We start from the raw sequence: 144,179 nt of genomic DNA, 5'->3' as shown, positions 1-144,179 counted from the left end.
GGGGGTTAACCCCTAGTGAAGTAAATTTACTAATAATGCACAAAGAAAAGAGGGAGAGCAGGTGAAACAGGATTAAGATAAAGTATCCTAGGGAGTGGGGTTCCCTCCTGGTAATGGGAAACGAAATAGGATACATACAAGAATATAAAGTGCAACCTCTGAACCTAGGTATTAAAACTTAACTTGTAATAGGATAATAAATAAATGAGGTGAAAAATACCACCAAGAACATGTGTTTTTAAAATAAGTGTACTAATAAAAGTAACACCTGTCGGAGACTGACAGCAAGATAACCAACATAGTATGGGGATTATTGTCTGAACTGTGCGTCGCTACAGTAATAGATAATATCTGCTAAAAAGAATACCCACTTCTACCTGGTGTGAAAAAAAGTCTCAGCGAGGTTGGGTCAGCACATATCTGAGACTAACAACGAGTAGAAGCACAATCTGGTATGTGGATTACTGTCTAAACTGTGCGAAGAGACCACGGTTCAATACAATGTAAAGTGAGGGATATGCCCTTTTGTAAGTTTGAAGAGAAAGATTATAAATTGCTGTCTGCTCTAAGGAGTCACAACAAGGCAGAATGAGCACTAATTGGAGGCTTACAGCAAGTAAGGGTACTTACTATCTGATGTGGGAATTGTCAGCCAAACGTGGAAGTCCCAATACAGATATAACGTAGAGAGGCCCTCTACAAAAAAAAAAGGGAAGTCTCGGCAAGGTGAAAATACGTGTATCATGGATCTCTAACAGGAGCCAGTAATGCTCGTCTGATAGCATCTAGGGAGTGCAGTATGTGCACGGTGGATAGTGCTAGTCAAATAGCGTCTGAGGGGTGCAGGATATGCATGGTAGATTCATCTCATGATTATGCCGTAAAAGTATAACGCAATGAATATACAGGATTACAGGACGCTATATGGAGATAGGGGAGGAATTTATAAGGCTACCAATAAGGTGAATCAAAGAGAGGTAATAGCTGAAATTGCTATGGTGTGATGCTAAGATAAGGTTCCCTATCAACTGTGCCTTCGAGGACACCCCTTAAGAAAATGCCTAATTAGCCCACTGTCAAGGGGTAAAAACCTCCCTCCAAACCCTGCAGGAGTGCACTGGAATAGAGATCCAACCTAGTTGTCCGCGCAAACCTTAGCACTGTGGCTAATAGCATTCCTAGGTATAAGTCTTATAATAAAAGAATCGCTGCTCCTAGCCCAGCCGCTATAATAGTAGCGGTGTCTGGTAACGAGACTAGGTGCAAGAAGTCTTGGAGTTCTGGCATGGAAACCTTCGGTGATTAGTACGTGCCTTACTGTGCTCACTGACACCTCAGTGCCTGTTGACCTCAAGTTACAACCTACCTTCTGAGAAATTTGGTTGCAGCCATTCTTTTTCTGCCATGTCCAGGTAGTGTAACCACTGTTCCTTCAACTTTGAACTTGCAAACTAGGCTTCCAACGGTCTCTCGGGGGAAAAAATGCAAAAGGAAGATGTGTCTAAAAAATGTTTTTATCAAACACAACCATTGGATAGAATAGAAAACCATAGTGAATGGTCCGAATTTCTTCATACGGAATTAAAAGCAGGTTTGAAAATGTTTTCCAAAGTCATACATTTCTAAAGAAATTACCACATTTGAAAAAATGGTCATGCATGAGTTGGGAAAAATAAAAGAGCCCAAGAAATACAAATATAATATCACTAAAAGAATTTAGGGATGACCAATCCCTAGTAATTAAACCAGCCGACAAAGGAGGGAAATAGTCCTCATGGACAGAGAGGCTTATGTAAATATCTAGTATTAATCAAAGATCTAAATTATGAAATGAAAGCTAACTACAACAAATTGATAGAGAAAGGAAGGACTCTAGGAATACCTAATAAGAAGGAGTTCAAATATTTAAATGTCTTACACCCTAAAATTCCTATTTTTTTTATCATTTGCCTAAAGTGCACAAAATAGTGACAACCACCTGGGAGATCAATAGTCTTGGGGTTTGGTTAAATTGAGAAGACTCTCACAATATATTGATAGGTATTTACAACCCATTGTGCAAAAATGCCCCAGTTATTTGAAGAATACTATTAAAGGACCACTATAGGCACCCAGACCACTTCAGCTCAATTAGGTGGTCTGGGTGCCAGGTCCATCTAGGGTTAACCCTGCAGCTGTAAACATAGCAGTTTCAGAGAAACTGCTATGTTTACATTAGGTTTAATCCAGCCTCTAGTGGCTGTCTCATTGACAGCTGCTAGAGGCGCTTCCGCGTTTCTCACTGTGATTGTCACAGTGAGAAGACGCTTGCGTCCATAGGAAAGCATTGAGAAATGCTTTCCTATGGACTGACTGAATGCGCGCGCGGCTCTTGCCACGCATGCGCATTCAACGGAAGAGGGAGGAGAGTCCCCAGCGCCGAGGGAGCCTGGTGCTGGAGAAAGGTAAGCCTTTAACCTCTTTCTCCTCCTAGAGCCCGGCGGGAGGGGGGCCATGAGGGTGGGGGGGACCTATTAATACTATAGTGCCAGGAAAACAAGTTTGTTTTCCTGGCACTATAGTGGTCCTTTAATATCCTTCAAATCCTGAAGGACATACTGTGGGAACAAGAATATTGTTTAGTCACAGTAGAAGTGCACATGATAGAGGCTGCTCAGCAGCAAAGCACTTTTTGCTCCTTTCAGAAGTTTCCCAGACTCAGGTTGATATTATCATGGACAGAATCCAATGGATCTAATTTATTCATGTCTCTATAGCAGTGGTTCCCAATCCAGTCCTCAAGTACCACTTACCAGTCCAGGATTTAAGGATTATCCAGTTGTGCCTAAGGTGTTTTTAGAAGGAAAGAAAAAAAACACCTTAGACACAACATGGTAATCCCAAAATCCTGGACTGGTAGGGGGTACTTGAGGACTGGGTTGAGAACCCCTGCTCTGAGAACAAAAGTTAATCTTTAAAGATCATAGTTGGGTTGCAAGCCTGGTCACCTATAGCTGTTATACAGATTTCATATTTTTGGAAAAGGAGTCTTCACTCACTCACTTCTTTTTTTTTTTTTATCGTGGTAGTTCACTTACTAGCTATTTTAGCAAGACCATGGTGAATTTTCTTGAGCTTAATATTTATGTATAAAATGGTTTCTTAAAGAAAAGCACTTTTAAAAAATAAGAGTGCAGCTGTCACTAGTCACCATGGCTTTTCAAAGCTCTGAAGGCTCAGTTAAAAATAAAAAGTAAGTGCACAGATGATAATCATATCCAAGAGCAAGCACAAACAACAATTATAAATGATTTTAAAGAGAAAGGATACAAAGACAATTTATTAAAAAAAAAAGTGTAAATAGAGATAGATACACTTTTGGAATATAAACGTAGAACCAATAAAGAAAGCAATATCCAATTAGCTTTTATTTGTGATATTAAAGGGATTCTCTAGTGCCAGGAAAACATATTTGTTTTCCTGGCACTGCAGGACCCTACAGTGCCCCTCTCCCTCCCACCCCCCATCCCAAGTTGCTGAAGTGGTTAAAACTCCTTCAGTGACTTACTGAAGTCCAGTGCCGATGTCCCTGGGTGCTGGGTCAGGCTGCGCCTACTCTCCACCCCCGCCAACATCAGCCGGCGGGGGAGACCTAATGCGCATTAGACCTCCCCATAGGAAAGCATTATTCAGCCACTAGAGGAGGACTTATTGCAGTTTATGAAAACTGCAATAATTACACTTGAAGGGTTAAGGGTAGTGGGAGTTGTCACCCAGACCACTCCAATGGGCAGAAGTGTTCTGGGAGCCTGGAGTATCCCTTTAATTGACGTAGTTATCATTTTTAAAAAATCCTTTGTAAATTTTGATCTACTTTAAGAAATAATGAAGTACCAACTATTATACACAGGGCGGTACATAGTCTGAGATTTTCCTTTTTAGACAGGTAACCAGCTTTTACTCTAAATTTAAAAGATATTTAATAACATGCCCATGTGGACTTGTATAAACATAAGAATACAGGAGCACATAAGAAACATATGGAATGGGTACGACAAACTATTGTTACATTATAAAATCAAACATAACATCCAAGCAATCTCATATTTCCAGGAATACAAAAAGTAGAAATAAATTGTAGAGGTGAGGATATGATTTAAAAAAAATGGGGCAAACTAAAATGAATTATTCCGTGCAGGCATTTTCATGTAAACACTGCCTTTTTATAGAAAAGGCAGTGTTTACATTGCCCCTTAGGGACACCTCCAGTGGCCACTTCTCAGTGTGCAGCACTACCGTTCAGCGTCTCCACGCTCTACTTGGAGACACTGAACTTTCCTCATAGAGATGAATTATTTCAATCTCTTATGTAATGCATATATAATTAGTTATGAAAATTAGCATTGTCAGTATTTTTTTCTAAAAAAGGTGGCAACCCTAAGTGAGTATGCGGTGCAATTTTGGGCACCATTTTTCAAGAAAGATATTGCAGAAGTCAGTACAAAATGATGGGATCAAACCCCTTGTTAGCAGGGGTATACAAGAGGCAAGTGGTCAATCATAGAGACTGAAAAAAAAAAGTTTTTTTGTAAAGAGTTCTTTACATAAGAACAATAAATATGGTGAACTCTGCCAAAATATGCTGTTTTATTTTTTTTGTAGTCTTTTTTGGATCACCAGAATAAAAAGATGTATTTTAAAAGTTGAACTCAATGGACTTGGGTCTTTTTCAAAAAACTAGATTATTATATAATTATGAGATGATGGAAGAATAAAAATAAGAAATCAGTGAGTACTGTTCAAATGAATAATGACCAGAAGCAAGAAGGTGTAGATTTTGGGCCAAGGTTCGTATAGGTTGTGATAGCGTTTGATACACTGGGGCTAAAAGTCTGCCCATCATCTCAGACATGACTTGAGCCAGTGTGGGTGTATTGGGCACTCCCCACACTTCTGTAATGGTTCTCCTGGCAGTAAGGGCTAGTTTGGCTACTAATTGTTTAGAATCAGGGGCGTACTGTAGGGTTGGTGAAACAGACGCCCGAGGGGGGCGCAAAAATCACTTGTCAAACTGACAAGTGATGTTTGCCGCCCCCTCGGCCGGCGCCCCCAGGCAGCGTGTGTGGCTCCATAAGGGAACCGCACGCACTGTACACTGGGAGGGGGAGCGCCTCCCCCTCCCGCTCTGCATAGAAGTGCCGGGGGTCACGTGATTACCCGGCAATCAATGTGACACTGAGCCTGCCGCCTTCGGACGTCCAGAGGTCTCCCTCCCCTGCTATGTTAGGTAAAACAGCAGGGAGGGGGCCAACAGTGTGTAGGGGGGAGAGTAGAGCCAGAGTCATTATCACCTCAGGCGCCGAAAAAAAGCAGCTGCCTGCCAGAGCAGGTAATTGGTATGAATGGAATGGTTAGAGGGGGAAGAAGTGGGGGGTAGTAATATGAATGGAAGAGGTGGGGGGTAGTAATATGAATGGAACGGGTAGAGGGGGAAGAAGGAGGGGTAGTAATATGAATGGAACGGGTAGAGGGGTTAGTAATATGAATGGAAGGGTTAGGAGGGGGAGTAATATGAATAATATGAATAATATGAATGTAAGGGGCGGGGGGGAGTAATATGAATGTAAGGGGGAGGGGAGGTAATATGAATGGTAGGGGAAGAGTAATATGAATGGAAGGGATGGGGAGAGTAATATGAATGGAACGGGTAGAGGGGCTAGTAATATGAATGGAAGGGGTAGGAGGGGGAGTAATATGAATAATATGAATAATATGAATGTAAGGGGCGGGGGGGAGTAATATGAATGTAAGGGGGAGGGGAGGTAATATGAATGGTAGGGGAAGAGTAATATGAATGGAAGGGATGGGGAGAGTAATATGAATGGAACGGGTAGAGGGGCTAGTAATATGAATGGAAGGGGTAGGAGGGGGAGTAATATGAATAATATGAATAATATGAATGTAAGGGGCGGGGGGAGTAATATGAATGTAAGGGGGAGGGGAGGTAATATGAATGGTAGGGGAAGAGTAATATGAATGGAAGGGATGGGGAGAGTAATATGAATGGAACGGGTAGAGGGGGTAGTAATATGAATGGAAGGGGTAGGAGGGGGAGTAATATGAATAATATAAATTAAGGGGTGGGATGGAGTAATATGAATGTACGTGGGTAGAAGGGTAATATGAATGGTAGGGGAAGAGTAATATGAATGGAAGGGATGGGGAGAGTAATATGAATGGATGGGGTGGGGAGTTAGTAATATGAATGGAAGGGGTGGGGGGTTGTAATATGAATGGAAAGGGTGGGGGGAGTAATATGAATGAAAGGGATAGGGGTAGTAATATGATTGGAAGGGGAAGAGTAATATGAATGGAAAGGGTGGTGGGAGAACTATGAATGGAAGGGGTAGGGGGAGAGCTATAATGAAAGGGGTAGGGGAGTGGAGTAATATGAATGGAAGGGGTGGGGGGAGTAATATGAATGAAAGGAGTAGAGGGGGAGTAATATGAATGGAAGGGGTGGGGGGCGGTAATATAAATGGAAGGGGTAGAGGAAGAGTACTATGAATGGAAGGGGTGGCGGGTACTATGAATGGAAGGGGTGGAGGGGGGGAAGAGCTATGAATGGAAGGGGTGGGGGGATGCTATGAATGGAAGGGGTACGTAAATAAATGATATACCCCACTGGAGCAGCAAAAATTAAGAAATCCCTAGACAACCAAAGATTTAGAATTTCTACTGGATCACCAGGGATCCTAGCTTCCTCCCAGCAAAAAAAAAAAGGTAAGCACAAACAACGCATTCAGCCACCACACACCCACATACATGTTACACTCAGGAATCACACACAGCTATTACAAACAGCACACTCAGCCACCACACACCCACATACATATTACACTCAGGAATCACACACAATGCATTCAGCCACCACACACATATTACATTCAGGAATCACACACAGCACACTGAGCACACTCAGCCACCACACACCCACATACATATTACACTCAGGAATCACACACAGCTATCACAAACAGCACACACATAGCCTTACAGTCATAATTGGAAAAAATCAATCCATAAAAACTTACAATGGCCATTTATTTAATGTAAAGTATTGACATTGTGTGGTGTTTTGTTCGGTATTCAACCTGCTGTAAATACTCATTTTCCTTTAAATACATTCATAGGCGTGCGTAGCCTATTGCATTAGGGTGTGCACCCTAAAGCACAAGCCGTGTGTATATGTATGTATGTGTGTATGTATATATATATACATACACACACACACACACATACATACACTGCTGTGTGTGTTCTGTGTGAGGGTGCTGTTAGTGTGATGTGTGTGTGAGGGTGCTAGTAGTGTGCTATGTGGGTGAGGGTGTTTGTGTGTGTGTGTGTTTGTGAGGGCGCTGTTAGTGTACTGTGTGTGAGGGTGCTGTTTGTGTGCTGTGTGTGTGTGTTTGTTAGGGTCCTGTTAGTGTGCTGTGTGTGGGTGTCGTGTGCTGTGTGAGTGTGGGTGCTGTGTGTGGGTGTTGTGTGTTTGTGAGGATACTGTTAGTGTGCTGTGTGTGAGGGTGCTGTTTGTGTGTGAGTGTGCTGTTTGTGTTCTGTGTGTGTGTTTTTGAGGGTGCTGTTAGTGTGCTGTGTGTGGGTGCTGTGTGTTTGTGAGGGTGCTGTTAGTGTACTGTGTGTGTGAGGGTGCTGTGTGTGTGAGGGTGCTGTGTGTGTGTGTGTGTGCTGTGTGTGTGTGCTGTGTGTGTGCTGTATGTGTGTGTGTGTGTCTGCTGTTTGTGTGCGGGTGCTGTATGTGGGTGTGCTGTATGTGTGTGGGTGCTGTGTGTGTGTGGGTGCTGTATGTTTGGGTGATTTGTGGAGGTGGGGGCAGATTAGTTAATAAATATCCCCCCTCCCTTCTCACCTTTTGTAGGGAGGGGGGACCGTGCTGCTGCCTTCCCTGGTGGTCCAGTGGAGGTGGGGGCAGATTGCTTAATATCCCCCCTCCCTTCTTACCTTATGTAGGGAAGGGGGATCCTTGTTGCTGCTGCCTTCCATGGTGGTCCAGTGGAGAGTGAACTCTAGCCTGCGGGGCAAGAGTTCAATCTCGCGAGATCTGAGCGTTGCTGACTGAGCTGCTGACTAGAGCTCCCCGGGTCCTCTCCTGCCTCCCTCCATGCATGTGGGTCGGTGAGGGAGATCTTTGATCTCCCCACCGGCCCATGGAGGCTTACAGCAGAGCCGGCGATAAGATTGCACCGGCTCTGCATGAGCCGACAGGGGAGATCCTGAGATCTCCCCTGCCGGTCTCACTCCAGAGGCGTGCCGCGGGGATTAGAGTGTACCCAGGCCCAGTGCACACCCCGTGCGCACGCCTATGAATACATTATTTTTTGGATCTGTGAATTTTGATAGAATCATTGTGCACATTACTATAAGTTGTATTGTTGCAGTAACTGAGCTATGTGTAACATGGTGTGAGTTTTAATGCAATGAGGCCAGTAATATACTCACACCCACCAGACATTACTGTGAATTTTATTACTGTGGAGCACTGATAAATTCATCTACTATACACATTACTGTAAGTCTTATTGCTGTGGAGCTCTGTTAATAATCTCATACACACTGCACATTAATGTGAGTTTTAGTGCGGTGGAGCTCTGTGATACTCAAACAAACTGTACATTACTGTGAGGTTTAGTGTGGTGAAGCTCTGTAATACATTTATGCACACTGCACATTACTGTGAGTTTTAGTGCTGAGGCGCAGGGACGTACCTAGGGAATGGCGAAACTGGCCGCTGCCAAAGAGGGAGCAAAATTCAGTTGTCAGCATAGGTACTGTCTCATGGGGCCAGAGCCTTTCTTTAACACTGGTCAAAAGGGGCAGCTACCTCGAGTCCAGTTATATCTGGGGGGCCCAAAGCAGCTGCCTGTTGAACCTGCAATGTTCGTTTCTTCATGCGGTCCGCAGGACATCGTGGTGGGAGGGCGGGGACCAGAGCAAATGCTTGCCCAGGGTCCAATCAACATTAAAGAGGCCCTGGCCCCAGGCAGCACTTTCCCAGGGAAGATGAGACTCATAAGCAGGCCGGCATGGGGGAGTTCGGGGGACTTGCTACTCTGTACCTGCTTTATGGACTGAACAAAACATAGCTTTGTCAGCCAAACAATAGGTAATCCAGCTATTGCCACACATTTAACCTTTCTGTCGGCAGCAGCAGGGGATAACTTGCCAGTCAGAAGGCATATTGAGTACTTCTTCATGGGTAGTGATTATTATTATTCATCCTACTGTTTATATATTTTTAAAATAATAACTGTATTGATAACAAAAAAATAAAATGTTGTAAAATGCCTTTTGAAAATGCACTTTACAAAAAGTTATGTATTCTTCCATGCAGTAAATGACCCTTTTAATGCATTAAAATAAACAATGCCTTTAAAGGGACACTATAAGCACCAGAACAACTACAACTTTAATGTAGTTGCTCTGGTGACTACAGTATGTCCCTGCAGATATTTTCATGTAAACACTGCTTTTCAGAGAAAGGGCAGTGTTTGTATTACTGCCTAGGGACACCATAGTCACTCAGAGGTCACTAGAGGTGCTTCCTGGGTCAGCGTCTCCACGCTATGCATTGAGGCCTCTGAATTGAGGTTGATAACACAGATTTCCCTTGGCATTATTGGGAAAGCATTGTATATGGAGCTTTGCTGTTCCATGTGCACTAACAGATGAAAGGGTTGTAGGAGTTCTCCTTGCACTGATTTCAATATAGGGGATGGCGCTGGATGACTGGTAGAACTCTTTTCCTAGGAAACCTCAGGAACTTTTAATTGCTTTTTATTTGTTTATGGGACAGGGAGGATTATGAAACCAAACTGTTTCTTTAGCTTTCCTTTACTCGGTGGAGCACTTATATAAGATTAATGCTATGTGGAAGAGCACCTATAAAATGAGGCGCGGGGTGGGGGGGGTGAGGGTTACTGATATTAACCCCATATTGCTGATGCGGACTGCTTTTGAGGTTTATTGAATAACCCTTAGGGACCCGATGGATCCTGTGTTTCCTTAGCTATAAACATCTATTAGAGCTGCCAGAACTCTCCAGTGAGCACTTCGTCTGCTAAATTAGTAAATACAGTCAGTGGATCCGCAGGCAGTATTAGGATATATAATAATACACACTGTGTTCAATACATGGATAGAGTGCATTGAAGCATGCTGTGTGTGTATATATCTTCCTGAAGGGGGCGCTGTGGGCTCCGTGCTCCCCGCCTCCCTCGCCCCCTCTCTCTCTCTCTCCGCCCCTCGGTTCTCCCCCTTTCGGGCTTTCCCGCTCTCCTTCATCTCTGTCTGGCTGCCAGCCTATCTCTCCTTCTCAGGCCTCTTGTCAGCCCGCGGTGTTTCCAGGGACGGCTACCCAGCCACGCTGAGGGCTTCCCGGTGAGGGGACCAGGAAAGACACGCGGGAAGCCCGGCCTGCACCGGGCGCGGGAGGACGATCAACGGCAGCAGGATGGCGGTCAGCCTGGATAAAGAGGCCTATTACCGGCGGATCAAACGCTTCTACAGCAACTGGAAGGTGATGGCTTCTCTTTCAATATTAGTTTAATGGTAACACGCGGGATCTGATCGTCAGCTTTCCAGGAGGTTTGGGATGAAACTGTTGATCACTGTTTGTGTGTGTGTCGCTCTACGTATTGTCACATTGCTGGAAACAGGCCTGGCCATGCTATACCATGCCTGATACACAGCATTCTAGATTGTTCAATAAACACAGAGAATGAAATCCTCTACACTTACTGTACCTAATGTGATATCATGCCTACACATTCCCATTGATGGAGGTGTTTGTCTGCTACACAATGGATGAGGCTGTTTGTGTGTTTTTCATGATTGTGACCACAGTATGCTTTGTATGGAAGAACATGTACATGACCTACATTAAATGATTACTGATAAACGTGTGTGTGTGTGTATGTATGTATATATATATATATATATATAATTTTTTAATTTTTTTTAAGTATGTCTGCTTATATATAATGTGTGTATGTGGTTTTTAATATATGTATAGTGAGAATTGCCATTTCCGTATTAATGCACTTTACTGCCCTGATTTTGCCAGTGATGAGTTGCCATGCTAATACCGACGCTGCAGCAAAGAGCTTTGTGCTCTATATGTTGGCAGCGGGTGAGTGTAGCAAACCTACTGAGGCTGCTATCTTAAGCAGTCTGTTAAACTGATTTGTAACTTTTTTTTTTTTTTCTGCCAAGCATTATGTCTGATTAATAGATCACATGAGTAATTCTAGCATGTATGTTCTTCCACAGAAAGGTGAAGATGAGTTTTCAAATGTGGATGCCATTGTGGTATCAGTGGGAGTGGACGAGGAGATTGTATATGCCAAGTCTACTGCCTTACAGGTGAGATGGATAAAACGGTGGTTATGTGCTTAAAAACATGTGGCTACTCAAAGGTAACAGCGCATCATTGCTACTTATTCTGTTTTTGAAGTTTTGGGCTTGTTGGTATTTGAGACTTAGTGGTACTTGGTGCAAATGGGGGAAACAAAAAAGATTATAATACAAAAACAATGTTGTAGGATTGAAGGGACACTATAGACACCCAGACCACTTCAGCTCTTTGTAGTGGTCTGGGTGAAGTGTTCCAGGTCCCTTTTAATAAACTGCAATAATTACCTTTTTGAGTGTTAACTCCACCTCTAGTGGCTGTCTATCTTGCAACCACTAGAGTGGCTTCTGGGTCATTGGGTGACTTTTGGTCACCTGACAATGGACTTCCTCACACTATACACGAGTACATTTTAGCGTCATGTAAAACCCATTATAGATGGCTTCCTATGGGGGAAATGCAATTGCATCAGGCTGAGGAGGAGCAGAGGCAGAGCCCGAACTGGTAAGTGACAGAAGGGGTTTTTATATAGTGAGAAATGCTATTCATGTATTAATGCACTTTACTGCCCTGATTCTGCCAATGATGAGTTGCCATGCTAATACCGACGCAGCAGCAAAGAGCTTAGTACTCTATGTTGGCAGCGGGTGAGTGTTGCAAACCTACTGAGGCTGCCATCTTGGGCAGTCTGTTAAACGCAAGGGAGGGGGGCACTATAGGGAGTTATAGTGCCTGCAAAACCACTTTGTTTTCCTGGCACTATAGTTTCCTATTTAAAAGAAAAAAAAAAAAAAAATATATAAATATATATATATATATATATATATATATTAGATGGGCATAACTTTTGTTGTATATATTGTGATAACAATTTTTTTTTTTACCAGTTCTGCCATTTTGGTTAAAAAAATATTTTTTTTTATAAATATGCCAGGTATATCCATTGTTAAGTAATTCTTCTTAAAAATATTTTTCCCTCTAGATGGACAGTACTTATACTGGAAAAACTCAAATTGAATTCCGATGTTTACTAGAACATAAAAATTGTTAGTGTAGAAACAATATATGTGACTGTTAAAGGGACACTGTAGGCACCCAGACCACTTCTGCCCATTGGAGTAGCCTGGGTGTCTTGCCCCTCTCACCTTAGCCCTGTTAGTAAAAACACTGCAGTGTTTTGATTACAGGGCTAATCTCACCTCTAGTCGCTGTCTCTGACAGCCGCTAGATGATGCTTCCGGATTCTAACAGCACCAAAAGTGTGTTAAATGACGTTCAACGTCCCCACACTCTGCATGAGGACGTCGAGCGTCGCCGGAATCCCCATAGGAAAGCATTGAATAGTGCTTTCCTATGGGGAGGTCTAATGCGTGCGCAGCCATTGCCGTGCATGTGCATTAGGTCTCCCCCAGCAGCCGGTGGCGGTTGAGGAGCGTGGGCGGAGAAAAAACAAGCGTCGAGGGACATAGGCGCTGGACCCAGGTAAGTGAAAGAAGGGGAAACTACAGTGCCAGGAAAACAAGTTTGTTTCACTTTAAGTTTATACATCCTAAGGAAAAAGGGATAAGGAGTAAAATCAAGTTTTAAAGGAATACTGTAGTGTTATATATCTCAATGACGTGGTCTAAGTACAGTGTCCTTGTCCCATTAACCCAGCAATGTTAAACATTGCGGTTTTTGAGAAGCTGCATTTTTTTTTTTACATCGTAGGGTTAACATCTCTTCTAGAGGCGCTTCTGTGGTACAGTCCAAGTAAACCTTGGTTATGTGATGGGGATGCCCCATTGGAAAGCATTGATACAATGCTTTTATGTGGTAAGTTTAAATGTACACGCACCATTTGGATTGGACTCCTATTTATCAAACTGACAAATCGGGTCTATAAGTCAGAGCTCATATCGCCATCTATGAGCCCTGCGCGTGTGGGGGGGCTGCAATTGTGTGTGTGTGTGTGTGTGGGGGGGGGGGGCGCTGCGATTGCGCGTGTGGAGGGGGGGGGCGCTGCGATTGCGCGTGTGGAGGGGGAGGCCCTGCGATTGCGCGTGTGGAGGGGGGAGGCCCTGCGATTGCGCGTGTGGAGGGGGGGAGGCCCTGCGATTGCGCGTGTGGAGGGGGGGGAGGCCCTGCGATTGCGCGTGTGGAGGGGGGGGAGGCCCTGCGATTGCGCGTGTGGAGGGGGGGGAGGCCCTGCGATTGCGCGTGTGGAGGGGGGGGGGAGGCCCTGCGATTGCGCGTGTGGAGGGGGGAGGCCCTGCGATTGCGCGTGTGGAGGGGGGGGGGAGGCCCTGCGATTGCGCGTGTGGAGGGGGGGGGGAGGCCCTGCGATTGCGCGTGTGGAGGGGCCCTGCGATTGCGCGTGTGGAGGGGGAGGGGGGCCACGAAGTTGAGTCGTAGATTTCTAAAATAAAGGTATTTAAAACTATCGCAATCTTTAACAATCTCTGCACTGCTAATGTAATGCTTACAATAAATCGTACAGTCCATTCACTCCTCTGCCTGACAAATAGAATATCTATCACCCATTGAAACTTGCAGTACTATAGTATAGATGAGGATAAGCAAGAATTTATGGATTAGATTTTATTCTGCAAAATACAAAAAAAATTGTCTACTCCATTTTAAGGAGTGAATAAAGTTAACATTATGGGCTCTGTTTACACAAGGTGATGTGTGACTTGAGTAATGACTTGCAAAATTGTATTTAATTTAAATTCTTTAATTGAACCCAAATAAAGGAACACTCCAAGAAGTATAACCAGTACAGCTCACTATAGTGATTATGGTGCCCATTTGTAAGTAGTCAAACCACTTTGACTTCTTATTAGGGGGTCTGTCTGGCACTGCTCCCCACCTCCCATACTAATCCTGGCGAAAAGTTCCAAAGCAATCCAGGGCTTGGCTCATCTGAAAAGAGCAATATGTTTCTTTTTATGGTTCCTCCTTATGATTCCTTTCATGTATTTGCTCAATTGAATTTCTGTAAGTTGGGCTCTATTAAAGTGAGCTGGAAACAATGACAGTAAACATATACATCCATAGATCTTGAATGCTTTTTTTCTTCTTCTTATCAGATCAGAATAGGTAATGGCCAACTTTTGCTCTCCAAATGATTTCTGTGCGCTTCAATGTGCATCCTCTCTTGTAATAATCAATTTTACTTCCCTTTGTGCTGGTGCACCTGCTACTCCACTGGTGAGGTAGTCATTATAGGTAATCTCTGCATTGGAGGACTATTGCGCATGTACATTCGCATCTCCTTACATGACAGCCACTCCTCCGTGACCGTTACACGTGTCCCTAGGTAGTATTGTAAACACTGCCTTTTCTCAGAAAAGGGAATGTTTGCATTGTTGAGGCTGCATAGACAGTCTATTTGCTTTAGAACCATTACATTACAAAGATACTCTGGGAACCCAGACCACTGAGATGACGTGGTCTGTGTGTCATGTCCCTGAAGTCTTAAAGGGACACTATAGTCACCAGAACAACTACAGCTTATTGAATTTGTTCTGGTGAATAGAATCATTACCTTCAGGCTTTTTGCTGTAAACACTGTCTCTTCAGAGAAAATGCAGTGTTTACATTAAAGACTAGTAATAACTTCACTGGCCACTCCTTAGATAGCTGTTAGCGATCCTTCCTGGGTCATGGCTGCCTAAAAGGCATCCAAACATTCAGTATCTCCTCCCTCTGCATGCAGACACTGAACTTTCCTCAGAGATTCATTGATTCAATTCATCTCTATGAGGAGATGCGGATTGGCCAGGGCTGTGTTTGAATCATGCTGGCTCTGCCCCTGATCTGCCTCCTTGTCAGTCTCAGCCAATCCTACGGGGAAGCATTGTGATTGGATCAGGCTACCACTTCTGATGATATCAGCAGACTGCTTGTTTTTCTGAGTCTAACAGTTACAGCTTCTGGCTTGAATACAGTAAGATTTTTACTATATTTATGGAGGAATGAGGGGCCCAGGGGGGCTAGTTGGTGGTTTTAACACTATTGGGTAAGGAATACATGTTTGTGTTCCTGACTCTCTAGTGATCCTTTAAACCTCCAGCTGCAAACATTGTTTGTCATGAACCACAATGTTTACAGTGTAGAAATTAAGTGCCTCTAGTGCCTGTCACTCAGACAGCCATTAGAGGCATTGTCACAGAAATATAGAGATCATCTGATTAGTGCAGCGTTTTTTACGTGCATGTGTTATGGGACAGCATTGGATTGACTGAAATCCTCAATCTCATTTGTATTCCTAAGGCTATAGTGTTCCTTTAAGCTGTAGTGGTTATGATGCTTAGTGTGTACCTTTAAAACATGATACTCTACTATCCAGGTTTCCTGGAAGATTACTTTGAAAAACATTTGGGATGTTAAGATCAACCTCACAAGAATATACGTATTTTTTAATGTACTTGAAATTCAGTGATTTTATATATGCTTTGGTAATGTAACATTGCAATGATTGATTTATAGAAAGCCTTATGTGCCCAGAAGGCACATGACTAGATGTATGGGATTGCATGTAGAAAGTTAAAACATTACTTGAGAATCAGCAAGTGTACATTAAGTTACTTTGTGCTCTCTTTCTTCAACAGACATGGCTTTTTGGGTACGAGCTTACTGACACTATCATGGTGTTCTGTGAAGAGAAAATCATATTCATGGCTAGCAAGAAGAAAGTAGAATTCCTTAAGCAGATTGCAAACACCAAGGGAAATGAAAATGCGAATGGCACTCCTGCAATTACACTGCTTGTCCGTGAGAAGGTGAGGAAAACGTCCTGGTATTACTTGTAAAGGGAGACTCTATAGTAATATATCTTACTGTAGAGTCTCCCTTTACAAATAGTATATATTTTTTTACTTTTATTTAAACTGCACCATGCTACAGATGTCTACATCGTATTCACTTTTTATTTTAAATCCCCAAGCAAAATGATGCTAATAAAGGCAGCCTTGAGAAAATGATTGAGGCTATTCGAGGTAGCAAGAAAGGGAAACGTATGGGAGTTTTCAGCAAGGACAAATTTCCAGGGGACTTCATGAAAAGCTGGTACGACTGCATTAATAAAGAGGGATTTGAGAAGGTGAGCTGATGTTCAATACTCCATTATAGTATCACCGGAGATAGATGTATCATTAATGTGCATGATAAATTATTATGGCATATTTTGTGACCTCTTTTGGGTTTTTACTAAGTCCAGGAATGTTTGTACTGTAAAAAGTGTCAAAGGCTATTCCACAAACATCAGTCCATAAAAACATGCTTATGTCTTATTTTTATTCTCTATCTAGCTTTTAAATGCTATTACAATCTACCACCCACATCATGTTGGGAACTAAAACAATTTTAAACCTATTTAGTTTAGAAAAACGTCGCCTGAGAGGGGATATGATTACATTATACAAATATATTCGGGGCCAATACAAACCATTGTGTGGAAATCTATTCACAAACCAGACTTTACATAGGACACGAAGTCATGCGTTTAGATTAGAAGAGAAGATTTTGTCTAAGGCAAAGGAAAGGTTTTTTACTGTAAGAACAATCAGCATGTGGAATTCTCTGCCTGCAGAAGTATTTTTATCAGAGTCCATACAGATGTTCAAACAGCTACTAGATGCATACTTGCAAAAACAGAATATTCAAGGATATAATCTTTCAATGTAGGGTAATAACTGCTTGATCCAAGGATAAATCTGACTGCCATTCTGGGGTCAAGAAGGATTTTTTTTTCCTAGCTTGTTGCAAAATTGTGCTTCAAACTGGGTTTTTTTGTCTTCTTTTGGATCAACAGCAAAAAAACAAATGTGAGGAAGGCTGAACTTGATGGACGCAACTCTCTTTTTCAGCTATGTAACTATGTAACTATATGTAATTGAAAATCAAGGCTTCAAAAGACCAAATTCCATGTATATTACTTAATGTAAAACAATTCATCCACTCTCAACTGACTTGAACTTGTTCTTCCTATTCATTTATGATCAATCTAGTAGCATAAATCAGGTGTCTACAGAAAGTTTGAGTTTTCAAACCTATACTCATGCATGCACAGAGAATTGCATCCTTTGTGCATCATAAGAGATGTATTTTTCCAGTTGCATTTATAATGCAATTTTGTTATGTTTGGAATCTCAATTAAAATTATATATATATATATATATATATATATATATATTTATTTTATCCAAATGAGTGGCAAGATGACAAAAACAAGTAAATCATAATATTAAAACATTACAATACTGTGAAAGGCATAGAGTCCTCTACACTTTGTAGAGAGATAATTGTAATCTAGGGCGGATACTCTGACAGTGGGTCATTCAAAGTGATATATAGATAAAAGGGAGAGAAAAAAAAATCTCTCCCACAATCACCACAGAGACGAGCGGTAACGTTGTTAGGTTTCAAAAGAAACATTAAGCCCAAATTAAAGCTTGATAACCCTTACACTGATGGATAGGTAGATATGTCATGATATCCCTGGCTTCCTGTGGTTAAATCTTCTCTTCTCTATCAATGGAAAGTGTGCTGCTGATGCATTCTGGGATCTCAATGAAAGCAGAAACAAGCACATGCTGCAAGCCAGATATTGAATGTGGTTCGGCCACACTAAATTATTAATAGAGGGGTGCTTAGCAAATGTCTGTTCCCAGGCACCCACTTCCGACCGCTACATGGAGTTCGTCTCCCCTCATGTTGCCTGTTGAAACACTATACTACTGATCTTTTTTTATTTTTTTATTTAATTATTTAACAATTTATGGCTAGAGAAGCATTTGCATAATGTAAACACTAAAAAGAAAAACGCCAACCCTCTAGGTACAAAAAGTGTATTGAATTGGTTTATGAGAAAAAAAGTGTATTGCATTGGTTTATTTTTTTTTATACAGAACTAGAGTATACTTACGGAAAACATACTTTCTTCTGTTTAATTTTTTTATTAATAGATCTGTCACTGTATCGATATGCGGTTGAAGCAGTATTCTGAATACTTTGTTTTTCTCTGGAACTGTGTCATTATATTCAGGCAGCTTTTCATATAAAATTCACCAAATAAGAACTCAACTGCAGCAGAGCAATGTGGCAACATACACTATGCAAACTGCTATAATTTCTAGTGCTTAATTTAGTTTTTGTTTGGAATTGGTAACTTTTTTTTTCTTTCTTTATACTCTCAATCTATAAACTGGGTATTGATGCAAGTGGCAGTTTGGGCTGTGGTTTTACTCATCTTCCCAGAAATGACCAAAATGTAAATTATCTCCTCCCAGGTTGATATCAGTGCAGCTGTAGCATATACTATTGCTGTTAAGGAGGATGGAGAGCTGAACCTGATGAAGAAAGCAGCAACCATCACCTCTGATGTTTTTAACAAGTTCTTCAAGGAGCGTGTAATGGAGATTGTGGATGCAGATGAGGTAACACCTTTTGTTTACATCTGTGAGTATATCGACATGCTCACTAGTATGTCAATATACCTACCTTTTATTTTCCCTGTCTAGAAAATGCTATTTTCACAATGGAGCTTGTGACATGTTCTATGGAGTAGATGGAAGGACCCCTGACTATATACACTGCACAGAGTTCATACAAAAACAACTGTGTAATAACACACACAAATAGCTTAATCTGATTGGCTGACTGTTGAAATTGGGTCATTTGCGCAAATATACACTCTGTTTCCAAACCAAAACTGACTGCATTGCACTTTTAAAGTTAAATGTGTGAGTATATAGTATATGTGTAATATTCCAGTTGTGGTAGTAGTCATAGTCGTCCCAGTTGCACTCCTATGTTGGGAGAGTGGTTTCAGTACATTCCATGGGACATCTGAAATCTCTATGTAGGAGACTGCAGTTGTAAGAACAGCTAAAATACTGCACAGAACTCTGAGAGGACCCAAGAATCAGGAATACACAAAATATTTTCTATAATGGCTATTCATTCTGTTTCTTGTTTTTTTTTTTCCTCCCTATTTCTACTATAGAAAGTACGACACAGTAAGCTGGCAGAGTCTGTCGAGAAAGCCATAGAAGATAAGAAATACTTGGGTGGGACAGACCCATCTACTATTGAAATGTGCTACCCACCTATAATCCAGAGCGGTGGCGCATATAACCTCAAGTTTAGTGTCGTTAGGTAAGTATCTGCATAGCGGCATCTATATAGAATAAGCATTCAAGTGTTTCCTTATTCGATGCTAGTTAAATTATTTAAGCATTTTTTTTTTTTTTAAATATGCAGCCACAAACCTAACTTCACATTTTCCTAATGTTTCTGTCTCTAGTGACAAAAATCATATGCACTTTGGGGCAATCACATGTGCCATGGGGATACGCTACAAGTCATACTGCTCCAATCTGGTTCGCACTCTCATTGTAGATCCCACACAAGAAATGCAAGATAATTACAACTTCCTCCTTCAGTTGGAGGAAGACTTGTTCAAAGAGCTCAAGCATGGTATGTACAGTTGGAAAATGTTACACTTTAAACCATAATGATCTGATTTTAATGCAAATTCCTTTACAGTGGTATTACTAGTATGTCTTTTAGTCTCATTGGGGCACTGTTAAAGGGACAATCCGGACATCCTAAAACTTAATGTAAATGAAACTTATTTTGCCAGGAGGCCTCCAAGTGCACTCTCACCTTAATGGGTTAAACCATTCTCAAATCGTTTAACCCCAAAGGTTGCCTCCAGTGCCGATCTCAAGGTCCCCCAGGCAGCATTCCGCTTTTGAATCAGTTACAGGAGTGCCGCTGATTGGCTAAAGTAATATTACTGAGTTTTTGGTATGACTTGAGGCTATATGTTGTGAATTTTTAATAGCTGTCTGAGACAAAAGAGAAAATGAGTTCCTTGTCAAGTAGGCTATTGTGTGACATAGCCACTGTTTATATACCATTTTTACACCTGCTTTTCCATCCAGCAATGTGCTGGTTATCAGTGTAAAAATGAGGGAGCAAAGTACCATTGATATAACTATTTAAAGTGAGCTTATAGTTTGTTACTTCACCCTTTAATTAATTTGTATTTGTTTAACAATCTGTTCGGTGTATTCAGTTGGAAATAAACTACGGTGTATAAAGAGTAATTTTGGGCTCAATGGGTCTTTTGAGGGTTGTTACTCAAAAAGTATCGGATGGCAAGTAGGAGACTTCTAACAAACATATTTAAGAAATGTACAAATAGCAGTCAAACTATTTCCTAGATACATTGTACAGCAGTTGTAATTACTGAATATTAATTTCTCAGAATAGACTTTCCATGTGGGATGCTGCATGCATCCTTTCGGCTTCTCGAAGTATATGAAGTATTGTAGAGCTTCTCTGTGATACATCTTCGTTTTAAAACCAAGTGGAAATTTTATTTGGTGCTTTTATAAAGCACTAAGTACATTATCATACCCAAAAAAGTCAGATTGCATATTTTTGACCTTATATTGCATAGTTTTTTTTTTTTTTTTAAATCTAGTATTTACATAAAATTATTAGCAACCTTTTTTCATGCAATAAGAATATAATGGATTGAAGTGCATCTTTTTCCTCCATTGCATCCCAGTTCATTCACAAACAATATTTGTTCTTTTAAGATTTTATTTTGTTTTATTTTTAAGTACTAGCAGACTTACAAACTCCCCAAAAGTTGTTATTCAACAGTTAATCTGTCATAAATTACCAACCTACATTTATAAACCTTATGCTGTCTAAAATGTTACAGGTATATACTAATATAATATCTATCTTTCTTCACTAATACCAGGCGCTAAGATTTCTGACATCTACCATTTGATCATGGATCAGGTCAAGACGCAAAAGCCAGATCTGATGAACAAGATCACCAAGAACTTGGGGTAAGTGTGATTCCACACATAATTGCTGGATTGATCCTGTGTGTAATTCTTAAACATCTATGATATTGGCCATTAGAATGCACGGAAATTGGACACAGTATAACTTGAATAGATCACATCACATATGCCTGTTAAAAAATATTCCTTCTCTTCATACCTTCTCTTATTTTTGTTTTAGCTTTGTAATGGGCATTGAATTCCGGGAAGGATCACTCGTCATCAACAGCAAAAACCAATATAAACTCAAGAAAGGTAAACTGATGCTTTCAGCACATTTACAAAAAATAATTCACAAATGCAATATAAAAGTTGCATGCAAATTATTAAATGTTATGTTATGTTTCCGTTAATCAAGGTATTCATAGTGTTTTTTTTTTTTTTTCTCTCTCTTTTCAGGAATGGTATTTAGTGTTCATTTGGGTCTCTCTGACCTCCCAAATAAGGAAGGGAAGAAGTCAGAGGAGAAGACATACGCCCTGTTTGTGGGAGACACCGTTCTGGTGAATGAGGTAGAAGTTCAACCCCATGCATTGCCATGGATCTTGATAGTGATGCTTTACCTCTTGAGTTAGGAACCATGACAACTGCTTCCAATAACACAGTTAACGTAGCACTTACTAGTAGCTTAAAAAAAACTGCTGCCCTTGTGTAATTTACTTTTGTTTTTAAACGTGTTACCTTAACTCTTAGACTAACCATAGTTTCAGTTTGAACTGCCTGCACACACTACATGATAATTTATTCACGGACATATTTTGCCTGAAGATATTACCCTTACAAAAAACTGTGCATTTTTCTCATATGCCATTACTTTCTTTATTTTGAAATGCTTGCATTGGCTTGTTCTTGCTGTTGTGGCACAACAAGCATATTTGTACCTCTCTGAAGCACAACAAAAATAAAGAATTTTAAAAACCTGCTACTGTACCACAAAAACAGGCTTAATTAAACTCTTCTTCATGGGGATATTGCTTTCTTTGAGTGTACGGATTATTTCTCCACTCCCAGGAGGGACCAGCAACTGTGCTGACCAATGTGAAGAAGAAGGTGAAAAATGTCGGAATTTTTCTCAAGGTAAGCTTGACTGGTATATTATGTATATATATTTCTTGGGAAAATTACAAAATTATGCAATTTAAACCTTCTCCCTAATCTACTACCTTAATTTATACTCTGGGATACTACAATCTGAGCACAGAGCAGAAACAAAAACATTGTTTTTCTTGCTAGCGAAAACCTATTCTGATTCACTTTAAAACTTGATAAAACGGGTTGCCCGAATTACTCAGATGGTTAATTATGTTGTAAACTAGGGTGTCCAAACAAAATAATAAATATATTGCGTAATAAAATTAAGTGATATCTTTCTTCTTCATGAACTGTTTGTCAACAGAATGAAGATGAGGAGGAGGAAGAAGAAGAGGAGAAGGATGCGGCAGAGAACCTCTTGGGTCGAGGTGCTCGTGCTGCTGCTGTTCTGACTACTGATAGGACAAGGGTATGTTTTTATTTAGTTTTAATTGTGCTATGAAACTGGTGCCTTACTTTTTTTTACTCATAAGTACATGGGACAGAGACTCCCTTTTTGTTGACAATTTCCCCATGTCTGACATTTTGCCCCTTCTGCTATTTCTACTGTCTTTTTCTGTATTCTGCAGAATGAGATGACCGCAGAAGAGAAGCGTCGCACTCACCAGAAGGAGCTTGCCAATCAGCTAAATGAGGAAGCAAAGCGGAGACTAACTGAACAGAAGGGAGAGAAGGAAACATTAAAGTAAGACACTGCTTTATATAGATATGTATATTTTAAAGTAACTTGTGTGGCTGTATTATTCAGGAGATGCTACCTCTTTATTTCACAAGTTGCATTTGTTATGTTTTAATTGCACAGGGCAAGGAAATCCAATATCTCATACAAAAATTCCTCTCAAATGCCAAAAGAGCCAGACATTCGTGAGATGAAGATTTATATTGACAAGAAATATGAGACAGTTATCATGCCTGTGTTTGGTATTGCAACACCATTTCATATTGCCACAATCAAAGTAAGTGTGTGCCCTCCTTTCCACATCCTTGCTTATAATTCTGTAAAGTACATCATATGCAATATATATATATATATATATATATATATATATATATATATATATATATATATACACACAATCTCTATCCCTCTCTATATAATTATATTTCACTCATTTTTCTTTACTTTTGTTTTCTAGAATATTAGTATGTCAGTAGAAGGTGACTATACCTACCTCAGAATCAACTTCTACTGCCCTGGTAGTGCCCTTGGACGGAATGAAGGCAATATCTTCCCCAACCCTGATGCCACGTTTGTTAAAGAAATGTAAGTTTACTCTTAAAAATTAAATGTACATTTTTTTTTTTCTGGAAAATGTATCCTTTTCTATCTTCATCTCCTTGTTTTGCTTATTTAGAACATACAGAGCCTCGAATATGAAATCTGCAGGAGATCCCAGTGTGCCGTCTCTCAACTTGCAAAATGCTTTTCGTATCATCAAAGAAGTACAGAAGAGATACAAGACTCGGGAAGCTGAGGAGAAAGAAAAAGAGGTGCAAAATCTCAGACGTAACTGCTTCAATTTGATGTGATTTCTGTCTGTTTGAAACATTTATAACTGCAAATTCTTCTCTTTCTGTTCTACAGGGTATAGTCAAGCAAGACTCTCTCACAATTAACCTCAACCGTAGCAACCCGAAGTTGAAGGACCTATACATCAGACCCAACATTGCTCAAAAGAGAATGCAAGGCTCACTAGAGGCTCATGTCAATGGTGAGGAGGACAAATCTGCTATTTCTTTAAGCTCTGTATGTTCCTGGAATTTCAATAGCATTAATTTCAAGTATTTTCGTCAAAGGTTTTCGCTTCACATCAGTGAGGGGAGACAAAGTGGATATTTTATACAACAACATCAAGCATGCCGTATTCCAGCCCTGTGATGGGGAGATGATAATTGTACTTCATTTTCACCTCAAGGTAATGGGGAAAATTAATATGGGTGGCAAATGGAATAGTATTCTGTGGGTCACATGTGCTAATTTCTCTCTTGATGATCACACTAGCTTTTGTTTCCATGATTCATAGAATGCCATCATGTTTGGAAAAAAGAGGCACACAGATGTTCAGTTCTATACAGAAGTTGGAGAGATTACCACTGACCTGGGAAAACACCAGCATATGCATGACCGCGATGATCTATATGCTGAGCAGGTGAGGGCGCATATAAACCATGTAGTCACATGATTTAAAGGAACACTCCAGACACCTAAAGCACTTGAGCTTGCCGAAAGTCATCATTGCGTGCACTCCTAGCACAGAGGTTTCTAAATGAGAAGCCTCTGGTGATTTCCGGTAAACTAACTGAAAGAGGGGAGGGCTTGCAAAGATTATAGACAGTAGGGTTTTGTTTTTTCTCTCCATATACTGCCAATAAAAACATGCAGGAAAAGTGTTTTCTTTGGGGATATATATAATAAACAGTGAGAAACTCAACGGAGTGTTCCTTTAAGAATATTAAAGGATATCCCAAATATTTTTTCCCGTTCTTCTAAAAGATGAGCACCATGAAATGATTTCATTTTAAAAATGTATATTATGGCTCAGAATTGGTCCTGCTTCTCAACTTTCTTGTGAACATTTTTTTGAGAATGATACCTCGGAATTTTACTGGTCGTTCAAAGGCCTTTGTAAGCCATTTAATAATTTGACAAAATTGGTAAATTCATAATCGTGATTCCCTCGCAACTTATAATTTGTGACCCATAATGTCTTTACGTTTGTATTTTTCCTAACTTTTTTTTTTCGTATCAGCTTGAGAGAGAGATGCGACACAAGTTGAAAACTGCCTTTAAAAACTTTATTGAGAAGGTTGAATCACTTACAAAAGAAGACCTGGAGTTTGAAGTCCCCTTCAGAGACTTGGGGTAAGGAGTTCTTAGTGCACCTTGGATTCAGGTTCTATAATGGAAATTTGTAACTAAGACACTGCATCCATCTCTTTCTTAGTTGTTTGTAGTGAAAGGTTAACAAACTACTCATGTTGCATAACTTCAAGATGGCATACTGCAAGGAAAAAAACAGGTTGAAGGTTACCATGGTGAAACTAAAAATATCAACTGGTGCAAGGATTTTTGTCTCCATTGCAGAGCCGTTTTGACATGATCACCGGAGCAGATGCTAGAACCATGTACTATTAAATTAGCTCAATTAGCCATGAGCTATATAATACTGGTTAGATAAAACTCTTAGCCGTCCATTTTCACTGTAGCCGCCACTTGTAAGCCTGCTTTTTGCTCTATTTTACAAACTTTCATCATGTAGTGGATGGGGTAGCAAGGTCTGAAAGATGAGTTAGGTGCTTGATTCATTTCAGACTCCTCTGGCCAAACATCATGGGGTTAAACCTGCGCTTCCTACAAGTTCAGCATTTGACGGGTTATCTACCAGTTACTTTGTGTGCAGCATTCGTAGGATTAAACACAACCACCTGCAATATATTTAGGTATATTGGTGAGCCTGTTCAAAAAAATAAATAAACAAATTGCACTTCCACTGTCTCTCTTCATAAATCGCACTTGTGCCACTAAAACCACACACTTTTTTATTCTAACTTTTATTTAATTAGTATTTTGTATGAAATGCCATAAAATGTCCAAAAGAAGTGTAGGAAAAAAATCAATTTGAAAAATTCGATTTGAAATTGGTCAAGCCCTGACTTGGTGAGTGCGGTATCCATTATGTCTCTGCCAAGCCCTGACGTAATGACTTAATCTGGCTAGAGCATCTAGTAACGCTTTTTAGTCTTCTGCATACCACTTGTAACATCTGAAATCTTGTACCTATATTTTAGTTTCAACGGAGCTCCGTACAGAAGCACATGTCTTTTGCAGCCTACCAGTAGTGCTCTGGTGAACACCACAGAGTGGGTAAGTGCTTCCACCAATTAGTTCTCAACACAGCATGTTTGAACACTACAAAACGTCAATAACTTGTTTTGTTTTTACTTGCACCATTTCTTTTTTTTTTTTTCTTTAAGTGCACTACTCATTACTTTCATTATTCTCAAAGGGACCCCCTTAAAGTTGCATGGCGCAACTAGTTTTAAACTCTCGCCACTATTAAACGACTGTTGCTAATCTTCAAAACTTATCAACCTCTTTTCCGTTTCAAAGAAGTTAACTGCTAACTCCATATACATCCTATAGAAAAAATACATGTTGACTAAGTGTGTCACATGTTAATCCTTAACAAACTGCAATGAAACAAAGGAATTTTGACAAGTCACATAGCAAAAATGAACATCAAAAGTGTTATATAATATAAATATGTCCATATATGTAACACCATACAATTCAAAGTGGGTCCCCCCCGCCCTTCCCCCATGACATGCATATATGTGTGTGTGTGTGCGCGCACAAAGACACCCTATTTGATTTGTATGGTTTTACATATCAGTACATAATAATCATCTGTTCCTTAGCAGGTCTTAAAATTAGGTAAATAGATGAGCAACACATGACATATTACACCATATCATGATTTATTTAAAGGAATACTATAGGGTCAGGAACACAAACGTATTCCTGACCCTATAATACTGATTAGATAAAACACTTAGCCGTCCCTTTTCACTGTAGCTGCCACTATGCCTGCTATAGTGTAAAAACCACCATATATCCCCCCCCTTGCTAAATATAGCAATTTTACTTGTATTCAAGTCTGCTGCTGCATCTGCCCCTGATCTGCCTGCTTGGCTGACATTAGAAGTGATTTCGCATAGGATTGGCTGAGCTTGTCAAGGAGGCAGATATGGGGCAGAGCCAGCACAAGTCAAACACAGCCCTGGCCAATCAGCATCTCCTCATAGAAATGCATTGAATCAATGCATCTCTAGGAGGAAAGTTTAGTGTCTCCATGCACAAGGTGGAGACACTGAATGGCAATGCTGCCCCAGGAAGCACCTCTAGCAGCCATCTGAGGAGTGGCCAGGGGAGGTATCACTAGGCTGTAATGTAAACACTGCATTTGTCTCTGAAAACAATGTTTACTGCAAAAAAGCCCGAAGAAAATGATTATACTCACCAGATCAAATGCAATAAGCTGTAGTTGTTCTGGTGACTATAGTGTCCCTTTAACAAAAAAGGCAAACTGTAGAAGTCATGTGTGGGAAAAACTAAGCACACTTAGTGCTTCCATAAGAATTAAGAGGTTAAGTAGCAGACAGGTGCTACTATGTAAATGCCTTTGAAGGATTGATCATCAGCAAGTGTGGCCACCTCTATAAAAAGCTGAAGTTTATCAGTCTGTTCATCTGTAGCATCTGTTCATCTTGTTGAAATTGGGTCATGCAGTAGAACAGTGATTCCAAGCAAACAAGCAGAACGGACGTAAAATAAATGAATCAATGTGTTGCAAGGGCCCAGTCAAAGCACAGACCTAAACCTGATCAAAATGCTGTCGCAGAACTTCTAAAAAGCTGTGAATAAATGCAAACCTTAAGCAACACTGTAAAGAAGAGTCGGCCAAAATTCCTCCACCACAATGCAAGAGATTGATAAAGTCGTACTTCTAGTTATTGCTGCTAAAGGTTGTTTTACAAGCTATTGAATCATATGGTGTACTTGGTGTTTCACACATGGCTTCTCTATGTTTGCTTTAGTTTTGGTAAATCAGTGTAATATGTCATGTGTTGTTGCTCATCTGGGGTTGTATATACCAAAGACCTGGTAATGAACAGATTATGTCCCGATATGTAAAATCATAGAATTAAAAGCAGGTATAATTTCTTTTTCCCATGAATGTATCCAGCGTAGTACAAAACCATAGTGTAATGCATTTTAAACTGCTGCTCCATCTTGGAGAAAGTGGATAATCTAAGCACCAGAAGTAGTACAGCTTGAAGGGATTCTATAGAGCAGTGATGGCTATCCTTGACACCATAAATTGTTTATGGACTACATTTACCATGATGCTCAGCTAGCTTTTAGAGTCTAAAAGCTAGCTGAGCATCATGGGAAATGTAGTCCATAAAAATTTATGGTGTCAGGGATAGCGATCACTGCTATAGTGTAATAAATACAAATCTGTATTCCTTACACAATAGTTCCCTCTGAAGTACACATGCTAAGGGTGACTTTTTTATTTTATTTTTAATGTATATATGTGTATGTATGTGTTTGCTAAGGATGGGGGAGGGGGGTTTCAGTGTTTGATATTTCCTATTGAGATAAGTTAATTTGCTTTATAACCGGTTGAATGTGTTATTTTCCTTTTTAAACTGTAACTGCACTACTTTTCTAGCCCCCATTTGTGGTAACCCTGGATGAAGTAGAACTTATACACTTCGAAAGAGTTCAGTTTCACTTGAAGAATTTTGACATGGTTATCGTCTACAAGGAGTACAGCAAGAAGGTCACAATGATCAATGCCATTCCTGTGGCTTCACTGGATCCCATCAAGGAGTGGCTTAAGTGAGTCTCCATGTTTATAATTGTGCCTGGTGCTGATATGTATATAGTAATAATAATGCGGCAAGTTAAGTCATAGTATGTTAAAGGAGCATTTCAAGCACAATAAGCCTACAGCTCTCTGTAGTGGTTATGATGCCCACAGTGCCTTTGCATACCACACGATTTGTAAGGAGCTTCTCTTCTTACCGGGGTCTGTGATTTGCGACTCCTCTCCTCCATTATCCTCTTTCAAGAGCTGGAAGATACTAATCGGGAGCTTCGGTTAGATACGCAGGCTTAACTTGTTGACTGAGAGCGATCCCCGAGAACTTCCAGTTCTAATGGCAGTGGATGTGAGTGTGGTGCCTGGCAAACTCCAGGGTTGACTCCTTACAATGGGAAAAGGCACTCCCTATAACTAGTTGTAGAGGTTATGGTGCTAGGAATGTTCCTTTTAAAAGCACTAATTACTCAGGACACTTAAAATAATTTTATTGCTATTTTACGGTCTTATTTCTTATGACTTAAAGACACAAAGCAAATATGGTGTGGTAATGAGTTAAAACTTTTCTTTTATTTATTTTTGACTGACAGGATATTATATAAATCAGTGTACAAAAAAGTTCAATATAGCAAAAACCAGTAACATGAACAGTAGGACATATTTTAAGAATCGACCAAGAATACAACTATAGTTGTATTCTTTGTCTATTTGTATAATTAGGGTTAAGCCCTTATTATCTCTGTAACCTACCCCTGGCAACAGAGTAAGTTTCATTACATCTGTGGCCAAAAGGTGTGTGTGATTTTTTTTTTTTTTTGATTTTTTTTTGGTCATATTTTAAGAATCAACATTGGAGCACACAGTGTGTCTGTAATTAACGCAGTCTCCGAAAAATTTGGTGCAGGGAGTTTGTGCCTCGCAGTAATGCTATGGGATGGACTTTTCCCTCCTGTGTGTGTAGTTAAAAAAAAAAAAAGTCTTATCTGAGGTAGGGGCTCACCCAACAGTCTCCGAAAGTCCTTTGGTTCCAGACTGGGTAAAAAGTTTGGATTATGGCTCACAGGGTAAAGGCGGATCTGAAGAACGTAAGTCGTCCCAGCCTTAGGTGCTTTTGTGTGCCATCCCGGAAGTGTGACTTTGATATATGTATGTGAGGCTGCCAGCTTTGTAAAGGGTTGTCCCACCTGTACAGACTCAACCTTCTTCCATAATCTGAATTCTCTAACCTTTGCTAAACTCTACCTATTGCTGTCTCATCCCTTAGTATTTACCAGTCAGGCAGCTTTTTATAGTGCAAAGTAAAAAATTAACGTGAAAAGTAGCTCAATCAGTAATTTGTCAAGATTTGTCAAGCATGGTGTAACTGCACTCGAAGCATATTTCATCCATGACTTCTGGGTCATCAGGAGTGCAAACCTCTTCTGAAAATGTCTGTTTTAAATACCCCATCCCTGTGTACTGATAGATGGAAGCTCTGATCATGTGATCAGTCTCAGACTTTTAATATGTTTACTTTCTATATAAATTCTTGAAGTTTGACAATTGGTTAAGGGAAAAACTGCCGCACGAGATCAGAAAGATAATGCAACTCTCATAAACCATTAACCTCTTTCAAGATTGCATTTTCATTCGTATTAATGCAAGTAAAAATGTGTATGTGGTCCTCCAATCGTGTTCCAATCACTAGACAGTGGTTTTTAAATCAATAAATATTTTAGATGATTAAAAGTTTCATTTTTAACTCCTTACCCTACCATAATGAGGCCATAATTACCCTTTTAATGAGGCCTAGAACCCATTGGGTCTAGTGGAAGAATGAATTATCTAAGAATTTGTGAGGTCATTATCCTTTCTAGTAAATTACATCTTCTTTTTAGTAAATAGATGATCTAGCATGTTTTTCACTTTTTCTTTTTTTTTTTTTTTTCCCTTAAAGACACCACTCACACATACATTATGTATGTGGAGATGGTCTTGTTGAAAAGCTGAATAATTCCGAAAAAGTGAAGCTGTGTCTGTAAATGTTGCTCGATAGCAATGTCATAATTTAACCCCAACAAACTCTTTTTAACAGTTCCTGTGATCTTAAGTACACAGAGGGAGTGCAGTCATTGAACTGGACCAAAATTATGAAAACCATTGTTGATGATCCTGAGGGCTTCTTTGAGCAGGGTGGCTGGTCTTTCCTTGAGCCAGAGGGAGAGGTAAGATACTAGACATCAAGTCTCAATCTAAAATAGCATTGGCAACCTATTAATTTTCTGCATATATTAAAGCACAATAGCAATACGTACTATATATTATGCAGTTTGTGTATTATAAAACGAATGTAATTTGTATTTACAGTGTAGTTTGCTTTGTTTTCCAGCTGTACAAAATTGAATTTCCCAAAACAAATTAACAGGGGATTAGCCCCTCAAGGAATGTAAAATCAAGGGATTTGCCTTAGTCTGGTCGTGAAGGACTTTATGTGGATATAAAACCCCAAAATAGTGATTATTTGGGTTATTTACAAAGAGACAATGTGACTAAATTAGAAATCATGTGCTACTGGAGTTGGGTCTTTAGGACAACCATGTAGCCTATACCAAGAAGTCAATCCAGTTTAGCTGAGATGTCATCCAGTACACTCGTTACACCCAGACAAAACACATGTTATGGGGGAGGACAGAGGGCAAGACGCTAAATCCAAATTGAAGAAAAAGCCTGTTGAGCAAAGTTGGAATGTTTTTCCAGACCTGCCACTTTTAAATTGTATGTCAGGACAAGTATATTGTTGTGACGGAGAAGATTGGGCTACTACTTTAGTCTCTTTGACAAGTAGATTTTTTTTTTTTTTTTTTTTTTTTTTTATTCCACACCCCTATAATAGTTTGTGTTTTTTAAAGGTGCTTTTAAAACAATTGGGTTGAATGGTCCTAACAATGTATGAATGCTATCGTGGCTATATTTTTTTTTTTTTTCTTGCATAATTGGTTTTCATGTTTTGTGTGTTGCTCAGGGCAGTGATGCGGAGCATGATGGGTCGGAGTCAGAAGTGGAAGATGAGACCTTTAACCCCTCAGAAGATGAGTATGAGGAAGAGGAAGAAGACAGTGATGAGGATTACTCTGATGAAACAGAAGATACTGGTATGTATTGAGTAGGATTAAGTGTAGCAGGGTTATTCACGAAGGTGAGATTTCAAAGTGAATTTCAAACTTAAGGTCAGAATAACCAAACCGGAAAAATACTAAGTCATGCCTTCAGTTTAGCTACTCTGGCCTTAAATTTTAAATTATTTTTGAATTTACTTTGAATTCTCAATTTAGTAAAAAAACGTGTAAGATGGAATCAGAGATGCTTAATGCCTCTGAATGAGATAAGGAAACGGGCATGTGGGAGTATTTTTTTGCTAAATTTTTTTTTTTTTTTAGCTTTTAGTGAAGACTCCCTTGGCAGTGATGAGGAAAGCGGGAAGGATTGGGATGAACTTGAAGAATTGGCCAGAAAAGGTAAACTTAATAATTTAATGAAAAGCAAATCCAAATGAAACACCTGAAAGATAATTTGTTCTGAAAAATTACCTAGCAATTCCTGCTCTTAAAGGAGTGTCCACCATTTACAGAAAAATCCTATTAAGCACCATAAGTATTGTCTACAGTTTTTATTTTTTTTCTCATGCAAATTCTTGCTTATCCACTTTGCTCAGTGTTTCCAGGCCTCATGATGTGCCATATGGAAGCTGTGCTAAGATCAGAATCCACTAGGAAATGGCAGCATTAACCATGCTGCGTGTGTGGAAGGTCATTCTGTCATTTACATACGTAATTCTTTGATTTTTTTATTTTTGTCTCGATTTGCAACACCAACACTGGTGTTGCACTTAGAACATTAAGCAACTTTTTTTTATTTTTTCCCTTTCAAAGTCCTATTCATGCTTTATTAAAGGGACACTATAGGCACCCAGACCACTTAATCTCATTGATGTGGCCTGGGTGTAATGTCCCTGTCGACTTTACCATGCAATGTTATTTATTGCAACTGGTGACGTCAGAGGAGGCGGAATGCCAACCTAGTACCGAGGGAGATCCGTGCTGGAATTGGGTAAGTACAGTCAATTGTGGTCAGGGGGTCAGAGTGAGCCCCCTAGAACTATAGTATGCCTTTTAATAAAATAGTGTCACAAATACCATCTTATTATAGGTAATAAAATTTAGATCTGTATTGTAGGTTTCAATAGTAATACATTGCTGTTTTGAACAGGCTTTAAATAGTATTTGTGGTTTTAATAAATATATATAATTATAATTTTAATTTTATTCAAACATTGTGCATATAACACTTTAAGTGAAATATCCAGTAAAAGTCACAAAATAAGATGATTTAGACTTAAAAGTGGATTACCAAACAAATTTTTATATTTTCAAAGCATATAGTTACACAACTTTAAAGCTAAAATTTAAAGGCAGCCAAAGATGAGAACTTCCCACATCCACCCAAGTAATGAATTCAGAATGTAAGCTAAACAAAAGCATAAAACATTGAACAAATAGACCAAAATACAACTTCGGAAGGTAGGAACAAATCTATAGACCAGGACACAAGAGATCTTCACAAAACCAAAGACATGGGAACCCAAACGAGAGAGGGAAAATTTATTAAGAAGTTAATTGCAGACTGATTAACGCTAACAGACACATACAACAATGTCTACAGAGCAACAGACATTCATATCTGTTCTAATGATTCTTTACCATTTCATACCATGCTGAACAAGTAAAATGGGACACTGCTTCCCAACTGCTTGATAAAGACCCTGAGGGTTTGAAACGTTGCTGTGTAGCTTCTAGTTCTAATACAATTGCCTATATTTTGGAATTTGTTGGAGTGCCTGGATTATTTTCTACAATTAACTGCTTCCCAACTGTGTCACAATGGATTTTGGACCTAGCTATACCACCCGTAACGGTTATGTCAGTTTTTTGATTGTTAAACCATTTAATAACCAGAGCAGTATTTGACCGATAAAACGGCAAAGATTCTATTGATTGGCTGGGGGATGCATTTTGGCAAACATTAAGTGCCAATATGCATAGACTTAAAATCAGAAGTTTTGATAAATGTAGAACAGTACTGTTCTAAACAAGATAACTTTTAAATTACAAAACTGAACACAAGTAGTGGATTTATGTCTTTTATACAGGAGTTATTTTATAACTGGCCAAGAGGAAAATAACACTAAACACTACAAATTATTATTTATTTTTTTTTTATTTTTTTTAATGCTGGTCTCATGGGAAATGTAGTCTGCAAAATTTGTGGTGCCAATTTTAACCATTGAATACTTAATGCAGATTTCTAGATTTGTATTAAAGGAAGTTGTCATACTTTTTGAAGCTAACTAATATTGCTCTTCCACTCCCTCTTACCTGTTCCCTAACAGCTGATAAAGAAAGTTGTTACAATGAAGAGGAAGAGCAAAGAAACACCAAGAAGAGGAAGAGCCATAGCCGCACACCCGTACCTACAAAAAGGAGAAAGAAGTGATGAATGCAAAACAATGTCATCTGCCAGCACCATTATTGCAACCTTACTACAGATTTTTTTTTATTATTATTTTGGAAGATGGAGTCCCGAGTCTTTGTTCCAATTTTCTCTATTCCTGTCCCAATTCAAGCCTCTATCATCTCTTCCCATATCCGCATTTCTTGCCTTCCTTCATTTGGCCTATGAGTTTGCACCATGCTATTAGGCAATGAAGGTTGAATGGACCAATTTTTTTCTTTTCTCCTTCTGTGTCTCCAGGGCTGATCACAAAGCTGGCACATGAAATGTCATGCCTGTTCAACGTTTAAAAATATTCCACGGTTTTATTTTTATCTGGAGAGTGACATTTCTGCTTCAGGGACACTGCAATGGAGTGACAGTGTAGTATTTAAGAACATCTCTCATTAATCACCTGCGCTGGTTGATTTGCTTGCCTCCTGTGCATTTGACCAATCTTTTTCTCATTTTATAGTGCAACCCTCTGTTTCTTGCGTTACTTATTTAGAATTCCAATTAATAGATATTTTGCTTTTTTTCTTCCCCTTTGCAAAATATATTTTGTTTTAAGTATACAGTCTGACATAGTTTACCTCTCTGCTGCTCTGAACTATTGTTTCTGGCTTTTTGGGGGATTTTCTTTACAGGAAGGATTTAAATGTTTTGAGTATATATATATTATAATTTTTGCCTCTCTTCTTGTGTTTTTCTCTCTTAGCAGTGAGATGTAAACAGTGTTTTTCAGACTTTGAAGAAATGTAAACAAACAATAAAACCCTTTTTTTGTACTTTTTTTTTTTCTTTTTTTTCCCCTTTAAACTTGTTCGCCATAGTTTTGGAATTGTACCGTGAATTCAGATACATTTTAAAAAAAACACTTGGGTTGAAAAGCAGGCACGTGTTAACGCCACCTCAGTTTTTCAGTCCTGAGCTAAGACTATAAATAAAACTAAATTCCTCAGGGATAAAACACACACTGTTTACTTTCTTGTTTTACTGCTTTAGAATTGTATTTAATGTTTAACTATGAAATGCAATCTCCATCTTATTCAACATTATGAGAATATGAACAAAGAATCAAATATGAGGAGGCCTATTGTACAGCTCTATGGATAAATAAAACATCTTTACAGTATAACTTCTTTAGAAAGCTACTGTTGCATAGTACTATGACTTATGAATAAATATAACACAAAGATTAGACGAGAATTGTTAAAGGGACACTATTGGCACCAAACAATTTTAGCCCAAATAAATAGTTTTGGTGTATAGATCGTGCTCCTGCATTCTCACTGCTCAATTTTCTGCCATATAGAAGTCATATTACTTTGTTTATGCAGCCCTAGGAAGGTACACCTTCCTAAATGTGACTTGCACATCCTTCCTAAACACTTTCTGTAGTCATCTAATGTTTAGACTTCTTTTATTGCACATTCTGTTCAGTTTAGAATTCCTTATCTTGTGTTCTGTTACAGGAAGCTCATGTAGAGACTGGAAAGCTAGTATGTAATGTTCAATTTACAGAGCAGAAGATAAAAAAAAAACAAACACTTTTAAAGTAAGTTACATCTAATTGAAAGTGAAGCCATTTTTTTCCATGCAGGTTGTTTGTCACAGCCAGGGGAGGTGTGGCTGTGCCAGAAACAAGTGATTTAACTCCTAAATGGGAGAGAATTGAGCAGTGAGACTGTAGGGGCATGATCTATACATCAAAGCTACTTCATTAAGCTAAAGTTGTCTTTTATTTAATAAAAATAAAAAAATTTATGCTTCGTGTTAACAAAATTATGCCTAAATAGCGTAGCTGAATAAATACTCTCCTTCCATCTTTACTTTGATCTTAACTTTTCAAGCCTGTTAACTCGCTGACTAGTGAATAAACCTGGAGATTCTTGTTTTTACTAAAATATGTTTCTTCTCAATAGTTGTATTATTAATGTGATAGTGGAAAAACCTGTACCTGGAGATGGCATTGCATAGGTCAGGGGTAGGCAACCTTTAAGCAGTACTGTGCCGATATAGGATTGAGATGTCCGATCCTAATTTTTTTTAAATTGAGGTATGTATGCTGCCGTATTCTGCTTGTTATTTTTACTGTAATTGCTTTGTATCGTTGTATTTGTGCGTATGAGCTATTATATTGTATATGTTCATTAGTAGTTTATGGTATCGTGTATGATACATATGAACGTGGGCTGCTTGTGGAATTGTGTGTGGATGGATAGGTCACATTTGCCTCGTTTCCACTGAGTGGTTTGGGTCGGTACAGTTTGGAAGGTTTAGAATGGACCAGCCCATTCTGGTGAGCGTTTCCACTGCAAGTCAGACCTTTCAGTGCCATGCAGGGTTTAGAAAAAAATGCTCTTCCTGTCCACCAATCAATGGATTGTATAGTAGCTCCGCCCTAGCTGAACCGTTCCATTTTCTATGGCCCTACATCTGAAGCAGGACCCTGAATGGATCGGTACGGTTCGCTTGTATGGACTACTTTCATAATGGAAACACCCAAAATAGCGAACCGATCCGCTCAGTGGAAACGAGGCAATTGTGTGTGGGGGCTGTTTGGGTTATTGCATGTGAGAGGCTGCATGTGGTGTTGTGTGCATGTATGTGGATTGTTAGTGGTGTTGCGTTTGTGGGGATTGTGTGTATGTTTGTGTGTGGGCTGTTCGTATTATTTGTATGAGGGGAGAGTTATTCTGCATTTCTCTGTATATCTAGCAGTGTGCTGGGTTCCCGTGGGGACCAGGCTGGCCAGGTACAGGTCAAGGACAGGAGCTGCAACAGCAGCTGCAGGCTGCTCTACTACAGTGTGGATTCCCATTCACAAGTGCTGGGAGGAAGTGATCTGAGATCACTTCCTCTACGTACTTCAATGCATAAATTGAGGATTGTCCTTCACCACCTCTTCGTATTAGCAGATATCACAAGTTTCACTGGGACTCCTGATAGGCCAGAGCCTGTTTGGCTCTAGCAGCATTGAGTGCCGTACAAAGACTCCTTGAGTGCTGTAGGTTACCTACCCCTGGCACAGGTCCTATCAAAGGGTTACATGTTTTATACACAGTCTAGGACGGTGACTGATGTTAGGTCATATACCCAAAGTATAATTAAAAAAAAAATGTGTTTATCAAGGGTTAGTAATAGGAAGGCAATGTATATGTTTTGACCTTAATATGGTTTATTTAAAAAAAAAAAAAAAATGTGCATGCTTACATCTTAATACTGTTTGCTGGAAAACCATAAATGTTTTGTAGAATGATGCACTATAAGCCTGCCTCCTTACCACACCCCTCAAGCCAGAAAGAGACTCATACATATGCTCACAGCACAGACCCTAAAAGCCCTGACTGCTTAGTTTTTAATGATTGCTTTTGTTTAAATGTTGTGTAGGGTTCAAACCAGTGGCGTACATACCAAGGTCGCAGGGGTCGCGGCTGCGACCGGGCCCGGCCGCCCCTGCGACTCGGTATGTACGCTCTGGGCCAGCCTCTTCTCCTGGGGGGGCCAGGAGCCGGCCACCTCCGGGCCCCCCGAGGCTGGCCCTGCTTACACCAGCAACCGGATGGTGCGCGAGGGAGCACTCTCCCCTGAGTGCTTCCTCTTCAGCTCCCTCGCGCACAGCACTGATACCGGAGCCGGAAGATGACGTCATCTTCCGGCGCCGGTAACAGTACGCGGCGCGCGAGGGAGCTGAAGAGGAAGCACTCAGGGGAGAGTGCTCCCTCGCGCGCCCGCAGGACCAGCCAGCCCGCCGGGTGACCGGCCCCCCCAGCAGCACCACTGGACCCCAGGGAATCCCCTCAGCACTCCAAAAGGTAAGGAGGCTGGGGGGATTAAATAAAAAAAAAAAAAACATGTGTAAGTGTTAGTGTGTGTTAGTGTGAGTGCTAGTGAGTGTCAGTGAGTGTGTTACTGTGTGTCTGTTACTGAGTGTGTTTGTGTGTGTTTGTCAGTGAGAGTGTATGTTTTGTAAGTGAGTGTGTATGTATGTCTGCCGCTGAGTGTGTCTTTGTCAGTAAGTGTGTGTCTGTTAGCTAGTGTGTATACATTTGTTCGTGAGAGTGTGTGTGTGTCTTCAGCACTTACCTTTCTCCAGCGCCGGACTCCCATGGCGCTGGGGATCCCTCTGCCTCTCAGCTCCGAATGCGCATGCACGGCATGAGCCGCGCACGCATTCAAACCGCCCATAGGAAAGCATTACTCAATGCTTTCCTATGGACGTTCAGTGTCTTAAAATGGCGGAAGCGCCTCTAGCGGCTGTCAGTGAGACAGCCACTAGAGGCTGGATTAACCCTCAGTGAAACATAACAGTTTCTCTGAAACTGCTATGCTTTCAGCTGCAGGGTTAAAACTAGAGGGACCTGACACCCAGACCACTTCATTGAGCTGATGTGATCTGGGTGTCTAGTGGTCCTTTAAGTGTGTGTGCATCTGCATGCAGTGGCGTACATACCGCGGTCGCAACCCCTGCGACCAGGTGCCCGCCGCCATGTGTTGCTGCCCCGGCCCGCGCAGAGTAAGCGCGAGTGGGGGGGTGGCCCACAGATCAATTTTCGCACCGGGGCCCCATGGGTCATGTGTACGCCACTGGTTCAAACTATTAATTTTCAACACTCAATTTTTGGCCTCAGACTTAATTTTGTCCTATTTCCCCTTCTTTTCTTCATTCTGATCTATTTCTTGTTAACACACAACACAAGGTACCCTTGACAAAGGGTGAAGCTGAAGGCAAGCTCCACATTCTTGATGAAGGAAGTGGAATTTGTCATTAGATCCATTCTTTGTTAAGCATAGGAAAAATGCATTAGACTATTTGAAATCAGAAAAGGGGAGACACCTTCATAAAGGAAACAATAGGAGAAAGTTAAGTTTGAGGTGACAGTCACTTTGTCTTTTTTTTTTTCTGTATTGCATTTCAACACAGATCAAGGCGTTTTGACAGGTTAGCATGCAGTGTAATATAGATGAAAATCAGGCATATGGTGAAGAATATTTTATAGCTTTGTTGGCAGCAGCAAAGTGATTATGCATCATTTTAAAGTGGCTATGTTAATTTCGGGGGTCACTCATGCTCACTAAGGCTTGAGAGTACAATGGAGGGCAATTATACTTGCCTGAAGCGGTCCCAAGTGGAATGATGTCATTGCTGTATTCTCCTGCATGTACAACATGTAGCGACAACTGGAGGAACTAACAACTTAATGTGGCACTGTCACACAATACCTAACTTTTCTCAACACCTTCTTCCCTACTGGGTTTTTTTTTTTCTTTTTCATTTTCCAGTTATTTCTAACGAAAAACACAAGACAAAGTAAGGGGCTACTTTGTCTTATGTATTATTCCTAACAATGACTTTATTAGACACAAGGAGGAGTTGAAGTAAGCTCCACTTCCTGTATCTAGGAATGTTTTCCCATAATACTTCTGGTTCCTCCGTATTCTCATGTTTCTGCATGTCCTGTAATGTAGACCTGGGTGCCAGCTCAATAGTTTAGTCCGAACTCAATTTCAACAGTGTCCATTAGTTTTCAGACAAAATTAGGTAAATTTATTTCAGAATTTCATTCGGAAGAATTAATTCCGGGCCTCAGCTACCTCTTGTAGCCATTTAGTATATAATTCACTTGTGGGATTGCCATAATTAAGGGTGCCAAAAAAGCAATTTCATAAGTATTGGGGAGCTATCTGCTAAAAAGCTGTAACTTCTTAATTTTTGTCTTTCAGCCAACTTTACTAATACAAAGTAAAAAAAATAAAAATACTTTGTATTAATAAAAACTAAGGGAGGTTAAAATGTAGGGCCCCACCTGCCGCTAATGGGTTGGGGGCAACTTAAGGCATCCCTCATTTAGGGCCCCACCAAGGGACTGGGGGAGGGCACACTAGATTCCATGTTTAGTTTAATAGCACTTATTCGTTATATAGGGGTGGGGACACACCCACCTCCCCTGCTGCTTCTGTTTTTAAATATAAGGTGGAAACGGTTAACTCCCTTCTAATAATAAACTAAATGAAGAATGAATTGCAATTTGGTGTTCTTTTAACGTGTTATAATTTTATTCATTCGGTAAATATCATCCAAGAACCTTAAGCTGGCAGAAATTGGGACAAAGATACGGATATGAAAAAAATGAGGCAGCAAAAAGGTAAAATGAGGGACCTAAAGGCATTTAGGTGTGACTTGGGGGGTACTATAAAATGTAGAGAAATCGGGGGAGGGAGTAAAAACCAAAAAAGAAGACGGATGCAGCCATAACAGTACCCCAGAGCAGTGTTAATTTTGACAGCAAATTTCAATTTAGTTTTAGTCCTAGTCTTTTGACTAAAATCTGTTTGTCGTATTTTAGTCATCTTAATTGTTTTAATCAACTAAAATGTTACTGAAAGAGTCCTTTTTTGTCAAGCTTCAACCTTGGGCTTAACCATAGGAAAATGTTGCATCTAACTTGTCTTATGATATCTTTTGACTGCAGTGGAATTCAGTTAAATGCCAACACAAAGTGTCAGTCGCTTAAAGTACAGTTAAACCAGTAACTATATATTGATTTAACTGGGGGCATATCTACTGAATATTTAAAACTACCCACTGGACAGCCTGTGAAATAATTGTATTGTGTGGAGAACATTAAAATAAAAAGGGTTGGTCAGGTCACTGTCCGACCCCTCCCTTGGCCCCCACTTGTGGTCAGCAGGTGGGGGTTATTATAATATAAGCGGGTACCTAGTAGACTTTGGCACGGGAGAATTTATTTTCTTCCCCTTTCATTAGAAATAAATTCCATTCGTTGCCTCGTTTCTTTTCGGACTAAATTTGTGTTATTTTTGTTTCGGACAACTTTCGGTCTTTCTTTTGGTTCTGAATTTAACCCCTTAAGGACTGAGCCAAATGTACATGTTTTGATCAAAATAAAACCTAAACAAAACTTGGAATTTGAATGTCTGTTCAACCGTAATTCACCTTTCATATTAAGTGCACCCACACTTATTATAAATACTTTTATTCAGGGGTAACTGCTTTCATTTAACATCAAATATTTAGCTATGAAACAATTTAATATGAATAAAATATAAAAATGTGAGATTAAGGATTTTTACAAAAACTTTTTAGTTCTGCATGACATTTTAACTGAATGTCATAATTAAGTGGTCTTGCTATGCAAGAACACTTCATTATGACATTCAGTTAAAATGCATAGCAAGACCACTTAATGTTATCTCACATATATATTATTATTATTATTCTTATTATTCTTATTATAGCCAAATTTGCCACCCTAACTCCTCCCACAGTTTTTACACTACATAGACAGAAATATACCGAAACGTGCGGATTGTTCCGATTGGATTGCTATTACTTTGTGGAACCTTTCGCCGAATGGTTCACGGAATATCGTCGTTCTTGTGGTGAAATTGGTCCCATAGGAATGAATGGCAAAATGTTCAAAACTAGAGTGGGAGCTGGCAAAAGCTGAAAAATCAGGACATGATTTCTAAACTGCCACCACTCCCTCATTTTTAAGCCCACCTACACAAATCTTATATCAAAATGTTCAGCTATCCCTGCTGCCACTAGAAATGTCCACGGCTCAGCCATAGTCCTGATAGTTTTCACAATATGACAATTTGTTTGCAACTCACACCGTCCTTTGACATTCATTGAAACTTCACTCTAGCCTAGCCAGCTCAAACTTGAAGGGCAATTTCTAAACTGCGACTGTGCCTTCATTGTTAATATTTCAGAGACATACTATGCATCAAAATGTAGGTCTGGGTCTTGTGATTCTCACAATATAAAGCTCTTCGCTGTAGGATGTATAGTTTCTAAAATACGACCGCCAAAATACTCTGACCTGTGCCAGGCTGGAGCAGCAAGTGATGTCATAGACAGGGCCTTTTGTACACCTGCTAATGTTTTTATAAATGTATGTTTAACGTAACTGTGAAGTACTTTGGGCAACAACGTTGCAATTAAATGTGCTATATACATAAATAATAACAGTTACTCTGCCCACTCCAGTTGTAGACTACTGGTGGAGGCAAGAACACTTCACACAATTTCCCCAGAAATTGTAGCTTTTCAAGTACTGTTTGCTTTTGCTGCAATAAAATACACATATTTGTATTCAGCGATGTCTGTTGTGTAAAACGGTACCCCCTATGTACAGGTTTTACGGTGTTTTGGGAAGTTACAGGGTCAAATATAGCATGTTAAATTTTTCATTTTTTTCACATTGAAATTCGCCAGATTGGTTATGTTGCCTTTGAGACCGTATGGTAGCCCAGGAATGAGAATTACCACCATGATGGCATACAATTTGCAATAGTAGACAACCCACCGTGTATTGCAAACGGGGTATGTCCAGTCTTTAGTAGTAGCCACTTATTAACGCTAACTTTGACCATTTTTTGTGAATAAGTGACTTCTTAAATAGACTGGATATACCCCATTTGCAATACACTCAAAGGCAACGTAACCAATCTGGCAAATTTCAATGTGAAAAAACTGAAACGCAAGCCTTATATTTGACTATGTAACTTTTGAAAACACCATAAAACCTGCATATGAGGGGTACTGTTTTACTCGGGAGACTTTGCTGAACAAAAATATTAGTGTTTCAAAACAGTAAAACGTATCATAGTAATTATATCGTCAGTGTAAGTGCCGTTTGTGTGTGAAAAATGCAAAAAACTTCACTTTCACGGATATCATCATTGTAATACATTTTACGGTTTTGAAACAATAATATTTGTGTTCAGCGAAGTCTCCCGAGTAAAATAGTAACCCCCATGTACAGATTTTATAGTGTCTTGGAAAGTTACAGGGTTAAATATAGTGCTAGCAACTTAAATTCTCTGGACTTTCTGCCTGGCTTATCAGGCAGATCCCGCAAATTGTAACTAATAAAATTATTATTATTATTATGTTATTTATATAGCGCCATCAAATTCCACAGCTCTTTACAATGGGTGGACGAACAGACATGTAGTTGTAACTAGACAAGTTGGACACACAGGAACAGAGGGGTTGGGGGCCCTGCTCAATGAGCTTACATGCTAGAGGGAGTGGGGTAAAATGACACAAAAAGGTACGGATAGTATTAGACTAATGACAGTTGCAGAAGAGGAATCAGTCAGGAGCTGTTAACAGTTTAATTGATACGCTTTTATGAAGAAGTGGATTTGTAACGATTTTTTGAAGGAGTGGAGACTGGGTGAGCATCTAACGGAGGAGGGAAGCGAGTTCCACAGGAACGGTGCAGCCCTAATTATGTAAAGATATTACATAAATGTATACGTAGAATTATATAATATATAATTATATATATCACTTTTTAATTTTTTTTTTATTATATCTAGGTATTATATATTTATTTATAGTAATATATATTTATTTATTTATTACTGCTATTTATAAAGCGCACACAGATTCCGCAGCGCTGTACAATTAGTGGAGAAACGTACAATATACACAGACAAATACAAGAGGTAAGAGAGCCCTGCCCATAAGCTGATATCTAGCCATTGGAGCTCTTTTATACAAAGTGCTTGGCTAGATGGGCCGTGAGCTCACAATCTAAAGGTTATATATTTTTATGTATATATTTATGTACATAGATATATATTATTGCGTTCTAAGTATTTTGTTATCAATATATATTATCAAAATACAGTTAGAATGAAATGACACTTTTAAAAAACATTTTCATTTTTAACGTATTTATATAATTTATAATATAAATCATTCTCCGTGTGTTTTGATATTAATATATAATTATTAATATTACACTTAGACTGTGTGTGTTCAAGGTATATATTAATTTTAAACAGTTAACTTTTTTTTTTTTTTACAAGCAGCAGGGGGGACTACCTGTCACTCCTGGCACTGCTATTCCGTCCATGTGATCGTGAGGTCCTCACGATCACAATTGCCCAGGAAGGCCGGATCGGCAGCAGGGGGACTCCCTGGTATGCCAGGTTAGTCCCCCCATCATGATCGCCGGCAAGCAGGTAAGTGTCCAGGACGGTGTTTAGAGCCGGGTCCCCATGGACGGCATAGCACGCCCGCCGTCCTTAAAGGAACATTATAGCCACCTAAACAACTTTAATGAAGCAGTTTTAGTGTATGGATCATGCCTCTCGGGTTTTACTTCTCAATTCACTGCCATTTAGGAGTTAAGTCACTTTGTTTCTGTTTATGCAGCCCTTGCCACATCTCCCCCGTCTATGATTGACACAGCCTGCATGGGAAAAAAAAAATGGTTTCAGTTCCAATCGGATATAATTTACCTTAAAGGACCACTCTAGTGCCAGGAAAGCATACTCGTTTTCCTGGCACTAGAGTGCCCTGAGGGTGCCCCCACCCTCAGGGACCCCCTCCTGCCCGGCTCTGGAAAGGGGAAAAGGGTTAAAACTTACCTTTTTCCAGCGCTGGGCGGGGAGCTCTCCTCCTCCTCTCCGCCTCCGTTCCTCCCCGTCGGCTGAATGCGCACGCGCGGCAAGAGCTGCGCGCGCATTCAGCCGGTCGCATAGGAAAGCATTCATAATGCTTTCCTATGGACGCTTGCGTGCTCTCACTGTGATTTTCACAGTGAGAATCACGCAAGCGCCTCTAGCGGCTGTCAGTGAGACAGCCACTAGAGGAAAAAGGGGAAGGCTTAACTAATTGATAAACATAGCAGTTTCTCTGAAACTGCTATGTTTATAAAAAAATTAGTTAACCCTAGCTGGACCTGGCACCCATACCACTTCATTAAGCTGAAGTGGTCTGGGTGCCTAGAGTGGTCCTTTAAACAATTTTATCTCCTGCTCGGTAAATTGAACTTTAATCACATACAGGAGGCTCTTGCAGGGTCTAGCAACCTATTAACATAGCAGGGGATAAGAAAATCTAAATTAAACAGAACTTAGATTACTTTTTACAGGAAGTGTTTAGGAAGGCTGTGCAAGTCACATGCAGGGAGGTGTGACTAGGGTTCATAAACAAAGTGATTTAACTACTAAATGGCAGAGAATTGAGCAGTGAGGCTGCAGGGGCATCAAAATTGCTTCATTAAGTTAAATTTGTTTTGGTGACTATAGTGTCCCTTTAAGGACATTCAACCTAGGTGTCCCAATCTCAAATGATAAAAACAGCTGCATCTGCCGTTTAGTAGATGGCCCCAAATCCCACAAGTATTATGGAGGGGATTACCTTGTGTCCTCCTCAGCCCCCACCCATTTCCAGGGGCTGGGGGATCTAAGTAATAAGTCATTTGGGTGAGACTTGGCCTGTTCAAGGGTAGAGCCTAAAACAGAAGGAACTTGAAGTAATGTTGACTGGAATTTGGTAATAAGCATCATTTAAGTTTATAGATCTGACCCAGTGTCCCTGTTTGATGTTTGAAATAATTAAAGCAATGGTTTCCATTTTGAAAGAAAGAACTTTCAGATATTGATCATATTGACTCAGTTGAGGTCTAGAATCAAACTCTATTTTTCTGAAGGGAAATCTATAGTGCCAGGAAAACAAGGTTGTTTCCTGACCCTTTGGTTCCCTGTAGTGTCCCTCCCCTGCGTGATGGCCGTGCTCGCACTAGGATTTCCCCTATACTATATAATGCTTTCATATGGGGTTTTGAGTGACGCTGGATGTCCTCATGCATATTTTGTACATGCATTTAAACAGGTCACAATTCACCCAACACTATGGCATCTACATGGCTTCAAGTGGGACAACTGCTACCATTTCTTTACCATGCTCACTTTTGGATTAAAAAGCAGCCCAGACTTTTGGATTAAAAAGCAGCCCAGGCTTTTGATAAGTTCAGAGACACTATGCTGGTTACTAATTCATGTAGATGTCCTACAGTCAGTCATTATTTGGATGATTTTCTTACTGCAGAGAACAATTTCTAAACTCTCAAGTAGTTTAAAGGACACCATTTGATTATTCAATAACCTAGGTGTCCCAATCTCAAATGATAAAACCGATGGTGCTGGCACTAAAGTAATTTTTCTAGGCATTCAGTTGGACCTGGTAGCCATGGAAGCCAGCCTTCCTAAAGAACATTTCTCATATCCTTGATAACATTCACATTCTTATCCAAAAAGATTCCTGCAATAGACTCACTTAAAGGACCACTCTAGTGCCAGGAAAACATACTCGTTTTCCTGGCACTAGAGTGCCCTGAGGGTGCCCCCACCCTCAGGGACCCCCTCCCGCCCGGCTCTGGAAAGGGGAAAGGGGTTAAAACTTACCTTTTTCCAGCGCTGGGCGGGGAGCTCTCCTCCTCCGATCCTCCTCTTCTCCTCCCCGTCGGCTGAATGCGCACGCGCGGCAAGAGCTGCGCGCGCATTCAGCCGGTCACATAGGAAAGCATTCATAATGCTTTCCTATGGACGCTTGCGTGCTCTCACTGTGATTTTCACAGTGAGAATCACGCAAGCGCCACTAGCGGCTGTCAATGAGACAGCCACTAGAGGAAATAGGGGAAGGCTTAACCCATTCACAAACATAGCAGTTTCTCTGAAACTGCTATGTTTCTGAAAAAATGGGTTAACCCTAGAAGGACCTGGCACCCAGACCACTTCATTAAGCTGAAGTGGTCTGGGTGCTTAGAGTGGTCCTTTAACTTTGCCATAAGGATAATCCATCAAGTCTCTTATTTCCTGTCTACTCTGTTTATTAACTGAGTTACCCAACGAGGATAGTCTAGTAATCATAGATAAGCAAGCTATGGCATACCTTACTGTGTGGGAAAGGTTTCTAAACGAGTGGAATGGGAAGTCCATGTTTCTTCCACTTTGCTGCAAGCTACAATAATGATTGGTTATGCAGCACTCGACCAACAGAGGCTAAAGATTTAGATGCCTTTTAAAGATACATCTGCTTTTTTCGAGGTATACTCTATAGCAGGCATAGGAAACCTTCGGCACTGCAGATGTTTTGGACTATACCTCTCATGATACTTTGCCAGCATTATGTGTGTAAGAGCATTATGGAGGATGTAGTCCACAACATCTGGAATGCCGAAGGTTGCCTATCCCTGCCCTATAGTAACCACAGCTTAAACCTGTGGCCATTTATGGTCTGGTCAGACTGTTAAATGCTCGTCTGACAATCACGCTATATGTTCTATTGTAAATGAAGGGTGATCACAGTCCTTGTCCATTATGCAATTTATCAGGAAATTTAGTTGGTTAGCAGCAAAGCACCAATTTTATTTAATCTGAGTAGATATAATACATTTAATTAATTACTTATTTTTGCATTCAACATTGCACACTTAATTTTACAGGCCTACCAGTACTTTATGTTTCGACACACCCCAATTATTATGTTATGTTTAGTTCTAACATCTTATGGCCTTTTGTGTCCAGATCACAAATATATAATATATATACACACACAGTCAAAAGTTACACTTGTTTTTTTTTTTCTGTCTGCAGACAATTAATTTGTCATAATTGTTTCATTGACTTCAAGCAACTGTTATTCTTTTGTTTGTAATAGTCACATACGTGCAGTGGTGTATCCTGGTTTTATGCTGCCCTAGGCAGGACAAAACTCAGGCGCCCCCCTCCCCCCGCGCCACCCCCACCCAACCTTTCCCCCCGCCCTGCATTCTAAATACACACACACACATTCACTGACAGATACGCATACACTAGCTAACAGAAACACACACTCGCTAACAGAAACACACACACACTAACAGACACACTCACACTCAGTAACAGACAAACAAACTCACTAACAGACAAACACTAACAGACACACACTCACTCACTAGCAGACACAAACTAGCAGACACACACACTCACTAACAGACACACACACTAACAGACACACACACTAACAGACACACACAGTCAGACACACACACACACACACTAACAGACACACACACACTAACAGACACACACACTAACAGACACAGACACACACTAACAGACACAGACACACACACTAACAGACACACACACACTAACAGACACAGACAGAAACACTAACAGACACAAACACTAACAGACACACACACACTGACACACACAGAAACATTAACAGACACACACACTGACACACACACACTAACAGACACAGACACACACTAACAGACACAGACACACACTCACCCACCCACATTAACACGTTTTTTTTAAATTTATTTTTAACACATTTTTTTTTAAAATTTATTTTTAACATTTTTTTTAAATTTTTTTTTTTTTTTTTTTTTAATTCTTTATTTTTGGCAGTGCAGCAGAGTAGGTACATCATTTGGTAATAGCATGGTGAAAATACATTAGCATCAGATAATATACAGTAATGGTTTGTACAAAGTATTGAAGTATGCTGCACTGGTATTTTATAGGTAAAGTAGTATAAAGCAAACATTATGAACACGTTAGTAACATATCTCAGTTAGCGCGGCAGTTAGGTACATTCTTTCTATTTGTCGGGTCCACTGAGACTATAGCTGCAGACAGCGCTGTATCTGCTGCAGCGATAACTCAACTTAGTTAATAAAAAGGTAAAGAAAAAACATCAAGGTAGTAACGGGCATATATAAGTATCATACGTTTTGGATAAAAATATGTGTTAGTGTGAACAGACTAGGTGTTCGACCGTGGCATCCTATATGAGTGTGTAGTCAGGGTAGGGTTAAAAATGTGTGTCCTCACATAGGGGGTCTACCCCCGCGTCGCTGTCTGGAGCTTATGCTTGCCCGAAAGGGCTCATCTGAGTATCGGCGGGGGGGGGGGGGGAAAGGGGGGAACGGGGAAGGGTATCATTAAGGTCAGCCTCAGGGTAGTGTCGGGAACGAGCCGTAAACACAAACATCAAAGACTAAAACAAGTCTAATTGATTGTGGGAGTCCGAAACAACGGATAGCTGGTTTTCACTGCAGGTGGGTCAGTGGGTCAGGATACAGTCTCAAATAACTCAGGTCGGTAGGCTGGCCGGTGCTTGTCTCGGAGTTTCCCTCGGGGTGAACACTTTTATGGTAGCCGGGTTGATTTTGGACAGACCTGACCTTTGTTCGGGTGCGGCCTGGATTATACCCGTGGAAGTTAGGAGTGCAGCCAGTTCTTGGTAGCTCTGTGCTTTGTGTGATATCCCATTGTAGGTAAACAATATCGCTCTCGGGTTCCCCCATCGGTAGGGCAGTTCTCTTGCGCGGAGGTGGATCAGTAACGGCTGCATTGTTTTCCGCCAGATAAGCGTGTTTTTGGTAATGTCCTGGAAGAAAGACAGGTTGTTGCCCTCAAACGAGAAGGGAGTCTTTCCCCGCAGTGCAGACAGGAGTGCTGCTTTGTCCGACATACCCTGAAAACGCAGGATGAGGTCTGCTGTAGCGGTTGCTGGAGCTCGGGTCGGCTTCGGCAGTCGGAACATTCCGTCAAGCCTCAGGGACTTTGCCTGTTTCGGCGGGAGCAGAACGCCCAAGAGTCGTCTGATGTAGTGGGGTAGCTCAGTGAGGCTGATTGAGTCGGGTATTCCCCTTACTTTTAGGTTGTGTCGCCTCCTTTGGTCCTCCATGACATCCAAGCGGTCTGCTGTAACCTGTTGCTGTGTCACCAGGTCAGCCATCTGCTTTTCCACCTTTGTCAATCTGGAGTCCTGGTTGCTCGCATTAGTCTCCAGCTGGGTGATTTTCGTCCTTGCCCCTTCTATGGCCGCTTTATAGCCGGCCATGTCGGCAGAAAGGTCCTTTCTCAGCTCAGCCAGCATCTCCTTAAGTTGGCTCACTGTGACCGGGTCTCCGGGTGTTTTGGACCCCGTGTTGCGGCTTGGCATCGGCCCAAAGGACGCTGCCTCCATGCGGTCCGTGTCAAAGTCGCCCGATGAGTACGATGCAATATCCTCCTCCAGCGCCATCTTGGACCATGCGACCTGTTGTGTGTTCCGCAGCATTTCGCCAATATCCCGTCCGGGAGGGCTTTTGTCGGCCTTTGTCTTTTTGGACTTTCTGCCCATGTTCCACCTTGCTTCCGTGGTCGGGTTTACGGGTATTTTACCGGTAATTTTCCCCGTTTAGAGTCAGTGAAAGTTATTTGTAGTCGGAGCTCACAGAGATGCGTCCGCTCCGTTGCGCTGCTGGCTCCGCCCCCCCTTTAAATTTATTTTTAACACATTTTTTTAAATTTATTTTTAACACATTTTTTTTTAATTTAACACCCCCCCCTCCCCCAGCCTCCTTACCTTTGGGAATGCTGGGGAGGGGGGGTGTCTCTTCTTCCCTGGTGGTCCAGTGGCTGCTGAGCGATCGGGCGGCACTGCCTGGCGGGCGGCCGGGCAGCCGGCCGGCGAGGGAGCACTTCCCCTGAGGTGTCTGCTCAGCTCCCTCGCGCGCCTCAGAGTGATGCTGGGAGCCGGAATATGGCGTCATATTCCGGCTCCGCCTCCCAGCCTCACTCTGCGGCGTGCGAGGGAGCTGAGGAGACAGCTCAGGGGAAGTGCTCCCTCGCCGGCCGCCCGCCCGCCCGCCAGGCAGTGCCGCCCGATTGCCCAGCAGCCCGCCGGCATGCCTTGTTTGCCTCGCGGCTAATACGCCCCTGCATACGTGCACATATTTTGTCATGTGTGACTAGTGCTAGTTCATGTGAAACTGAGATTAGTGGGTGTATGAGAGAGGGGGGGGGAGACTGACAAAGTTTACAGTAAGTTTTTAAATGTTTATTCCATATGTTTTCTTCCTTAATTTTAGTTTGTTTATTTGTGTAAGTATCTGCTTGCTGGTAAAAAGAAAAGTGATGCATGTCCCTTTAGCAATGGAATAATACATTGAATATATTGTTTATTTCAATTGGCATTCCATTGCACTCTCTGAATTTGATACATCTCAAGCATTTAAGGCAGGGGTAGTCAACTTTGGGATTTTGGAGGAGCTAAATGCTAAAGTGAACATGCCACCACTGGACCACCAGGGCTTGCAGCATTATGTCACCCCTGCCTGGTAAAATGTAAGAAGAAGAGAGGGGGCAACATTAAGATGTATTTATTTAAAAAAAAAAAAATCCCTCCTTTCGAAAAAAATAAATAAATAAATTAAATTGCACTTGAGGGCGGTAGGTGTTAAAAGGTTGACTACCCCTGATTTAAGGAAAGCAGTACTCTCCAATGGTTCATAATGCAAGTTCCTTCAATCAAACCCAGATCCAATTTCTTTTGTTATTGGGAATGTGGGGCCCAGGCCCATCTGGCCCACATTATTGGCTTTACCCTCCTGATTGCAGCATCAAGACCACAGTAGGTAGAGAGTATACACAATATGAAAGTGGGGACATAGAGATAGTGAATGTATACAGTGTGATAATTTTCCTTGTACAGAACAAACAAATGATTTAAGGGCTAAACAGGAAACTATTGCAAACTTCCCAAAAAACAATTGTCTGGAAAAAACTTTAGAATTCCAAGGAAATTTCAAATCTTAGGCCAAAATAGCTGAACTATAACATTTGGCACAGTACTCAGTCCTTAAATTTTAAATTCACTTTAGGGAATAACGCTGTCAGTCTTGATCCAGAAGGTAGCACCACTAAAGTGGTAGAGAGTCTGTCGGACTAGGTCTGTTCTTGTACCTATTCCAGAATATGATTACTGATTGAGAGATGTGTATCAGGATCATTATCTTGGGTAATCAAATTTTGTGTAATTTTTGCTTCGATGTAACTAGATAAAAGAATCAGCTTTTGATGAGCAGCGAGGAGGAGGACATGTTGGCCTTTACTCTCTGCTCTCTAAATACCGCTCGAACAGCATCTCTGGCTTCTACTGCTACCCGAAGTGCTCCAATGACTTGGCTTTGATCCAGAACATTGACAACTAGAGGAACAGACAAGAACATTTTACCATTAATACAGTTATTTAAAGAACTAAGCTTAGGTTTTCTCTATAGGTCTTTGCACTCACTTTGTAAAGTTTCTTCAACAGGGTCCACAGATCTTCTTAGTAGGTACTGCAGGTCTAAGAAAGCATACCCCAAATCACGGCACTCCTCGTCCTCTTCATTAATGGGGTCACTCACTACTGTAAATTGCAGTCTACAGGCCAGCATTCAGAGAAGTGCACTTACATCAACACAATTGCAAAAATCTATATTAAACATTCAACCCTCAAAATAACATTTTTTAAACATTGAATTATAGGGTATTCCATTTGTATAAATTGAGTGTTTTACCCTAATCCTTAGGCTTTGAAGCACAGTCTAATATGAATATTTTCCTCTGGCTGCTATAAACATATCTTTATTGCATTTGCAATCCCTAGATTGTCCCTCAAATATATTATGTGTCCCCTAATTTGTTTATTTATCTATCATTTATGTTTTTTTTTTTTTTTTGCTACTTTATTTTAATAGAATTTTTAACATAATATATAATGAAAAATGTGAAGCCATTCTGTTGGGTAACAGTAGAATAATACATTATGTGAGTTACATACTTATTTTGGCCATTTCATTCTATCCTCTGAACAAGTGTATTTTATGTTTTAAACATTTTTTATTTCACTTCATAGCATTGTCTCCACAAACATTTTCATTTTTATATATGATCTATATCTTAATCTTTACGAGACTCTAAAGGTTTATACTTGCTGCAAGAGACTTTAGCTATCGTTTTTACTCTGCGTATACTGCGCTGCATCTTATTGTACTTTTAATAGTATTTAAATATTGAATTTGTTTTATTTACAGTCTAATTTGGTGGAGCTAATTCCCTTGTAAAATGGGCAGTAATGAGAAATAATTTAAGAAGTGAATTGCTTTTCTCGTATCGCAGCATACCTGTGTTTCTGCCTTGATGGATCTGACCCTCTAAGGAGCATGTAGAGGAACTGTCTCCGTTCCATGTGTTCCTCTCCATCCAGGTGGATCACTGAAGAAAGAAAATAATATGAAAACAAGTCCTTGGGATATGTAGAGGAAAAGACACGTATTGTCAGGCACATAATATGTGGAAACATAGAAAAAGAGGGTGATTTGATAGATATATACTCTCCAAATACTTTGCTGGATACTTTACAGTTTTTTATGGTGTCTAAGGAGAATTATCACTTCACAATATTTTTCATATTATCATTATTACTTTTTTCTTATATTTAACAAACGTGTGCGGGGTGTGAAAAATAAAATGATATGCCGAAATCTACACTATGTAGCTTACACTGAGTGCCTCCATCTTGAGGCCCTGTCAGTCATACATCAGCTCTGTCCTTTTCTGTCCTCCAGCATAGTATATGGAGGAAAACAAACAGAAACAATGATTATGGCAATCCTCCTCCAGTAACCATGTCACGACTAAATTGGATTGTGATGACAATTTTTAAATCTTACCTATACTTTATAGGTGAGTTACAATGTTTCATTAAATAGTTTAATTTACTTTAAATGAGCAATATGTATTGTAACTATTCAGATAACTGTGTAATCTTTCTGGGGAGACTATCTTCCGGTGTTTATTTGGTACAATTTGCTAGATATGCCAGATTTGTTCTTCTATTGCCTAACTGCCATGTTTGATTATACACCATTTTTCAGCAATGCACAAATCGATCATCTTCCTGCCACTTTTTCAGACAGAAATGTTTTCTATTTCACCTCTCTTGTTTTCCCAACACTTTCAAATTGGTGGTTTAAAGTGGATATTTCTCCAAAAACTGGCAGAATTTACAATGTCAAAAAACATCACGTTTTAGAGCGCTTTTAGAACACGTTAATAAATAAGATCAAAATAATGAGGACATTTGTCCTTTTCAGAACATCCTGATTAATATCCTCTATCTCCATCCTCATTTGCAAAGTAAACCCTGGCTCTTGTTATGTCATTTGCTACATCTTTACTATAAAGTTAAAAGAAAACAGAGCACCATTTGAGAAAAGGATAACAGAAGGTATAAGTGTTTTGCAATGGTTTATTTAATGGTGTAAATTCAATAAAAGTCACAGTATACGAGAAACATATTACACACCTTTGCTGAAATGGAAGTATACCTCTTCACCCCTACTGGGCTTGTGTAGTGACAGAGGGGTCTCTGTTTCCTCCAGGGGTACACCTGGGAAACGAAACTCCACAAAGACTCTCTGCACGGTTTCATCAGCTACTACATCAGAATAGGGATCTAAGGTAAGAGAGGCAATCTCCACCCGAATCTTTGAAGAAGCCTGTAATAATAGGGGGAAACAGAGACTTTCAGTAGAAAAGGCTACCATCAGGTGGACACAGCTGAAACAGGTGCATGGAGCCCAGTATCCCTAATATATATATACAGCTGATTGTCCCCAGTCAATTGTTGGCTTTAGTTGGGGGGGCAGGAGACTTAAAGCTTCTACCTCCGGAGGGTCCTCTCTCTTTTGTGTCAGAGTGTTGTCGCAGCTTACAATGGCAATGCTCCCATACTACACAACACAAACATATCTTGAACAATGTCTACAGAAGTCTCAGGAAAACAACAATCTGCAGCAAATTATTGGTCCTATAAAGGTTTACAGATTTTATAGCAATGGATTCCATTCTCCAGGCCTTCGTCATTTTTTTAATTCATATTTTCTTAAATTTTAAACTGCAGTGAGTACCCCTCTTCTGTGCCCTCTTTTACTCCCCTCCTGCACCCTCTTTAGCCCCCCCTTCACCTTCTATGCCCTCTTCCCCTTCTGTGCACTCTTTAGCCCCCTTCACCTTCTGTGCCTTATTTTGCCCTTTTCCTGTGTCCTCTTTAGCCCCCTTTCACTTTCTGTGCCATTTAGCCCCCCTCCCATCCTATCCTGTGCCCTTCTTTATCCCTGTTCACCTTCTGTGCCCTATTTTGCCCTTTTCCTGTGCCCTCTTTTGCCCCTTTTAGCTCCCCTCCACTTGTGTGCCTTCTTTTGATCCCTTCCTGTGCCCTCCTTAGCCCCCCTTCTGTGCTTACTTTTGCCTGCTTTAGCTTCCCTCCTCACCTGTTCTCTTCTTTAGCACCCCTCCCCTGTGCCCACTCAGCCTCACTTGCTCAGCAGGTGGACCGCGGTAGGGGAGATTCTGTTCCCCTACCCGGACTGACAGGAAGCAGTTCTGTGCCCTCTGTGAGCACTTCCTGTCAGACCAGGTAGGGGAACAGAAGCTCCCCTACCGTTGTCTGTCTGCTCGTTCACGCTACATGCTGTGCAGTGCGCTCCCCTCCTTCCGGTCACCTGGAAATTGCACCCCACGCACCCCCAATGAGGACAAAGAGACTCAGGTCACCATTTTTAAAGGGCAATTGGAAAAATCCATGGTGGGGAGAAAGTGCCCACCCTTGTCCCTCCCTGCGGATGCCCATGCTCCCAGACAAAGTTCAGCCTCTCTTTGTTCTGAGGACCCTAGTAAATAGCCTGTTTGTGAATAGGACTAACTGGGGTAGGTTTAAAATGAGATATTTGAAGTGCTACGGGGGAATCTTATCATATCCTATCAAGCGTTTAATGGAAGTTTTACATTGCAAGGGCATAAAAAGTGTAAGTCCCTCTCTATCCCCCAACAATGAGTGTCTATTATTTGCTATAGGTTGGGGAGCCCATCTCAACTCAAACTGGGCTCAACAGGTGAAGAAACTTCATTCCAATCTAAAAGAGTTGATAACAATTTACAAGGCTCTGAACGTCTTTCTACCATTGTTACATTGATGTAGAATTATTAAAAACCTGTATTGAACCTGTGTTGAATTTTTGCACTAACTCCATTTTAAACCACATTACCTGACAGATCCTCCATTTTAAACTACATTACATGACAGAATTTCCTAACAGCATTTAGTATAATGAATAGAGACTGTATTTTCTAGAAAGACATGACTAACCCCGGAATTATTGAATCTCCTGTAACATGCAACAAAGTATAGCCAAGGCCATGGGAAGCTGGCCTAATGAAATGTTCTATTCATAAAAAGAACCCTGAACCTGACCACGAGTCTGACATCACTAACTGCGCAAAATGACACCCAAGCCCCCCTTCCCACGAGTAAGCCTCGTGCTGGGTAAGATGGCGCTTGAGCCATCTGTCCACACCCGTGTCCAGAACAATACCACCTCCCGGTGGGAGGACACCTAGCTAACCACTTAGTTCTTGAGCCAATTAATAATATTGATGGGTGGACATTGACATTGCCACTTAACATTTAATCCAATTAATGATGTTTATTTACTGATATCTTGATATTCAATGATGATGTAATTTTGCTCTTATAAGGGTCTGCGAGCCCGCTTTTAATCAGATGCCATTAAATTTTCTCGAAGTTATTTTAACCTGAACTCCGTGTGTCAGTGTGAATTTACTTCTGCGTATACGCAATTTAATCATCTCAGATTTGGACAGGAACAGATAGATATTTAAACATATTTGTTTATTTCTAAATTAATCTACATCAATTTGGCGCATCCAACGTGGGGCACCGGGCTATGGCCTCTGGCCGGTAAGCCGTCCTAAGGAAGACGCTGTTGGATGGAGGAATCCGGGGGGAAGGAAAGGAGATTGATCACCTCCCTGTACACGGTAGAGACTACTGCAGAGCCTATCCGGTATGTTCCAGCCCCTTTGATTGACCCGTCCAAGTGTCTGTGACTGCTACCGAGAGGACATCAAAGACAGGTAATATCTTGCCCGGTGCCTTATTGTTACCCACTTGTTTACCCAGATTTAGTCTATCTGTTGCCTGGGTGTGTTTGTATTGGCCTGTCTCTAGCTTAAGTGCCCGGGTAGAGTGTTTATCTGTGTACCCCTTTTGGGATAAAGGGGGGTGGACCTGTGGGTGTTTGCCTGGGGGTCCTCTGTTGCCTGTTTACTCCTTTTAGGAGCCACGTGGCTGTGGCTGTAGGGAAAAAGGGGGGTGGACCTGTGGAAGTTTTCCTGGGGGTCTTCTTTGCCTGTTTACCTCTTTTAGGTGCTGGGTAGCTGCAGCAGTAAGGAAAAAGAGGAGGGGGGAATCTGTGGAGGGGTGTAGACTCATTGCTTCCTGGGGATTCCCCATGGTGTCACTTTGATAGCCTAGCTAGCCTCATTGTGCACATAACTCTGCTTGCAGAGAGGTGGTACCCTCCAGCTTCGAGCGCTGAGGCTGGTGGAATTCCAATTTTATTTGTGGCAGGTGGATTCAAGCAGGCATTGCTGTCTCCAGCACCACGTGGTAGTGAGACTTATGGGTGGGTCCGTAGGGGCGCTACGAGGGTGAGGATAGTGGTGGCCACACTTAGTGGACTGCTGTAACAAGGGAGGCTATACAGGATTCGGGTCGGAGATGGTTGCTGTTTCCTGTGGCCGCTGGTAGTGAGACTTGAGGAAGTCGTTCTCCGAGCGGGGACACTACGAGGTTGAGGGAGGTGGCTTTAGTCACATGAGTAAAGGAAAGGGATTACTGTTGAATTTATGTGAACTGTGATGCATGCACTGTATTTCAATTGAATTGTTGTTTTTTGTTTAATTGGGAGTCATTCAAACTCCTGTGTCTGTCTCTAAATTTCACTTTACTTTTACTTTTACTCTACTTCCTGTGTTATTTACACTATCCACTCCTATTTCTCTTGTGAGAGAAGTGATTGGTCACACACTTCTCACATCGCTCCTAGGCGGGATTAGTGACTAGTCTACGTTTTGGGAAGACGCACTTGGGGGGACCCACCCTTCCGAGTGGCAGTCGAGCATTGTAGACGTTCTGTTTCATTTTCCTTTCCCTATATCTGGGATGCCTTTTATAGGGGGATATGGGACAGGGATTGAGTAAGCCCGGTAAGGGCTGGTTAGCGTGTGATCTAGTTGAAGATAGAGAGGGTGAGGAAATGGTTAAGGGGGTTGAAAAGATTGCTAAAGTGTGTAAAATTGCTGTGCCTTCATGTGGTAGATTGCAGCCAGAAAGCTGGCGTAGATTACTGACAGAGAAGAAAGGCAAGCTTACAGATAATGATTTATTACGTACTGCTGAAGCATGGTACAGAGTAGCGATAAGGTTGGGTTGAGGAAGAAATAGATCACAAAGGTGTAAAATTGTTTGTGTATCATAATAATTGTGTTGCTGGGGCATTCCCTCAGCCAGCGCCCCAAAATGGCGCCCAGGGGATGTCCATCCCCAAGGTTCAGTCAGCAATAAGTGACAGCCAGCTGACCATGTTCCCCACTCCCAATCCTCCCATCACCCATCCCGTCATTTCCCCTGTTTGTCCGGTCCTGAATTCTGATGGATCATTATTTTCCCCATCATCATCCCTAACATTCCCATCATCCTCATCCATCCCTGCACTACCTTCTCTGCCTAATCCAAGCATTTCATCCGCCATTCCTTCTCTACGCTCTCTCTCCGTCAATAATCCTACCCTCCCATCTGCATCCACCCAGTTCTCTAACCCCTCCTCATCCGCTGCTGTCATTCCTACTACACCCGCTCCGGCCCCTCCTACTACACCCACCTCTGCTAATCTCTCTCCGCTCTCTCTCCTTCCCACCCCTCCCACAGCCCAGGTTCCCACCCCTTCAGTTTCATATCCGTATCCCGGATGTCCCACCTCCTTCCCTAATCCCTGCCCAACTAACCCACCCTCCCCAGGTTCCGCCCAAAACCCTACCCAGTTGTCTTGGCCCTACCCCTTCCCTTACCCCTGCCCTATCCAAACCAAGCCTACTTCCTTTCCCAAGCCACTCCCCAGACCCCGGTCATGCCCAATCCGGCACAGTCTGCCCCGGATGTGCCCACATCCAACATGGCCGCCACTTCTTCCCTTAACCCTAACGCAGCTTCCTTTCACGCCTCCAATATGGCGGCCCCCAGTCATCCAGCACCCCTAATGCCGGTACTTCCCGGTGATTACTCACCCCAAGCTCATAATCTACTGGCCACTCCAGCTTCTGGGATTCCCTCATTTCCCCCGGTTCTGACACCTCAAATGGCCCCATTACTCAGAGGGGTCCAGGTCACAGATGAAGATGAGTATGAGGAGGGATCCCAGGGCTCACAGGATGCCACGGGGCCCCCGCCCCGCCGTTCCCTCGATGATCCTTTCGGACATACGGGCCGGGGGGATCGGGCCCTTCCTAAATATGTAGCTTTTAATCCTACGCAGGCTAGTGCCCTGATGAAATCACTCCCTGACCCAGAAAAGCAACCTTTGCCTTTTTACCGAGGAATAGTTCAAATTCAAAAGACTTATTCTGCAGCATGGCGTGATTTACTGAGCATTTGTGCTATTAAAGCCGGGGATGCATACTGGCCCAGCATGGCCCGCCACCTCAGTACAGATCTGCTTATAAGTGACATTGATTACCCCTCCGGAGTAACTTTTTGCAACCAACTAAAGGAGTGGGCAAAGGACAAACTTGCAGATCAGGCTGCTGGCCTTACTGATATTGTGCAAGACAAAGGAGAATCAGTGGAAAGGTTTCATGCAAGACTGTTTCAAATGTTTACAGATTTGGGATTTGATCTTACAGACAAGATCCATTCTCAAATGCTGTCTGGTGCATTTGTCCAAGGTGTTAAAGACTCCATACGCAAGGGAATCATTGCTGCACGCCCTGAATATAAGGTAGTCCCTCTGGATACCTTACTCTTAGTTGCTAGGGGTCTGGAATCTGCCCAGACTCCTAGAAGGCCCAGTTCAGCTCCTCTCATGGTGTCCCGCACCGGACCTGTCCCAAAAGGCACCAAACCCGAGGATGGACATTGCTTTAATTGTGGTGCTAAAGGACATTTCAGAGGTGAATGCCCAGAGCCCAAGAAAGAGCCCAAGAAAGTGACAAAGGCTGCACATGTCCCCAAAGCCCCAAAAACAGTTCCAATTGTTGAGGAACCAGATGATTAGGAAATTGGCAAGCCTGTGTCATTAACCCCTGTCATGGCAGTGTCTTCAGGGGATAAGGGGGGGCCACTTGCCACTGTGACTCTACCCATTGAAGGACAACCTACTACATTTCTTGTTGACACAGGTGCAGCCCGAAGTGTTCTACGAGAACAAAACCTGCCAGACCCATCATTTCTGTCAAATATCGATGTCTCTTGTGTAGGAGTGGATGGCCAACCAAGACACAATCCCTTAACAACTCCATTACGAGTTGGCAACTACCCTAGCTTGCTTGCTCGTTTTGTGGTATCCTCCACATGCCCAATTAACCTGTTAGGCGCTGATGTCCTCTCACGCCTGCAGGCATCTATCATTTTCACTCCAGATGGACAAGTAGAACTGTCTACTCCTCTATCTGTATCAGACACCTCAGCCTTGTGCTCCCTGCCTTTGATGCTCCATCTAGAAGAACCCCACGGGGAAGCAAAGGAACAGAGGTCCAATTTCCCGCATTCACTAAAGACAAAGGTACCTGCAAAACTATGGTCCTCAGGCCCAGAGGACATAGGTCACCTAAAAGTTCCACCTGTGGTGGTAAAGCTCATTCCAGGAGCTAAGTTACCAAGAAAACCACAATATCCTTTAAAACCAGCTCAAGCTGCAGCTATCTCCAGTCAAATCAAAGCACTCTTGGAGAAGGGTGCTCTCGTGAAATGTGAATCAAAATGCAACACCCCATTATTTCCTGTGAAGAAGAAAACTCCAAAAGGTGAACCAGAGAAGTACAGAATGGTTCAGAATTTCCGTGCAGTCAATGAAGCAACACCCCTGGACACCCCTATTGTGCCTAACCCACACACTCAGCTCTCTGGGGTCCCACCCTCAGCAAAATACTTCACAGTCATTGATCTGGCCAATGCCTTCTTAAGTGTACCACTGGATCCAATTTGCCAATACCTGTTTGCCTTCACACATGAGATGCAACAGTATATATGGACTGTCATGCCCCAAGGGGCACAAAACTCTCCAAGTCAGTTTGCAAAGGCCATGTGCTCTATCCTTGATCCATGGCAAGCAGACCATCCAAAAGTTGTCCTGCTCCAGTATGTGGATGATCTACTGCTCTGTGGAGATGACATACCAACAACTGAAGAATGTTCAATTAGTCTCCTTTGCTATTTAGCAGAACAAGGATGCAAAGCTTCACTTCTCAAGCTGCAATTCTGTCAGCCTACAGTAATCTTCCTTGGGCATTGTCTATCTCAAGGTACCAGACATCTCACCCGTGACCGAGTCAGAGCAGTACTGGATATTCCACCTCCAAGGACTTCAAAATCTCTACATGCCTTCTTAGGCCTCATTTCCTACTGCCGAGCATGGATCCCAGAAGCCTCTCTGCTCATGCAACCACTCTATGATGCACTCAAGTCAGACCCATTCTGCCTGACCAATGAAGCACTGGATAATTTCAATACATTAAAACGTGCCATTGCATCTGCTCCTGCTCTAGGCCTACCAGACTATACCAAACCCTTCAAATTGTTTGTCTCTGAAAGACAAGGCCATGCTACAGGAGTCCTTACCCAAACAAATGACTTAAGAGGCCGTCAAAGGCCTATTGGATTTTTCTCCTGCCAGCTGGATATCGTGGCCAGAGGGACCCCTTCTTGCCTTAGGGCCGTTTTTGCAGCAAGAGAACTCATTGAAAGAACTGCAGACCTGGTCCTTGGCCACCCTCTAGTTGTCTTGGCCCCTCATGACATTTCTGCCATCATCAACCAAGTACAACTCAAGCATGTGTCTCCTGCAAGACACCTACGTCTCCAATGTCATACCATACAAAGATGTCAAGTTCTCAATCCGTCCACTCTTCTCCCACTACCTGAGGGAGGTATCCACTATGGGTTTATCATGGATGAAACCTACATCTACCTTCTTACTGGTACCATTAAGAAAATGCATCCTGATTTATCCTTTCATGATGGACAAACACCTCTCTGCGAGGGAGCAGGATATGCCTTCTGTACCATGTGGTACAAGCCAAACATCACTCCTGAACCTTGCTATGAAGATGAACTCTATCATCTGGTGGAGGTGAAACTCACTGCACAAGACTTCTACTGTGACTCTGAAGGCAACAGCATGGTCTTGATTCAACTGCCTTCAGAACTCAAATACTTGTACCATCATTGGGATACTGCTATTCCACATGTCCCTGTCACCAAGTTGAAAACAAAATCATGGAATGATCTTGGGCCCATGGCAAAATTATGGGCCACCATGTATGAATCACAGCTACAGGAAAATGGCATTGTCAAATACCCAACAACTGACCATCTTGAAGCATGGCCACGCCACTTCCTGGAAAATGAATTTCAAGATCTGGTCATAGTGAATGATTATGACCCAGAGACACCTCATGACTGTTTTGAACAGATGAAAATGGAGACAATACACTTACCAACTGTACATGAGAATCCATTAACAAATCCTGATTTCACTCTGTTTGTGGACGGTTCAAGGTATGCTGATGAAGAAGGAAAATACCACACAGGATATGCCGTAACCACAACAGATGAAGTTATCAAATCATCATCTTTACCACCAGCAATGTCTGCACAAGAAGCTGAATTGCAAGCCCTGACTTCAGCATGCAAAATCTCCGAAGGAAAACGTGCCAACATCTACACAGATTCAAGATACGCTCTGGGTGTGGCACATGACTTCGGCCTAATTTGGAAAACAAGAGGATTTCTTACCACTGCTGGTACACCAGTCAAACACAGCTCTGCAATCAAGGAACTAATGGATGCCCTCCTACTCCCTGAAGAAGTGGCCATCTTGAAAGTGAAGGCACATGGGAAGTTGGATACAGATGAAGCAAAGGGCTGATCAGGCTGCTAAGCAAGCGGCAAGAAAATTGCAGGAAGTGGATGAAGAAGTGTCCGGACACGAAGAAATTCCTATTTTTACCTTGCAGACCCTTCCTACTGACCGAAGAATCTTACGGGAACAGAAAGCTACAACTACCACCGAAGAAATACAGAAGTGGAAGAAGAAAGGAGCAGTCCTAAAGGATGGAGTATATTACAACAACTTTAGATTCTGCCTTCCTAAGAATTTATATCCAGCAGTTGTCCAATGGGCACATGGACCTGCACATCTGTCAAAAGACTTAATGGCCGCCCTCATACAAAAGTATTATGAAGCACCTGGAATCACAACATTGATCAACAGCTTCTGTAGGGCCTGTGTCATTTGTGCAAAATGCAACCCAGGAAAGCCAACCAAAGTGCCTTTGAAACACCTGGCTAAGCCCATGTACCCATTCCAGAGAATTCAGATTGATCACATACAAATGCCCAAGAGTGGGCCTCATGAATATGCACTAGTAATAGTGGACATGTTTTCAGGCTGGCCTGAAGCCTACCCAGTAACCAATATCACTGCAAAAACAACTGCAAGACGCCTACTTACAGATATTGTATGTAGATTCGGACTTCCAGAAGTCATTGAGAGTGACCAGGGCCCAGCCTTTACAGCAACAGTGACTAAAGAAATTTAGACTGCTCTGGGGGTGACCCTAGCTTTTCACACCCCTTACCACCCACAAAGTAGTGGCAAAGTGGAACGCATGAATGGCACCCTAAAAGCCAGAATGCTAAAAATGTCACAAGAAACAAAGATGCCCTGGCCAGAAAGCCTGTCAATAGCTTTATTCAGCGTTAGGCACACACCTAGAGGAAAGCACTCACTATCCCCATATGAGATTCTATTTGGGACTGCACCCAGACTAGGTTGTTATTACCCGCAACAGTTGCAGCTTCAAACTGATGTTTTAGTAGACTATGTAACTGAACTTGCAAATGCCTTGAACAAAATACATGCCCAAGTTTTCTCTTCAATTCCAGATCCTGAATCTGATACGGGTACCCACAACCTGCTTCCCGGAGATTGGGTTCTGGTCAAGAAATTTGTGCGGAAACACACCCTGGAACCAAGGTTTGACGGACCATTCCAAGTTCTCTTAATCACTTTAACCTCCGTCAAGTTGGCCGGCAGGCCACATTGGATCCACGCTTCCCATTGCAAGAAAGCTCCTGCCCCAGAGGAAGCAGATACCGCACAACCATGTACCTCTGGTACATCTTCTCCTTAGTTAGCCTAACTAAGACCCAGCAAGTAGCCATCACCAAAGATGCCAGTGGGTATACCTTCTGGTACAATTCTTCATGTACCCGTGTGGCTACTTATACTTTTGATTACTGTGACATTGTAGAATGCCCGTTCCCTACATCACAGATTCAAAATATCTATAGAGATATCCCTCATTCAAAGGACCCCTATGTTTGTGTAGTTGACAAACAATGGGGGCACAATTGTAACCATTGGGGGGCGGCGGGATGGAATGCCGGGCCTGCCTGGGGTTACAAACCAAAAAGTGCCTTATCTAAAGTAGATGATCATGGTAGATCCCTCCTCCAAAGAATGACCCTGAGGAAACCTGGAGGAGGCACACCCATGAAATTAATTCTAAATATTGAGCATCCCAGCCCAACAGATGCAGACCAGTATGTAATGGGAATGTATTGGAAGAAAGGTTCCTATAACAAATTAGGGCACTTCTACCTTAAAGATATGTGCCACTCTCCAGAGTGGCAAGGGGCCACCCATATGGTCTCAAATCCATTAAAACCACACATCCAGTCCTTTAAAGACATGATGGCCATTGCAAACCCCACCTTTGAAGATACCATGGCAGCTGAAACAGGTTTTAATGATGTTAATCTATGGTTGGAATGGATGAAATATAATGCCAACAAACATAACAGAACCGCATGCTATGTGTGCGGTGGTGCCCGGCCTCACTTCGGCACCGTACCTTTAACCTTGCCAGTAGATATAGAAGAATGTGTTTTGAGTCTTTTTGCCTATCACTACAATTTCAATAGGTCCCTCTGCAAAGCATGGACAGTGGAATATCCTCTCTTAGCCAAGGATGTCAAACCCCCAGATGGTGTTACAGTTTATAAAGGTAACTACACTTGTTATGCTAATTATGATGGAATTGGTAAATTCTTGGGTAACTTCTCCAAAGGGTATTGTGCCACCTACAGAACTGTCTCCATGAACCTGCTGCAATTCCATACTAGGTCATTGGGGGATATTTACTGGTTGTGTGGGGATTTACAGCTAAGATCCAGGATGGACAAGGAATGGTGGGGGGAGTGTACTCTAGCTAAAGCCATCATGCCTATACATATTATCTCTGACACACATGAGTCCAAACACACACCAACCAAGGTTAAGCGTGAAGCCCCAGTAAAAGGCAGTTTTGACCCTCACATTTACATTGATGCCATTGGGGTGCCTAGGGGGGTGCCCAATGAATTTAAAGCAAGAGATGAAGTTGCTGCAGGATTTGAATCACTTTTTACCATAGTTACTGCAAACAAGAATTTGAATTGGATAAATTACATTTATTACAACCAACAACGCTTTGTTAACTACACCAGGGATGCCCTCCAGGGATTAGCCGAACAGCTGCAGGCTACATCCCAAATGTCCTTCCAGAATAGAATGGCCTTAGACATGATTCTAGCTGAAAAAGGGGGTGTATGTAAAATTTTGCCCGACACCATGACATGTTGTACTTACATCCCAGAAAACACAGGCCCTAATGGTAAAGTCACCTTAGCCATAGAAAAATTAAATGAGCTCTCTGAAGAGTTAAAAAGGAATTCTGGGATAAAAGATCCCTGGGAAAGATGGTTTGGTTGGATGACAGGATAGCAAAAAGCTTTAATGCATATTGGTATGGCAATACTAATTTCTCTTTTTATCTTTGCTCTTCTCGTTTGTTGTGTCCTCCCTTGTCTGAGAAAATTCCTACAGAAGACTGTAGACCAAGCAACACCAACTTTTGCACATTTGGCAGTTGATGACCAAGATTTTCAAGATCTCAACTCACCCTGTATACCGCTGCAAACTATCCCTTTTATTGATAAAGTGCAAGAGTTCTAGGTAGGGACCAGCTTAGGGACAGCATCCGTCTGTAATGGGTAAAGTCTCCCGTGTGGAGAAGTGGTGGACAAGCCACCGTGGGCCACCCATGGGAGTGAAGCGTTCGAGAGCCATGCTGACGGATGAGTTAGCCTACTAGGGTCAGATTAAGGGACAGAATTGCACTTTGCATTAACACCTAGCTAGCGGCCACGGGGTTTCTGTGCCTTTGGGCTAACACGTCTTCTGGTATTAACAAATAAAGTTTATCTTTTTAGAATCTAACATTTCATAGGGGGGACTGATGTAGAATTATTAAAAACCTGTATTGAACCTGTGTTGAATTTTTGCACTAACTCCATTTTAAACCACATTACCTGACAGATCCTCCATTTTAAACTACATTACATGACAGAATTTCCTAACAGCATTTAGTATAATGAATAGAGACTGTATTTTCTAGAAAGACATGACTAACCCCGGAATTATTGAATCTCCTGTAACATGCAACAAAGTATAGCCAAGGCCATGGGAAGCTGGCCTAATGAAATGTTCTATTCATAAAAAGAACCCTGAACCTGACCACGAGTCTGACATCACTAACTACGCAAAATGACGCCCAAGCCCCCCTTCCCACCGAGTAAGCCTCGTGCTGGGTAAGATGGCGCTTGAGCCATCTGTCCACACCCGTGTCCAGAACAATACCACCTCCCGGTGGGAGGACACCTAGCTAACCACTTAGTTCTTGAGCCAATTAATAATATTGATGGGTGGACATTGACATAGCCACTTAACATTTAATCCAATTAATGATGTTTATTTACTGATATCTTGATATTCAATGATGATGTAATTTTGCTCTTATAAGGGTCTGCGAGCCCACTTTTAATCAGATGCCATTAAATTTTCTCGAAGTTATTTTAACCTGAACTCCGTGTGTCAGTGTGAATTTACTTCTGCGTATACGCAATTTAATCATCTCAGATTTGGACAGGAACAGATAGATATTTAAACATATTTGTTTATTTCTAAATTAATCTACATCAACATCACAAATGGGTGTTGATTCGTACAGACAATAGGGCAGTTGCAGCATATGTGAATCATCAGGGGGGCACCAGAAGCAAGCGTCTTCTTTCTGCGATGAAACCCCTCATGAATCTGGCTCAGAAACACCTCATGGGTCTAAAAGCTCTATACCTTCCGGAGGTAGACAACACCATAGTGGACTGTCTGAGCCGGAAAACCATTCATCCAGGGGAATGGAGTCTACACCCAGAGGTATTCAAGATGATTACAAGAAGGTGGGGCATACTCCAAATCGACCACATGGCAAACCCATCTCAATGGAATCTGGGAGCTTGGCTTTTGAAGGTCAACTTTATTAAAACAAGGCCTTTCGAATAAAGTGGTTGAAACTCTTCTTAAGTCAAGGAAAACGTCTACATGATCCTGCTATTAAAGAGTATGGGAAACATTCAAAGAATGGGCATGTTCTGAAGACTTTGACCATCTCAATCCATCCCATATTCAAATTCTGGATTTCTTACAGTCAGGTCTAAATAAAGGTCTTAGTCTAAGCACTCTTATAGTCCAATCATCTGCCTTATCTGCTCTTCACAATACATCCTGGGCAACACACCCACTAATTGCAAGACTTTTCAAAGTGGCAATGAGAATTAATCCTCTGTCAAAAAATTCCTCTCCACCTTGGGATTTTCCGTTAGTTCTACAATTTTTAACTGAACCACATTTGCTCCTCTCTCGCAGATTTCTACACATCTTACATCTTACCTATAAAGCATTAATTCTAGTGGTCATCACAACTGCTAAATGCATTTCTGAACGACAGGCTTTCTCATCACAAGACTCCCATACCTTAATATTCCATGACCGAGTAGTTCTTAAGCTTATGTAGAAATTCCTTCCGAATGTGGTATCTAATTTCCTTATGGGACAAGAAATAGTGTTACCATCGTTTATTGCTAATCTCAGGAAGAACTAAAACTCCAAGAATTAGATATACGGGAATATTTAATTCAATACCTGGAGACAGGGCTGGACTGGGAAAAATATTCAGCCCGGACATTTTTTTAATCACAGCGGCCCACTAAGAAGGGGGCGGGGCCAGATAAGGTGTGTTTTGTCATCACCAATGACAAGCACGCCCCCTCTCAAAGTGAGCATGTTGGTTCAATGCTCTTCCAGGGCAGACCATGCACAGAGCTCTGCTGAAGACCTCTAGAATAAGAAAAAAGCCCTGTATTTGTTCTGCACAGTGCAAGCAAATGTAATAACAAGCTTGCGCTATGTTTGCTTGCAACTTGTCTCTGGTGTCTCTATAAATGAGATGCCAGGAGAAAAAATTGCCAGGAAAGAATATTGTGCATGTGTTTGGAGCCTGCTTGTGGGAATGCGTGTGTGTAGAGTAAGCAGATTGTGGTGTGGCATTGTGTAATAAGGTCGGTTTTAGTCGTGCTGTGTTTGTGAGGCATGTGTGGCTAGGGGCTGTAGAGAGAGTGTGTGTGTGTAGGGGTTGTAGCAAGTGTGTGCATATGGGCTATAGTGTGTGTGTATCGGGGATGTAGTGTTTTAGGGGTTGTAGAGAGTGTGTGTTTAGGGAATGTAGTATGTGTTTGCTTACAAGGAATCTAGTGTATGTATAGGAAATCCAGTTTGGAAGTATTGTGTGTGTGTGAGTGGTGCAGTGTGTTAGGGGGTTCTGTGTGTATGTGTGAGGGGTGAAGTGTGTGTGTGTGTGTGAGGGTGCTGTGTGTGTGAGGATGCTCTGTGTGAGGGCCCTGTGTGTGTGTGTATGAGTGTGTGAGGGTAATATGTGTGTGTGAGAGGGAGCTTTATGTGTGAGAGTGCTGTGTGTTTGTGTATATGTTTGGAGGTATTGTGTTTTGGGGGGAGGCAGATTAATGCCACTGTATAAGAATGTATTTATTTAAAAAAAAAAAAAAAAAACCCCAATAAAAACCTTTCAAGCATTATATCCCCCCTCCCTTTTTACCTTTAGCTTGGGAGGGGGAACCGTGCTGCCATCCCTGTGGTGCTAGTGGTTAGTGAACTCTAGCCTGCGAGGCTAGAGTTCACTTTTGCGAGATCGGGGGCGTTGCCATGTCAACGCTCCAAATCTCGCAAAAAGAACTTGGCGGTGCTGCAAGATAGAGCTCCTCCGACTCCTCTCCTGTCTCCCTCCCAAGCTGGTGGCCGCTTGTTAGTGCTAGTGGGCTGCTGAGGGAGATCTTTAATCTCCCCACTGGCCTGTCATGGAATACAGCAGGGCCGGCGCTTGGATAGCACGGGCCCTGCATGGACCAGCGGGGATATCCTGCCCACAGGGCATTTGACAGTGTGCCGATGGCCAGTCCGGGCCTGCCTGGAGAGCACAAGAGAATTTAGGAAAACAGAGAAACTGTTTGTCCTACCATCCAGGAAAAGAGACGCATACCGGAATAATAACATATCTCCACCAGACAAGATTAGAGTTCACTCTACAAGATCATTATTCACTACTTGGGCAAATTGGGCAGAGGTGCCTCCAGATGAAATCTGCAAGGCAGCCACATGGTCTTCTCCAATGACGTTCCTTAAGCACTACAAATTGGACATGGCTTCCTCATCAAGAGCTGTTTTGTCTTCTGTTCACAAGTACAAATAAATCACAAATTTGGTGTTGCAACCTCTGTTGTGAAGGTTGTATTTGATCCACCCTTATTGTTTTCTTAAGATTAGGTATTACCCATAAGTGATGCTGCCATGACTAGCCAGGAATAAGGAAAATTTAAACCGTGCTTACCGTAATTTTCTTTTCCTGGCTATTATTCATGACAGCATCATGTTCCGTCCCAAAGTTAGCTTGATAATTGACTGGTGTGTGAAGGGAGGAGGGACCCTTTATACTCTAGGACTCATTTGAATTCTAGTTCCTGTCCTGTTCTGGTCCTGAGGGCGAAGTTACCCATAAGTGATGCTGCCATGAATAATAGCCAGGAAAAGAAAATTACGGTAAGTATGGTTTAAATTTTCCTTATTTCTAGGTCTTTTGTACCTATTTGATATACCCTTAGACATCTCTTGTCCCAAAGATCTGAAAATCTACTGAGCTGTATGCAGAATGGTAAGTTGCTGCCTACAGAAAGTCTGCACATAAACACTAGCTTTCTGCAGTTCTGCCATGAAAACCTTCATAATTGAATGACTTTGTCCCCAACTTCATTGGAAGAAATTTTAAAGAATTAGTATCATTCTTATTGTCTGTGATTGGTCAGAGATATCAGTATATTTGCTGCCAAAGTTAGTCAAGAAATTAAGCTGATTCTTCATACCATCACAAAAGCATTATGACAGACTACATAGGGACAAATCCCACCATTCCACTTTTGATTTATATCTACTTCTCACTACATATTCACAATGAAGAGCAGAACAAAACCAGAAACATTTGCTGAAAGAAGAAATGGGTTCCTGTCATGCATTACTACGGAAGTCACGCCAAAGATCCTTAAGATGGCAAAAAAATAATTTGGCCAGTATGTACTATGGCCATAAATATTTTTTATTAAATTCCCCTAAAATGTTAAAAAAAAGGAATAATTCTCAGTATTTATATGTAAAGTAGAATGCTAGAGAATGATTTTTATTTTATTTTTTACATTTTATAAGAATTTTTAACAATACAAAATTACTGGCTATAGTAAATAATGGCCAAATTCCTGATTATCTGTAATGTTCATGGGCTGAGACCTACTGGGGAGATCAACAATCTTCCAAACCACCCCAACACACCCTGCGCTGGGTCCCTGGAAGTTTGTGGCCTGCACCAACAGCTGGTGCAGTCCAAGTGTATTGCGTGCTACCATAAAAATGTTCTGATTCTTTAATTAGGCTGGGACCGGATGGACCAATTCAAGTGGTCTACACCTGCTTGAGGTGCAGACCAGATACCCACCCACTGGGATCAACATTCCTCCCTCCCTGGCACAAGGTAAGCAAAGTGTTCATAAACTTTTTGTACCATACCGGTCATGGAAAGAAGTATTTATATCTGTGCATATTAAACCATGGACAGACTTATTGTATACTATACATTGTATGTCCACTTTGTGATGTATTTTTCTTTTTTTCATGAAGGACAGAAGCAGGCTGTGGGGAGGACAGGAATGTGTAGGGGAGCTCAATGTTGTGTTTCTCTGTACAGTTGCATATCTCAAAATTAGAAGCTTTTAGCATCTTTTTCAATGTAGTATTAACTATAATTAGTGTTTTCAATTTTTGTGATTGCTATTTTTAATTATAACTGGTAGAAACTAGATTAGAAATGCATGACTTTTACTTGATGAATGCACCCTCTGTACTGCATGTATAAAAAACTGTTATAGCCTGTGTTGTGAAAATCTGTTATGCGTTTACCTGTGTGCATGGTGTGATTTTCTCTCTCAGCTGAGATTGCTTATAAATCTCAAATCCTCAGACAATTCAGACTTGCGTTCACATATCCTCATTATGTGTAACATCAGGATGATGATATTTAAATCATATGTAGATACAAAGGAAATGTTACTACAAGACATTTGACACACTCACAGTTTTTTGTGGAACTTGAGGATTAAGTATGATAATGTCATCATTGTCAGTACTTTGTGAATCTTCAGTGGACTGGTCACCTGGATAAGAAACAATGCATTGTTATTGGATCATGATAAAACAAATCTAAATGCTACCAGCCCTAACATGTTAGGTTACCTGCTTCCTTTGGAAAATGGTTTTCATTCATTTGCCCAGTTTCTTCTTTTCCTACATTTGAATATAAAGAGCTTGTATCCTGCTCTGATTGATTAGATTCTTGATCCGTTATATGCTCATTCTGTTCCTGTAGCCGGATTTCATCTCCCAGTTCAATTTCCTTTGAATGAACACTGTTATTCCAATATTTGTTTATTCTCTTGACAAATACATAATTTTGCTCTGCTTACATTCCCTTTATATGTCAATTAAACAGTACTAACCTCGACTTCCATGGTCATCTCATCCTTTTGATTTACAACTAAGGGGTCTGATCTCTGGATTAGCTCTTTTTTGTGGTAGGTCACCGGCTGATAATCTCTTCTTCCCCTTTTTATAGAGTTTGTGTCCCACTGAAGGTTCTCCTCTACTCTACGAGATTTGGAAGGCCTTGTTCTTCTTGACTGGACCTTTGGAGTATCTCTGAGTAACACTTTGCCTTGTGACAGTTTCTGTAAAAATGAAATAACAACCTTTTTCTCAATAAGCAGAGTATGAGATTCCGTCTCTAGACTAGGGATGCACAACCAAAAGCACAATAAAATGGTAGGTGATCACATGTTTGAACATTGTAAGGACTTTCTCTACTCCTTTCTGCCACCACTTTTCAAACCTGTTTTGGTGGGAGGTTATGACTTCTGGTCCCATTGACCTACCTTCCCTTGCCTCTTGCATGAGTCTGATGTATTAGCGGCTGATGGTTCCAGCCATTGTTAGCATAAACCAATGGGGAAGTAGAAGAAAAGAGATCTGTATCATTGGAGCAACAGTATTCCTAAACCTCTAGGAGGCCACTAAGCTCCTCGCAAAATGGTGCCTTTTTTGTGAGTCCTCCAGTTTTTAAAATCTTTTGTCCTTAAGCTCACTTTATTGTATGCCTTTGTCACAAAGATTGCTCATTGACACGTTAATCAGTGATGTATATATAATTAACCTCTGTTGTGTGCCCTTACTACAAGAGGTATGAAAATACAGACACACAAATATCCTTAATTGTAATATTGCACATACGTTTATTATTTCTAATGCTGAAAAACATAATCTTCGTATTATTTTCACTTATGTTCATGATCATACAGTTCATTGAGCTTTATAAATGTCCTAAATTTTCCACCATCTTGAATAAAAAAAAATCTGAAACCTGTTTTGGAAAATTTATTTTAATAATATTTGTGTAAAATGTAAGAAATCTCAATTACTACAGTCACAACAAAAGGTTTGTGTACCTGGATTTCTGCATTGATTATCTATATAATATTGTCTGATCTCTTGCTTGCTACAATTAAAGACAAAATCTAAGTAAAATAATAACAATAAAATACAAACAGCTGTACGTTTCAATTTTTTTTGTTGTTGAAGACATGGAGTAATCATTCACAGTGCTGGGTAGAAAAAGTAACATCACATCCTCCAATACTCTCAATGAATTCACAGTGTGAGAGACTGTTGGACGTGTTGAGCACAGAACAGCCACCCTCCATCCTAGAGAGGAAGGCAATTGGAGGATGGCTGAGGGAGAGATGAAATTACAGATGCCATCCACCTTCCCAAAAAAGAGGGTAATCAGAGTGCGCTGGCAGGGGAGAGCAGTGAGTGTACAGAGAGATGAAAGACTGACAGCAGCTATCAGACAGTGTATCAGCATACTGATATAATCACTGTGTGAAGCTACACTTCACCTCACATTGAAGCAAGGAAGCAGGGAAGCAGCAAGTGCTTAAACACTCTCATAGCACACTTACCACTACATGATATGCGCATAGTCGCCTTTTATATCATATCCATATCCAGCTTAACCTTAATACCCATTCCCAATAAAACACAGACTACCATTTTAATGTTGTAAAATTATTGTCCACAGCGTTAACATATTGTGTAAAAAAAGGTGACTGCCAACACCTAATACATACTAAAATACCAAAAGTAATTAACCCTGGCAATGACCCCCAAACAGGAATATAAACCATAACATAACAAGAATAATATTCACATAACACAACCATAGGCGTGCGCAGCCTATTGTATAAGGGTGTGCACCCTAAAGCACACAAACACACGATATATATATATATATATATGTATACATAAACACACATATACTGCTGTGTGTGTGTGTGTAGGCGCTGTGTGTGTAAGGACACTGTGTGTGTGAGGGCAATGTGTGTAAGGAGCACTGTGTTTGTAAGGGTGCTGTGTGTGTAAGGACGCTGTGTGTGTAAGGGCGCTGTGTGTGTGTGTGTGAAGGCACTATCTGTGTAAGGGTGCTGTATGTGTGTGTAAGGTTGCTGTTAGTGTGTATATGTGGGGGTGATGTGTGTGAGGGCGCTGTGTGTGTAAGGGCGCTGTATGTGTGTGTAAGGGTGCTGTGTGTGTGTATTTGTGAGGATGATGTGTCTGTGTGTGAGGGTGCAGTGTGTGTGTGTGTGAGGGTGCTGTGTGTGTGTAAGTGTGCTGTTAGTGTGTATATGTGAGGGTGATGTGTGTGTGTGTGAGGGTGCTGTTAGTGTGTGTGTGTAAGGGTGATGTGTGTGTGAGGGTGCTGTTAGTGTGTATGTGTAAGGGTGCTGTGTGTGTGCTGTATGTGTGAGGGTGCTGTGTGTGTAGATGCTGTGTGTGGGGGGGGGGGTGCTGTTTGTGTGCTTTATGTTTGGGGGATTGTGTGGGGGCCGTTTAGTAAATATCCCCCCTCCCTTCTTACCTTATTTAGGGAGGACCTTAGGGACCTTGCTGCTGCTGCCTTCCCTGGTGGTCCAGTGGAGGTGGGGCAAATTGCTTAATATCCCCCCTCCCTTCTTACATTATGCCTGGGAGGCGGGATCCTTTCTGCTGCTGCCTTCCCTGGTGGTCCAGTGGTGAGAGTGAACTCTAGCCTGCAGGGCTAGAGTTCACTCTTGCGAGATCTGAGCGTTGCCGCAATCCCGCGAAAGGACCCGGTGGAGCTGCTGGCAAGAGCTCCCTGGGTCCTCTCCTGCCTCCCTCCCTGCCTATGGGTCAGTAGGGAGGGAGGCTTAGAGCAGAGCCGGTGCTCTGATAGCGCCGGCTCTGCATGAGCCGACAGGGGGGATCCTGAGATCTCCCCTGCCGGTCTCAATACATAGGCGTGCCGCGGGGATTAGGGTGTGCCCAGGCACACCCGGCACACCCCGTGTGCACGCCTATGAACACGACACACCACCCAAGTGGCATGCTTACTAATACATAACAAACCGTAGGGGTATACCGTGACACCCCCAGGTTCGGAGCCACCGACGAGCTCGAACCTACCAAACCACCTAACCCCGCCGCTGTGACTAAGCAAGAAAATATCAACAGAACCAAAAAGGGAATGAGGGAGGGACAACTACAGGTAAGGGTAGGTAGGTTAAAATGGCCTCTACCTAAAATGGGCAGAATACATACCCCTCTTAACCCCCCCCCACTAACCCCCTAGCCACATACTACTAACCTCCTTTGCCTGCCTCCAGCTCTATCAGGGCCCATTCCTCCCACTGTGTCGCTCCATGGGTTACACGATATGCGCATAGTCGCCTTTTATGGCATATCCGGCTTAACCTCAATACCCATTCCCTATAAAACAGACTACCATTTTAGCATTGGAAAATTATTGTCCACAGCTTTATTAACATATTGTGTAATTAAGGTCATTGGCAACACCCAATACATACTAAAATACCCCTCTCACACCAAAAGTCATTAACCCTGGCAATAACCCCCAAACATGAATATAAACCATAACATATCAAGAATAATATTCACATAACACACCAACCAAGTGGCATGCTTACAAATATACAACAAACCGTAGGGAAATACCGTGACACCCCTACACCCCCAGGTTCGGAGCCACCAACAAGCTCAAACCTACCAAACCACTGTAATCATCGGAAGTATTTTCCACTCAACCTGACCCTGCACGTTATTAACTCACTTTACCCTGCCACAGCTCAGGTCTTGACCACCTCAAGCCTAAAGCTTTTTTAATACCTTCCTGAAACCCAAGGTTAAGGAAATTGTTCCCCACCTCGGAGATGTGCACTCCATCCGCCCGATACCTCTGTGGCTGTCCCAATTCTGAAGGAATGTTCATACAGTTCACCCTCCAAGGGCTTCAACCCCACCTGACGTAAAACCAATCTAAAAACCTGAAGGAATTGGAAGTGCGACAGAGAAGACCCATCTTCATGCACCAAGAAAGAGCCCGCTACTCTCGAATGTTCCCCCAGAAACGCATTAGCACAGTAAACAGGGCATAGAACTTGGCAATGGAAACAATGTGATCCAACACCCCTTGCCGAACACGTCGTTTTGGACCTACGTAAACAAATCTGTAGCCTATCCCAAGACAGCTCGACATCCGCCGGCTGCACTCCCCCATCTCCCATCCAGTTTCTACTCACCAGTTCTCCCACTCTAAACTCCCAAAAAATGGCCACGCAAAAACCACGGTGAACAGCGTCACCTTGAAATCAGAACAACAAACAGTAGGTAAAGCCCCCACCAAACCCTCCAAGACCTCAAAGGATAACGGGCATCTACTATCCCCCGAAGATCGCCTGCTTAACGACGAAATGTTTTGTCAGGTCTTCCCATCCATTCAGCTTGAAAAGGAACGCCAGTGCTCCATGGTCCTGTCAACCACCCAGCGAACAAATGGCATAAAAACCAAAGCAACAAATCCAACCATCCCTCCCTGGATTTCTGCCCCCCAGTATGTCCCACAAGAATAATATTTACATAAAACACACCAACCAAGTGGCATGCTTACTAATACACCATAACAAACCATAGGGGTATACCGTGACAACCCTACACCCCCAGGTTCGGAGCCACTGACGAGCTCGAACCTACCAAACCACTGTAATTCTGTATTTTCCACTCAACCTGACCTTGCACGTTATTAACACATTTTATCCCATGCTCTCTATACTTTGATGTAAGCTGCCCACGTTCCAGGTAACAAAGTCTTGAAAAAGGAATGGGTTGGCCCATAAGATTGTCTAGTGTAGCTGGACAGGGAGGGGGTAACCCTCAAAAGTAGAAAGTACAAAGGGAGAGAAATCTGTCCTTAAATTGAAACACAATATTAGAATATTAGTATAAAAAAAAAGACATTCCTAATTAAATATTAGTGTTTATGCTGGCTGACTATTGACTAGCAGTCGGAATAGCTGACACAAGAAAATAGAGGCGTATACATAGGGGGTAAGGGGGGGGGACAAAAAGGAGGGAAAAAACAACATAGAACGTAAACATAAGTTGTTTACTTATTTATGAACTGATCAGTTATAAATGAATATATATATCATAAGGTACCTGGGGTGAGAGAATACGTCAAAAAATCCCCAGAGTCCAAATAGTATGGCTAATCTATTCTCCAATATTCCAAAGAAGGATTAATAGAAGATGACCTAGTAAATCTTAGAGGAATAGGTTTGTATAGTCGCAAACTATTAAAGTTGATTATTAATTATGTCCGGTGAGCTCAATGTGACAATATAGATATTAGGTATAGCAACTAAATGTGATTGCCAGTCTGAGAGAGCTCAAAGATACTGAGACAGATAGCGGAGTAATTCCTGAAGAGTGGTCAGTATTAAAGTGTTAACTGACTGGATCCAAGATCTAATGCTGAACAGAGAGATTGGTGCAACCAGTTGTCTATAGAGGTAATAGTACACGTGGTTAACTGATGGTAGCCTGCTGCATTACCGTTATTGTCAATGAACAAGTTCAGAGGTAATGAGACAAGTAGCGGAATAAATACTAAAAATGGTCTGTATACAAAGTATCCACTGTCTTGCTCCAGGATATTAAACCGTGATGAGACAGATAGCGGAATAAATACTGAAAATGGTTTGTATACAGAGTATCCACTGTCTTGCTCCAGGATATTATAACGTGATGAGACAATAGCGGAATAAATACTAAGAATGGTAGGTATATAATGTGTCCGCTGGTTTGCTCCTCGATATTGTGCCAGGCAGTTCAAGGCTAGTGAGACAAGTTGCGGAATAAATACTAAGAATGGTCTGAATACAATGTAACCGCTAACTTGCTCCAGGATATTATACCTTAATGAAACGCATAGCGGGATAGATACTAAGAATGGTAAGTATACAAAGTAACCGCTGGCTTGCTGCTAGATATTATGCCGGGCAGTACAAATGTTTACGTTGGAAGTGCTATTTGACTGCTGGTAGCATATAGCGCTACGTCGTCTGAAGGGGTAGCCCAGTTCTTATCGTCAGCTTCTCTTCTTAAACAATTCTAGAGATAAAAAGAAAGAAAGTGCCTTCATGGGCACCAGTAATAGTAAAGAAAGAATATTGGAGATTTGCCGGTGCAGAGAGTAAGCAGTGGCAAAAATAGCTAGTATAAAATGGTTAGTATTAGACCCTCGGTCGGTCTGTTACTCAGCACTGCTCGTCAATGAACTGCATACCAAGGTTCCTTGATTGGTAAGTCAAGCAAGTGTGGTTGCTGAAATTCCGAGGGAGCAGTCATGTGGTAAGTGTTATGACGAGAGCGCAGAGTGATGTCTGAAAACCCGACGCGCGTTTCGCCCTGTTTAGGGGCTCGTCAGGGGGAAATTACTCCCTCCAGTGGTAGAATTATAAATCCCACCCTTACAGCTGATTGGTCCGTTTTCGGCTGTCTGGGAAATGGTAATCTATGGTGGCTCAGTAGGGTCAGAAGTGTAATGATCTCACAATATCTTGGTTTGCGATATGTATATGCCCATGTCCATGTGCATATACAGTACTAGTAACTATCACTATAGGTTATTAGAGATGTTTCAGTGTGGTATAAAAAAGATGGTCCTAAGTTATACCTGGAGGTGAGTGAGTATGTTAGAAAATGTATGTAAGTACCTACTCAGTTTAGAAAACACCTCTTATTCAGGGCATAAAAATATAAGTTTAGACATTATATCCATGTAGGAAATGAAACAGTTAGATAGATTAAAGGAAAAGATCTTTTGATAAGAGTGTCATACATAGATCAATGGTGGCAGTCTTCCAGCCATTACTGAGATTCATATCAGTAGTTTTTACAAATTGCTCATCACAATTTGATATATAAGAGCATGAAATGTATGAGAGCACCAAATGAAGTGCAAGTAAATTTTGCAAAGGAGAACCAGTGGAGGAAAAGCTGTTATTAATCGTGCTCTATAGCCACCGATTACTAGTGTATAAATGGTGTATAATTAAATTCTTCGTTTAAGCCACGAGGGGCTAGAGTCTTGAAGGTAAAGATCCAGTGAGATTCTTTTTGTAGTAGAATTTTGTGAAAGTCGCCTTTCCTTGGGTTAGGCATTAGTTTCTCAATGGCCTGAAATCGCAGATTGTCAGCGATGCCATTGTGGAAATTGAGGACGTGTCTTGCTACTGTGGTCGGAGTAACAGTATTCTTGCTGGAATTTATATGCTGCAGAATCCTTCGTCTGAATTGTTGGAAGGTCTTGCCGATATACTGGATTCCACAGCTACAGGTGATGAGATAGATAAGTCGAGTGGTGCCGCAGTTTATCAAAGCATTAGTGTCAAAGCTGATATGCGTTTGGGTGGAGACCACCGACTTCGTGGGTGAGATGTACTGGCAGTCTTTGCAATGGCCGCATTTGTAGGTTCCCTTTAGATCAGAGAGCCAGTTTGATGGTGCTGAAGGGGAAGAGAGGTGACTATGAACAAGTTGATCCTTGTAAATTGGGGGGTCTCCGTGCTGTTAGGGATGGATGGCTGGGTAATATTTTTTGAAGAACAGGATCATGTTGGAGCATGGGCCAGTTCCTTTTGAAGATGTTGGTCATATGGTCCCAACCTTGGTCAAAGGTGGCGATGCAGCGGGGAGTCTTCGAATCTTGTACAGGTCTAGTGAAGTGGAGGCTGGAGTGTCTATTGGTGCCACTTGCTCGTTGGAATGCCTGTTTGAGGACCCGATTAGGGTATTGTAATTCTTTAAAACAGGATTTGAGAAGTCTGCATTCTTTATAAAAGGTCTCATCTTGTGAGCAGTTCCGTCTTGCCCTAAGATACTGACCATAGGGGATAGAGGCTTTGAGTCGATAGGGGTGGTGACTAGTCCAATGTAGTAGACTGTTTGTAGAGGTCTCCTTTCTAAAAAGTTCGGTCTGAATGGTCCCGTCTTGTTCCAAAATGATCTTGAGGTCCAAGAACACTAGTTGGTGCTCAACTACATGCGTCAATTTGAGATTGATATCGTTATCATTTAGCATCTTGACGAAATCTTCAAACATGGTCACAGAGCCTGTCCAGAGAAGCAGCATGTCATCGATGTATCTGTGCCAAGTTAAAATGAATTCATGAAACCGGCTAAACCTTGTGGTAGTGACGACATGTTGCTCCCACCATCCCAAAAATAGATTAGCGTATGTGGGTGCACAGGCTGTCCCCATAGCTGTGCCGGAGACCTGGAGATAATAAGAGCCGTTAAACACAAAATAATTGTGCGTCAAAACAAACTCAAGTGAAGCCAAGATAAAATCCTTTTGGGAATTGTTGTATGAGGTGTTGTTTAGAAAGAACCTGCAGGCCCTAAGTCCCATCTGGTGGGGTATGTTGGTGTATAGGGAGACCACATCTAAACTCGCCAATTGCGTATAGGGGGGGGGGGTGGGGGCAGTCATGTCCTGCAAAGTTAGTAGAGTGGATTTAGTATCCTGGAGGTAGGAGGGTAGTTTTAGTACTAGGGGGTGTAGAATTCTTTCAATAAATTTGTGTCAGCTATTCTGACTGCTAGTCAATAGTCAGCCAGCATATACTGTACCTAAGAATTGGTGACAGTTTACGTTAGGTACGTTTTTTCGACATATTAAAGCATTGTATTTTATTTCTTAGAGAAGGAATCCAAGGGTAGCAACAAAGACCTCCAGAAAACTCTATAAACTGTGCAAGGCTTTGTGTTCACTGTCATAAAAACATTAAACAAGAATGATGCTCACGGAAGATCACCATGAAACCACTAATGTAAAAAAAACATTGCAGCATGTCTCAAATTTGCCCAAGAACATCTGAAAGTTCCACTACGCCTCTAGGAAAATGTGCTGGACAGATGAGACAAAAGTTGTCTTTTTGGCAAAAATACACAGTGTTACATGTGGAGGAAAATTGCACCAAACACCAACATGAAACCTCATCCCAACTGTTGAGCATGCTGGAATAGTATCATGGTTTGGGGCTTCTTTCCTACCTCATGGCCTGGACATCTTGCAATCATTATGGGAACAACAAATCCAAAAGTATATCCAGACATTACAGGAGAATGACCTAAACCTCAAGAGAAATCGGGCAATGCAACAAAACAATGACCCATTAAGTACAAGTAAATCAACTAGGAAATGGCTGAAAAGGATGTTTTGTGTTTGGGGATGGCCAAGTAAGTGTCCTAAACTTAATCCAATTCTGATGCTGTGGAATGACCTGAAGAGCATTGTGCAATCAAGACAATCTAGAAATATTGATGAACTGAAACAGATTTGTTGAGAGGAATGGAGGAAAACCGCCACAAATATTGAGGAACTGAAAACAGATTTGTAGGGAGGAATGGTCCAAAATTCATACATGCATTTAAACCTCCACTGTAGATCTATTGATTACTCAATGTATTAAAAAACAAACAAAATGAAAATTGCAACTGTTTGTCTATAATTATGATTAGATGAAGATCAGAGTCATTTTTATTTCTAGAAAAGTTATTTTTGCTGAGACAGTTGACATAGACTCCAGTATCTTTTTCATACTTATCTTCAGTAGTGACAGTCCCATCATCACATATTGCTGCTGAGTGACACTGTGAGATATTTGTATAACTCCCCATATATCTGTCTTTGCAACTAACTTACCTGTGAATGTGATCTTTCCAGCCTCTCTGGAAGTGGATGGCAACTAGTGACTGATTCCCAGACACTGTGGCCTGGTGCCGTATAAGGAAACTTCCATTCCAAACTGACCTGTGCCGACCCAGAGCACTTCCCCACAGGGTCCAAGAGAGCAAAATCACCTGTGTAAATAAAACGAAGTGGGTTAATATATCCTAATGTGTACTTCCACTTACTAATTAGGAAATTTTTGCAACTGCATCTAGCCTTATGATCAACACCTTATTTGAATAATTTAACCACTTAAAAACCAGTGACAAACTGGGCACATCTTGATATAGAGGAATTAGCTTAACCCCTGGTCTTGGTTTATTCACATATCGGCCTGCTCTTATATTTTCTTTAGTCTATAATAATTCTAGGCCAGGGGTAGGCAACCTTTTAGCAGCACTGTGCCGATATAGGATTGTGATGTCCCGTAGCGTGCCGGTCCTATTTTTTTTTAAAATGAGGTGTGTATGCTGCCGTATCCTGCTTGTGTTATTTTTACTGTAATTGCTTTGTATTGTTGTATTTGTGCGTATATGCAGGGCCGTCTTTAATATTGACTGGACCCTGGGCAAAGCATTTGTTCGGGCCCCGCTGGACCCTGTCCCCCCTCCCCAGGCATGCAATCACGTCCTCCACCTCAACGCAGTGGCGGACCTAAAGTAGAGAGGTGCAAGAATTTTTTTGGGTCTCCCTGTTGCACGAGTGATTAAAAGGTAGATCCCCATCTGTCGTGCAACTCCAGTAATGCATTGACAGCTGGGGCTCTGCCATTTACCCATGTTTCCAGGTCTTAGCACTAAGCGGTTTTTGTGTGTTTGAATGTAAACAGGTTTTTGTATGGAATATGTTTGTATGTGGTGTTGGCGTGACTGCAAGTATGTATTTGTGTAGTGTTTTTGAATGCAGGGGTGTATTTACATATAATTTTGGTGTGTAACACAGACATGTGTTTGTACGTAGTGTTGAAATTTGAATGTAGGGGTGTATTTGTGTGTAGTGTTAGTGTGTGAATGCTGAGATGTATGCACATATACACGCACACAGAGATATATACACACTGAAACACACACACAGACATACTGACACACACACACAGATATACTGACACACACACACAGACATACTAACACACACACACAGACATGCTGACACACACACAGATATACTGACACACAAACATACTGACACATACACATACAGACATGCTAACACACACACACACTGACACACACAGATATACCGACACACACATACTGACACACACAGACATACTAACACACACACACACTGACAGACATACTGACACAGACATACACACATACAGATATACTGACACACACAAAAATTACACTTTTAAACCCACCCTCCAGTTTTCTACCTTTCCTGCTGGTGGCTGAAGGTGTTGGGAGTTGGGGTCTGGCTCTCTCGGCCAGCCCCCCTCCACTCTGCCTACTCTTCTTTCCCGCACGCTCCTCTCTTTGTGGGAGGAAGTGACGGCCGTGCCCAGCCTGTTGCCAAAAAGCAAGGGGCCCGCTCGCGCTGTTAAAGCGCCTCAGTGCACCACCGGGACCCTGCTGACAGAAGCCCACCAGGTGGCCCTTTGTGCACGGGCCACCCGGTGGGCCTCCTTAGTGTGCAGATTACCGGCCGGGGGTTAGAAATAGTTGAGGCCAGCGGGGCTCACGGTGCAGCTACCCAGTTTGCCCCACGTTAAAGACGGCCCTGCGTATATTAGCTATTATATTGTATATGTTCATGAGTAGTTTATGGTATTGTGTATGATACATATGAATGTGAGTTGTGTATGGGGGCTGCTTGTGGAATTGTGTGAATGGATATGTCACATTGTATGTTTGGTAGTATGTGTGGGGGCTGTTTGAGGTATTGCATGTGAGAGACTGCATGTGGGGTTGTGTGCATGTATGTGGATTGTTAGTAGTGTTGCGTTTGTGCAGATTATGTGTATATTTGTGTGTGGGCTGTCCGTACTATTTGTATGAGGGATTACACAGGAATGCAGGATTCTGCATTCCTGTGTATATCTAGCAGTCTGGGTGACTTCCCTGGGTTCCAGTGGGGACCAGACCGGCCAGGTACATGTCAAGGACAGGAGCTGCAACAGCAACAGCAACTGCGAGCTGCTCTACTACAGTGTGGATTCCTATTCACAAGTGCTGTGAGGAAGTGATCTGAGATCACTTCCTCTACGTGCTGCAATGCATAAATTGAGGATTGTCTTTCACCACCTTTTCGGATTAGCAGATATCTGAAGTTTTACTGGGACTCCTGATAGGCCAGATCCTATTTGTCTCTAGCAGCCTTGAGTGCCGTGCAAAGACACCTCGAGTGCTGTGCTTGGCACTAGTGCCGTAGGTTGCCTACCTCTGTTCTAGGCTGTAGTCACACAATACAGGGCAGGGTCTACAAGCAGGGATAATGTTAGGTCTGAGATTTCGATGTAAGATTGTTAGATCCTCCATACCTTTTCTGCACTGTAAAATGTAGAATTCAGAAGCTGCAGGAATGTTGGTTAATCCCTCAATTCCTTAAAAATGACATAATTAAATAATTTTGCTAAAAAAATTATTTACATGTCCTAGAATACAGGGTGGCCCCGGAAACCATACTTGTAGACAAAAATAAAATAGTGGATATGCGTACAGGGTTATTTCCTGAGAATTCAAAGTGATTTTCAAATTTAAAACCAAAGTAGCCGAACTGAAAGCACGGCGAATTTAGAGAATGTTTACGCATAGGCTATTTTTGACCCTGTTAATTAACCCTGTTAATTCAGAGGCAGAAAATTAATGGCCAATTGTGTTCACATTACAAGCACCCAAATATATTATTAAAAATATCTGAAAAGATGTTGATATTATTTAAATAAAAATGTTAGTTCAATGCATATTATTCCCTAATGATCTTATTGGGTGTCTATTCTACTTTAACATGATTGAGGCTTAGCAGTACTATATATACCTGTCTCGAGTTAATCTCCTATTCATTTCCGTAATTTTCATTGACACAGTGTGAAACAGTATACATTCCAAAATCATGGTCTGTTAGCAACCCTGAGGTTAGGTTTCAAAAACAGTGTGCCAGATCCTTTATTTTAAGATTGATGTAGACCGTGGTTCTCAATGAAGGACTAGGAAATTTTGGCCTGGGCAAGAATAAATTAATTGCCTTTTTTTAACATCCCAAGTACAATTATTTCTTTGAAGATGGCTCTACACACACTCCACAGATGATATATGGACATATGGGTGTGACAGATGAAGGCTGCTGGTGTCACAAATTGTGACATCATCAGCACTGGTGCAATGATTTTTGGCTCCACAGGCGAAGATGCATTTTGCCACCTAACGGACCCCTCAAAAATACTTCTTCACCAGTGTATCTCTTAACCCCCCTTTTGTGTTTCCTATACCTACTTTTGTGTCTTACACCTCCTTTAGTGTATCTTATCCCCATTATCCTGGACCCTTTTGTCTATCTCTTTCTCCACTTCCCCAGCCCTTCTGTATATTTCCCTCCCACAGCCCTACTGTGTCTCTTTCCCCTTAGTCTCTCTGTTTGTCTTTTTCATCTCCTATCCAGCCCTTCTGTGTGTCTCCCCCACAGCTCCTTTTGTATATCTCTCCCCATCCTCTTTTGTGTGCCTCTTTCTTCCCCCAGAGACCCTTTTGTATGTCTCTTCCTCCCAGCCCCTTTTGTTTTTCTCTTTCTCCCCTTTCCTAGGCCCTCTGTGTGTTTCTTCCCCCCCAGCCCTACCTGCTCTGTATGTCTTTCTCCACTTCCCCATGTGTGTCTTTCTCCCCCCAGCCCCATTAATGTCTATTTTCCCCAGTACTTATTGTGTGTCTCTTCCCCCAGTCGTGTGTGTGTGTGTGTATATATCTCTTTCTCCCCTTCCCCAGTCCCTCTGTGTGTCTCATTTACCCTTCTCAGACTCTCTGTGGACATGCTACTGTCCACCCCCATTTGTTTTTAAACTCCTCAACCTGCAACCCATGGGTGAGCGGTAAGGGAGGAGCAGGTGGACAATGAAATGCCCTCCCAGATTATTATAGTAGTAGCCCCCACCTGCCACATACAGTGAATACGCGTTGGACAGTTCAATGTTTCCCCTGGTTAAATTTTAGAGTGCCATTGCTGACAATGGGTGTTGGCGGTGGGGACTTTTAGTATGTCCCCCATGTTTTTTTTCATAGAGCTCCTACATCCTGACAAAAGGCAGTCGCAGGGGATAGATATTATTGAATTTTAAACCACCACCTGATGTCTACAGGTGGGGGCATGACAAGACCAGTTTACAGGCCCCATCTGCTGCCCAGTCACTAGTTTTTAGTTACAGTGACCAGCCACTGACTTCACACTGTGTAGTAGATATGCCCCCACCTGCAGTAGGGATGGTGGGGGCTTAAGGGAAGTGTTAAAACTCCCTTATCTAATATTGGAGTCATATTGACCATCATAGGTTTGTTTCTTTTAATTTCTTTAACTTTTTAATGGTGGCTAGCTATCAAGGAAATTGTTTGGATTTTTATAATGTTCCTTTGCTAAAGTTTTAGTTGATGACCATATTAAAAATAGAAGTTTCAATAATTTAGGGTTATTCAAAATTATGCTACTCACTCCCTGAATATATCTTTCCCTGTGTCTCCTGAATCAGCGATACTGGATTTTTTGCCCACCTTGTCATATCTCAGAACTCTAAATTAATGCTTAATATCCATTTTACAAAACTGGATTCAGTCTATCCCTCCCCCTCCTCCCCCTTCCCCTGCCATCTTTGCTCAAAATTATCTTTTGCCTTTCATGTTGGATTGGTTGCAAACCTGTACCAATAGGGATATAGTAGCCAAAATATTTTTTCACACCTGGCGAATCTTCATTAACTCTCTTGAAACTCCTAAAAGACAAAAGCTCTAAAACATTTCATTTAACAAATTGGTATTTGCAGTGAGTTTTATTGAACAAACTTGCTATTGTCCTGTAGTATGTGCCCGATGGCCCAGGACCCACTGTCTAATTACTTTTTCTTATCCTTCTACTTTTGGATATTAGATCTGCTAACACACATTTCACATTTTCATGACCAAGACCCAATATTGATACTTCTATTTCATGTTTGAACTCATGTTTGCAGTCAGCTATGCAAAACCTCAACAAAAAACATTGTACTAAGTAACAACTGTGTATTCTATTGTGTGGGCTCTATTAATCTGCATGCACTACTTTTAAAAAATGCACAATGAATGTGAAGTAAGATGTCACTCATGCTCTCTGGTTATAATAAAACCAGATAGATGTGTCTGATAGTGGATACATTATGAACATTTATGCTGCCACCTTCACTTTATATTCATCTCTCACCTTGGATGCTGTCTCCCTGTGCCAGGGTTAGGAGTGGCACCTCTGCTCTACCCAGATAACTTCCAGGTTTTGTTTCCTCATCATCAAACACATAAATATACAAATGCTCCTTGTGAAGATATCTCTCCAAGTCAATAGTCAAGCACACAGGGTAGTACACTTCATCCCCAAATTGGGGGTTATTACTGCATGGTATGATACAGGTGGAGTGGTCTTGGTGATGGTAGAAGCGGTAAACAGCATAAGGACTGGGTTGGTAACCAATGCGCCCTCCCCATAGCCTTCTGCAGCCCCAGATCCGAATGACCAGCACATTCTGGGGTCCATCAGCGAGAGATGACACGATGGACTGGAACAAAAAACATTAGCGTTGGGACATTCACTCATCTGTTTACACATTTGATGCATAATCACAATTTCATGTTAATCGATATCATTCTGTTATACACTACAATTCTTTTGACTTTGTCCATGCTACACAATTAAGGGTTACTAAGAGTAGCAAGAGGGTAATTGCCAATAGCATTACAGCGCAACCTCCCAGAGCCATTCTCCTGCAGATTGAAAGAGTACTGCAGGTGCGTGACAGCAGGTGTGAGCAGGAATTGTAAAGGGTCTTTCTAGGGACAACACTGATAGGTTTTTACATGGGCAAGCAGTCTGCAAACTCAGTGCTTTACATGGGCAAACAGTCTGCAAACTCAGTGCTTTCCATGGAGACTGTAGCATCTGGGTATGTATGGTTTTCTCTGTAAGAGCTTGAAAGTGGCAGCTGGGTGACATGACATTCCTCCCATATACCAGTCATCATTGGTGCTAATGGATTTACATAACCCAGTGTGAGTCTCTTAGAAACACAGAGATCTCTGTAAATACTCTTCATACTGTGTAGGTCATCCTGATGGACTTTGCAGGTATATAAGGTGCCACACCAATTCCAGTAGCCTCTATCTATCAAACCCATGTATCACGTGAACTGTGTCAGTACAGCCATTCTCAAAGACGTTTGTGCTGTTTATGCATAAAAAGGCTATTTGCTTGTCAGCCCTCCTCTTATATCACATGGATACATGTAATTAAAAAAGATCACAATATTACGGGATGAATCACAGTTTTGTGCATAGCGTCTTTTTTCTCTATTAATATCATTATCACAATAAATTGGCTCACCTTGGGAGCAGCACTCTGTCTGTGAGTGGATAGGTAACCAGCTGCTTTGTTTCTCTGTCTTTGTAATCTTTGAGTCTGGGATAGAGATCCATGCAAGCGCAGCCAATAATCCAGCTCTCCAATTATTTTTCCACAGGCATCTTAAAAATATGGTGTTCATATTGAAAATCAACATTCTCCATTTTTTTCTACTTTCTATATGAGTTATTACTAGCCAAAGTCTTGTAAGTTGACAACTAGGTACCAGTAAGTACAAACATATGCATAGCATGGCCAGCACAAGGCTTCTTTAATTATTTCAAGCACTACCTAGACCTAGCATTGCAATTAGGCATCAATAAATCAAAGTGTGTTTCATTTTGTAAATAACTATCCAAACGTGGAAATTACACAAAAACAGTTAATAGAAACATACCCCAAACAATGTTCAAGTATCTAACAAAAAAAACATATCTATCCCCTCATAATGATGACATTTATAAATCTAGGTTCCTTAATTGAAGGCTATTTAATTGCTGTCTCTGCAGGGGATATTACCAGTCAGTTCTGTAGTCCTGTGCACTTTTTCTGTACTTTGTAAAGTAGCTTCAAGTTGCAGTCTACCCCTGGCCAGTTCACGGTGATCACTCCCTATGACTTGATAAAGCTCCACAGTCAAAGTTCCTACTCGTAAGAAGCGAAGAAAGTCAGGATCTGGGACAACAGCATAACTGGAAGTGAAGTTGTATTGCGGTCTAGCTCCACTCACGACAGGTGTGGCATGTGTCTCAAAGTCATAAAAGGAATAGATGCAGAAGGTGACTGGCTGTGGGTCATCAATATCTCTCAGTCCTTGTGGGGAAAAGCAGATACTCCCAAAATGAACCTCAAACAGCGTCTCCCCCCTATGAAGAGCAGGAGGGTGGGAGGAATCCACATCAGGAGAAGAAGGCTCAGCATGGATTACTCGAGGAGGAAATGTACCATATGCAATATCCTTGAGTTGTGCTGGAAGAGATGAGCAACACACACAGGACAGCATTGTAACAATAGTGTAATTGAGCTGGTCATGGGTGGGTAATTTATATATACAACGGTAGGAATTACCGTAGAGAGAATGCCCACAATAAGTGGGAAAAGTAAAAATAATACAATTTTACGAAAATAAAATTTTCTAATTCAAATACTTTTATATAAAGTTAGTTAAGATCTAAACAAAAAGTGTATATACAATGCAATTTGTGTCATATAGGGGCTTAATATAGTTATTCTGGTCAGTATAGTCAGTTCCTGCAGGCATTTTCAGGTAAACACTGTCCCTCAGAGAAATGCAGTGTTTACGTTGCTGACAAGGGACACATCCAGTGGCAGTCACTCAGATGATAGCAAGAGGCACTCCCTGGGTCAGTGGCTCTCCATGCTCTGCATGGAGGCACTGAACTTTCCCCATAGCAATGTATTGAGTCAACGCACCTATATGAGGAGATGCTGATTGGTGCAACGCCTCCTTGGCTGAGATCATCAGAGTTGGCTGAGATCATCAGAGTTGGCTGAGATCATCTAACTAGCAATAGGCAGCGGTATATTTACCGAGAGGCTGACAAGGTATTTGCCTTGGGTGGCACTTTCAGGGGGACGGCAAAAAAATCCCCCCCCCCAAATGCCCTTACAAATGCCTTGCCAGTCTCTTGTCCTGGGGGACCCAGGAACTGGCCGCGTGCCACGTAAGGGACCCCTAGAGGCTGGCATGCGCTGATGTTGCGGTGAGGGAATATGACGTCACTCCCGCCCGGCATCACTAAGAGGTGCACAAGGGAGCTGAGCAGGGAGATCAGGGCACCCTTGCCTCCTGCCTCCACTGTTCATCTTGCCCGCCAAGCTGCAGCCAGCCCCACTGGACCACAGGGAAAATCCACTCCAGCACTCTCAAAGGTAGGAGGCTGGGTGGATTGAACTTTAATTTTTTTTTTTTACATTGTGAGTGTTGGTATGTGTCTGTTACTGAGTGTTTTAGTCTGTGTCTATTAGTGACCGTGTGTGTGTCTGTGAGTTTTAGTGTGTCACGGAGAGTGTATATGTGTTTGTCAGCAAGTGTGTATGTGTCTGTCGGTGAATGCATGTCTGTCAGTGTATATGTGTGTCTGTCGGTGAATGTGAGTGTGTGTGTAACTTTGAGTGAGTGTAACTGTGAATGAGTGAGTGTGTATGTCTGTGAATGTGTATGTTTCAGTGAAAGTGTAGGTTGGTTAAATAATGTATGTGACAAGGACTGTGTATCTGTAAGTGAGTGTATGTCAGTGCATGCATCAGTGAGGGCGAGTGTCTTTCAAAAAGAGAAATTTGGAAGGGGGTGCCCAAGTTTTGTCATGCCCAGGGCAGCACAAAACCAGAATACACCACTGGCAATAGGATAGCCACATGTGAGGTTGGAGCTCCCTCGGTTGACCAAAACAGGCATTTATTGAGTAAGGAGTGTGAGTAGTGAAATAAACTCATTGAGATTTAACTCAACACTGTAAGCTGTAAGGACTATAGTTTCTAACACCCCACTACAGCCTCTAACCCTCCACTACAGCCCCACAACCCCCACTACAGCCCCCTATCTTCTATCACTCTATTACAGGCCTATCCCCTACTACAGCTCTTTTCCCATACAGTCCCTAACCCCCCACTACAGTTCCTATTCCTCTGACTGCAGCCCCTCTATCCCTCCACACCCCTATCTCACCACAGTTCAGCCCCTATCACACTCCAATTTCAACACACTATAGCTCCTATCACTCTACAACAGCCCACTACAGAGAGGACTTTATATAAAGAGTGATAAAAGAGAAGTAAGGGCTGCGCCAAAGTCCTATAGCAATAAATAATCCAATATAAAACAGTCCAAATATAAGTGAAAAAGTCTAAATGGAATGATCTTACTCAGATCAGATAATGAATAAAGTGCTTGATCAAGAGTTATATCCTCACTGTCTTTATCCGGGCAGATCCACTCAAAACATTAAAACAAATTGCAACCTATATTAATGGTAAGCATAGTGGTTACAGAGTATAATATTATGATTTAATAAAAGGAATGAGGTTTGTATAGTAAAATATAAACAAATAAATGGAATCATGTGACTTCCGTGGCTTTGGGTTATACTGCTAAGACCCCTTGGGAAAGGTAGTTTTCCGTCGCCGGCATATTGCCAATTTTAATCATTTCCATCCCTATTTAAACCCATACTGCCATGTATTATGTTTTATTTCATTTTGAAGAAGTCGAAACGCATTGTGGAAATTTTATATTGTGTATTTTAGCTTATTAAAGATTTTTTGGTCACTCTACTTGTGCCAATCATCTATTTATACACTTTCTATTGAATTTATTTTTACCTGGCATTTTAACCATCCTGTACCCCAAGAAATCCCAGGTGAGTATCATACCACCAACGCGGTCATCAAAGAGCAGTTAGCCTGCTCTTCACTTGTGAGTACTATTTTTCTTATCTTATTACTACTGTTTTATTCAGTGTGCACTATTAGTTGTCTCTTTTTACCCTTCTCCTGAGTGTTGAACATACCCCTGACGGAAGAAGCTTACTGCATATCCCATAAGGGGGGATTGTACCGCTGTGCGCTCTTCACACTAGAGCTAGCTATAGCTCTAACAAATGTGAGTTTATTACCATCTCTTCCACATATTGAATATATTGAACTGTACATATTACACTATTTGGTTCCTCTTTTTTTTTTGTCTTTTCATATGAGTGGATCTGCCCGGATAAAGACAATGAGGATATTACTCTCGATCAAGCACTTTATTTATTATCTGATCTGAGTAAGATCATTCCATTTAGACTCTTTCACATATATTTGGACGATTTTATATTGGATTGTCTATTGCTATAGGACTTTGGCGCAGCCCTTACTTCTCTTTTATCACTCTATATTTTAAAAGGGTCTTGAGGGATTCCACTTTTTAGGGATTATGCCAAATTGTTAATTAGCGTTTACTCTTTTCTCTTGTAGGACTTTATGTAAGCCCATTCCTTTCTGTTTTAATAAGTCACTCAATCATAGACCCTGCCTAGAGAAGAAAGTCTAACTTTTGATGACTGGGGGAATTACAACTAGATATTACCCTCCAATATTTTGATCCTGGTATCTCTCTGAAGTAGTCTGTCTTTGTAGTTGTGTTCCATGTCTTCTCTATCTCGGCTTTCACTCTCAGCTCTTAGTCTCACAGTTTTAAGCTCTTCCTGACAAAAGATAGAGACAATTAATGAGAAAGAATAATTTTTAACAAGTCAGGGAAGTCTCAAATTCAACAGCTGTATATTTATTTTGGTATTTTCTATTTTGTTTCATGTTCTTTAAAAGTAGATTTATGTGTACCACATAGTTGACCAAAAACATATAATATCAAATTATATAATCTAGTTTGTCTCCTACACTGTCCACTTACTTGGTAGTCCATATTGATTTTGTGTTGCAGGAGCAACATCTCCCGTGTCTTCTCAAGTTCCAGGATTGTCTCAGCATGTGCTGCATCCATAGTATGTATTTTCCTCTGTAACTCCTTCTCTTGATGTTGATCTTGCTCTGTCCTGTTTTCAGTGCTTTCCCTTTGAGTTTCTTCTTCATTTCTAATTGGTTTGACATTATTTTCGTATTCTAATCTCCTTTTCTCTTCATCCCATCTCTCCACTGATTTGTTTGTATCTCTCAGTCTGTCAAATTCCTCTACTTCAAGAAACTAAATTTGAAAGAAAATCATTAACTTTAGACATGCACTGTACCTCTGTTCCCATAGTGGCTAGTGAGGTTTAATTATGGTGGAGGGGCTAAACTCTGCCCTTGTATTTTAACTTTGCCCCTGGTTCATTAGGCTCTGTCCAGTTACTCTGGATTTCAACTCTTCCCCTGGTTCATTAGGCTCTGCCTATTTACTCCCATGTGCTCAACCCCAGAGCCAATGAGGAATTATAAACTTCCATTTGAAGGACCAAGGATCTTTTGAGATGCAAAGCACTTCTGGCCAAGGCCTCTTTGGCACTTGCCATGTATTCATTCTACCACAATTTCACCTGTTCTGTTAAGTGCACGAATACACACTGAACTTCCACTGGTGCTACAGGTGCAGATGCACTGGCGCCTGCATGCTGAGGGCCACCCGATGGGCATGCGTCTTCCGGGACCTGGCTTTGCTTGGCGGCCCTTTACCAGAGTGACCAGACCCTTTAATAATGTAATGGCAGTGCTAGGAGTAAGTGAAAACTGGTCACTTGCTCCCAGATAACACCGAGCAGCGAGGGAGGGAGAGGGAGGAGAAGGCACAGAGGAGGAGGATGGATTTGAAGAGCCAATGCCTAACTCTCAATAGCCTCAGCCTCCTATATGTATATAGAACACAACATTAAATAGGAATAAAATATTTCAATAAATAAACAAACAAACAAAAGGTTCTTTCTCAGTTTCACATTTAATAATTTCTACACAACAAAGGCAGCTAAAATAAAACTACTCAAAATAGTCCTAATTGTTAAAATGCCCAATATTTCTAGGATTTCGATAAATTGTTAGAAGTTATAAAACAATATTGCAATTTTGTAATTATGGTTAAAGATAAAACTTAGCAAATTTGGCATGCTGAGAGTAGTAGCAGAATTCAAAACTGCTTCAGAAAAGAATATATTTGTAGAAAGTAGGTACCCAGGCTATTTAGCTAAGAGCATTTTGACACTTTTCATTTAACCATTTTATCATGAACATTAGTCAAAATATTTAATAGGTTTGTGGTTTTTCACACATTTTATTTTTTGAAAATTCACAGGTCAAGTACTGTAAACACCTCATACTTTTATTTTGTCACTGTTCTTGAGTATGATAAACCACATGTATACATATTCCCCCAAACCTGCCCCTAATTCTACTCTAATCCTACACCAGCTTGATCTTGTTACAAATTGCAAATAGGCATACTTTAGTAATTCTCCGAACACTTGACCATTGAAGGACCACTAGAGTCACCCAGATCACGTCATCTCAAGGAAGCGGTTGTAGTGGTTGTTTAGTTTTAACTTTGCAATGTAGAACATTGCAGGTTTTTTTTTTTCAGAGGAGGCCTCATCTCTCCACTTCCTGCTCACTTTGGAGTTAAACATTTCCTGCCTACTGCATGAGGGTTGTTCAAGGGATCTGTCTAAAAGTGGAGGATTGTTGAGGGCTGGATCCTCCACAAACCTATAATGATCTATCCTATTCTATTTCTTTTACTCTATCCTATTATATCCTACGTAATCTATCCTGTTTATGGTTACATCACTCTCCTCATTCTCCTTACTCAGATATTTTATATGTCTCATCAAAATAATATTTTGTTTGCTAAAGGATATTTGCATTAACAGCATACATACACTTCACCCGACATATCTTTTCATAATGTACCTCAATGGCTAAGAAAATCACCTTCATGCATTTTCTATGAAATCTATGACTTGTGTAATTTCATATTTTTTCCAGTGAAGACTTACCAATTCCCTTTGGTTGTATTTTATCCACAAACAAAATATACATAGTATTCCCATATATTTTAAGGAAACCAGGGTATCCCTAAGCATTTGAACATGCAAAAGCTTGTAGTTAAAGGAGCACTATAGGGTCAGGAACACAAACATGTATTCCTGACCCTATAGTGTTAAAACCACTATTTAGCCCCTTGGGCCCATTTGCCTCCCTAAAGATAGTGAAATCTTACTTGTATTCAAGTCTGAAGCTGCTGCCTCTGCCTGTGAACTTCCTCTGATCTCTGACATCATCAGAAGTGGTGGCCTGATCGAATCACAATGATTCCCCATAAGACTGTTTGAGACTGACAAGGAGGCAGATCGGGGCAGAGCCAGCACAATTCAAACACAGCCCTGGCCAATCAGCATCTCCTCATAGAGATGAATTGAACCAATGAATCTCTATGAGGAAGGTTCTGTGTCTGCATGCAGAGGGTGCAGACACTGAATGTTTGGATGCATTTTAGGCAGCCATGACCCAGGAAGGATCTCCAACAGACATCTGAGGAGAGGCCAGTGAAGATATCACTAGGCTGTAATGTAAACACTGCATTTTCTCTGAAAAGACAGTGTTCACAGCAGAAAGCCTGAAGGTAATGATTCTACTCACCAGAACAAATTCAATAAGCTGTAGTTGTTCTCGTGACTATAGTGTCCTTGCACTTGATTCATCTGTGGCTGGTTCACCACTAATCTGATTGATAAAATTAGCTAAAAATGATACATTTTACTAAATACATTACTTGAATTGAACTTTGAAAAATATCTTGGCCTTTGTACTTCACACATTATAGGATGACACTGATGCTTACTGAATGTTTGCCCACCTGCACGTTTTGTGATGTTACTTCCCCTTTGCGGTGGATGCCTCTAGACAAAATGGCTGATACTTTCTCCTGGAGTCCAATGATATCATTTGTTTTCTCAAAAAGCTGTATCTGCAGTTGAGAAACTTCTTGCTTGAAGTGTTCTTTTTGTTCTGAGAGATGACACATTACATCACAGGGTTATACAATTGTTAACATATGAAAACCATTTGACAGGGACAGTTTGCAGCAGAGAATTAACTAGTGTTTGCAATGTCTTGAATGGTTCACTCTGCTCCACCTCGAAACAGCCACACATAATACCACCAGCGGTATACTCATTTCATTTAATGCAAAAAGTACCAGTCTCTTTTTCATTACAATGGTGCAGGAGGACACATGTAAACAAAAAGTTTATCTAACTTCAAATTATTTTATAGATACTTAGCTTGTAGCTTCTAAAGTCCCATATACATACACACTACACTGTGGGTATATATGATACATGTGATATGATTCTTTTACATTGGTTACGTCTATATGAAAAACATGTGCGTTTATATTGTGCTGGCTATGTCTATATGAGTGCATACTACCCTTACTCTATGTAAATTTTAAATTGGATAAATATAATTTTTTTCCAGCCGTCTCATATTTTCACGAATAATATGGTATCTATGCAGCATAAACATTTAAAATATCCACATTGCTATAGCATCACAGTAATGCTGCTTCATTTATAACAATAAAGAGCATAACTGCCCCCATTTGCTAAAGGATAGATTAACTAGACACCAGCTGGACAACATTTTGTAAATATGGCAGAATTCTCACCCGATTGGCAATTCTCATATTTACTAAAGCCAAATCAGAATTTAGTCAGTCATTCGACCGGATGCATTTGTCTCAACTTTGAAATCAGTGCTTTTCACATCCACATCCTATAGAAACTATAGAGTGTGACATTTTCAAAGCAGCGATTTTAAATAAAACTGGAACCAAACGCATCTTACAGCGGCATCACTAGTGGAGGTGTGTGGAGTGCCGACCACATCGGGTGACACCGTCAGTGGAGGTGTCACCAGCTGTGTCACTAGTGGGAGGTTGATGATGGGCATCCATCCCCAAATATCGGACTCCATTGCAACAAATCTCTTTGGCCCCACAGGCATTTGTTAGCCCAGCATTGTTTTGTGCTGCTCTGAGAGTTTTGGCTGTGAGCTGTCAAGACACATGGAGCACACATGGCAGTGAGAGCAGTACAAAGCAGTATACTTTAATTTGTGCTCTGGTCTGCCTTTTTTAAAAAAATTGACATCAGCTGCCACATCACTTAACCCAGATTTTTCTTTCTTTAACTATTGATAAATACTAAAATGATACATACTAAAATACTCATATTGATCGCAATAGGCCTTTTCTTTATAGTTTAGGTTAGCTCACTTAACCCTCGTGCCACCAAGGTTTTATTTTTAGCTATTTGCTCGCTGGTTGCTAGTGCTGCCAGTGGGGATATCTGATATTTGGATAGTAACAATTTGGGTCTGGGCTTCTGCAATCTGGCAGCTTTTGGTCTGGCTGAAACCTGGACCACATTGAGGCTCCTTGCAAAACTTAGAACAATGTCTGGATTTTGCAGTCCGTATGGTCCGGTACACAATCAGATCATTTTGCTGTGTTCAGTACAGGGCTGTTCGGACTTTAGGGAGTAGCTCCATGTGCATCCCAGCAGGTGATAAGAATAATTCTGGTTCCTACCTCTTTCATGCAGAAGTTGGTCCGTGACCTGGGTTTGTTCAATCATTAGTGAATGATTCTGGCTCTCCAGTTGCAAAATCTGCTTTTGCAATTCTTTTTCAGTTTCTTGCAAAGTGTTGACACGGTCTGAGTCCATAGTACTGAAGAAAGAATTGAAGACAAAGGACAAGAAAGTATTTATCAAGACAAAATGGACCAACATTTTTATCACACAGTTTCTGGAAAAACATCCATGTTTAGTTGATGTGATTTTTTTTAACCTAGACTTGCCAACAATAACTTTAGTAATGCATGTTTGCCAACTGTTGCGTTACCTTTTGACCAGGTTTTCATAATGTTCTTTGATAAGTTCTTTTTCCTTCTCCAGATCATTTACTCTCTCTTGGAACTGCAATAAACCCACAGTTACATAAAATAATGTGCAGAAATGATATAATTTAGTTTGCATAAGAAGCCAAATACTACTTTTACAGGGTTACTCACTACAGTGAGAAATCAAGGTGAATGAAGGTCAAAATAATCAAAATGTGAAACAAATTATGTCAGTTATGTTTGCACATCAGCTACTTTGGACTTGTTGAAATTTACTTTAAATCCCCCACAAATTCTCACTTTAGTGAATAAACCTGCTGGGCTACATAGTAGGAAATTATTATCATAGTTTTTCCATTTGAAGAATGGGCTTGGATAGATTTGTCCCTCTATCTGTTCTCACAATATGACCAGAACATACCCTCATAAAACACTCTGCAAGTAGACATCATGCATGCACAGGATGCAACAATATGATTGTCTTGAGTGTTAGCACCCTCCACTCGTTCAATGACTAATGACTGACTGATATGGGGATATGGGAGTTGGCTACCAACATGGCTAAAGCAGTAATTTGATCTGGGCAATAGATAGAAAAACAGAAGGATTGATAAAAAATATATATCATTTTGATTATGTTCTCTTTAAGCTTATAATAAGCAATATAATAAAAAAAAAATACTTCTTGCATTCTTCACAACACGCCAACCATCTTATAGGTCATATTTATTTTAAGAGACGCATTCAAAGATTGACTATATATACCAAATTATATTGGGGTTTATGATTGCTCAATGTGCCTTTAAACAGTGTATTTTGCAAGATAACCGCCTTCTTTTATGCAGTAAATACAGCAGATATTAAAATGAAATATATTGATGTGAGAATAAAGTGTAATTTGCCTGACACTCACCTCATGCAGAGATGTCTGTAGATTACTGACACTTTGCTGATCTTCTTCCATGGCCAGTACCTTGGCTCTCTCTGCCTTCAGTTGTGTGCTCAGTTCCTCCAGCTGGGTCAAAATAGCCCGGTGGCTCAATGTCAGTGACTTCTGCTTCTACAGGGAAAATTATTCAACGCCGTCCATGAATGAATTACACCAGCATCTTTGAGTTTTGTGAGCAATTCCATGCGTGTGCTTATGAGATAGCTCCATGGGTTTGGTAAACTGCATTGGAGGCTCTGCAGAAATTAGCCATCACATATTTATCTAGGGACTAGGTTATTTATATTCGATTATATAGTGACTTTCATCTTCTGGACAGCACACCAGACTTTGATGATGAAGATGAAGATGAAGGTTATTCACAAAAAGTGAGAATTCAAAGTAAATTCTAAATGAAGGTCAAAATATCCAAACTGGAAAATTCCTCTATGCTTTCAGTTTGGCTTTAAATTTAAGTTCACTTTGAATCCCTTTGAATACTCACTTTAGTAAATAATCCTGAATATCTACACATAAGCCATACTTATGGATTCAATAAACTACTGTTTATTTTATCAGATGGCTTGCAAGAGACTCTTGTCCGGCACCGTTTCTACAAAATCAAATAAATCTACACATGCATTTGTACAAAACAGGTGAATGTTGGTTAGGCTAATAGCCGTGTCACTTCTTGGTGCCCTGCTGTTGGTGTTGATAAGGGGCAAATTATGCAGAATAATTAAATTATAAAAAAAACATTCTTCCTTCACTGAACTTATTGAAAACGAGTTTTAGGAACATCGCTACCCCATGATGCCCCAGAAAAAGAATGAAAATAATTATATATAAAGCTATAAAGAATTAAAAAAAAAATTGTATCACAACTAGTAGATAACTTTTAGTTAGCCTTGAGATAGTGCTAAAATGAAGGAGCATTTTATTTCAGAGTTTAACCCTGCAATCATAGCATGGCTGTATCTACTAAATGGCAATGTTTTACATTGTAGGATTAAAACTAATGGGCCACTGCACCTAGACCACTTCATTGAGATGGCGTTGTCTGTATGCCTTTATTGTTCCTTTAATACTTTTGTGTCTCTGCAAATTAAACTTTATTTATAGAAAGGAAACTTAGGTAAGTTGTTTGAGTTTGAAGTGTGGTGCTAAGTTTATGCACTTACCTCCTCTAGTTCTGTTTCATATGACTAAAAACAAACAAACAAAAAACAAACATGTTAAGAAATGAACAAGTGAGCAGACTACTACTTTACTTAGGTTTTGGACAGGTCATTTCTTCATGTTACATTTTACTAGGATTTTATAGAGCACAACTTGTTGTGTCATATGTTAGCATTTTGATCATGAATATATTTATAGAACCCCTACGCAAAGTAAAAAGAGACTTGGAAAGATTCCTTTCACTGGCTCCATGGAAGGTGTTCTCTCTCTGCAATGATCCTTACTTCCTTGAGCTGTTGGAACTGTTCCTTCAGGGCACATAGACTTGTATTCTTTTCTCTAAGTTCTTTCTGGAGGCGAATATGCATCACATTTTCCTGCAGTACAGTCCTATCGAGGTGAAATTAGAAGTTAAATCCCCCCCAAAAAAACAATACCAATGTTGAAAAACCATATAATCCAGAATATTTTACTACTTATTATATTAACTAGGATAACAAAAAAAAACCAAACAAACAAACAAACAAAAACCCAATAGGAACTATACATGATCAGTATGGAAACCAGACAACAATTCATATGGTTACATTGTTTATATTCATATGGTTTAAAACAAACGTCTGAAATGTAAGCTTTCTGCAGTATGTTTAGGACCAGGCATACATTGCTTACATACACAGATCAGAGACAACATTAAAACCACTGAAAGGTGAAGTAAACAATATTAATTATATTGTTACAATGATGACACCTGTCAATGGGGGCATCATATCTGAACAATGAGGGGCAATGGAAGAAAGTTGCATGGTCTGGTGAATCACGTGTTCTTTTTGATTAGGTGGATGCCCAGGCAACAGGATGCACTATGGGAAGAAGGCAGGCTGGCGGAGGCAGTGTTAGGGCATTTGTAATTAAAATAATATATGTCTTAAAAAGGATTCACTTCCCAGGTTTTTTACATTATGTTTACTTATATTCTATTTTTTTTTTTTTAGCAAATATGTATTTGAGAGGTATGAAAAATAAAATGGCAGAGATACTTCTTTAGTATGCAACTAAGCACATCCCTGTTAGCTCTGTCAATCATTATTTATAGGAGAAGATAAATCAGATTTGCAATGTTTGCCCTGCCATATTTGCATTTTAATGTCGGTTTTTAATTTAATTTAAAATAAAAATGGAACACCACAAGGATAAATAAAACACAAGTTATATTTGATTCTCAATGTTTAATTTGGTAGTATTATTTCCAGAGACAGGATGGTTCCACTTTAATAATTAATTGTGAAAGCTTCAAATGTTACTTGTGTCCTGGGGCTATTTTTAAGTCTCACGAAATGTACCTTTGTTCTTCAGTTTGCTGTATGCGTTGAAGGGACAGCATCATTTCTGTCCCTACATCCCTTGACCGCATGGCTACCATGTTCTTTAACAACGTGGCAGATCTGTCATCAACTTTGCAGTTTTGATTTTCAACAACCTGGAAACTGTTGAATAAAAGGAATATATCTTAATAAATGTAACTACGGTATTTGTAAACAAATGATTTCTTAGTCTGATTTGTAATTGATATGGACGGTTTCAAATATATTAAGCAAGCTATAGCTGCTGTAAAATAGTACACACAGTCTGTCAATCTCTGCTCTGGCTTCATCACTGAGGGCCTCTTCACACATCTGTGGGGGCCTCTTCTCCAGACTTTGCACACGTAGGCCTGAAATAACACACAGAGATAATCTAACATATTTTTTCCAAATATTTTTGAAATACAATGTGCTTCTCTTCTAATCAGATCTCATATATATTTCTCTGTCTGGCTATTTATGTGTACATCTCTCTCACCTCTCCTTGTTTTCTCTGGTAGAGTTGCATTTCGTCTGACTCCAGAATCTATCCTTGCTGATACTGTACTGTATGGACAGTGTCTACATCCATCTTGGAACTGAAGACGTTGCTTGAATGTGATCACTCGATTTCGTAAGGCTTCATTCCGCCGCTCCAGGTCTCTCACACGATCTTGTAAGTCTTCAATGGTTTCCTCAGCTTCAAGGTCTCTCCCATCTCTTCTTACACTCGCTGTTTTATTCTCCTCTGTCTTTCCAAGCTCTGCTGTCAAGCGCAGCAATTTTGTACTCATTCTGTGAAATGAAATTAAATGGAATAAGCCTTCACCTTCTGTTGCTCATTACCTGACCATGAACTAACATATTTAGTAATACATATTTGTCCATTGCACTTCTGTGTTCTGAGAAATGTTGTTGTAAATGATGCGTAGGCAGCGCTGTATTCTTCAAGGTAAACAAGGCATTTGCCTTTGGTGGCACTATCCGGGGGTAGAAGCGTGTTCTGGGGCTTCAGCCCATCATGCGGAACCCAAGAGCTGGCTAGCTGGCCACCTTAGAGCCCTCCAAAGGTGGCTTGGAGTGAGTGCAATGGAGGCGGCAAGGGAGATGTAATCTTCTTGCTCTGCTCCCTCGCGCACCGTGCTGTGTTGCTGGAAGCCGGAATATGACATCACTCCAGCTCTGGCATTACAACACTGCATAAGGGAGCAGAGCAAAAGATTATAGCTCTCTCGCCATCTCCATTGTGCACAAACCCAGCCCCACACCTGGAAGTCACAGCAGCTACACTGTACTCCAGGCACCATAACGACTACAGAGAGCTGTAGTGTTAATTGGGCCTGGATTGTTTCTTTAAATAATCTACCAGTGTCACTCCTAAGATTAGGTTCTGGATCTACCTCTGCCCCCAAGATATAATTAAAATATGAAATTATAGGAATGTAAACCTTTTTACCTTTTATTTTCTGATAATGACCAACTTAGGCCTCAATTCACTATGTTTTGGACATGCTTTTCAAATGATTACAATCTGTGAGAATTCACATTATTTATCTACAGAAGTCCCCATTAAAGTTAACGAGAATTATTTTTAGATAATTTGAAAGGTTCATCCAAAATTTTTAAAAGCTGATCCAAAAAATATTAAATTGATGACCTAGTTAATTAGAGTAATTGATGGTGTTATGTTACCTCTTGATTTTATCCTCTTGCTTTCTGGCATAATCCTTGAGAAGCAGGTTCTCCTCATGAAGTCTGAGGAATTTATCTTCTAATTCTTCCCGACTAATGAGGGATACTCTCCGACGCGTTTTTAAGTCCTTCTCTAGAATATAATAAGGATAGAGGAGGAGCATGTCAAAATATTGTATCAATAATGGCACACAATGAACACACTATCAGCACTTTTAACATCATTTTGCATATGTTTTAGGATTAATTAAACATTCTTTTTTTAATGCTTTGAATGTTTCCAAATTACAAAAAGAACCAGGTAAAACTAGCACATAATAAAATCTTTAGATAAAAACAGAAAAAATTCAGCTCTTGTACAATACCGATATAGTCCAAAGGCAGCTCAATCACCAAAAATTGAGTCTCTGTTGTCTGATAGGCTGCACCTTCTTTTCCCGTTTTATCGTACATAATACAATCTAATTGCACTATATTTATGTCTTGCCATAAGCACAGAAGACACTCCAGAGTCTTCTAGGGGAATAATTGTGATGGACATTATCATGGTTATAATGCCAGGATTACTCTAGGGCAGGGGTTCCCAATAAATTTTTCCTGTGGAACCCTTTGACATAGTGTATCAACATCGTGGAACGCCCCCTTCCCCTTCCTGCCTGGGGAATTTTTTTTTTTACAATTGCGCCATTTCGGTGTGTGTCAAGGTGTGTATATCTGTGCTTGTATGTGCCAGTTGTATATCTGACACACATATACACACACAAACACAGATACACACACCTTGACACACAGTGTGTATCTGTGTGTATGTATCTGTGTTTGTATGTGTCTATGTATCAAGGTGTGTAACTGTGTTTGTATGTGTCTGTGTATCAAGGTGTGTGTGTCTGTGTTTATATGTGCCAGTGTGTATGAATCTGACACACAGATACACATACTGGCAGATAGTGGCACACAGATGCACACACCTTAACACACAGTGCATATCTCTGTGTGTGTATGTATGTATCTGTGTTTTAAAGTGTGTGCATATGTGTTTCTATGTGTCTGAGTATCAAGGTGTGTGCATCTGTGTTTGTATGTGCCAGTGTGTATGAATCTGACACACAGATACACACACTGGCAGATAGTGGCACACCGATACACACACCTTGACACACAGTGTGCATCTGTGTGTGTGTGTGTGTGTGTGTGTGTATGTATCTATCTCTCTATCTGTGTGTCAAGGTGTGTGGTATCTGTGTTTGTATTTGCTGGTGTGTATATCTGTGTTTGTATGCGCCAATGTGTGTATCTCTGTGTCAGTTTGTATCTGTGTGTGTATATGTATCTGGCACACAGATATAAACACACACTGGCACACAGATACACACTGACACACACACATTGACACACAGATACACACACTCAGATACACACTGACACACACATCTTGACTCACAAACACACACACTCAGATACACACAGTGACATACACACACTTGCACCCACAGATACACACACACAGGGACATACAAACACACTGATACATACTGGCACTCTCACTGACAAACACACATACTCTTTTACAGACACACATACAAACACATATACACTCTCATTAACAAGAACAGATACATTCTCACTGACAAACACATACACTCACTGACAAGCACACATTCACTCTCACTGACAAACACATACAAACTCCCTAAGACACACGTACAATTTTTTTTTTTAACATTTTACTCCACCCAGCCGCCCTACCTTTAGGAGTGCTGGCATGGAGTCCCTGGGGTCCAGTGGGGCTGCTGGCAGCTGGCATGAAGTCCCTGTGGTCCAGTGGGGCTGCTGAGCGGCTGGTGTGCGGGCGGCGAGGGAAGAGTGAACTCCCTGCTCAGCTCCCTCGCGCGCCTCTTAGTGATGCCAAAGCCGGAGTGACGTCATATTCCGGCTCCAGCATCACTGCTTTGCCCGCAAGGTAGCTGAGCAGGGAGATCACTGCTCACTGCTCACTGCTCCCTCGTCACCCGCGTCCATTTTCTTTTTAAATTTTTTGGCCGAAAGCCCAATTGGTGTTCCGCGGAACCCTAGGGTTCCGCAGAACACCAATTGGGAAACGCAGCTCTAGGGCCATTCTTTATTAGGGATGCAAACCATTTTGCAAAGTTTTGCAAGGCCAGGCTGCTCTGTTTTAAGGCTGGCTGATTAATCTGCAGCTGTACTTACACTGTGCTGGGTGAGTGTCTCCTCAACCACCCCATTAGCACAACAATCTCCTGCAATGGGCTCCTTCTACCCAGATGCTGAGTAGTCATTAGTTAATACGGTCTGTCACCTACTGTCAGCCTCTTAGTGAACAGATGAAAGATCTCAGCCAATGAATCAGTGTCTACAAGTAAATATGCATCAATTGACATTAGCCAGCTAGGAACTCTCATTCTAATAACACGGTCATAAGTAGAGTTAAAACATTAACCCCTTGACACATGACGGAAATATTCCATAATGATTCCCTTTTATTCCAGAAGTTGTGTCCTTAGGGGGTTGAATATGTAAGTATGGGCATTGTTTCATGTTGAAATTCTGCGCATAAAGGGTCCTTGCACCACGACCGCTTCGAAACACTGAAAGGTGGTCATTGTGCTTGCATTATTCGTTTATTAACCTACATGAGCCCTTTCTCAAAATATTATATCTATACCCAATAGTTTCATCTGTGATGTCCATCCACAGTCGTTTTAGATGCTTTTTATAGATGAGAATAGACATTAATTTATTATAATCATTATATGGTAGTAATGTACAAAATAAAATGTATTCATGTGAGCCAAAATATAAATCTATGAATAAAAATAAACATGTGACATATGCTCTAAATGGTCAAACAAACTAATAAATGTCTAAAATACAGAATACTAAGATATTGCTGCCTGGTGATGGAAAGGCAAAATAAGTAAATAATACACCCCTATTAATGAAAAAAAAAAAAAAACAAAGTATCAATGCAAACTAAATCCATCCATATACAGGGTGTAATACTTGAATAAGAGCACTAGGTGGAGCCAATATAAAGGCTTTATTACCTCAGGCCAAGGATCCAAGAAGTGCTTGTTGCTTAAGCTAAATGGTGCAAGGCTTTATCACCTTGATAGATACAAAAAGTACCAAGCGTCCAAAATGCATACAAATGTGGCAATAAACTTGCTCAGATCAATGATTAATCCATAGGGGGACTAAGTGAGAGAAGCCACATAAAATATATAGTCCTAAAACCCTGTATATATTAAATATCCTGTCCTGCTTCTGTTGAACCTAACCTCGAAACTAATAAATGAGAAGGATGTGGTTGTAGGACCCTCAGCAGTTTTTCTAGAAAATACAGAATAAGACATCACAGAATTCTACTGCACTTTGCAAGAAGTAACCATTTTCCTGTCAACCATTGAGGAAGGCAGCTAATAAGAAGTACCAAAATGGCTGGATTTTAAATGGGCACATTAAGCAACGTAACCACTAGACATGTGCATAGAGAAATTATTTGGTGTTTTCGGTCATTCTGTTAAACTAGAATTTTTTTTGACCAATTTTCAGAGACATGCCTCCTTTTTTTAGCTGAAATTTGGTGAACATTTTTGCTGATCACCGAATTTTTGGCTGAATGTTAATCTCTATGGCCTGCTAGCAGCCTACGGGCAAATAGTTAGTAATAAGACTCAGCAGCACGCGGGTTAACAACCAACGTGATGGCTGGCCAGAGCTTGCTAACCTGCCACCACAATAATGTAAAAAAAAAAAAAAAAAAAGCCAATGGGATCCCCATATTTTTATAATAAGAGATCCTTATACTTCCAAATACCATGTGGCACATGGAAGGTGAAGGGGCCTGTAAAAAACATGGGGGGAAGGGGAGCTTAGTAGGGAACTTTTCCACTAGTAGTAGAGTGAGGGCTCCAAATAAATATTGAAAGGGGGAGGTGGACCCCAAGCTACCCCCTTCCCACTTATAGACTCTGCCTTTCCCCCTCACAGTTCTTACGGTGAGGGTGAACACTAAACCTAAAACTTGTAAGGAAAGAAATTATACTTACCATTATTCTTATTTCTTCTAAATCATCTTTTCTTCAGCCCCCAAAAAGGTTAGAATGAATTCCAAAGTACCATGATGCAGTTATTAAAATAAAAATGTACCGGATCACAAAAAACAAACCAAAAAAATCCCTGCTGTAAAAAAAACACAAACCTGATGCAATAAAAGTTATCCAATTTTGCTCTGCGAAGGCTCATTGTAGACTATTGGGAGAAAAACCTGATGATCATGCATAGCATGGGAATTTTATCTTTTTTTTGTTGCTTATCTTGTTTTATTGCTCCTCCTCACTATTATTAGGGTGAGGGAGCTAGGCAGGGTTTAAATGCATGGTTTGTGTAAATGGACCTAAACTATAGCCAGTCTATAGACGGAGGTGGCTGCGGCTGGAAAGCTGTATATAGTCCATTTATGCTCACAGGAATTAAATAAAAAGCATTATATTTTAGATCCTTAATTAGCTAAATGCCAAACTGCTTTCAAATGATATTGCACGTCTCTCACCTTTCATTTTTGGTGCTGTCCGAACATGGTGTTGGTGAGTGTGGGATCCTGTTGATAACTCTGAAAAATAACAATTATTAATGTGCAAAGCGAGACAACTGTGAGGTTTGGTAAACAACGTGAGTAGCGGGTAATAGAAGTCATTTATTTAGAATACCTGGAAATTGCAGCAGTTTAGAAGAATAATTAAGATGTCCCAACCCCCACCCAAAAAAAATACACAGGGCAACTTTTAAATAGCAGAATACAACAATAATAAAATGCACACCCTATTTATGTAAGTAAACAAAATAGAATTCCAAACACCACTATTTTATTATATCTTAGTATGTGAATGAGCTGCCAGTTACTTCATTGAGAAATCATGCTATTTCAAAACCTGTTCTGCATGGTGTGATTTACACTGTGAATTAAAAAAAAAACAAACGAATATTCGCCACTCCCCAATATGAGTGGGTGCTATTATTTTTGCCATCAGCAATTTGCTGCTGCCAATGCCAATGATTTATTCATTTCTTGGACTGAAAATGACATGCCAGCGGAAGAGGGCAAGAAAACACCATCAGGGTTATTCACTAAATTGAGAATTCAAGGTGAATTTCAAATTCAAGGTCACAATAGCCAAACTAAATGCTTTTAGTTTGGATATGCTTTTAGTTCGGATAATATGGTTTTAAATTTGAGATTCACTTTGAATTCTCACTTTAGTAAATAACTCTGAATGTGTCAGCTCCTCTTCCAGTATAGTACGAGAGAGTTGCAGACTTATTAGAACGCTGTCAGATCCCCTGAGTGTGAGCTGACCGTTTTCTTCTAAGGACAGCGAACGCAGATAGCAGCTGCATCAAGGAATCCATGTCCCATCAATCTTGGGTGGAATATGTATTTACAGGTGCTGCCATAAACTTAAAGGACCACTATAGGCACCCAGACCACTTCAGCTCAATGAAGTGGTCTGGCTGCCAGGTCCATCTAGTTTTAACCCTGCTGCTGAAAGCATAGCAGTTTCAGAGAAACTGCTATGTTTCACTGAGGGTTAATCCAGCCTCTAGTGGCTGTCTCACTGACAGCCGCTAGAGGCGCTTTCATGATTCTCACTGTGAAAATCACAGTGAGAAGACGCTTGACGTCCAAAGGAAAGTATTGAGTAATGCTTTTATATGGGTTGTTTGAATGTGCGCGCGGCTTATGCAGGGGATGGAGAGTTCCCCAGCACAGAGAGAGCCCAGCGCTGAAGAAAGGTAAGTGGCTGAAGGGGTTTTAAACCATTCAGCCCATCGGGAGGGGGGCCCTGAGGATGTGGGGGTACCTTAAGACCCTATAGTGGTCCTTTAAACGAACCCTAAAGTGTTGCCCTGACCCAAACTTTAATGTAAAATATACACAATACAAAAGCATGTATTAGGAAAAAAATGATACCGTACTGTAGTTATGTACACATTCATAAAAACAAATAAATATATATATATATATATATATATATATATATATATATACACACACACACATATATATATATATACACACACACTGTTTGCATTTATGGATGACTGCATGACCTAAATTTCAATCTAAATTACAAAAGCTACTACAGACACTCGTAAACAGGGCCGCCATCAGAAATGTTAGGGCCCCTAACACAGCTCAAGGTCTGGGCCCCCAAGAGCCCGCCTACAATCATATCCCCAGGGCCTGCCTCCAAATCCCGCCCACAGGACCCCCCTGTAATTCCACCCACAAGGAAGCAGTGTTTGTAGAGTGGATACAGGGTGTGTGTTTTGTGGGTGCAGTTTGTGTTTGTGTAATGGCTGAAGTGTGTGTTAGTGCATGTGTAGTGGATATATATAAAATTGATTTTTTCACACCTCCTGGGTGGTATGTTTATTCCTCATTTTCGGGTCCTCTACCAGAGGCCTGTGAGTTTGAGGGTTCTGCGCAGTATCTTAGCTGTTCCTGGAACTGCACTCTTCTGGACAGCGATCTCAGATGTCCCACCTGGAATCTGTTGAAGTCACTCCCCCAACTTGGGAGGAGTCAGAGCCATATATATATATATATATATATATATATACACACACAAACATACATAAATACATACATACATACATATACACATACACAATTTGTGTTTGAATGTAAGAATGTTTTGTATAGAGTATGTGTGTAAATGTTGGCGTTTGAATGCAGGTATGAATTTGTGTGTAGTGTATACACTTCCATACACACTGATGCTCAGAAACATACACTGACACACACATATACCCACACATACATAGACACTCAAACATCGCAGAGTGAGCTGACATTTTTAAAAGGGGGCCGGTCGTGCTATTACACGGCCTCAGTGCTGACCGGGCCTGTTAAGATATGGGGCCCATCAGGTGACCTTAAATGCTTTGGCCACCCGATGGACCCCATCAGCATGCAAGCCCCAGTGCAGTTGTCATCCCCTGATGGCGGTCCTGCTCATAAATAATCATTACTCATGGTGTTTCAAAGGGACAGAACACTGTACCAAAACAGTCTGTGTTTCTTGCAGGTTTTCTTTTCTCAAATTTCTTTGAAATAATTGGCCTTCAACCCCACTCTCTTGTTTTCCAAGTCCATTAGAAAGTAATGAGACAATTGGAATTAAGAAATACAAAGGAGCACAGACAGGCATCATGTTTCACACTTCACCCTGTTTTATTACGGTTTGTCTCAACACAACGTACTTGGCACTCACACAGCGCCGCATATACAACATTAAGACAGGGCCCCTCATTCAAACACAAAGATTATTGCTTTGGAGCTTATTGATACTCATCCATGTCACACAATATTGTGAGTTATATTGCTTTGCAGTGCTGTGGTTTCCTAATTTACATTGCTTGATTTTTTTGTTGTTATGGACAAAAACTATGGGTTAAACATTGACCTCAGAGGCATTAATGGGGATGGGGGTCTATTGAGGCTAGAGTCCAAATCTTGGGCAGAAAAGCTCAGAATCTCTTACCTGAAGCACTGCAATTATTAGCCCTGGTACTCCCCAGCACTGTCACAGACTATGTGCACATTAAATGTGTGGCTTAACAGTGCTAGGGAGATCTGGGGCTAATAATTACAACTTCCTGATTGCCAGGCCTTCCAGAAATGTTTGATCTGTGGGAAACTAGAGCAGTAGTGTTATGAAATGAAGTAGTGGGGGATACGAAGAAGCAGCGGAAGATTGGCAATGAAGACTGTGGGGTGGTGGTCTGAAGGAGCAGGGAGACTAAGAAGAAGCACTTGGAGGATGAGATGAACGGTGGATGGGTGATAAAGAGCAGTGGAAGGGTGGTAATGGGGGATAAGGAGGAGCAGTGGAAGGTGGCAATGAAGTCTGGAGGGGGGGGAGTGGAGGAGGGGTGGTGGTATTAAGGAGCAGGGAGACTAAGTAGGAGCACTTTGAGGATGAAGTGAACAGTGGGTGGGTGATAAAGAGCAGTGGCAGGATGGAAATGAGGGATAAGAAAGAGCAGCGAAAGTGTGAGAAGTAGCAGTGGAGGGTGGGGGGCTGAAGGAGGAGTGGGGTTGAGAAGCGTTGAAGGCAATAAGAAGATATATTAAGGCCAGTAATAAGGAGCAGGAGAGAAGTAAAAATGCTGCGGAACCAATTTTTTGATGACCAATCTCCCTACAAAGAGGAGAAGGAGACATGGAAAGTATATCAAATAATATTTATAAATACAATGTATTAAAAAGGTAAAGTGACATGCCAGAGTGAACTAATATATCCTCCTAAGTTGCCCTTAACTAAGTTGCTAAATGTGGGAAAAGGAGGACCACAATTTACCAAAAGCCAAACAGCACTCAACATCATATAGCCTCTACCACCATACTCGCTTTGTGTGATGAACCCGACACTTAATAATAGGATACTGGGTGGTGCTAAATACACTGCACACCAGGGTTGATTAATTGTGTGTTGACCACACAAAATGCATACTCTGGTGGAGGCTATTTCATGTTGAGTCCTGTTTCCTGACTTCATATTTTGATATGCTATAATAAAGTGATTCACGGACAACCCCTGCTTAATTTTTTGTTATAACAGTCGAGGAGTCTTCTTATTGAAGTATGTATCAATTACTGATGACTGCAGTCTGGCTCTCGAATAGCGTGCTAACAAGTCCAATGGGATTCTCTAAATGGTGATACGCCTTCCTAAGATTTATTCATAAAGTGCAAAGGTAAATGCTTTGCAAAATATTAAGTTTTATGTATACACACATCTGTTGTAATATATAAGAATGCATGTTATACAAGAACAAATACTGCTGAGTTATACAATGCAATATTTAAAAGAAAAAAGGGTCTTTGACAAAATGTTAGATAGGACATAAGACAAAAACTAGTTGCCCATTAAGAGGGAATGGTTAGTTAAAGGGTTACTCCAACTCTTTTTTTGGATGGGGAAGGGGCAGGAGGGGAAGAGTTTCTATTTAAAATGCCCTATTAATTATGCCCCACCCTAAATTTTGTGAATTTCCTGGTGCTGCCTTCCATGCCTATATCCAACATGAACAAGGGCCTTGTGCAGTCCTGTGGCGAAACCAACTTCACCACTGTGAACTGGAGAAGCCTGGTTGCTAGCCTCCTGCCCGCTGACTATGGCCCCTGGACATATTGCACTTTAAAGACTATATTTGGGCATGTAATAATTTATATTGCTGCTACTGGCCCTTTAAAATCAGCGATGGACATTTTGGGACTACTGTCCCTTTAAGACGGTGAAGCATATTCTATTGTACTGCCTGTATATTGTATATGTATTTATGTATGCAGTTAACCTGGGTTATATATATATGCAGCCTTCATCTGATTGTTCGGTAGAATCACTCCATTCCTTGTATTGAGGAAACTACCGAACAACCAGACCACCCAGAACTAAGTGTGCCTCCAATTACCGTTTGCAACAATGTTGCAAACGGGTAATTGGCAATCAGTGCAGTGTGGTCTTTGTCCTCTGGGTGGCCGCCATTCAGGAAACTAACACGTGGCGGCGGCCATCTTTAACTACCGAACAGCGGTGTTTTGCCGTCGAGTGTCTGGAACTGAAATCGGACACTCGACTAGGCAAACACCGCTGAGACCTCCAGACTTCCAGGATTTCGTGGGGAAACTACCGAACGGCCCGCCGTTCGGTAGAAAGAAACGTACGAACTAGGGGATTCATACGAACTCCCCTTAGTCTCTATAACACCAGTAATTCGTATGTTTCATTCACCTGTTTGGGACCGACCGCAGGGCCAAAATGCATGGAACTGTTTTCGGATACTTTACCCATGCGGTCGGTCAATACTTTAAAGTCACATAACTCCCGAACCCTTTATCCGAATGGGCTGATTTTAACATATGTTGTTCCTCCAGACTAGGGATATCTGGAGATATTGGATTTGTGGATGTACCCCAAGTATTTAGGGTACATCCAAAACTTGGGTAAAACTATGTCCCTGTTAATTGTGTTAACAGATATGTTGGAGGGAGGAGATGTGTGGGTTGTACCTTAAACTGGATTGGTGTACTGTAAACCCCTCCCTTGCATGGGAGAATCTCATATAAGCCTGTGTGTGAATAAATCAGTGTTGTTGCTGTTTAACCCTGAAGCTGGAGTGTGTCTCTTTCTTGGGGGGAAAGGGGACTGTATGCCGACTGCCAGGAGTGTAAGCTGTTTGTATTGCTTTTCCTGTTCGGCTGCTTCCAGGGTTCGTGTGTCTGCTGTTCGAGAGTTGGTGAATTCGTGCAGTTTGGGAGTTCGGGAAGTTGGTGCTTATGGTAGCTGCTGGTGTATCTAAAAGGGATTATCGCCTAAACGGATTTTTCCCCTTTTATGCTGAAACGGTCCGTTACAAGTCCAATAAAAGGGATGCCTCTGATTGGTCCATTACGCTGTCTCAGAGAACATGCTTGCAATCTGAGTCAGCAAGAACAGGATTTTGTAAGGGGTTGTTAAATAGATTTAAACAACAAAAAGAGCAATACTAAGGGGATAGAGCAGCGAGCTCAACGTGGTGAAGGAGAGAGGTGAAAAAGACCCTTCCCTTTCCAGACTCTGCCTGCATATGAGAAGTTCAGTATGTCCATTTCAAGCGTGTAGTGTGTGCTGACAATAGATTTATTTCATGTAGAGAATTTAATTTTTGTAATTCAAATCACCGAAGTGGTCATGGTGTTTGGAGTAACCCTTTAACCCCTTAAGGACACATGACATGTGTGACATGGCATGATTCCCTTTTATTCCAGAAGTTTGGTCCTTAAGGGGTTAAGGACTTCAAGAAATTGTGGGGGAAAACACACTGCATGAGTCAAACTATTTTTCAATTCACCATAAATTCTGGAACACTTACTTATGTAATGAAGTATGTCTAATAGAAAGTGCAAGGAAATATATAATATTTATTGTAAATCTTATTTTGTACAAAAACAAACCCTATTTGCTAAATTTAGAATTGTGGGAAATTGAAAAGGGAATAGCAAATTTTAGGGAAAATAGCTCAATTTGAAAAACAATCATACTAAGCGTCATCCTAAATATATTTGCAATTCACTCGTCAATTTTCCTTCATTCCTAAATTTTTGAGAAAGTATGTAGAATAGAAAACAATGAAGCATTAAGGCACTTCTCAGATAAAAAATACTGTTACCTTGTATTGCTCTGATAACTGCTGGTTTGCAATCAGTGTCCTTCACAGGCAGGTCCGAAGCGGTATCATCCATTACTGACATCTTTACTCTGCACTTTGACTAGAGTTATAGAACAAGATAATAGGATTCCCGTGAAAGGGTACCCAAGGCCTGTAAACATAAACAGGAACAAAGGGCAGTAAACTACCATGCTCAACAAATGACAAAAAGGTGTATACAAAGCACAACTCCAGTATATAAAAATTTCCCTTAACAATGTTGCCCCAAAAAATGAGTTTCAGTATAATGATGCTGCAATGGTTCTGTTCTCATAACACAATTTTAATAGAACATTTCCTTTGCAACACAGAAGTCCAGCCCTCACCCATGAGAGCACTAGATGCCCTGGTTTGTAATTCCCATGACAACAGATTCATGACTAATTCCTATGAATAATAAGTGTAGTTACCCCTTATTTACACATATAGCCCTTTAATTCTTTCCCCAATTACCCCATAACCTTAAGAACTTTATAGGAAGTAAGTACCGATTACCTCTAGGTACCACTCAAATACTAACTATGAAATATTCCTGAAACCTATATATCCCTAAATCCACCCCTAACCCCACGAGTCCCCTGACCTTTGAGGTGAAATAAACATAGAAACATAGAATGTGACGGCAGATAAGAACCATTCGGCCCATCTAGTCTGCCCAATTTTCTAAATACTTTCATTAGTCCCTGGCCTTATCTTATATCTAGGATAGCCTTAAAAAGTCTGCATTGTGAATGCCTGTGTGTAAAGCTCCTATTAATGTAATGCCTTACATTACAGTGTTGCTCAAATAATGTAACAGTATTGTAGCAGTAGCTTCTATTCATGAATTCCATACAACTGCTGACATATAATAGATCTGGTTTCTATTTGTCCTTTTATATGGTTGTCGGTTTCCAATCGTTTTTAGCATTTTACCTTAGCTAGCTTTTCTTTCCTCTTCTGCTCGGTGTCTCCTTTGCTGTGTTACACTATGTTTTGGATTACATTCCTGATAATCTCAGTCCCATCTGCTGGGTGAAAAGTGTGGCCAATCCACTGAGGGTATTACTATGACTGATTGCCGAGACAAATCCTCACACAGTGGAATAAGCACATCAAAACACTGTGTCTGGGAACAAGGAAAGAACAAATACATAGCCGTGTCTATTTATATAGTAGTAACATCTATAAAGGGCATGATAGAGACAAAAAAGGAAATAATACTATTTATTAATATATAAATATTATTCTCACTAATGTAAGAATTACCAGGAATTCAAAGTCAATTTTCAAATGTTAGGCAAAAATAAACTATTTTATTTTTTATTTTTTACATCCTTCGAATTCCTGGCAGTTCTCACGTTAGTAAGTAACTCTGACAATGTTCATATAAATAAAAATGCAAAGTACAAAGTGGTTGCTGCACAACTGCTTAGCAGTGAGTTTATTTTGTCATATAGTGTGTGCATAAAGTATACACTTTCAGACGCCACAAATATACACTATAAAAAAAGTTTATATACTGGCTTTGTATTTTAGTATATTCTTATTCGTTGAACACTGTGGTCTGAGCATATATTTTTTTATTGCAAATCTTTGGGTGACTTTGAGAACTGTATCATTTACCATTGGATGATGTTCCCATATGTAAACTGAAAGAATAGTAAGACATACGGCTAGTGAAATTTTTAAAATCTTTTTCCCTACTGTTGAGAGCATTTGTTTACATGTGTTGTATTGTCGTACATCTGTTAAGTGTAAAATAGGCATGAAAATCATAATATTTTTGGAATGGAAAGAAGTTACCAGTCTTCAAAAAAGGAGAATCAGTGCAGTGGGTACATTGGCAGGCTGGCATCCAGATATGGTATTGGCTACTGACCCTGGGACAACAATATATAACACTGAAACATCATTTGACAAACAATACAGGAGAATCTTCAGCTCACAATGAATAAAGCTCATCAGGCAAATAACTAGTTTTCTGTGCTGCTAACCACGCAGCATCTAGGGAACCACCTCTGCAGGTTCGAAAGACATGAAACCATTTCAGCACATAAATGGTCAGTTCAAAACTGTGGGAACTAAAACAGTGAAACCATATTTGCAGAACTTTGCTAGTTTAGTTTTGAAGCATATAAACACATTATACTGGTTCATGAAGAAAACATGATCTAATAACCAGCTTGTCTAATTAATAGTGAAATGGACACTATAGTCACCAAACAATTTGTGTATCTATCAGGCCTGTGAAGTTTCACTGCTCAATTCACTGGCATTTATACTGAGGGAAAAAAGTATTTGATCACCTGCTAATTTTGAATGTTTGCCCACTGACAAAGAAATGATCAGTCTATAATTTTAATGTTAGGTGTATTTTAACAGTGAGAGACAGAATAACAAAAAAAATAAAAATCCAGAAAAACGCATGGCAAAAAAGTAATACGTTGATTTGTATGTCAATGAGTGAAATAAGTATTTGACCCCTTCGACTTAGTACGAGAATTGTCAGCTTGCTAACCTGTATAAAAGACACCTCTCCACAGAAGCAATCAATCAATCAATCAGATTCCAAACTCTCCACCATGGCCAAGATCAAGGAGCTGTTCAAGGATGTCAGGGACAAGATTGTAGACCTACACAAGGCTGGAATGGGCAACAAGACCATGGCATACCATTTGTAATAGTAGACAACCCAATGTATTGCAAATGGGGTTTGTCCAGCCTTTTTTAGTAGCCACTTGGTCACAAACACTGGCCAAAGTTAGTTTTAATATTTGTTTGTATGTGAAAAATGCAAAAAACGAATTTGAATGACAATTTTGCCCAGTGTTTGTGACTATGTGGCTACTAAAAAAGACTGAACATACCCCATTTGAAATACCTTTACTATTGCAAATGTTATGCCATCATGGGGGTAATTTTCATTCCTGGGCTACCATCCGGTCTCAAAGGCAACGTAACCAATCTGGCAAATTTCAATGTGAAAAGCTGAAACGCAAGCCTTATATTTGACTCTATAACCTTTGAAAACACCATAAAACCTGTACATGAGGGGTACTGTTATACTCTGGAGACTTCGCTGAACACAAAACAGTAAAATGTATCACAGTAATTATATCGTCAGTGTAAGTTGCTGTTTGACTTCCGAGTAAAACAGTACCCCCCATGTACAGGTTTTATGGTGTATTGGAAAGTTACAGGGTTACTGTGCTAGCAAATTAAATTCCCTGGACTTTTGGCCTGGGTTGTCAGGCACATCCCGCAAATTGTAATTAATAAAATGACCTAATTATGTAAAATTATTACATAAATATATACGTAGAATTATTATATATGTGTGCATATACATAATTTTTTATATATAGGTGTATATATATAATGATATATACGTATATACTTATGTATATATGTAGTCTTCGAATGTCCCGCACTCATTTTGCCGGTCTTGTACCTGCCTTGGTGCTGCCTCAGCCGTAATGTATAACAATAGAAAAAGAGTGCACTCAGGAGGACTTCTTTGAAGAAAATATACTTAATTTATTCACATACGTGTAGTCAGGGCTCGAGTCCTGCAGGAACGCATGGGAACGGCGTTCCTGCACTTTTTCCAAAGCAGGAACGCCGTTCCCGTTACCAGTCCTGCAGGACCTGCCCTGCTACCTGCACACATGGGCCATCACACGCTGTGTTCCCTCTCCGGCTCTAACTCTTGCGAGACCTGCTCCGCACAGGCAAGTCTCGCGAGAGTTAGAGCTGGAGAGGGAACACAGCGTGTGATGGCCCCTGTGTGCAGCGGCTGGCTCCCTCCACCGGACCACCAGGCGATCTCCCCCCTCCCTGACAAGGTAAGAAGCAGGGAGGGGGGGATAAAAAAATAAGCACATTAAGTTTAAAAAAATAAATGCTTCACCCCCTATCTTCCAGCACACACACACACATCATCCAGGCCAGCACACACACACCATCCAGCACACACACACACCATCCAGCACACACATCATCCAGGCCAGCACACACACCAACCAGCACACACACACACACACACCATCCAGCACACACACACACACACACACACACACACACCATCCAGCACACACACACACCATCCAGCACACACACACACACACACACACACACACACACATCATCCAGGCCAGCACACACACACACACACCATCCAGCACACACACACACCACCCAGCACACACACATCATCCAGCACACACACACACACACACACACATCATCCAGCACACACACACACACACACACACACACACACACACACACACACACACACACACACACACACACATCATCCAGGCCAGCACACACACACATCATCCAGCACACATACACCATCCAGCACACACACATCATCCAGCACACACACACACACACACCATCCAGCACACACACACACATACACACACACACACACACACACACACCATCCAGCACACACACATCATCCAGGCCAGCACACACACACACACACACACACACACATCATCCAGCACACACACACCATCCAGCACACACACACACACACACATCATCCAGCACACACACACACACACACATTCTGCACACACACACACACGCTGCACCAATCGCATTCTTCATAGACACACACACACCATCCAACACACACACACACCATCCAACATACACACACACATCATCCAACATACACATCATCCAACATACACACACACACACACACACACACATCATCCAACACACACATCATCCAACACATCCAACACACACATCATCCAGCACACACCCACACACATCATCCAGCACATACACATCATCCAGCACATACACATCATCCTGCACACACACACACACATCATCCAGCGCACGCACACACACCATCCAGCGCACGCACACACATCATCCAGCGCACGCACACACATCATCCAGCGCACGCACACACATCATCCAGCACACACACACTGCATTCATTATACACAATCTGCACTTACTACAAACACACTACATTCATTATACACACTCTGCACTCATTACAAACACACTACATTCACTATACACACTCTGCATTCATTATACATACTCTGCACTCACTACAAACACACTACATTTACTACACACACTACATTCATTATACACACTCTGCACTCACTACAAACAAACTACATTCACTATACAAACTCTGCACTCACTACAAACACACTACATTCATTATACACATTCTGCACTCACTACAAAAACACTACATTCATTATACAGACTGCACTCACTACAAACACACTACATTCATTATACACACTGTGCACTCACTACAAACACACTACATTCATTATACACACCCTGCACTGCACTATATATAGGAGTGTATTTTTTTTTAGGGGGGGGTTGGGGGAATCATGGGTGAGTTCCCACACTTTTTTCTCCAGGACTTGACCCCTGCGTGTAGTAATTTCAAAAACTATCAAGTCTTGATCGTTTTTGAAATTACTACACGTATGTGAATAAACTAAGTATATTTTCTTCAAATTACATTATTTCGGAAAATAGAGAAAATGTGTGTCAATAGGGTGCTTTGAATATTTAAAATGAAACTTGTTTATAGCAGCTACCACATGAATATAGGGACTCTCTTCCCCTATAAAAGAATATGCAAAACAAGTATGTACACAAAGTGTATAGGAAAATATCAAATGAAATACAATCCACCACTAGTGTTATATGTGGAGCACTGAAAATATATGAACTTACCCCTATGGGTTAACACAATGTAACTTGCAGAAGAAAACGTATTGCAGTACGTGTATCTGTAGGAATAAAACTAAAAATAGTGCAATATCATAGTTAGACAATCTTGTGAATAAAAAAACTTAATGATCTCACTCACATGGTCTAGAGCCCCTTAGGACAGGCTCAAATTGCTAGGGCATGCTTGTACTCTGGTGACACTGTACCAACAAATCTTTTCTTGGTCATTTAATCCTTATATGCATAAAAAAAGAGGAAGGAAGGGGAAACAAGGGAAGCAGAACAGCTCCTGGTGTAATATATTCCACAAATGTATTGTATAGGCAATAGAAAAGTGGCTTCTCACATTTTTAGGAGCCTAAAACCTGGCTTCTGGTGTAGAGGTATATATGTGCCTTTAAGAGGGCTACAACCCTTCTTTAAAGGGACACTATAGTCAACATATAAAAGCAAGAAAGACAGGTCCCCCAGCCTTCTTTCTTGCTTTTATATGAACTTGTCATAAAAAAAAAATAAAAAAATCAGAGTACGTTTTAATAATAAAACTTACCTCCGTTCCAGCGCCAAGCTCCCCGCTAGGCCATGCCCCCTTTTTCGTCAAAATGACGAAATCGCAGGGCCCAATAGGACGCTTCTCCTTGAGAAGCGTCATCTCGATGTGGTGCGCTTGCGCGGTTTCGCGCTGCACCAATCGCATTCTTCATAGAGCGGCATTGAATGCTGCCCTATCAAGAAACTCAACGCTCAACCGCGCATGTGCGCTGAAGGCGCGTTCGCGAGCTGAGCTGTCTTACTGACAGCTCAGCTCGCTTTCTATGCCCGCCCCTCTCCTCAGTCAAACTGTGTTTGCATATAAACACTATATATAGAGATCTCTCTATATATAGTGTTTCTATGCAAACACACAAGTAGTAAAAAATTAGACATACACACACACTCTTTCTCCATCCATATCCATCCATCCCGATCATCCATATCCATCCCCATCATCCATTCCCATCCCCATCCCCATCATCCATATCCATCCATTCCCATCACCCATATCCACCCCCATCATCCATCCATTCCCATCATCCATATCCATTCCCATCATCCATATCCATTCCCATCATCCATATCATCCATCCATCCCCATCCATCCACCCCCCATCATCCATATCCATCCATTCCCATCATCCACCCACTCCCATCATCCATATCCATACCCAAATCCATCCATATCATCCATATCCATCCATCCATCCCCATCATCCATATCCATCTATCCCCATCATCCATTCTCACCCACTCACCCTCAGTCACCCACCCACACTCACTAAATAAGTTTACTTACTGTTTGAATCCTCCCCTCCTCCTCTTCGGTCTTCAGCCTGTCAACTCAAGCCACTCCCATGCAGTGCTGACAGCCTCAGCACACAAAGCGCGTTCACAGTGCTTTGTGTGCTGATAGCACATCTGAAGTATTCATCCATGCGTGAATACATCAGACGTGAATGAAGCCTTTTTAGGGCTTCTGAACTAGGAAGTCCCTCTGGTGGCCGTCTGATTGACTGCAACTGGAGGTGTTCCGAGCTTCCAATGTAAACACTGTATTTTCTGTGAAGAAAAAGGCTGCAGGGAGCTGCAGCACTCACCTGAACAACCTCATTAAGCTGAAGTTGTTCAGGTGTCCCTTTAAGCAGCAAGGTAGAAGATGATCGACTTTTGAAGGTGTAAAATAAAAATGTATTTAACATAAGTAATAAAAACATGCAAAACAAAATATGCAGAATTTTAAAATGTAGTCTCCACACTTCTGAAGAGCACAGGGTGCTAGTGGCGAATTTGTCAATCTTGGTGTTCTCTGGCAAATGCCAAACGTCCAGCACGGTGTTGGGCTGTAAGCACAACCTCCACCTGTGGACGTTGGGCCCTCATACCACCCTCATGGAGTCACCCTCGTCGGGCCCTCATACCACCCTCACCCGTTTGAGCAGACACATGCACATTTGTGGCCTGCTGGAGGTCATTTTGCAAGGCTCTGGCAGTGCTCCTCCTGTTCCTCCTTACACAAAGGCAGAGGTAGCGGTCCTGCTGCTGGGTTGTTGCCCTCCTATGGCCTCCTCCACGTCTCCTGATGTACTGTCTCCTGGTAGTGCCTCCATGCTCTGGACACTACGCTGACAGACACAGCAAACCTTCTTGCCACAGCTCGCATTGATGTGCCCTCCTGGATGAGCTGCACTACCTGAGCCACTTGTGTGGGTTGTAGACTCCGTCTCATGCTACCACTAGAGTGAAAGCACCCCCAGCATTCAAAAGTGACCAAAACATCAGCCAGGAAGCATAGGAACTGAGAAGTGGTCTGTGGTCACCACCTGTAGAACCACTCCTTTATTGGGGGTGTCTTGCTAATTGCCTATAATTTCCACCTGTTGTCTATCCCATTTGCACAACAGCATGTGAAATTGATTGTCACTCAGTGTTGCTTCTTAAGTGGACAGTTTGATTTCACAGAAGTGCGATTGACTTGGAGTTACATTGTGTTGTTTAAGTGTTCCCTTGAATTTTTTGAGCAGTGTGTATATTTATATATATATACATATATATATATATATATATATCAAGCGATAAAGTGGAGCACTCAAAAAGGACTTTTCAATCGTAAATTTATTGGTACGAATACGCTTACATTAAATCATCTGTTTCGACGTTTCGACCCCTCAGGGTCTTTATCAAGAACAATTTACAAGTGACAAGAACAAAGTTTATATACAAGTGAAAATAATTAACTCACCAATCTCTAGTGTGTGCGGCCGCCCGTTCAAACCTGGAAGTGTCACGGAGACCCACGTGGTTTCCCTAGCGTGCGTCAGTGCGTGCAGCGTGGTTGCTATGCGATGGTCTATACACAATGCGATCATGTGACCTTTGTAACCACACAGTTCAAAATATCATTCTGAACCATGTATGAGATATGTGGTCCCTGGGAAAGAGATCTACGTAGTGGTGTAGTGCTGAGATCTGTACCAAGGTATAGAGGTGCACAAAAGGATGCCAGAGGAGGAAACCTCAGGGTTAAAAAGTGAATGGATCATTATGAGACATAAGACCCAAATGGGTATGGGTGCAACAGGTGCTGTGTGTGTCAAATAACACCGTAAAAGGTGAAAAATACCAAAAAAAGCAAGTGAATGCATAAAATAACATACATCTCATAATTTACATTTAAAAACAAAGTGGAAGGAGTTAATTCTTAGATCGAGTAATATAGGCAAATCTAAGTTTCAAACATCTATTATCATCAATTATAAGTGAAAATTCAATGACTATTCTGTCTCATTCAAATACTAAGCAACGGGGCATTACTTAGAAGATCAAAACGGACTCTTATGTTAATAACTTGGTTTAGAACATATACGACTTATATCTAAATTCAACAGAACATGGAGAATGTGATGTACTCGTTCAGTCCCTTGGGAGTAACTGTATCCAGCCGGTGTATCCAGTAGGTTTCACGTTGAAGTAGTGTTTTGGATCTATCTCCTCCTCTAGGACTTGGTGGAACATGATCTATAGCTATAAATCGTAGGGTCGGGAGTCTATGGTTGGCTTGAAGAAAATGCTTCGCGACAGGTTTGTCTGATTTCTGGTCCCTGAAGGCTGTATTTATGGTAGATCTATGGCCTCTGATCCGATCTCGGAGGGTTAGATCCGTTTTCCCCACGTATGAGAGACCACAGGGACAAGTGATTAGATAGATCACATGGTCCGTAGTGCAGGTGATGTATTCTTTGTAGGTCCTTTTGTCTTCTGGTAACATAAGCTCGGATCACTTTTCACCAGAAGGTCTCTTAAGTTTCTGTTTCTTTTCAAACTGATAATCGGTTGCTGCTGAAAAATGGGTGGCAAATTCTTGTCGGACCGTAATATGCCCCAATATTTATTCATGGCTTTTTGAATTTGTGAGGTGCCTGTGTGGAAAGTCAGGGGTAAGTACATCCTGGTTGCTTGTGAGATCTTCTTCGTGGTCTCCATGGGGTCCCTTGTGTGTCTCATGGCTTTGTCTTTTGCTAGTAATAGTACATCAGGGTTATATCCTCTGTGCAGAAATCTCTCGGTAATTTCTTGAAGTTGTTGCTCTCTTTTCACTGGATCACTATTGTATCTCAATACCCTCATGTATTGGGATATCGGGAGAGATTCTTTAAGTTTTTGAGGATGATAGCTTGTGGCCTGGAGTAACGTGTTCCTTGCCGTATCCTTGCGATATAGGGTATACCCTAATCTACCATTAGCTTTATAGATGGACACATCTAAGAATTGAATCTCGTGGAAGTTAAATGATAATGTCAATTTTACTGGGCGTTCCGCTGCATTCAGATCTGAGACCATTTGTTCTAAGTCGCTGCTGGTTCCCGTCCAAATAAGAAAAATATCATCCACGAAACGATGGTATATAAATATGTGTTCTTGGTATTTCTCCAGGATATGCTGGGTTTCGAACACAAACATGTAGGCATTGGCATATGAAGGTGCCATTGCAGCCCCCATGGAAGTACCCGTCCGTTGTAGGTAGAAGTGCTCTTCGAACTTAAAATAGTTACATGTCAGAGCTATCTGTAATAGCTCCATTAAGAATTCAATGGGTGGTCCACTGTATATAGAAGAGCTGCTCAAAATCTGTCGGAGTGATTGTATACCCTCCGTGTGTGGTATAATGGTGTATAAATTCTTGACGTCCAGTGTTACCAGGACGTATCCTTCTTCTACTGATGTTAGATTCTTTATATTTTCCAGAAAGTCGTTTGTATCTCGCAGGCAAGTGGGAAGCTCCATCACTGTGGTCTTGATATAATAATCAATGTATTTCGCAATTGGTTCAAGGAGGCTATCCCTAGCGGAGACAATTGGTCTTCCTGGTGGGTGTTGCATATCTTTATGAATCTTCGGCAGTGTGTATAACACTGGATGCTTCGGGTATTCCACAAGTAGGTATTTAGCCATGTTGGTGTCAACACACCCCATCTGTATACCAATAGAGATGATATTTTTAATCTGAGCTTGAAATTTTTTGACCGGGTCGTAAGTTAATCTCTGATAAGTGCTTGTATCAGACAATTGATTATATATTTCTTCTTTGTAATTCGCATTACAAAGAAAGGCTGCTACAGATGCAGTGGCTGCGTGACGTGCAGCCACATGAACACCAGTACCTCATTCTCTCATCCACACAGTGGAATTCGGATCCCTATCACCCAATATATCACCTGCACTACGGACCATGTGATCTATCTAATCACTTGTCCCTGTGGTCTCTCATACGTGGGGAAAACGGATCTAACCCTCCGAGATCGGATCAGAGGCCATAGATCTACCATAAATACAGCCTTCAGGGACCAGAAATCAGACAAACCTGTCGCGAAGCATTTTCTTCAAGCCAACCATAGACTCCCGACCCTACGATTTATAGCTATAGATCATGTTCCACCAAGTCCTAGAGGAGGAGATAGATCCAAAACACTACTTCAACGTGAAACCTACTGGATACACCGGCTGGATACAGTTACTCCCAAGGGACTGAACGAGTACATCACATTCTCCATGTTCTGTTGAATTTAGATATAAGTCGTATATGTTCTAAACCAAGTTATTAACATAAGAGTCCGTTTTGATCTTCTAAGTAATGCCCCGTTGCTTAGTATTTGAATGAGACAGAATAGTCATTGAATTTTCACTTATAATTGATGATAATAGATGTTTGAAACTTAGATTTGCCTATATTACTCGATCTAAGAATTAACTCCTTCCACTTTGTTTTTAAATGTAAATTATGAGATGTATGTTATTTTATGCATTCACTTGCTTTTTTTGGTATTTTTCACCTTTTACGGTGTTATTTGACACACACAGCACCTGTTGCACCCATACCCATTTGGGTCTTATGTCTCATAATGATCCATTCACTTTTTAACCCTGAGGTTTCCTCCTCTGGCATCCTTTTGTGCACCTCTATACCTTGGTACAGATCTCAGCACTACACCACTACGTAGATCTCTTTCCCAGGGACCACATATCTCATACATGGTTCAGAATGATATTTTGAACTGTGTGGTTACAAAGGTCACATGATCGCATTGTGTATAGACCATCGCATAGCAACCACGCTGCACGCACTGACGCACGCTAGGGAAACCACGTGGGTCTCCGTGACACTTCCGGGTTTGAACGGGCGGCCGCACACACTAGAGATTGGTGAGTTAATTATTTTCACTTGTATATAAACTTTGTTCTTGTCACTTGTAAATTGTTCTTGATAAAGACCCTGAGGGGTCGAAACGTCGAAACAGATGATTTAATGTAAGCGTATTCGTACCAATAAATTTACGATTGAAAAGTCCTTTTTGAGTGCTCCACTTTATCGCTTGATATATATCCGGACGCTGGATGCACCAAAGGCAAGATACATTGGATTTACTTGCAGGGGTGAGTGCCTAAATTATCATTTTTTCCTATATATATATATATATATATATATATATATATATTAGAAATGGCAGCACTAAATATTAGAGGTTTTAGGGTATTTTCTACCAGTCCTGAGATCTGTTCTGTGAGAATTCCCATTCCTGTAATTATGGGTCTTCCAGGATTACCTGTTTTGTGGATTTTGGGAAGCATATAGAAAGTGCCCATGCAGGGACTAGTTTCTATATGCTTTCCAAAATCCACAAAGCAGATAATCCTGGAAGACCCATAATAACAGGAATGGGAACTCTCACAGAACAGATCTCAGGACTGGTAGAAAATACCCTAAAACCTCTAGTCACCAACACCAACAGCTTCATAAAAGACACAACTGACTTCCTTAACAAACTCAGCCAAATCACCAATCTCCCTGCTAACACCATTCTTGTAACCATGGATGTGGAATCTCTGTACAGAACATTCCACATACAGATGTCATCAATGCTTGCTTCAATTTTCTCTCTTATGCCGACAACCAAAAATACAGCCCCCAAATTATCACAGAACTGGCACTATTTATCCTTACACATAACTATTTCAGTTTTAACAATGATGTTTACCAACCATGGGCACTGCTATGGGCACTAAGATGGCACCCCAATATGCTAATCTGTTTATGGCAGATCTTGAACAGCGATTCCTAGAAAAACAGCACACCAAACCATACAAATATCGCTATATCAATGACATCTTCATAATTTGGACTGAAAGCGAAGAAAAACTGATACAGTTCCCTGACTCTTAATACATTCCATCCATCAATCAAACTAAAAATTGAATATTCTACTAGATATGTGAATTTTCTGGACACCAATGTGACATGTGGCACAATCCACACCTCAGTTTACAGAAAACCCACAGACAGGTGTAGTTACCTTCACAGCTCTAGCTTCAACCCCTCTCATACTAAACAGGGCATCATCTACAGCCAAGCCACTAGGTACCATCACATATGCTCTGATCCTAATGACCGTAATTCCCATCTAAATGTACTCTCCCAATCTATGAGACAGAAAGGCTACAAATCAAAGACTATTACCAAACAAATGAACTCTGCTGTAAAAACTCCACGCACGCACCTGCTACAGTACAGAGATAAAAATATATCTACACGAGTGCCACTTGTGGTCACCTACAACCCAGCTGTTGAGAAAATACGGAAAATCATCAAAGACCTACAACCAATGTTAACAGACGATAAGACTCTTAAAAACATTTTCTCTGAAACACAACATTTTGGCCTTCAGACAACGACCAAACCTCCAACAGACATTAATCAACAGGAAGCTGCCCACTGATGGTAAGAATAAAGAAAATGGGACCTGTCAATGCAAAAAACCTCGCTGTGAACTGTGTCAGCACATATGCACAGACAACATAGCCACACACAACAATAAAACCTACAGCATTAAAGGTTCATACTCCTGCACATCCAGCAATGTGGTATACATGATTCAATGCATAAAATGCCACCTAGGATGCTACATTGGGGAAACCACCCAGCAATTAAATGGCAGAATGAATATGCACAGACATTCTATTAAACACCACAAAGAAAGATGGTACTGCACTCCCATGGGACACCACTTTACCCAACCTGGCCACTCACTGAAGGACCTAAAAATCAAAGTACTGAGAGGGGTTTTTAAAAATACCCAAGGAAGAAAAACTTTTGAAGCCAGAATGATCAAATGGTTTAACAGCAAGAATAGAGGATCAAATATTGATTTGGGTTTCCTGTCCCACTACCAACACTTTACATGAACACTCTCCCAGCATTATCTTACTATTCTGTCATATGTATCAACACTTTAAAAGTAAACGCATTCCTATATGTTTATTCTATCTATATACAAAGTACTATGTGTAGACCTATGCTTTCCCGAACTCTTCTGCATGTAGGCTTATATATTACTGTGCATTTATATTTGTGTATATGTGTTCATATGTATGTATATGTATATATATATTTGTGTGTGTGTGTGTGTGTGTGTGTATAAAGTGTATCATCCTCTGTACTGTCTGCTTGTTTGTTTCTCTTCTCCCTCTCTCCCCCCTCACTCTGCTCTTCAGAAAGATATTTACGACCCTCTGCGAGAATGTTGTCTATTTTCTATCAAACCTGTGTCTTATCTGCACTCATGTCCCTTTAACCCCTGTATCACAACTCAACTTTGAATTCTATGTGTCGTCTTGCTCAGAAATGCTTCAGACTTGAGAAAGGGAGGTTCTCCCAAAGCTTATTACAAAATTCTGCTAGTCCAATAGAAAAGGTATTGCAAGATACAAATTTTATCAGTTTTTTACATCTACATCGCTGGACTAATACGGCTACAATCTCTCTCTCTTTCTCTCTCTCTCTCTCTCTCTTTTTAAAAATTTTTTTTACTGCTCTTACTGTTTTTCCCTCTATTGGCTACTTTTTCTCAGTTGGCCACTAGATCAAATGGCGGGTAAATGTTGCTATCAGTGTACTAATAAACATATACATAATATTATGTATATATATTTTACAGCACACTTAAAGGCCCATTTTCACGCCGAGGTTGGCAAGTGTCTTAATAATTTCACTCTTTTCTGCGATTATTTTTGTTGCCACAAACTCAGAGGGGAAAAGAATGTGGACTTTTTTTAAGGGTTACGGCAGGCTGCTTCGTTTAAAGGAAGTGGCCGTGGATGATGTATCTGTAGAAACCTTGATGATGCTGAAGCAGACTGACTCTGAAACTCAGTACACCACAAAGAACACAGAGCAGTATGTGATCAAAATCTCAATATAGATCTGTAACAAAACAGTATAATTTGTTTCCAGAAATGTCCCAATTACCCACAAGTTCCTCCTGATGAAACACTTTACATCTCAATTTAAACAGCACACGCAGACATTAACATCCAAGTACACTGGTGTTTCATTAATCGTTCTTATTGGAAGAGAGAACATTTGACTAAAGGAAACCAGGATATTGGCCAGGATGGCTGAGTGCCCCATGTAAACCTCAGCAATGATAACCAACTCTTTCCACAAAGTAAGTAGCAGTTTCAGACTGACTCATAATACTCACATATATATTTTTTCCCTCACTGTGTGGGGTAACTGAGCCTTTTCTTACATATAGAATTGTGAAAAAGATATGGTGTGTATATATAATACAAAGTTTATCTGATGATCATTATTATATAGTACTGGTTATAGATATATATTACTCAATAACACCGCACCCATAGCAATCATTGTCATTAATATACAACTTATATAGCGTAAAACATGTATTTCTTGCATACAAAAGTAAAATGACTGATTTAGTTATGTCTAGGGTTGTTTTTTTCTGTCCATTACTTTGTTGCGTTTGTTAGGTATTGTCTAATTGAAGACTACAGGACTAGCCCAAAGTGCCTCCATCCCTTCCATAGCTTGGTGCTCAGTAAATTAATGGACACGTAACAGGTTCTGCCCAACAGAGAGCCGGGAATTACACTTTCTGGTGCTCATATCAGAGTTGGCATGTCAATGCTGACATGGGATTTGAAGGAAGTGCTCTCTGAGAACAATTACTTGTAGGTCCAAAGAATGACTGGTTTGACTGGTGATTGTCACATACATGGGGTCATACACCACAAATCATTACAGCAATGCTGTTTTTATTGCTCTTGGTATGAAATTCAGGGTTCTTTTTTCAGGCACCTCCTCACCCCCTGTTTTGCCACATTTAAATAAAAACTGAACTTTAAAAAAATAGACATGGTATTTAAGCAGTTCACCTTTTAAAGAGAGCCACTTGACTGGCGAAATGCGAGTTTGGGCTCTGTTAATGTCATACCGGTTGCCGTTTCAGTACACTTTGATCTTTCTGCTCTGTCTGATGCTTAATATCAAATATCATGACCCTGGCTATACAGTAAACCATCTCTCTGTCACTCTTAGTTTGATCTACATCCCTTTTATAAGGACAAGTTGTTTGTAGGTCACTTTTACTTTTTATTTGTTAGCCAAGATATAGGTGCACAATCAAGGAAATGTAATCCTTAAAGGGACATTATAGACATTCAAATCACTTAAAGGGATCCTATAGTGCCAGGAAAATAAACCTGTTTTACCTTTCAATATAGGTTTATTAGGTTAGGTCCCCCCCTCCCCCCCATCCCTCGCACCCCCCTCCCGTGGGGCTGAAGGGGATAAAGCCACTTGAGCCACTTACCTGAATACAGTAACGATGTCCCTCGGCGCTGGGTCAGGCTCCGCCCATGCTCCATCACCGCCGCCAGCCGGAGGGGGAGACCTAATGCACATGCCAGTCAAAGGCCGTGCGCGCATTAGACCTCCCCACAGGAAAGCATTATTCAATGCTCTCCTATAGGGAAAATCTGACACGGGAGGTCAGTGAGGACATCCAGCGTCAGATAATGGACAAAAAGTCCGTTTGGATTCTGGAAGCACCCACAGTGACTGTCTGTTAGACAGCCACTGAGGGCAGACTTAGAGCTGCAATGTAAACATTGCAGTTCTCTGGAACTGCTATGTTTTGCATTGCAGCAATAAGTGTAAAAGGGTCACAGCACCCAGACTACTTCAATTAGCTAAAGTGGTCTGGGTGCCTACATTGTCCCTTAATCTCATTGAAGTGGTGGGTGAGTTGACCTGTCTCCTTAACCCTGCAATGTAAAACATTGCAGTTTAGAAGATACTGCAATGTTTACATTGCAGAGTTAACCCCTTTCAGGACGGAGTCAATAGTACATGTTCTGATCAAAACAAAATGTAAACAAAAATTGGAATTTGCGCTATATGTCTGTTCACCCGTAGTTCCCCTCTTTCATATTACGTGAACCCACACTTATTATATATCATTTTGTTCAGGAGAAACAGGGCTTTAATTTCTCATGAACAATTCATATATGAAACATAATGTCTTATGAATAAAAAAAAAAAAACTGTGAGAAATTAAGATTTTTTTTTTTTTTTAAAAATTGTAGTTCTGCCTAACATTTTAGCTGTGAATGTCATAATACTGTTCGCTTTTACTGCACAAAAATGCACATATTTGTAATCAGCGATGTCTCACAAGTACAACAGTACCCCCCCATTAACAGGTTTTATGGTGTTTTGGAAATATGGCACATTCCATTTATCCGTTTTTTTCACATTGAAATTTGCCAGATTAGTAAAGTTACCTTTGAGACGGTGCGGTAGCCCAGGAATGAGATTTACCCCCATAATGGCATACCATTTGCAAAAGTAGACAACCCGAGGTATTATCAAAGGCAACATTACCAATCTGGCAACATTACCAATCTGGCAAATTTCAATGTGGAAAAAAATGAAATGCAAGCTTTATATTTGACTCTCTAACTTTCCAAAACACCATAAAACCTGTACATGGGTGGTATTGTTATACTTGGGAGACTTCACTGAACACAAACATTAGTGTTTCAAAACAGTAAAACATATTAAAACTAAAATATTGTCAGTAAAAGTGCCGTCTGTGTGGGAAAAATGCAAACAACATCACTTTTTCTAAAAGTATCATCGTTGTAATACAATTTACCATTTGAAACACTAATATTTGAGTTCAGCGAAGTCTCCCGAGTAAAACAGTACCCCCATGTACATGTTTTATGGGGTCTTGGAAAGTTACAGGTTAAATACAGTGCTTGCAAATAAAATTCTCTGCACTTTCTGCCTGGGTTGTCAGGCATGTCAATCAAATTTTAATTAATAAAATCACATAATTATGCTAAAAGATTACTTAAATATACACGTAGAACTTTAATATATATATATGCGCATTTAAATTCTACGTGTATACTTATGTAATTATTTATATATATATATATACATAATGTCTTGATGGAGAGCACTCGTAGGACTCCAGAATATTTCAAAAGTGATTTTTATTTCAGCAATCAATGTTCAAATACAAAGTGTCGACGTTTCAGTCCAAACTGACTTTTATCAAGAAACTTTTGTCGACACTTTGTATTTGAACATTGATTGCTGAAATAAAAAGCACTTTTGAAATATTCTGGAGTCCTACGAGTGCTCTCCATCAAGACATTGTATACAAGGGCCGGAGATTGCACTGAGGCATAAACAAGACCGGGAGCAGTGAGTGCAGGACACTTGGAAGTTTATATATATATAATGTTATTCTAATTGTATTTCGTTACCAATGTATATATATTAATAACAAAATACAGTAAGAATGAAATTACACATGTATATATAATACACACACACACACACATTTAATTTATTTTAAACATGTTTAAAAATTTATTTTTTTACACTGACAGTACAGACATTCTCCCTGCTGGCAGAACCACAGCCAGCTATAGAGGGCCGTGTGAAGTACCGCTGGCTCCTGGGAGCTTGAGCCGTTACGGCGTTCTATGCCGCCGCAACGGCTTTAAAGCCCATTAGAATGGGAACGGCATAGAACGCCATAATGGCGTTAAGGGGTTAAGACAACCTCTAGTGACTGTTTTTCAGACAGACACTAGAGGCGCTTCCTGGATTCTAATGGAGTTTACTCTGGGAAATGGCTTTGAATGTCCTCACGCTTTATATGAAAACGTCTAATGCGTTCAAATTCCCAATAGGAAAGACTAATTCAGTGCTTCTATTAAGAACCTGTAACATATGTGTGACACTCGCTGCACATGTGCTTTAGGTTCCCCCATCTGCATCATGTCGCAGGAGGAGACCAAGCCAGGACAGAAAGACCTTGCCTCTGGAAATAGATGAGTGATAAAAGTGGGGGGGGAGTTTTTTTTTATTCCTAATGTTATAGTGTTCCTTTAATACTCGATAGTTTTAGGGCATGAATGAAGGTATGATTAGGGTAATTTCTACTACTGTGTCTTATATTACCAGGTTCTTTACAGGTTCGCTTCACTCTCTGCTATGCATTCTGTGCGGTTATTCTATTGGCAGATTAGATACTTGCGATTTTTTCAAGCTTTCTTGGTCCCTTATTTTCATTTATACATTTAGCTATGATGCATCTAGAGGCTGAAGAGGTTAAAGGGACACTCCAGGCACCCAGACCACCTCTGCCCATTGAAGTGGTCTGGGTACCAACTCCCACTACCCTTAACCCTGCAAGTGTAATTATTGCAGTTTTCATAAACTGCAATATTTACCTTGCAGGGTTAACTCCCCCTCTAGTGGATATCTACTAGACAGCCACTAGAGGGCACTTCCGTGTTCATAGAACACGAAAAGTGTGTTATACGACGCTGGACGTCCTCACGCTATGTAAAGGACCTCCAGCGTCACCGAAATCCCCATTAGAAAGCATTGAAAGCATTATTCAATGCTTTCCGATGGGGATGTCTAATTCACGTGTCCGGCATTGCCGCGCATGTGCATTAGGTCTTCCCTGCCGCGCATGCGCAATAGGTCTCCCCCACCAGCTGATGTCGGCGGGGAAGGAGCATAGGCGGAACCTGGCCCAGCGCCGGGGGACATTGGCGCTGGATATAGGTAAGTCACTGAAGGGGTTTTAACTCCTTCAGCAACTTGGGATGGGAGGTGGGACGGAGAGGGGACCTGCAGTGCCAGGAAAACGGTTTGTTTTCCTGGCACTGGAGAGTCCCTTTAAGGACCTGCATGTTTATTGTTATATATCATTAAACTGCTTACAACTCAGTACCTGAATTGATACATTGTATTAGTAGCAAGGCTTACTTTCCTTTCCCTTTAATTCTCTTCTCCTGACAATCTAACAATCTAAGTGACAAAACAGTAGTATACCCACTAACCAAAAGCAATAAAGCTGCTAAATTGAAAGTGGTTCCAGGTGAACCTCACTAAACACCAATAGTAGAAAACAGAAAAAGATAAAGCGGAAACCACCTTCACAAAAATAATAAAATACAACCTGGGGAATATATCCAAAATTGGAATATTCTATATGAATATGTTATACAATCTGAAATAAAAAAGTGTATATCATAGCGTAACACAGTAAGATAATAATAATAAAATGTGGAGTAAGTAATGCACTCACAAACAAAAGTGTAAATCAGGCCTCTCACCCCCCCTGGGGTATATGTAGTATGGGACTTGATCGTAGATCCAGGTGTTAGAAATCTAACAATCTAGACTGTACCTACCAGAGACGATTTAGGACTAACCTCACTTCTACATTTCATTTACTTTTGCTACTTTATCGATTTTAACCTTAGTCATCTTTTTTTATTGCTTATTAATAAATAAAGGCTACGTTTTAGTCCTACACTCCTACACTCCTCTCAAGCATTTTTCTCTTTTCATACCTGAGTAATTTGGGGTTACTCCAACTTTTTTTTCCAATATTTGTCAAAATAGCTCACTAAATTCCTTCAAATAGTATCCTAGCACCATAAACATCTCAATAAGCTGACGTTTTCTAGATAATAAAAAAGCCCCCTTTCTTTCCTGTTACTCTTTGTAGAATGAGAGCAGGATAGGTTTTTTTTGTTCCTTTGTCCGCCTACAAAGGTTGCTTTAAGTCAGGGGTAGGCAGGCAGAGGTCAAGTCCTGGTGAATAAAGTGTGGGAACTCACCCAAGATTCCCCCTCCCCCCCCAAATAATAATAATAATAATAATAATAATAATATACACTTGTGTGTATATATATATATATATATATATATATATATATATATATATATATATATACGCGTGCACACACACTGACAGGTGCACACACACATACTCAGACACACACTCACAGACACACACACACTCACAGACACACAAACATACACTCAGACACTCACAGACACACACACACACACACACACAAATTATTTTTTTAAATTAAAAAATGTCCACCCAGTGTTTCTACCTGGAGAGCTGGTGTGGACCTGTCCCCGGGGTCCAGTGGGGCTTCCGTGCAACGGATGCTTGTCTCCATATCAGACGGGGCGAGGGAGCTGTGTTCTCTCTGCTCCCTCTCGCCGCGCGGGCTGTCTACTGATGCTGGGAGCCGGAATATGATATAATTTGGGGGCATTTAGGGCAGCATTTTTTGCCGCCCCCTGAGTGCCTTCAGGACTGGTGTTCCTGCTCTAAAAAAATTGCAGGAACGCCGTTCCCATGCGTTCCTGCAGGACTCGAGCCCTGGTAGACAGCCTTCGGCATCCAGATGTTGTGCACTATGTCTCCCTTGCTTTGCCCGTTTTATGCCTCTAAGAACACTAAGGGAGATGTAGTCCACAACATCTGTTCTAGGTTCCGAGTGGCAGTGTCGGCAAGTTGAAGGGGGACTGAACATATCCCACCCCACCCTCTGTCTGTGTATTAAGCCTGTATTTCTCTTGAGGTTGCCATTAGATTTTTCTTTGTATCCTGAACAATTCTTCTGGCAGTTGTATCCTGAACAATTCTTCTAGCAGTTGTGGTTTCTTTGTCTACCTGACCTTGACGTAGTATCAAGAGATCCCCGGATTTTCCACTGCTTAATAAGTGATTAAACACTACTGACTGGCATTTTCAAGGCTTTGGATATATCTTTATATCCTTTTCATGCTTTATAAAGCTACATTACCTTGTTACGCAGGTCTTTTGACAGCTATTTTCTGCTCATCATGGCTCAGTATCTAGCCTGTTCAGTGCATCCACGTGAGAGCTAACAAACTCATTGACTATTTATACACAGACACTAATTGCAATTTTTGTTTCGCAGATCAGTCATATTTTCAAAATGAATGCCAAAATGTCACAATTTCTGTCAGGGTATGCAAACTTTTTAGCACAAATGTAGTGTGTGTATATTGGATACAGTGTGTGTGTGTGTGTGTGTACGGGATGCAGTATGTGTGTATAGTGGATGCAGTGTGCGTGTATAAGGAATATAGTGTGTGTATATTGGATACAGTTTGTGTGTGTAAAGGATACAGTGTGTGAGATTTTGTGGGACAGTTTTCTGTGAGTGTAGACTCTAAAAGCTAGCTGAGCATCATGGGAGATGTAGTCCAGAAACAATTTATGGTGTCAAGGTTAGCCATCACTGCTCTAGAGGCTCCAGCTTTCTCTCTTCTCTTGAGCCCTGGTATTGTGTAGTATAGAAGCATTGATGTGGTAACTCTTGGCAAAGTTCTCACATATTGGTGCTCATGAGAGAGCTGTAAAAGCTGTCTTCCCAGTTCCCCAATACTACCGTGCAATTACTTGTGGACCTGCGGAAATATATGTGAATCCATCTGTCTGTCTGTCTATTATTTTAAAACAAACATTTATTAATTATTATTATTATATATGGAATGTGTGAAAATGCAAAAATACACTATATTTGTGTGGAGTGTGAATGCATGGACATATATGTGTGTGAAAATACTCCTTTTCTATGTCACCTTTTTACCCTTTCCTGTCACCAAAACACTTTCCATCTACAATCTATTTCACTTTGCCAATCCCTTCCCAACCTTGCTGTTACACATGTTCCTCTCTCATCCATGTTTTATCACCTTTCCTGGTGCATATATTTCTTGTCATAAATGTCACCTCTTCCTGTAATTTTTCCTGTCCTCATTCATTTCACTGACTCGTCCTGTGTCCCCATTACTCAAAGTTTCCATAATCTCTGCTTGTGTCCCCATTATTCCCTGTGGATTATTATTTCCTGTATCCCCAGTCCCTGTCTCTCCCTGAGTCCCCAATCGCCACCTCTCCATGTGCCTTCTCCTGTCCTTGTATCAGTATCTCTCCCTGTGTCACCAATCCCCACCTCTTCATGTGTCCTCATCTTTTCTTGAGTCATCATATCTCCCTGTGTCCCCAAGCCCCATTTCTTCCTGTGTTCCAATCTCACCATTGTGGTGGCGCTGCTATGTGAGATCACACGATACATTTGCTGATTACAATTCACTTGTAGAAAAAGAAGGAACTAAAAATAAAAAATATGAATAAACATCACCACACAGGAATTGAACTTACAACCTTTACATTTTTCTACATCTAGGCCAGTTATTACGCAGTGATTTATAATGCGATTTTAAAGACTTTTGCACAATTACACATAGGAAATTCAGCTCAGATGTCCTGCTGGAATTTAAATGGGACACTTCTGAAATTGCTTATGTGACCTATTGAGCATTCGTTTTAGAATTTCTGAGCTACTCAGGCCTAGGCAGCCATCATTCACTATCACTGTATCAGTGTGTGCTGTGATGGAAGAAGGGGGAGGGAAATATTATTATTATGTTATTATTTATATAGCGCTAAAAAATTCTGCAGCGCTTTACAGTGAGTGGACGAACAAACATGTAGTTGTAACCAGAAAAATTGAACACACAGGAACAGAGGGGTTGAGGGCCTAGCTCAATGAGCTTACAAGCTAGAAGGAGTGGGGTAAAGTGACATAAAAGGTAAGGGAAGTATTAGACTAATGACAGTTGCAAGAGAGGTCTCAGTCGGGAACTATTAACAGTTTAATTGATACGCTTTTCTGAAGAAATGGGTTTTTAATGATTTTTTGAAGGAGTGGAGACTGGGTGAGCATCTAACGGAGAAGGGAAGTGCGCATAAGAGGTGGGAGCACGGACAGAAGATAGACGTAAGTCTTTAGCAGAGCTTAAGGGCCTAGATAGAAACATAGAATGTGACGGCAGATAAGAACCATGTAGTCTGCCCAATTTTTAAAAATACTTTCATTAGTCATGGCCTTATCTTATAGTTAGGATAGCCTTATGCTTATCCCACTGGGACATACTTGTGTATTAGATGGGACATACTTGTGTATTAGAGAGGATAGATAGGTGGGAGCAGCATTATGTAGAAATTTCAAAGCAAGAACCAGAATTTTAAATTGAGCCCTATATCTTACAGGAAGCCAATGCAGGGACTGACAGAAGTGTTAGTCCTGGGAGGTGCCGGCGGACAGGAAGGTGAGCCTCGCCGTCGCATTCATTATGGCGCAAGTTGGTTGTACATAAGACCACTGAGAAGCAGATTACAGTAGTCAAGGCGAGAAAGTACAGTGGAATGGACCAGCACCTTAGTCGCATCTGGTGTTAAGTAGGGTTAGGATGCACGCAATGTTTTTAAGATGTAAGTGGAAGGATTTGGCGATAGACTGAACATGAGGCGTGAAGTAGAGGTCAGAGTCAAAGAGAACACCTAGACAGCGAGCCTGCATGGTGGAGCTGATGGTAGCACTGTTGACTTGGAGGGAGACAGACACAGAAGTAACAACACTTGAGGAAGGAAAGACCAGAATTTCAGCTTTGGTCAAGTTGTGTTTAAGGAAGTGGGCAGCCATCCAGTTAGAAATAGCAGAGAGGTAGTCAGAGACACTAGTCAAAAGGGACGGGGAGAGATCAGGAGAGGACAGATAGAATTGCATATCATCCACATAGAAATGATGTTGGAAGCCAAAAGAGCTAACGAGTTTACCAAGGGAGGCAGTATAGATAGAGAACAGTAGGGGACCAAGAACTGAACCTTGCGGAACACCAACAGAGAGGAGTTGGGGAGAAGAAGCAGAGCTAGAGAAAGAAACACTGAAAGAGCGCTGGGAGAGGTATGAGGAGCACCAGGAGAGAGCGATATCTTGTGGGCCAAGATTGCGAAGGATTAGAAGAAGCTGTTGATGATCAATATGGTGTATGGTTACCATTTATAACAGAAATATGCAAGTCGACCCTTTCCTCTGTGTTAACAATGTCAGTATTATTATTATTGCCATTAATATAGCGCCAACCGATTCCGCACCGCTTTACAATATTAAAAGAGGGGGGTTTAACTATAAATAGGACAATTACAATAAAACTTACAGGAATGGTGGGTTGAAGAGGACCCTGCTCAAACGAGCTTACAGTCTATAGGTCAGTAGATTACTCTTACCTATAGCAACTGTTTAAAAAAAAAATATTATGATACCAATAGTCTGGTGGGGTGCTGCTTAAGTATCCCTATTAATGAGACAAAACTCTTCTGTATAAAGCAGGTTTTGCAGTATACAAATATACAGGGCCGGTGCAAAGAATTTTGGGTACAAAGAATTTTGGATACAAAGGCGAAGATGCATTTTTCCGCCCCCCAAAAAACATCTTCACCTGTGTGCCTCTTAACCTCCCTTTTGTGTTTCTTATCCCGTCTTTTAAATATCTGACTCCCTTTAGTGTATTTTATCTCCTATTTTTGCCTTTGTGTGTCTCCTATCTCTCCTCTTTGTACGACTCTTACATCCTCCCACATTTTGTGTGTCTTACTCCTCCCAGTCCCTTTGTGTGACTCCTTTTCTCCCAGACCCTTTGTGTCTTTTACTCTACCCAGCTCCTTTTGTGTGTGTCTCTTTCCTTCCAGCCCCTCTCCCCGTCCCTTAATGGTCCCTCCCTTCTCTGAACCTTACTGTTCCTCTCCCCTCTCTCCTCCTTTCCCTGTCCCTCAGTGTTCCTTTCCCTTCCCTTTCCCTGTCCTTTAGTGTTCCTCTCCCCTCCCCCCTCAGTTCCCTGTCGCTTAGTGTTCCTCTCCCCCCTCCCTCCTTTTCCTGTACCTTAGGGTACTTCTCCCCTCTTCTCCCTCTCCCTTGGATCGCCACCCACCCCCATAGTGGTCCCCTCCCCTTCCTGGTGTGCCTCCTACTTTTCTTGTAGCGTGGCTGAGCGGTGCGAATCCCGGTACAGTGAGCTTTTCCTGTCAGTCCTGCCAGGTACAGGAAACAGAAGTTCCTGTACCACAGTACACTCCGCTTAGCCACGCTACAGTTAGGGGTGCATAAACACTGACAGTCACACACACTGACAAGCACACAGACGTCTCTGACAGCCAGACTCACTTATCTGAAACACTCATTCATTGACAGACACTCACACGCACACTGACAGACACACAAACACTGACAGACTCATTGACAAACAAACAATGACAGACACACACACACACACACAAACTCACAGACACATACTCACACACACACTGACAGACACATATACTCACATACGCACACACACACACTGACAGACACACTCACTCACACACACACACACAGACAGACACACTCACTCACACACACTGACAGACACACACAGACTCACAGACACACATACCCACACACACTGACAGACACACATACTCACATGCACACACACACACACACACACACACACACACTCACAGACACACATACTCACATGCACACACACTGACAGACACACATACTCACATGCACACACACTGACAGACACACATACATACACACACTGACAGACACACACAGACACACATACACACTCACAGTAATTAATAATCTAAACTTAATTTAAATTTCCCACCCAGCCTCCCTACCTGGAGAGCTGGTGTGGGTCTCTCATTGGTGGTCCAGTGGGGCTGCTGGGAGGTGTGCGTCTGAACTGGATTCCGAGGTGGCGAGGGATCTCTGATCTCTCTGATATCTCTGATCTGCTCCCTCGCAGGCTGTTTTTTGATGCCGCGGGAGCCGGAATATCACGTCATATTCTGGCTCCCGCGGCATCAGCAAAAGGCGCGCGAGGGAGCAGGTCAGAAAGATCAGAGCTCCCTCGTCGCCTCCAAATCCAGTTTAGCCACAGGCCGCGCCGGGGATCCAGGAGGTGACCTGGCAGGAGGGAGCATGTCCCTCCTGCCGGTCACTGGAATTTTGCGCCCCCAGAGCCGATGCGCCCTAAGGCGGCCGCCTGTGCTGCCTTATGGACGCACCGGCCCTGCAAATATATTGAAACTGTAAGCAACCAGTATAGTACAGAAATATACACATATTCTGGGTGATGCACGTTGGCCATGCTTTTCAAAACATCAAGCAGCTGCATGAAGTACAAAACATGATTATAACAGTATTCAGTGTGAATCAAGCTACATAATAAATGATTATATTAGGACCCTGTATGAAGCAGGCCACGTAATGCATAATTATTACCTAACTGTGGGGAAAGTAGGCTCATAATACATGATTTTAATGCTACGTTTTTTGAAGGACAAGGAACATGATTACACAGATTCTGCAAACTAATGCTCTTATTTTACTCTTACATACAGACACACCTTGACTACGTGGCACAAGCACCCCAAATGGAACAGACTTCTCAAGAAGAGGATGATTCGTTTAATTTATTATCAAGCAGCACTATTGACACAGACATTGCCTTTTTCCTTGCCAGCATCTATGGTGTTGTATTCTTACTGGGGTTGCTGGCCAACACTCTGCTTCTGTGGGCAATATGGCCTCAAGTAAAGAACAAAGAAAGTATTGCCAGTTATGTGGTCAATCTGATTTGTGCAGCACTTCTAGAATCTGTGACGTTACCCTTTGGGATAGCCTACCTTATCTACAGCTTACAACTACCCTCAGTGGCCTGCTCCTTTGTTTATGTTGTTCCAACAATTTCCCAGAGGATTGGAGCTACATTTGTAGTTCTTATATTTGTCATACGATATGTGGCAGTGAATCGTCCACTGAAGTATCATAAGTTCTGCTCCCGATGGGTCTGCAGTTTTGTCAGCATTTTTCTATGGCTCATAATTATTTCCATTTCAATAATTGAAAGGCTCATTGCTCCATACAATGCAAATCTATGCTTCCCGGACTTCAAAGTGGCACCACAATCGGCTTTGTTTGATCTGATCTTCTCCTTGATCTTTGGACTACTCCCATTGATCCTCCTTGTCATTTTCTGGTACCTTATTTCACGAGCTTTGAATAACTCTCCTTCAGTTCCCACTGGGCAACGTAGAAGGATAAGCATTTTACTTTTGCTGGTGGTGATTGGGTTTTTTGTTCTATATGGGCCCTTGACTGGAGTCAGGGTATACCTCAGTATTCTTTTGTTGCTTAATTACACACAATATCAAGTTACTGTTGACCTTATCCTAATCTACCAGCTAATGTTTGCTCTTAATAGTCTCTGTATAGGGTTTGCTCCTCTCTTCTATTTCTTCAGCTCTAGTGGGGTCAAAGAAAGGATAACAGGACTTTTTAGAAAGAATCAGAAATCTTCAACACCCAGATGAGAGCATGGCTACTCATTTGCAAAAGCTAATATTCTGATAGAAGCAGAAAGAAGATTATGTACAGCTGAGCTTTACATATTAACCCATTTCCTATTACTCGCCACTCAACTTATCATTGTGTTGTGTGAGAAGGACAGTAATTCCCTGTGGTCAAACTGCACGTCTTTAGTTTTTATTCCTGGTAAAAGACATTCTGCTACTTCCTATTATGGTTAAATACAGGCACATTGCCTTTCATATGCCCAATAAGCAGAAGAAGAATCCGAATATTACTATTAGCAGCTGAAGCTTAGCAACAACCTGTAGAGTATTGTGAATTTACATGAGTAGTAACTATTAATAGTAGCTAATTTTCCATGTCTCTCTATAGATTCTACAGACTGAAAGGAGTAGACCAGGAGTCCTCATACTGTAGCCCTCCAGATGTTGCTGAACTACAACTCCCATGATTCTCTGGCTATGTAATTCAAATAATCATGGGAGTTGTAGTTCAGCAACATCTGGAGGGCCACAGTTTGAGGACCCCTGGAGTAGACTGTAAAATCATCAAAAAGTTTGTAGTCTAACAATATTTTACAAAGTTATCTGAGGTCAAACCACTGATCATGATATATGTAGACAAGATGCCTATAAAAATATCTGAATCTCAATTTATTAGAGCTCACGATAGAAAAGTTACACTAGAATGGATCTTCACACAGTGTTCATATCTCATCCATGATACAGTAAAAATAATGAGTTTTGCGAGTACCAAAAACTCCCAGATAGATAAATGTAACTCCTCATGCTAGTTGGTATTTAACAGGTGGCACATACAAACATAAAAACTAAACTATTATATTGCATATCATATGGCCGCTCTAGGCATACTGATATTTCACTAAATCACTTGCATAGATGTCACTTAACTTTGAATAAACTAATAAATTCTTGGAAAATGCTTCTTTTATTTTGTGCTAACCAGAGATATTTTCTTGTGAAATTATAAAATAAAAGATGCACAAAAATCTCCCATGTGATAATCAGTATGAGCACAATGAGGAAAATTAAATACTCAAAAAGAAACTAATTTTTTTTTATTATTTGCATCATTGTGTTATGTTTGGCCTGTAAGTATGTAGATATAAGCAGGGATGTGTCTACTGCGAGGCAAAGAAGGCATTTGCGTTGGGCGGCAATTTCCAGGCAAATACCTTGTTTACCTTGTTTTATGGGAGCACAAGAGCTGGCCGGCTCGCCACATTTGGGCTCCCCCGGGCAGGCGATGAGGGAGCACTTTCCCCTGAGCTGCGTGACCTGCAGTAATGCCAGGAGACAGAATATGACATCATATTCTGGCTCCCGGCATCACTCTGCGGCGCGTGAATGAGCTGAGCAGAGAGAGCTCAGAGGAAAGTGCTCCCTTGCCGCCCGCCCGCCTGCACGTCCGGCTGCCTCCCTGCCCCGCAGCCCCACTGGGCCCCAGGTGAAATATCCACTATCCCACAAGTAGAGAGGCTGGGTGGATTTCAATAAAAAAAAAAAAAAAAATTGTGGGTGGGGGAAATGTTTGTGTCTGTCAGTGAATGTGTATGTGTGTGTCAGTGAATATAAGTGAGTGCGTTAGTGAATGTGAGTGTGTATGTCAGTGAATTTGAGTGTGTGTGTGTGTCTGTCAGTGAATGTGTGTCTGTCAGTGAATGTGTGTGTGTCGGTCAGTCAGTGTGTATGTGTCGGTCAGTGAGTGAGTGAGTGCGTCTGTCAGTGGGTGCGTGCCTCTGTCAGTTAGTGTATGTACGAGTATGTGTATGTCTGTCTATCAGTGTGTGTATGTCATTGTTTGTCAGCGTATATGAGAGTGTGTGCGTCTGTCAATGAGTGTGTGCGTCTGTCAGTGAAGGT

The 144,179-nt window shown here is 41.2% G+C and overlaps 3 protein-coding genes and 2 non-coding genes across 5 annotated transcripts; 4 read left to right on the top strand and 1 right to left on the bottom strand.

Annotated features, from left to right (window-relative positions):
- Positions 1 to 10,243: 10,243 nt before the first annotated feature.
- Positions 10,244 to 35,245, top strand: SUPT16H (SPT16 homolog, facilitates chromatin remodeling subunit). Its single transcript, XM_063454839.1, has 26 exons — positions 10,244 to 10,573; positions 11,326 to 11,418; positions 16,003 to 16,173; positions 16,338 to 16,493; positions 18,682 to 18,828; positions 19,398 to 19,549; positions 19,698 to 19,870; positions 21,174 to 21,264; positions 21,443 to 21,516; positions 21,661 to 21,773; positions 22,273 to 22,338; positions 22,658 to 22,762; positions 22,923 to 23,038; positions 23,156 to 23,309; positions 23,490 to 23,617; positions 23,709 to 23,844; positions 23,939 to 24,065; positions 24,151 to 24,269; positions 24,378 to 24,503; positions 25,104 to 25,216; positions 26,143 to 26,218; positions 28,593 to 28,762; positions 30,820 to 30,949; positions 31,747 to 31,876; positions 32,162 to 32,239; positions 34,171 to 35,245. Exons 1-26 carry the CDS (start codon positions 10,508 to 10,510, stop codon positions 34,272 to 34,274), a joined length of 3,114 nt encoding a protein of 1,037 aa, XP_063310909.1. The 5' UTR covers positions 10,244 to 10,507; the 3' UTR covers positions 34,275 to 35,245.
- On the top strand, positions 11,114 to 11,225 carry LOC134613187 (small nucleolar RNA U6-53/MBII-28). The gene has a single exon (XR_010091210.1). It is a non-coding gene; the product is annotated as a small nucleolar RNA U6-53/MBII-28 (small nucleolar RNA).
- Positions 11,985 to 12,094, top strand: LOC134613186 (small nucleolar RNA U6-53/MBII-28). The gene has a single exon (XR_010091209.1). It is a non-coding gene; the product is annotated as a small nucleolar RNA U6-53/MBII-28 (small nucleolar RNA).
- A 16,079-nt stretch (positions 35,246 to 51,324) lies between the features above and the next one.
- On the bottom strand, positions 51,325 to 123,369 carry RPGRIP1 (RPGR interacting protein 1). Its single transcript, XM_063456507.1, has 26 exons — positions 123,319 to 123,369; positions 114,055 to 114,154; positions 107,390 to 107,449; positions 102,817 to 102,949; positions 101,624 to 101,919; positions 101,408 to 101,495; positions 101,125 to 101,268; positions 100,066 to 100,171; positions 99,784 to 99,807; positions 98,588 to 98,734; positions 97,677 to 97,750; positions 97,363 to 97,502; positions 95,626 to 95,777; positions 92,698 to 92,988; positions 92,374 to 92,491; positions 88,803 to 89,252; positions 88,266 to 88,405; positions 87,096 to 87,444; positions 81,690 to 81,847; positions 72,049 to 72,276; positions 71,786 to 71,945; positions 71,627 to 71,706; positions 54,226 to 54,418; positions 53,042 to 53,132; positions 52,168 to 52,298; positions 51,325 to 52,080 (listed from the first exon to the last, which is right to left on the bottom strand). Exons 1-26 carry the CDS (start codon positions 123,367 to 123,369, stop codon positions 51,941 to 51,943), a joined length of 4,044 nt encoding a protein of 1,347 aa, XP_063312577.1. The 3' UTR covers positions 51,325 to 51,940.
- Positions 123,370 to 141,359: 17,990 nt separating this feature from the next.
- On the top strand, positions 141,360 to 142,298 carry LOC134612129 (hydroxycarboxylic acid receptor 3-like). The gene has a single exon (XM_063456506.1). The coding sequence runs from the start codon at positions 141,360 to 141,362 to the stop codon at positions 142,296 to 142,298; it is 939 nt and encodes a 312-aa protein (XP_063312576.1).
- Positions 142,299 to 144,179: the final 1,881 nt, after the last annotated feature.

Source organism: Pelobates fuscus, chromosome 5, assembly GCF_036172605.1.
Source record: "Pelobates fuscus isolate aPelFus1 chromosome 5, aPelFus1.pri, whole genome shotgun sequence".
In the NCBI taxonomy this organism is placed as follows: domain Eukaryota; kingdom Metazoa; phylum Chordata; class Amphibia; order Anura; family Pelobatidae; genus Pelobates; species Pelobates fuscus.
Note: the sequence above shows the minus strand (reverse complement) of the source record. Positions and strands in the feature narration are given on the sequence as shown.

Bases quoted from the DNA above. Each gene is read 5' to 3' on its own strand.
- SUPT16H (XM_063454839.1), top strand. From the start codon at position 10,508: ATGGCGGTCAGCCTGGATAAAGAGGCCTATTACCGGCGGATCAAACGC. The intron at 18,829-19,397 runs GTAACACCTTTT...TTTCTACTATAG, and splicing joins AGATTGTGGATGCAGATGAG to AAAGTACGACACAGTAAGCT. The intron at 21,517-21,660 runs GTAAACTGATGC...CTCTCTTTTCAG, and splicing joins CCAATATAAACTCAAGAAAG to GAATGGTATTTAGTGTTCAT.
- RPGRIP1 (XM_063456507.1), bottom strand. From the start codon at position 123,369: ATGTTCCACCAAGTCCTAGAGGAGGAGATAGATCCAAAACACTACTTC. The intron at 99,808-100,065 runs GTAAGGATCATT...GTTTGTTTTTAG, and splicing joins AGTTCCAACAGCTCAAGGAA to TCATATGAAACAGAACTAGA. The intron at 71,707-71,785 runs GTAACCTAACAT...TTTCTTATCCAG, and splicing joins CCATTTTCCAAAGGAAGCAG to GTGACCAGTCCACTGAAGAT.
- LOC134612129 (XM_063456506.1), top strand. From the start codon at position 141,360: ATGGAACAGACTTCTCAAGAAGAGGATGATTCGTTTAATTTATTATCA.